At 49.1% G+C, this 106,197-nt stretch overlaps 8 protein-coding genes and 1 pseudogene across 10 annotated transcripts; 4 read left to right on the top strand and 5 right to left on the bottom strand.

Moving 5' to 3' along the window:
* Positions 1 to 13,615: 13,615 nt before the first annotated feature.
* On the bottom strand, positions 13,616 to 21,029 carry Dhrs1 (dehydrogenase/reductase 1). Of its 3 annotated transcripts, none has more exons than XM_032917753.1 (10): positions 20,926 to 21,015; positions 20,684 to 20,811; positions 20,348 to 20,517; positions 18,236 to 18,379; positions 18,007 to 18,086; positions 15,694 to 15,826; positions 15,260 to 15,406; positions 14,530 to 14,599; positions 14,149 to 14,229; positions 13,616 to 14,017 (listed from the first exon to the last, which is right to left on the bottom strand). In XM_032917753.1, exons 3-10 carry the CDS (start codon positions 20,495 to 20,497, stop codon positions 13,881 to 13,883), a joined length of 942 nt encoding a protein of 313 aa, XP_032773644.1. In that variant the 5' UTR covers positions 20,498 to 20,517; positions 20,684 to 20,811; positions 20,926 to 21,015; the 3' UTR covers positions 13,616 to 13,880. The 3 variants fall into 3 exon arrangements, with proteins under 3 accessions (XP_032773644.1, XP_032773645.1, XP_032773643.1); XM_032917754.1 differs by having other exon boundaries at positions 20,684 to 20,833; positions 20,926 to 20,953; XM_032917752.1 differs by lacking the exon at positions 20,684 to 20,811 and having other exon boundaries at positions 20,834 to 21,029.
* A 49-nt stretch (positions 21,030 to 21,078) lies between these two features.
* Positions 21,079 to 28,339, top strand: Nop9 (NOP9 nucleolar protein). The gene is made up of 10 exons (XM_032917945.1): positions 21,079 to 21,397; positions 21,542 to 21,985; positions 23,837 to 23,947; positions 24,490 to 24,631; positions 25,428 to 25,620; positions 26,300 to 26,440; positions 26,817 to 26,942; positions 27,104 to 27,340; positions 27,526 to 27,631; positions 27,927 to 28,339. Exons 1-10 carry the CDS (start codon positions 21,151 to 21,153, stop codon positions 28,082 to 28,084), a joined length of 1,905 nt encoding a protein of 634 aa, XP_032773836.1. The 5' UTR covers positions 21,079 to 21,150; the 3' UTR covers positions 28,085 to 28,339.
* Positions 28,340 to 28,669: 330 nt separating this feature from the next.
* Positions 28,670 to 32,435, bottom strand: Cideb (cell death inducing DFFA like effector b). Its single transcript, XM_032917946.1, has 5 exons — positions 32,256 to 32,435; positions 31,870 to 32,014; positions 29,396 to 29,542; positions 28,994 to 29,184; positions 28,670 to 28,821 (listed from the first exon to the last, which is right to left on the bottom strand). The coding sequence occupies exons 1-5, from the start codon at positions 32,429 to 32,431 to the stop codon at positions 28,686 to 28,688; spliced, it is 795 nt and encodes a 264-aa protein (XP_032773837.1). The 5' UTR covers positions 32,432 to 32,435; the 3' UTR covers positions 28,670 to 28,685.
* Positions 32,436 to 34,990: 2,555 nt separating this feature from the next.
* Ltb4r2 (leukotriene B4 receptor 2) lies at positions 34,991 to 36,067 on the top strand. The gene has a single exon (XM_032918404.1). It carries the CDS (start codon positions 34,991 to 34,993, stop codon positions 36,065 to 36,067), a length of 1,077 nt encoding a protein of 358 aa, XP_032774295.1.
* Positions 36,068 to 40,013: 3,946 nt separating this feature from the next.
* Positions 40,014 to 41,079, top strand: Ltb4r (leukotriene B4 receptor). Its single transcript, XM_032918287.1, has one exon. The coding sequence runs from the start codon at positions 40,014 to 40,016 to the stop codon at positions 41,067 to 41,069; it is 1,056 nt and encodes a 351-aa protein (XP_032774178.1). The 3' UTR covers positions 41,070 to 41,079.
* A 749-nt stretch (positions 41,080 to 41,828) lies between these two features.
* Adcy4 (adenylate cyclase 4) lies at positions 41,829 to 57,648 on the bottom strand. Its single transcript, XM_032918149.1, has 26 exons — positions 57,552 to 57,648; positions 57,123 to 57,313; positions 55,493 to 55,690; positions 55,225 to 55,386; positions 54,462 to 54,611; positions 53,253 to 53,401; positions 53,065 to 53,176; positions 52,289 to 52,416; positions 51,996 to 52,154; positions 51,649 to 51,781; positions 51,296 to 51,469; positions 48,611 to 48,645; positions 48,412 to 48,498; positions 48,208 to 48,277; positions 47,546 to 47,643; positions 46,757 to 46,841; positions 46,504 to 46,641; positions 45,619 to 45,741; positions 45,207 to 45,391; positions 44,907 to 44,991; positions 44,142 to 44,300; positions 43,112 to 43,258; positions 42,754 to 42,861; positions 42,521 to 42,635; positions 42,116 to 42,240; positions 41,829 to 42,035 (listed from the first exon to the last, which is right to left on the bottom strand). Exons 2-26 carry the CDS (start codon positions 57,279 to 57,281, stop codon positions 41,889 to 41,891), a joined length of 3,231 nt encoding a protein of 1,076 aa, XP_032774040.1. The 5' UTR covers positions 57,282 to 57,313; positions 57,552 to 57,648; the 3' UTR covers positions 41,829 to 41,888.
* A 1,072-nt stretch (positions 57,649 to 58,720) lies between these two features.
* Ripk3 (receptor interacting serine/threonine kinase 3) lies at positions 58,721 to 62,486 on the bottom strand. The gene is made up of 9 exons (XM_032918089.1): positions 62,212 to 62,486; positions 61,842 to 61,985; positions 61,428 to 61,737; positions 60,892 to 61,040; positions 60,723 to 60,769; positions 60,363 to 60,530; positions 60,193 to 60,260; positions 59,478 to 59,979; positions 58,721 to 58,972 (listed from the first exon to the last, which is right to left on the bottom strand). Exons 1-8 carry the CDS (start codon positions 62,229 to 62,231, stop codon positions 59,617 to 59,619), a joined length of 1,269 nt encoding a protein of 422 aa, XP_032773980.1. The 5' UTR covers positions 62,232 to 62,486; the 3' UTR covers positions 58,721 to 58,972; positions 59,478 to 59,616.
* An 18,977-nt stretch (positions 62,487 to 81,463) lies between these two features.
* Nfatc4 (nuclear factor of activated T cells 4) lies at positions 81,464 to 90,681 on the top strand. The gene is made up of 10 exons (XM_032918188.1): positions 81,464 to 81,622; positions 82,643 to 83,738; positions 85,350 to 85,512; positions 86,110 to 86,309; positions 86,641 to 86,813; positions 87,213 to 87,353; positions 88,392 to 88,447; positions 88,707 to 88,833; positions 88,974 to 89,555; positions 90,297 to 90,681. Exons 1-10 carry the CDS (start codon positions 81,523 to 81,525, stop codon positions 90,362 to 90,364), a joined length of 2,706 nt encoding a protein of 901 aa, XP_032774079.1. The 5' UTR covers positions 81,464 to 81,522; the 3' UTR covers positions 90,365 to 90,681.
* Positions 90,682 to 99,571: 8,890 nt separating this feature from the next.
* Positions 99,572 to 100,108, bottom strand: LOC116913375 (annotated as a pseudogene).
* Positions 100,109 to 106,197: the final 6,089 nt, after the last annotated feature.

Genomic DNA, 106,197 nt, shown 5'->3' with positions numbered 1-106,197 from the left:
CAGGGAAAGTCCCCGTGGCAGAGAATCCTGTTTCACCTAGGAAGTGGTAGGTGCTGACTCAGGCTGCTGTCTTTGAGGAAGAGGTCAAGGAAAAGAAGCTGGGAAATAAAACTGAAAAGCCCAAAAGACTCCCGGAGCCAGAACCTGAGCCTCTGCCATGGGAGCTAGACTCAGTATTGTGGTTGATGAAGCTGACGGCTTTGCTTAAAATTGTACTGAAGGGATGGGAATATGGCCAAGGCGCCCATTGCCTGGCAGCCTGAACAACTCTAGAATGGCCGTGGTGAATTTAATTTAGGGCACATGCAATGTCAGTACCAGGAAGCAAGAAACCATATGAGCCAAGGAACAGGATGAAAGACTATGGGTACTTGAGGGAAATGTGAGCTCTTTGACTGGGAGGTGAGCTCAAAGGATAAGTGTTTGCTCTTTCCTGTCTCATCCATTCATTGTGCAACAGTGACTGAGGGCCTTGAGCTGGACACAGGAGATATGGCCATGAGACAAACAGATATAATCCCTGCCTAAAGCAGGGCCGTCCAATTGAACCTTCTGGCAGGCAGAAATAATCCCATATGGAAAGGCACGTGGTGCTGGGTGTGCACTGACCTGGGGGCCTGGGCTGTCTAGGAATAAAGTAGGCTTCTTGCAAGAGAGCCCAGAGGTGGGCTGGCTTGGGGCTTGATTGCACACCTTCTCTGTGCCTCTTGGCACCAGGTCCTATGGTACGGTGACTACATTCTAGTTCATCATGTGAGGTGCAGCACCCTGCTTCCGTTTCTGCTCTAAACTACCTGTATTTCCCTTCCCCATCAAGGTTCCTTTACCAGAGCAGTTACTCAGTAAGCATATAATTCAGCTAGTCATTCATCAACCGAAATGATTGGGTACCAGCATAGCTCCACAAAGTGATCCAAGATAAGATTCCTCCTCTCTCAGATCTACATTCTAGTCGGGGAAAATGTAGAAGGACGTGTGCGTAGAGCAGCATGAGCATCCCGAGGAAATCAAACCCTGTATTGAACACAGCTGACTGGGCTTTGTAACTCCACAGAGCACTGGGGGTGGGGGGTGGGGGGAGTCCTGGAAAGGAGTGGAAAGATAGCTCAGTGGTTAAGAAATGGCTCAGTGGTTAAGAGCACTGACTGCTCTTCCAGAGGTCCTGAATTCAATTCCCATCTGTAATGGGATCCTATGCTCTCTTCTGGTGTGTCTGAAGAGAGTGACAGTGTACTCACATACATTAAAAAAACAAAAACAAAAACAAAAACAAAAAACACTTGCTGTTCTTCCAGAGAACCTGGGTTCAGTTCCCAGCACCCCTGTTGAGTGGCTCACAACTTCCTGTAAGTCTAGAGCCAGAAGACCCAAAGCTCCTGGCGTCTGTGGCATTTGCACATTTGGCAGTATAGACTCACACAGACACATACACATAAATAAATCTTTATAAAAAAGAAAGCTAAACACTACTGAAGATGTTTGAAAAGACTACTTAAAATATGCTTACTTAAAAATATGGGGTTGGGGATTTAGCTCAGTGGTAGAGCGCTTGCCTAGCAAGCGCAAGGCCCTGGGTTTGGTCCCCAGGTCCTAAAAAAAGAAAAAAAAGTACACATGGGTAAGAGCACTAGTTGCTCTTCCAAAGGACCCAGGTTTAATTCTCAGAACCCGCATGGTTCAAACCATCTGAAACTCCAGCACCAGAGTATCTGACATCCTCTTCTGGTCTCCATGTTCACTGTATACTTGTTTTTTGTTTTGTTTTGTTTTTAAAGATTTATTCATTTATTATATATAAGTACACTGTAGCTGTCTTCAGACACACAGAAGAAGAGGGCATCAGATCCCATTACAGATGGTTGTGAGCCACCATGTGGTTGCTGGGATTTGAACTCAGGACCTCTGGAAGAGCAGTCGGTGCTCTTAACCTCTGAGCCATCTCTCCAGCCCCACTGTATACTTGTGATACAAAGATATACATCCAGGCAAAACACCCATTTGTGTAAAAATAAAAGCAAATTTAATTATATATGTCTATGTGCATGTATGTTACACACACACACACACACACACACATATATATATATATAAATGGATTTGTATGTTTATATTTTGTGTATTCACACACATCTATGTGAAATATATATACATACTGGGCTAGTTAGTGCCCATGTTAGAGGAGTAGGTGTCCTGCTCCTCTGGCTATCGTCTCTCTGTTCCTCTTCCATGATTTCTCCTGAGCCTTAGGTGTAGGGGGTTGCACTGTAAATGCATGACGGTCATTTATTCTCTGTGTTTTGCCAGTCGGGGATCTCCATAGGCCCCTCTGTCTTTAGAAAAAAAGCAGCTTTGGTGAGAAGTAAGAGGTAAACGTGTCTGTGGTTACAGGGCTAAGTATTTAGAATACTGTTAGACATTATTTGTTTAGGGAAATGGCAGTAGTAGGTTCTCTTCTGGGGTCTGTGACCCTCCAATCAGGGGCAGTTGGTTGGGTTTACAATACCAGGAATGCATTTGCTCTAATCAAGCGTGCTTGAGTCCAGTTCAACGGTGTTGGTTGCACCCAAGGTTTAAGTGCCCCTATTGTGCCGCTGGGGATGTCTTGTCTTGCCAGGCTGGTCACTGCGGTTCATAGGCTTTATAGCTAGGATGGATCTCTGTGAGTTCAAGGCCAGCCTGGTCTACAGAGTTTCAGGACAGCCAGGGGGCTACACAGAGAAACCCTGCCTCGGGGAGGTGTAGGGGGAGAGGTTAGAAAAGAAAACGCCTTACAGCTGGATCTTATGGGGGCGTTTTCTCAGCTGAGGTTTTCTCTAAGATAACTCTGGTTTGTGTGTCAAGTTGACATGAGACTAAGTAGCCTGGTATACATATATATTTCACATAGATGTGTGTGAATACACAAAGTATAAACATACAAATCCATTTGTATATATGTAACACACATGCACATAGACGTATAATTAAATTTGCATTTATTTTTCCACAAATGGGTGTTTTGCCTGGATGTGTGTCTTTGTATCACAAGTATACAGTGAACATGGAGACCAGAAGAGGATGTCAGATACTGGTGCTGGAGTTTCAGATGGTTCAAACCATGTGTGTGTGTGTGTGTGTGTGTGTGTGTGTGTGTGTGTGTGAGTGAGAGAGAGAGAGAGAGAGAGAGAGAGAGAGAGAGAGAGAGAGAGAGAATTAAAGAGGCCATGAATTTGAGAGGGAGTTGGTTGGGAGGAATGGGAGGAAATTGGAGGAGGAGAGAGAAGGGTGGAAATTATATAAATGTAGTACTCATATACGAGATTCTCAAGAGAAAAAAAATAGCCAGGTGTGGTGGTGCACGCTTTTAGTCCCAGCATTTGGGAGGCAGGGGCAGGCAGATCTCTGTGAGTTTGAGGCCAGCCTGGTCTATAGATGGAGTTCCAGGACAACCAGGGCTGAATATTTGGTGAGCCATGGTGGCTGGAACAAGACAGGTTGTACCTCTCTGGGCTGGTGAGGGATTAAGAGAGAAGCTGGGCATATCGGGAGTGATGACAAAAAGCATGGAGCGGGTGAGTCAGGCAGGGTGGGTACTCTAGTTCTCACAGGAGCACGCAGGGGGAGCAAACAGGGAGTGGTGCAGAAGTTCAGAACTCCCAGTGAAGGAGAATGCTTGCTCGCTTGCTGGCTTGCTTGCTGGCTTGGGATTGCTGACAGGAGCAGGGCTGTGTCACTGAGTCTCCCTTTTATGGCATGACTCAGGCTAGAGCTTTGGCCCAGAGATAGGGGAGATCGGAAGGACCCCAAGAAACATTAATGGCTCCCAGAGCTGATGGCCCTATTGACTAGGAGGTAATCTCCCAATCATCAGGTCCCTGAGCAAGCAGAAGGATTGATGGGTTCTAAGCGGCAGGAGCTCTCAGAAGGCCTGTACTTGGGAATGGATCCTGCTACAGGCTGCCAACCCACCTGAGGGAGGGCCTCTCAGCATTGGTTCCCACGGGACCTGTGAGATTAAGGTTAGCCACACTCTGGATGGCTCAGCACCGGTCCTGTGCTTGAGGATAAAGACGTCTGTGTGGGGAAGGGTAGCAACAGGGGACGTGGGAATGAAAGCCCCAAGACTCGGCATTGGCTTGGGGGATGTTTTCTCAGTCTCACCCAGGAAATGGATACGGACATCCAAGTCTCTCAGACTAGTCAAGAGCCAAGTGGATGCCACAGGCAAACGTTCCCAGAAGGCAAAAGCCAGGTCAGAAGACCCAGAAGCTTCTAGAAGACTGAAACGGACTTTCCAGGATGAATTATGGCAGGCAGAAATGGGCCTGGGAGCTGAGCTGAGGGCCTAGGGCCCTCGGAAATGAGTGGTACTGGAAATTTGCTTAAGTAGAGGCCCGGAGGCTTAGGGACGCTCAAGACTGAATTTGGCCAGGAAGTCCTGGAGATGAATAAACTGATTTTGTTCAGTTGTCTACTAACATCATCACTCCCTCTGTAGAAAACAAAAGAGCTCTCCGAGGCCCAAACCAAACAGGCAGCCGAGCGGCAAACAGACCTGATGCAGGGGAAAGACTTTGCATTCTGGGATTACAATGTATTTGGTTGAATCCAGTCTCTTCTGTTGCAAAAAGCTGCAATCCTGCACGAGTTGCTCAATTCTTCTAAGCTGTGGTTTCCTTTACTGCAAAGCATCGCTTTACAGGACAGGAGAAAAAATGGGGTGGGCTTGTTGGGAACAAGCAGAAGAAACTTAGGCTAAGTGCCACCATTTCGTTTTCAGTCTCCATTTAATCATAGGGCATGGTCTCGTGCCCTAGAGAGCTGGGGACTTCCCTGTAGCTGAACGGCTTCTGTTGTAAACAGTTGTCTGGGTCTAGACATCTCAGGGACAACTCCAGCTTGCTGGCAGGGTCAAAAAAGTTCATGTTCCCAGGCCTAGGAATGAACCACTTCTCCAAATGTTTTTTTGTTTTTTTTTTTCTTTTTTTCGGAGCTGGGGACTGAACCCAGGGCCTTGTGCTTGCTAGGCAAGCGCTCTACCACTGAGCTAAATCCCCAACCCATTCTCCAAATGTTTTAATTGTCTGTTACCCGGCAAGGGATATAGAAAATGCAGTTATCTAAACCAAGATGCATAAGTTGTAAAACCATATAACCAATAGCCTGCTAGGCCCTAATTAACTATATGCAGCTGACCCACTCCTTTGTCCCTATATCACTCTGAGCTCCAGAACTAACGCCTAGGAAAATGAAGTAAGGATCCTGAAGCCAGGTGGCCTGGATACAGCTCAGTCTCCAATGGGTACTGCCTTGCCTAACCCAAGATGTCAAAATACAATTAGATAACACTGCAGCTCTTCCAGCTACGCCTTGTTTTATGTTCCAGTCCTTTAAAAACGTTGTACAATCTCCCTTCAGGGACTTGGTTCAGATCCTGAACTGGCCAACTCACTGAGTAAAAAAAATATAAATAAAAGATATAAATAAAAATATAAGGGGCTGGGGATTTAGCTAAGTGGTAGAGCGCTTACCTAGGAAGCGCAAGGCCCTGGGTTCGGTCCCCAGCTCCGAAAAAAAGAACCAAAAAAAAAAAAAAATATATAAATTAAGGGGTTGGGGATTTAGCTCAGTGGTAGAGCGCTTGCCTAGCAAGCGCCAAGGCCCTGGGTTCGGTCCCCAGCTCCGGGAAAAAGAATTAAAAAAAAATTAAAAAAATATATATTAAAAAAGAAAAGAAAGCTTTCATTTTTAAGCTTCCGAATCTGAAGCGAGTTTTCTAGGCTTCCACCCCAAACCTGACAAGATCTAGGTAGTCACTGCAAGCTCCTAGTAAACTCTGGCTGCTCCTTTGTGCTAAAGTGACAGTAAGGTTGAGTCACCCATGTTCCTCAGGCACAGGCCCTTTGAGAGAGGCTCAGGCCATGTCTGTTTCTGCTTTTTTGTTTCTTCTGGAACTACTTCTCCAACAAGAGGAACATTAATCCCTCCTCACTTGGCTGGGCATGGTACTTGCTGACAGAGGTTACATGAAGTTGCCCCATTCCTTCTCTCTGCCTCTTTCCCAACATTCCTTGCAGGTCTAAGGAATTCCTCACAGGCTTCTCCTGATTCCCATTATCAAGTTAAGTGCAGGTGGCTTAACTCTAAGCTGAGCCTTGGAGATGAGCCCTGGCCAGGGAAACCTGCTCATCTCACACCTGGCCTTGGCTGAGTCCCCTGGATGCTGCAGGATGAGAGCAGTAGACAGCAGCAGCCCAGTGAGAAGTGCAGACCTCTTGGACAAGAGAGCTCCGACTGTCCTAGTGTGCTTTCTGCTACTGCGATAAACACCATGACCAAAAGTGACTTGAGGAGGAAAGGGTTTATTTGAGTTTACACTGTGACATTGGAGTTCATCATTCACAGGGAAGCCAAGGCAGGGACTGAAGCAGAGATTAAAAGGGAAGATGGCTGCTTATTGCTTGATTTTCATGCCTTGCTCAGACTGTTTATGATATAAACCCAGCATCACCTGCCCAGGGGTGGTGGCACCATCCACAGTGATCTGGGCTCTCCCACATCTAACTCAGTTGAGGGTTTTTTTCTTCTTCTTCTTCTTCTTCTTCTTCTTCTTCTTCTTCTTCTTCTTCTTCTTCTTCTTCTTCTTCTTCTTCTTCCTCCTCCTCCTCTTCTTCCTCCTCCTCCTCTTCCTCCTCCTCTTCCTCCTCCTCCTCCTCCTCCTCCTCCTCCTCCTCCTTCCTCCTCCCCTCCTCCTTCTCAAAATTTATTTCATGTTTGTGGGTACACTATTGCAGTCTTCAGACATACCAGAAGAGGGCATTGAGTGCCCATCTTTTCAGATGGTTGTGAGCCACCATGTGGTTGCCTGGGATTGAACTCAGGACCTCTGGAAGAGCAGTCAGTGCTCTTAACTGCTGAGCCGTCTCTCCAGCCTGAGGTTTCTTCTTTTTACTTGACCGTCTTTTCAGTGCCACGTTGATGAAGCTAACCAGCATGCTGTTGGAATTCCTGCACGAGGAGACTTAAGGCCAGAGTCTAGCATAGTACCTGGCATCTGACAGCCATGTTCTTAGGGTGACCCCAGCCCTCCTTGAAGCACCTTCTTGAGGAAGCTCTGTGTTGCTTGGAAGTGTGCTTTGTGTCCCAGCCTGACCTGATACAGGACAGGCGGTGAGCTATGCTTAGGCTGTTTACTATGCATCTCTTCCAAGCAGGAGCATGTCTCAAGGGCCTGAGAGCCCTTCCTTTGAAACAGACTGGAGAGAAGGAAGAGGCCCCTTTGGGTCTCTATGAGGTTAGGGTCCTGACCCTAACAAACACAGCAGCCTGATCACGTTCCTAACCCTGATTGCTGGTCCAGCTGAGCTACTGCTTGGCCCTTCCCTCCTCCAGTTCAACACCCAGTCTCGCTTTAACATGTTCTCGTGCATACCGGTAATTCCAGCACTTGGAGGCGAGGCAGAAGGATCTGGACTTTGAAGCCAGACTGGAATAGTTCCAAGACAGACTGAGGTCTGTAGTAATGCCTTGTCTTAAAAACCCACCCAACCAACCTCCTGAAAAGACAAGTCCCCTCCTATAAGTCAGACGCAGCTCTTCTAACGGTCTGCACGAACTGAACAAGATCTGTTTTCTGTTTGCACTTCTTTGAAACTGTTATCTGTAATCACCTGCAATTTCCGACTCTTTATTTAGCCATTTCTTTATTGTTCCTCTTTAGTAATGTTTACTTACATAACCACAATCTGTTGTTATAATCGAAGGTCAAAACCAAACATGAAAATGTAAATAGAGGCCACATTTAAAAAAACCACCTCATGCCTGCCTGTGTGGAAATCTCTCTTCCTCCTCTCTCAGTCTCTCTGTCCCTCTCCCTCTCTCTCCTCTCCTTCCTTCCCCCTTTCTTCCTTTCTATTTCTCTTCATTTTGAGGCAGGGTCTTCTTACAAATTCAGAACGACGATGAATGACCTAGAACTTAATACGTAACTAAGATGGCCTAAGCGCAGGGAGGACATATATGCTCCATCTCGCTCAACTTCAGTTGTTTACTTTTGATCCATGCCAGTCCCTTCTTAGTCCTTGTTCATTCCTGGGGCAAATCTAACCTCCTTTGCAGCCCAGCATGAGGCTCTGGACATGATCCTTGGATGGAAGCATCCACACCATGTCAGGGGGAACTTAGGGCAGACACAAATGAATACTGATACTCTTGGTTCCCTGAAGACAGGAACACAGGCAGAGGCAAACTTATTAGAGAAAGGTATGGTGGAAAAGAAGGTCATAACCCCCAGGAAGGTAAACCCTGTGAGAACAAGGGAGAGACCAGTGTGAATCCTCCCGCCCTCAGCATGTTTTTCTCCCCCACACCCTACCCACCTTAAGACAGGGTTTCTCCACATAGCCCTGGCTGTCCTGGAAATCACTATGTGCTCATGTAGACGGGGCTGTCCTTGAACTCACAGAGATCCTCCTTCCTCTAACTCCCAAACACCGGTATTAAAGGCACACACAACCAAGCGTGACTTATTACTTCTTGATAGCTGAAAGCACTTTGAGAGCGGGGCCTTTGCCTGTAAGCTTGTCAATCAGTGAGAGCTCGCCTCTCCTGGCCCAAGGTATGGACAAGGCTGCCGTGAACATCGGCTGACTGGGAGACTGAGTTAGAGAAATGTTCTAGTGGAGGGGGTGGTGGTGAAGTGCAGGTAGGGGAGCTAGGGTTAGGAGGAGCAGGGAAAGGGGAAAAGGCAGGGTCCATAGAAGAGGCGCTTTACAGAAGGGATGGACCAACCTAGAGAGTGAAGGTCTAGAACTAGAGTTGATTGAAGAGAGGCTGTGGTAGCATTGGGTTTTCTCTTTTATTGTTGTTGTTGTTGTTGTTGGTGGTGGTGGTGGTGGTGGTGGTAATAGTAGTAGTAGTTGTAGTAGTAGTATTTTGTTTTTTTCAAGGAATGGTTTCTCTGTGAAACCCTGGTTGTCCTAGAACTCACTTTGTAGACCAGGCTGGGCTGGAACTCACATAGATCCACCTGCCTCTGCCTCCCAAGTGCTGGGGTTAAAGGCATGCGCCACTAGCACTCAGAATTGGGTTGTCTGAGGTCATCTTGAGGCTCTCTTCTTTCAGGAACAGAAAGCCAAACAGCTGAGAGGACCAGATATCCTACGTGATACCTCAAAGGTGGTGTCAAGGTCTTTGAGTGTCCAGATGGCTAAGATCCAGGAAAAGAAAGGGAAAACAGCAGTTCTGGACTCAGCCACCTTTCCCGGATTTGCTCATTGGACTCAGGCTCCTTCCTGACTAACTTGATTCCATGTCTGAAGCCTCAGCCCCCAGCCATCTACATTACCTCATCTCTCCCTTGGCTACCTGGGATCTCCATCCTTCCTCAGGGGCCCAAAGGGGCCTTCAGCAATTGATGGGAACTGGGTAACAATGACATGCCCTCCAAACTGGACTCTGAGACTCAAAAGGAGCCTTGCCCATAAGGTGCTTGACCTGAGTCCAATCCGTAACATCCAGGTAGAGAGCCAGGAGTGGCTGCTGGGTAATGGAGACAGGAAGTCTCTAGAGGTAGGTGGCCAGACAGCCTGCCTACTTGAATAAGTGAGGCCCAGATCCTAGCAGGAGACCCCGTCTCAAGGAACAAGGTGGTGGGTTCCGAGTAACATCTGAGCTTTTCCTCTGGCCTCCACATGCAAACACATAACATGTGTACTCAAACACGCTACTACATACTGCTCCCTCAAATCTTCTTTAATCTTAAAAAATTTTCTCAGATATTACAGTCCAACTGGTTTCCCTTTCCTCCCCTCTCCTCAGCCCCCTTGCACCCACCCTCTCCCCCAGATCTGCCCTCCACCTACATCCCCTCAGAAAGGGGTAGGCCTTCTGGGGAATCAACCAAACAAGCTACAACAAGATCAGGCTTACCCTCACCTCAAGGCTGGATGAGGCAAACCAGTGGGAGGAAAAGGGTCTCACAAGTAGGCAAAAGAGTCAGAGACAGCCCCCACTCCCACAGTTAGAAATCATACAAAAACACCAAGCTACTCGGCCATAATGTATATTCAGGGAACCTAGCAGCTATATTCATAATAGCCAGGAACTGGAAACAACCTAGATGTCCTTCAACTGAAGAATGGAGACAGAAAATGTGGTACATCTACACAATGGAGTATTACTCAGCTGTTAAAAACAAACAAAAAAATCATGAAGTTTGTAGGCAAATGGATGATGGATCTAGAAAAGGAAAATCAACCTGAGTGAGGTAACCCAGTCCCCAAAAGACAAATATGGTAGGTACTCACTTATTGGTTGTAAAGTAAAAGATAACCAAATCTTCTTTAAAAACAAACAAGAAAAAATTACAAATAAGCTTGGCGGTGGGGGTGTCACACATCTTGATCCCATCACTTGGGAGAGGCAGGCAGATCTTTGAGTTTGAAGCCAGCCTGGTCTACAGAGAGAGTTCCAGGCTATCCTGGGCTACACAGAGAAACACTACCAAAACGACAACAACAACAACAACAACAACATAAAACAAAAACCTTTGGAGTCTCAATCCCTTGTTTGGTTCAGTCATGACTGGCGTCAAGGTACCACACATCCCTTACCATTTTTAAAGCTTTATTTTTACATGGGTGGATGAATGTTTTATCTATATGGGCACTACTTGAATACCTGATAGCTAGGAGATTGGAAAGGGCACCAGATCCCTGAGAACTGGGGTTACAGATGGCTGTGAGCTACCACGCCATATGGGTGCTGGAACCTGAACCCAGGTGCTGGGCAAGGCCTGCCAGTACTCTTAATGGCTGAGGCATTGCTAATTTATCGGTCTAGAAGAAGGAAGGTCGATTTAGGTATGACCCACTGCTCAAATCCATGTTGGGAGCTGGCTGTTGAGGAGATCAGAGTAGGCAGAGGTCTGCAGGCTTTCAGAGCCCCTGCTGCCCTTTTCTCAAGCCCTCCCTCTTATTCCCCACTGCTGGTAGGGCAGGGAGTGTGTCTGATGACAGGGGCCTTTACCTAAAGATCCAGAAAGAATGGAGAGGTGGGGTAGGGGTGGGGTACAAAGCCAGACCTGGACGTGGGCACTGGAAAAGGCCGTCAGTGCCAATTTCAACTCTCTACTTTGAATATGTGTATCTATAGAGAATGCATTCTCCCCATGGCTACCTCTGGGGTGGTCATGGGGTACTCAGGAGACAGGGATAGGGCACTTTCCACTGTATGCTTTTTAAAAGCTTTGGAAATCCAGGCCATGAATGTTACCTCTAGCAATCACCAACCCCAGTAGACTCTGTGTGACAAGTTCCATAGACTGAGGCGGAAACTTCAGAGGAAGGAGGCCTCCTGGAACCAGCTGTGGAACTCCTGGCCAGAACAAAATATTGAGCTGTTGTTCTCAAGGCAATTTGTGTTTTCTCTTCTATTCCCTATCCATAGTTACACGATGTTCCTGATGGCCTAGGCTGAGATTTTAAGCGAGAAAAATGGATAAGAAACCATCCCTTGAGACGGGGTCACTAGCCATGACCTTATCTCCGGGAAAACCAGCGCTTCATAAATCATTTACAGAATTACAGAATGGTAAACATTCCCAACAATAAAACCTCATATGGCTATATGTGTGTTATCGGAGGTGGGCTTTGGCGTACAGCAAAGAAAGCCTTAAATAAAGAATTAAAGTAGTTTAAACTTACACCTTGAAGGTTCACAAAAAAATAGGTACTAGATGTTAAACAATAACTGACCATGAAAATTAACCTGTTCTTGGAGAAATGCCACTAGCCTTGATTTCGTGCTTTACTATGCCAAATGGCAGTGATGTTATCTGTCCTGTGATCGCTTCACTAAACACATCTTTCAGTACCTGTTTCATCATGTATAAAAATACTTGAGAGCTGCAAAATACACTCAGATTCAAACTGCCCCTGTGTTTGTGTCTGTTGTCATCGCCGAGTCCTTACCTACCTAGCCTTCGAGGACCCTCGTCCCAGGACCCCATATCTGATTGGGGTGGCCCATAGCAACCTCCCTGGGTGTCATCTAGGACAGGCAAATACCTTGCTCTGGTAACGGCAGGCCACATCTCAACTATCCCTTGGTATCCTGTCAGGGCTAAGCCCTCAGGCAAACTGGCTTCTTAAAAGTTCCCTATGCCTGCTGCTGACATATTGTCCCCCATGCCAGGGACAGTGGCAGTCGTGTGTTGGCTCAGCTCCTGTCTGCAGACACTGCTTCCTGCACTCTCCCTTTAGCCCACACCTAGGCATCATCGTATCCCTGATGACACTAATAGTAGGCCAGCCTCTCATGACTACAACCTATTCTCCCTCTGTCCACACCTCAGCTCCTGGGAGCTTCTACTACAAGTCTGATCATGCAATCCTCCTGCAGCTGACAATGCTTGCCCACCTCCACTGGAAGCTTTCCTATTTGTGGGCCTGATAATCACGTCTTCGGTCTGTCACTCGTGCAGAACTGTCCTTGGCTTCCTAGAAATGCCTTGCTCTGTACTTAGTTCTGCGGAAGACCACTCCTTCAGGTGACAACGTCCCAAGAGGAAGGGCCAGGGTGCCAGCACACCAGTCTGCTTCCGCCCAGTTGGAATCAGACAGTCTTCTCTCCCAGTTCCAGGAAGTTAAACACACCACAGGACCTGCCCGTGTTGGAAGTCCGAGGCAGCAGGTATTGTTGGAAAGATGGTGAAATCGAGAGTGAGTCAGAGAGGCCCAGCTCCCTAGCATGAGAGAGGGGTCTTGTGAGGAAGAACAGGAGCAGCTCTGAAGGTGAGCCTCCGATAGGGGCCAGAGCCATTTAGAACCCAGACATTTGATTCTCCTTTTATTTTTTGAGACAGGATCTCACTCTGTACTGCTGGCTAGCCTGGACCTATGTAGAATAGGCTGGCCTCAAACTTACCTGTCTCCGCTGCTTGAGTTCTGGGATTAAAAGGCAGCCTGCACCTACTTTTTAATTTTTTTTTTTTTTTTTGGTTCTTTTTTTTCGGAGCTTGGGACCGAACCCAGGGCCTTGCGCTTGCTAGGCAAGCGCTCTACCACTGAGCTAAATCCCAACCCCTAGTTTTAATTTTTAATTAATTTTAATTAATTTTGAGACAGGGTTTTGCTGTGTAGCCCTGTCTGTCCTGGGATTCACTATATAGGCCAGGCTGGCCTGGAATTCACAGAGGTGCTCCTGGCTCTGCCTCTCCAATGCTGGGATTAAAGGCATGCACCACTATACCCAGCTGATATAACCTGTTGCTCTGCGTGCTGGTCACGTGACAATCCTGGCTGGTGGTACTCACCTCTACCTTGTTTCGGCAGGGTCTTTAGCTGTTCACCGTAACTGTGTATACATCACTGTGTGCGCCAGGCTGGCTGGCAGGGGAGCTCACGGGGATTCCCCCACTTACGCCTCCCATCGCACACAGGCTCTGTGGGATTGCATACAGGCTGCTACTGCGTCTGGTCTTACAAGGTTTCTGAGGCTTGAATCTGGTCTTCAAGCTTGCTCTGAGAGAGCTATATCCACTGAGCCACCTCAGCCCGAAAAGTTATACATTTTCACATCGATGAATCTTTTTTTCAAATATTTGCCACTTTAACACAGAATGAGAACTCACAAATTGAAGGGGAGATGAGACTTTTATTAACTTCTACTTATAACCACTTATAAGGACTCAAGCAAGCTATTAAGATGTAGGGACAGGGAACACCAAGGCACCAAGAACCTACCAGAGCCCCCAAGATGCACTAGATGCCCAGCAGCCACCTTCTCTTCATGGTGAGGACATGGGTGTGGGAAAGTGGTTTGTTTCACCAAGACAGCCCCACCCACCTGAGCCTCAATGAGATGAGGTTCTGGAAGGGCTGGGATATCAGGTCAGGAGGTTAGAATTTGCTGGTGTAGAGGGTGACAATCCACTTAGGTACACGGAGGAAGCCGGGCAAGTAGGAGGCCAGCCATCTCAAGCTGGAGACTTGTGAGAGGGCATAGCCCAAAGAAAAGTAGTCTTGGACAGGGCGTCCTGGGAATAACAGAAGGGCATGTAGACCTTTATTTCCTACTCCTGGGATACCCCAACTCAGGTTGAAAATTTGGGGGAAAGGAGCAGGGACCACAGTCATTGCTTGAAGCTGGTTCAGAGCAAGCACTTACCATCGACGTCCTTAAGGCCGTAACGCCGAGCAAGGTCACAGGACGGCAGCACCTTCCCACTCAGGCTCAGGATATTGGGGTCTGTGGGCACACATATGCTTAGTGACGGAGGGGATTGGGAGTGGTGCCGAGTGACAAAGTGACTGGGAAAGGGTGTAGCTGGGGCTGGCACTGCAGCCCTGGGCACGAGTTCTCTGTGTTCGCACCAAGGCTTCTGGCCACACTACCCTGCAGCAGTTTATAGCAGACCTCAAACCAGGAGACCCTCTGAGCCTCCAACAGACAGAAAAGACAGCCGCTGTCTTTTCCAGTCATCTCCCAAACAAAGTTAGGAACTGTCTGTGAGTGCCCCAAAGATGCACTGTCACCCAGTGCCATCACCTGTTGCCAAGGCCACCACACACTTGCCACTCATCTCTGTAGTTTCGGCCGATGAGAGAACTGATTTCATCTGAAAAATGGGTTGAGAAGTTAAAGGTTAATTTCCAAGAGCGCTGCCTGTGCCTTCCCCATTCTCACCCATCCCACACAGACACAACTAAGCAGGACTTGCACAAAAGCACGAGAGCTCCCTTTCCCAAGTGCATAAACGGAAGGATAAGAGCATCCCAGAGCGTCTGCGCCTTCTAGGACAGACCAGGGTAAGGTCCCTATGTGGCTTTGGTGTCGGACAGCCTTTCCTGTTATGACTCATCCCATAGAACACGTTTCCCTCCTTCCTGTCACTTCTCGTTGCGAGGGACTGAGCCTATGCCAGCACACCTAAGCAAATGCTCTAACACTGAGCTACACTTCCAGCTCTATTCAAGTTTCTCACGCTCCCTGGGTTTCCACTTCACTATCTGTAAACTGGAGTTATTAACTGCTTTACAGGACGGAAAGAAGTGCTGCGAGCTCAGCCTGTGTCTGCCCTAGGAAGCACCTCGTGTGTGGAACAACTGCTCTCGTTTTAGGAGTCTCACTATGCAAGCCTGCTGGCCCGGACCTCACGCAGGAACCCTCACCTCTGCCTCGTGAGTGCTGGGATTACGGATGCACTGCTTACGCTTGTTACTGCCCGAGACTGGAGAGATGCCTTTGCTCTCTATTCCCCTCCCCTCCCCTTGCCAACCTTCTTAAACAGAGGATCTTCAGGCTGCTCCTCTTTTGCTACATACTCCTTCACCATTTCTGTTTGCACCAGGCCTGGCCACAGAGATACGTAGCTGACTCCATGACGCCGTAGCTCATGGGCACAGTCAGCAGCCAGTTTGTCGCACTGTGGAGAGAGAGGAGGCAGAAATGAGAACCCGAACACCTGCCCGTCTTGCCTTCCTCTTCTGCCCTCCCTGAGTCCAGGAGGATACCCCAGCCCCCGTCCTTCTCGAGAGCCCTGACGTTTCTGCCACCATCTTTCCACATTTGATACCTACTCTGGCGGATGGAGGGAGGTCCACACAAAGGAACGATCAGTGCATGGGACAGAGAGAGAGATGAAGGTCTTACAGCTCTGACAACTGTCGACACTGTAGTATACCTCCCCAACTCCTGTGCCTTGGTCCTTACCGCAGCTTTGCCCACACCATAAGGGACATTGAACATATGCTGCAGCCCCCCGGGGGAAGAGACAACCACGATAAGTCCTTTGCCAGCTGGTACCATCAGCCGTGCCCCATACACAGAGCATAAGTAGTGGCCTCTAGAAGGGATCAGGGAAGAAGAAGAAGGAAAGAGTTCTGTGAATGCTGGTTCCGTTGCTTCCTAAGTCCTCCATATCTGTGGTCAGCATAGAGGCTGCACAGCAATAGCCAAAGGCCTGGGGAATCGGGCACAGGCCATTCCAAGGGAAAAACTGATACGATTAATGGTACCCGAGACAGAGTATGCGTGACATATAATGAAGGGGCTCTTGCACCGTAAATGTAAGACAGGTCAGGCGTGTAAGCCATGTATCTGGTCAGCTGGGTTCTTGGGACAAACCTATCTTAGCACTATGGAGGTGGAGGCAGGAGAATCGGGAATTCAGGGACATCCTTGGCTACACAGTGAGCTTGCAATCAGCCTGGGCTGGATGAGACAGGGTAACAAAACGAGCAGAATAGAAAGTTCTCGAAAGACGGGATGCAAATAGCCAAATAAATACCCAGGAAATGCTCAACAACCACAGCCACGGGAGATGTGAATTAAAACTGCTTTCAGATCTCCTCCTGGTCAGAGCGGCTTTCATCAAGAAAGCAATCCACAAGTGCTGGTGATGATGTGGGGAGAGAGGAGTCCTATTCACTGCTGGTGAGAATGCAAATGCGTGCCTCCACGATGGATGTCTGTAAGGGGGTTTCCTCAATGTCACCCAGTACCCTGTACTCGGGCAGGGCTCTAAGCCAACAAACCACACAGACATTTGCATTTCTACGGCTGACCTATTCACAACAGTCTAGAAATGGAACCAACTTAGACGTCCATCCACCAACGGGTGGATAAATGGAGGGGAGGAGATACAAAACTGAATTTTATATAGCTGTAAAGAAAGATGAAACAGGAGTGAGGGAATGTAACGTGAATAAATAAATTAATGGGGAAAAAAGAAAACGAAAGCATGTCATTTGCAGAGAGTGAATATGACTGAAAAACAATTATTATTGTGGTTACTATTTTTGAAACCAGGGTCTCTCTACATAGCCCTGATACTAGTGGACCAGGCTGAGCTCAAACTCACAGAGATCTGCCCTGCCTCTGCCTCCTGAGATTAAAGTTGTGCACATCCACATTTGGCACTGGAAACCATTAAACAAAGTAAGCTGGACTCAGAAAGGCAAATTATCTCTCATATGTGGATCCTAGGTTTCTTTTTTTTTTTTTTTTTTTTTTTTTTTTCAAACTACACATGTTCACACACATATGTAGGGCAGGAAACTACACATGTTCACACACATATATAGGGCAGGAAGCGCTCTAGGGAAGGAGGGAAATAGAGAGGGTAACAGGAAACAAGTAACAGGAAGAGAGAGAACTAGCTGGAGAGGGTGAAGAGATACAGAGGTCAGTGGGGCTGAGAATGAATGAGAACCAATTATAACAACACACGTGTGGAGGGATCAGAACTGACATGAGCATATGCATGCTACGTTAATTAGCCCATCCTTAATCATTTGAGCTCTCCGTCTAACCATTTTTTTTTTTTTAAATACAGCCTATGGGTTATGTGCAACACTGAGAGAATCCTTCCTTCTGGGACTTGTATTTAGATGGGCAAAGAATGAGGCCAGAACAAGGCTGACATCTTGTTAGAAAAACCTGAGTTAGGAGGTAGTGCCTACCTTTAATCCTAGCACTTGGGAGGCAGAGTCAGGCAGATCTCTGAGTTTGAGGTCAGCCTGGTCTACAGAGAGTTCCAGGATCGAGAAGGCTACACAGAGAAACCCTGTCTCAAAAATCAAACCAAACCAAACCAAACCAAACTAAACCAAAAAGGCAAATTGAGACAAAGCAAAAATTGCCATTTCCAGGTTGCCTGAGATGGCTCAGTAGGTAAAAGCTGTGTCCTGTGCAACCTGGAAGGCTGAGTTCAAGCCCTGAAACTCACAGAAAGACACAGAGAAAGAGAACGACTCTCTGGAGTTGTCTTCAGATCTTTGCATGCACCATGGTGGGCACAGAAAAACATACAACCACGCACGCACACACGCACGCACGCACGCACGCGCGCACGCACAAGAAAAAAAAGGTGATATTCTTAGGTGCAAACCCGCAGGCATGGAACTTGTCCAGAAGTAAGTGTGACAAACAGAAGCCAGAAGGGAAAGAGTCCTTTTAGAAGGAGGCCCAGGCTGCGGGGCTACTAAACAGGAGGCGCCTAGGCTCTGACAGTGAAGCACGCACCTGAGTCCAACATTGTTCATATCATCCCAAAGGGAGGCAGGTGCTTCCCAGAATGACTTGTTGGTGGTGCTCAGGATTGCCTAGAGGACATGAGAGTGATTAACTGGGTGATTGATTGGCATGAAGGTATAAAGGGCTGGTTAGTGGGACCATGCATGGAGATAAAGACTCAAGGGTGGGGTTGGGGGTTGGGTTTGGAATGGAGAGTTGGATCCAGTTAAAAGGTTACCTGGACACCAGCATAGGCATTATTGACCAGAACATCTAGCCGCCCCTGCTGTTCCCGATCTACTTGCTCAAACAGGCTTTTCACCTCACTCTCCTGGCTTGAATCACACACCACTGGTACACACCGGCCCCCGAGGGACTGTGCCTGGAGAGGAACAGTGAGTATGAGTTCACAGGAGTGTTATTTTCCTAACTCAAGTGAGTTTAAGAACTGAAGAGCTCAGGATTTAGCCAATAGCTCGGACATGACATGCAATGGCTCCCTCTGGTGTCTGTTTTAGGAATTTCACCATAGTGGTACCTCCCAGGAAAGGGCAAGGGAAATTGGACCTCAGGTTCAACATCAGCATTAACTGAGGGCTACCGTCTGCAAGACCTTACTTAGTAATTATTCTGCAAGTCCTAGGCAAGAGATGAGGCATGGTGTCCACTCTCAGAAAGAAGTAACACTCCTCTTTGTCCTTTGACTCTCCTGCTGCTCACTTGGAATTCTTACTCAGTTCAGATCTTTTCCTCACTCAACCAATGCTCTGACTCGATAATAACAATAATAAAAAAATCAAAGCTATTAGGCATAAACTATTGCCACTTCCTATCCTGCCTCGACTCTGAAAGATGTGACCCACCTACCAGCCTCCAGAGGAAGAGGACCACCTATTTTTCCAGAGGCGGGAGGCGAGCTCAGGGTCCTGCTTCTGTTCTGCTCAAACTGCAGCAATGCCTTCCACTGCTCACCTGACCTCAAGTCCCTTTCCTTAAGACACGTCTTCACAACCTGGAGAGATGGAACATGGTTAAAGCCCTGACTGCTGCTTTTTAAAGTCCTCTTCAAACCCAGCAACCAGACTAAGTGGCTCAACAACCATCTGTAAAGATTTTTTTTTTTTTTTTCTGGTTACCCACATTTTAAATAAATCTTAAAAAAAAAAGACATGTCTTCACAACCTAGTCAGTGTGAACTATCTAAAGCATGCACATTTTAAAGCATCTTCTAACAGGATCACCAGACTAAGCCAACTAACGCCTAAAAGCTTTTTTGATAGGCTCTTACTACATAATTTAAGCTGGGCTTCAACTCTTAATCCGCCAACACAACTTCTCCAGTGCGAATCATATAGGCACGCAGGCCATACTGGCTCCTCCCGCTAACCCTGCCCCATACTGCTCCCCCCCACCCCCAGCTTACCCTGTAGCCCTGGCTGGTTTGGAACTCACTACATAGACCTTAAAATCACCTCCCAAATGCTGGGATTAAAGGTGTGCAAAACCCAACCCCTTTGCCAGAGTGAGTTTTGTTTGTTTTTGTGTATTTTGTTTGTTTTTCAGTGCTTGGGATCAAACCCAGGCCTGCACACCTACTAACCTGTGCCTCAGCCCCTCCTAGTGGCCTCTGAGAACCATTACTCCCTCTCTGGCCTCTTCACCATTGCTCTTTGCTTAGGTACCTGGAAATGGTTTTCATAACTTCCTTACCTAATTCCTATCCAAGACTTGTTCAAGATCACCTCAAGAGGGCTGGAGAGATGGCTCACTGGTTAAGAGCACTGGCTGCTCTTGCAGAGGACCCAGGTTTAATTTCCAGCAACCACACACAACTGTAACTATAGTTTTAGAGGATCTGAAATCCTCACACAGAGAGACATGCAGGCAAAACATCAATGCACACAAAATAAAAACCACTGCAAGTGGTGGTGCACACCTTTAATCCCAGAACTCAGGAGGCAGAGGCAGTCGGGATCTCTGTGAGTTAGAGGCCAGCCTGAGTCTACACAGTGAGTTCCAGGGCAGCCAGGGCCATGTAGAAAGGCAGAGACTCTGTATCAAAAACAAACAGATCCCCAAAACAACAACAACAACAACAACAAAACAACAACAACAAAGAAGTAAACGAATACAGTTCAACAAGTCTTGCCTAAATTAGAGGAAGCCACCAGGACAAATTTTTTTCTTTGTAAAACCTGAAACTCTCAAACAGAAAGATTTTTCTCCCCATTAAGCTCACTTGGTAGAAAAACTCAATCCTACATTATTTATTTATGGTACTCAGTAAACATTAGTAATTTGTTGGGCGGGGGTATAGTAATTAGAGTGATTAACTTAGGAGGTCACTTACCTCCTGGGCAGTAGCTCTAAGGGTGTCCAAATGGCGGCCGGTAATGTAAACTGTAGCACCTGCTTGGCAAAGCTGTAAGGCAATGCCACGGCCAATACCCCTGGAGGCCCCAGTTACCACACACACTTGGCCCTTCATAGTCATTATCATGACTCACACCAAAGGGGTATCTGTGGAGGTAAAGAGTCGCTTAGAGGGAATCTTGTAGATTGTGTGCTGAGGCAGGTCTCTGTGAGGGCTTAAACAGGCTGCTAAGCTTTGACGCCAGGCTGTCCTTTTAGGAGTCCCAGGGCTGGGTGGAGACTCTCCAGCGTTACACAGAGTACTATTACGAACCTCTGAGTGGGGATAGTTCGATGGGGAATCTGGCGATGTAGTCTAACAGGGTATGTCCACGAAGAGTCCTGGGCTCTCTGGAGTTCTGGCTACCCGTCCAGTCCCACGAAGAACCGCGAAGCCCTGAACTGTAAGTTAACAGAGCCTTACCTGCAGCAGACGCAGCCTCTGGGTTTCTTTCTGCCCAGATCGCCAGCTCTATAGTTCGAGAACTTTGATTCTAGCCTCGTCGGAGTGCTTGCCTGGATGGAAGTCCGGGTGCGGGTGAGGATGAGTCGAGGCTAGCCCCGGAGTTGCAGGCTCAGACTTGGGGGTGGAACCCGCAAATGGGGAAGGGCGACCTGTAGCCACGCCCATCATGCGCTACCACCCCGTCGCAGACTCATGACGTCTCCGTGCGTCAGGAGCGCGCCGGCGGTTGTGGGAGCTGCAACCGGGAAGCGTGAACTTCTGGTCCCAAAGCACGCATGGGGTTGGGACCGCGTTCCGCTCACAAAGCGCGGCGCCAGTTCTCAGGTGCGGGCCGGCGGGGACGCGCGGCCCGGGGTTCTGGGCGTCCCCCTCCCGGCCGCGATGGTTGTCCCCAGCTGCCGGCGGCCGCGCGTGCGGAGCAGGCCCCCGAGGCTCTCCCGCACCTGAGCCCGGAGGCGCTCGGATATTTCCGACGGGCGCTGTCAGCGCTGAAAGTGGCTCCGGACGCCGCCGAAGAACGAGGTAGGAGCAGCTACACCGTGGATTAAGTGTAAAACTCACACATGGAACTTTCAGAGGGATTCCCGGGGAGTTCTTGGGTAAGTGATGGGTGAGTCTTATCCTCCTTTCAGTCTAACGGTTTATTTATGATCTCGTTTTTTTCAGAGTTGATGGCGCGCAATATTTTAAAGGAAGTGGAGGCTCAGGCTCTAGCCTTAGCCACGAACAGGACTGGCAGTGAAATGCTGCAGGAGCTTTTGGGGTTCAGTCCTTTGAAACCCTTGTGTCGAGTGTGGATCGCTCTGCGCCCCAACTTGCGCTTCGTGGCCTGTCATCGGTGTGGGGTCCACGTATTACAAAGTGCTTTGCTGCAGCTACCTCGATTGCTGAGGAGTCCTGCCGAGGCAGATGAGGAGGAAGAGGGGGAGGATGGTCCCTCGCAGACTCTGGAGGAGCTAGTCCTGGGACTAGCCGCTGAAGTGTGTGATGATTTTCTTTTCTTCTGTGGAGACACACACGGCAGCTTCGTGGTCAGAACTCTGCTGCAAGTGTTGGGAGGTACTCTTCTGGAGTCTGAGAGAGTCAAGCCCCGTGGTTCCCAGTCGTCTGGTAAGTATTGTAAGACAGGGAAGTGGGCCCTGATTAGCAGGAGCGTTTAGGAAGTTCAGAAGCCAGTAAACAGAAGAGTTAATCTTCATGGTGGAGCTTGAACATGAAGAATTAGCAGAACCTTGCTCGGGACAGAACCTGGAAGGTCAAAGAATAGCTTACCTACTGAGGACGGATGTACTTACATTCAGGGAACATCTACTCCCATAGGCACAGGAGGAGCAATGAATTTCACAGTATTGTTTCCACAACTCACAGTGATAAATTCATTTTTAACTTTAAAATATGTCTGGGCATGTGTACACACTCGAATGTATGTGCCTTCTGCAGTGTTTGTGTGGAGGGGAGAAGACAACTGGTGGGAGTCAGTTCTCTCCTTCCACGATGTGGATTCTGTGTATTGAACTCAGGTTGTCAGACTTAATAGCAGTCACCCCTATGATAACCTTCCTGGCCCTGATATTTTCTTTTGAGACAGTCTCCCATATAGCCCAGCTGGCATTCAATTTGTCACGTAGCACAGGCTGGCCTTGATGCTCCTGCCCGCTCCTACCTTTAAGTGCTGGGATTGCGGGCTTGTGCAGCCATGCCTAAGCTGGCTTTGTACACAGAGCTCCTCTTGCCTCTGCCTCTGCCTCTGCCTCCCAAGTGCTGGGATTAAAAGAGCACACTGCCACTGCCTGGCTGCTCGGTGTTTTGGACAAGGTCTTACTGAGTAGCACACATTGGTCTGCACTTACTGTGTGAGCTCATGCTGGTGTCAAATTTATTGACTTTCCGCCTCAGCCTCTCTAATTCTGAAATTAGGCATATGTGTCTTTACACCCGGCTAGGAAGTTGGTTTTTTCCCCCTGATGTGACTTGTGTGTGAATGTTGGAGCCAAGCAAAAGTCCAGAAAAAGATACCCTTTCCACACGCTGCCTCTTTTTCTGATATTTTCTTTCCTTTTACATTTTATTCTCTATTTAAAAAAAAAAAAAACAACTAACTACCGATGGCAGCAGATGCAGAGACCCACTGCCAAACACTTGGCAAAACCAGGGAAACCCCGCAGAACAGGGGGAAGAAGGGTTGAGGGCACCGCAAGAACATGACCCACAGAATCAATGGAGCATGCTCATCGAGGTTCACAGAGACTGAAGCAGTAATCACCAACCCTGTATGGGTCTGAGCCAGGCCCTCTGCGTATCCATTATGGTTGTGAGGCTTGGAGTTCTTGTGGGACTCCTCTAACAGTGGGAGTGGGGAGTATCTCTAACTCTTGCCTTCACTTAGAACCCTGTCACTCCTACTGGGTCACCTCATCCAACCTTGATATGAGGATCTGTGCCTAGTCTCACTGTCATTTGTTATGCCATATTTGATTGATATCCCTGGGAGGCCTGCTTGTTTTGTTTTCTTGTTCTCAGGGAAACAGGAGTGGATCTGGCGGAGAGGGGAGGTGGGGAGGTGGGAACTGGGTAGGCGTAGAGATAAAGGGAATGGTTAGGATGTAATGCGTATAAGAAAAATAAAAATTAAAATAAAAATGATAATTGAGAGCACTAACTTTGTTTCATGTTATAGTCCTAGGATGCAACCTACATTTAAAAATACTGGAGAGTGAGGTTAGAGAGTATAAGTGAAGTCTGGTTTTGGTATACTAGGTTTTGGTAAATCCTGGCTGAGAAATAGGAACTCTGAACCATAGGGAAGGGAGTTAAAGATCCTTAGGAAAAAATGATAGACTGTTTTATTCCTCTAAAGAGGCATCTGTCCTGCCTCTAAGCTGAGCCCATATTCTTCTGAGGAGCTCTCCTTCCTGCTTGGCTCTCTATAATCTCACTGTTGTTCACATTCTTGTTCTTTAGAAACACAGAGGACCTCAGCTCGGGAATGTAAACCAACTGATTTTGAGGTTCCTAAAACCTTCTTGAATCGCCTTCAGGATCTGAGCGCCTGCTTTCTGAAGGACATTGCTGGTAAAAAGATGTATTAATTAATTACACATGTTTTGGAGGCAAATACTGGACCAAAGTGACCAAAGGAAGAAGAAATTAGACTTAAGCTGGAGGGAACAGTCTGTGGTATCAGGGAGCTCACCATGGCAGAAGCTACACTGTATCAAGTCAGGAAGCAGAGGGCGTTAATGCTGTGCTCATGGGATGGTGCCGCCCACATTTGAGTGGGTCTGCCCACCTGCTTTGACCTGCTCTAGAAACTCACAGAAATGCCCAGAAGTTAGTTTCCATAGTGGTGGTAAATCCCATCAAGAGGACAGTCAAGAGTCACCATCACAGAAGGGAAGTAGGGAAAGGGTCTAGCATCCTCTCTGGGGATGTCCACCAAGCAGGACCCTTCTATCAGGTCACTCCTCTCTTAACCCCTGTCTGGTTTAGTGCTATAAGACAGTCTCTGTTGTCATTTTTGTATGTCTAGTCTTCCTTGTTGGCTGGGCTTTGAGGTTGTACAGGTAATCTGGATTTGGGACAAAGCATCAAATTATTTCTACTTTTTCCTACAGTATTTATCACTGACAAGATCTCCAGCTTTTGTCTTCAAGTCGCCTTACAAGTCCTCCATCACAAATTACCTCAACACTGTGCCCACCTCTGCGATGCAGTCATTGATTACCTGAGTTCTCGGAATTCCTCAGCAGGTGGCAGGTGTGATCATGTCTGCAGGGGTCACTGCAGCTGGGGGTGTTGTCTGAGACAGTGAGATAGTGGGTGAAGTTACACTCATTGATCTTCTCCCCAAAAATATGTATTGCCGGGTGGTGGCACCCATCTTTAACTCTAGCACTTGGGAGGTACAGTCTCATTGTGTAGCCCTGGCCGGTCTCAAACTCACAAAGATCCTCCTGCCTCTGCCTCCTGGGTGCTGGGAGTAAAGCCAGCCATGCCTGACTTAGTTTTATTTAAGACTTACTTTATCTTATGTTTATGAAGTTGTGCTTACATGTATGGTGTACACCATGTGTGTGCAGTGTCTACAGAGGCTAGAAGGGGGTGTCAGAGCCCCTGGAACTGGAGTTGCAGATCGTTGTCAGCTGCCTTGTGGGTGCTGGGAACTGAACTTCTTGGGTCCTCTGCGAGAGCAGTAAGTACATGCTCTTAACCACTGGGCCACCTCTTGAGCCCCAGTCCCATCCTTCATCTGTGTGAGACAGGGTCTCACTGTGCAGCACTGTCTGGCCTAGAATTCATTCTGGCCTAGAGACCAAGCTGGCTTTGAACTCATTGACTTCTGCCTCTTAGAATGCTGGGCTTAGAAGTGTGCACCAGCTCTTTATTTTTACTCGTCTGATCTTTTGCCTGTGTCCATGTATGTGCACCATGTTTGTGGAGGAGGGCAGAGGAGGGTGGAGGGGGCCTGTGAAGACACTTACTGCAGGGACAGTAAGGACTACTAACCACAGAGCCGGGTCTCCAGCCTTGGTCTCACTCTTCTTACCTCTAGCCCTCTACTCCTGTTTCTTCGGGATCAGACGAGCTCCAGACTCTTGGAGCAGGTGCTGCTGGTATTAGAGCCAGAGAGGCTCCAGCGCCTCTTTAAGGATCACTTCCAGGGTCAGCTGTACTCCTTGGCCGAGCATCCCATTGCTAACTTCCCTTTGCAGCGCTTACTGGATGCAGTCACTTCCCCTGAGCTGGTAAGGTGGAAACGGGACCTGGGTCTCTTTCTACTATTCTTAATCATTGGGCTTGCTTGCTTTATTTATTTATTTATTTATTTATTTATTTATTTTTGTTATTGTCATTTTTGCTTTATTATTATTATTATTATTATTATTATTATTATTATTATTATTATTATTATTATTTGGTTTTTCAAGACAGTTTCTCTGTAGCCCTAAAACTTGCTCTGTAAATCAGGCTGGCCTTGAACTCAATAAGATCTACCTATGTCTGCATCCTGACTGCTGGGATTAAAGGTGTGCACACCAGTGCCCTGCTTTTGGGTCTTGTTTTATTGTGTGCTTGTCTCTGTACATCTCTGACAGTTTACTGTCTAGTACCCAAGAGGCTTTTCCTGTGGTCCTTGGGGCGACATGTGGAGTAGAAGAACAGGCTTAGTTCTAGACCCGCCTTGCCCTTGGCTCTCCCTGTCTTCTACAGAAAGAACTTTTAGACTCTTCTCTGGTAGGGCAGGCAGAATCTCTATGGCTGTCCTCTTCTTGGTTTTATACAGCACAGTGAACAATATGGTGTCGACAGTGTTCTTTATGTCTTATCTACATTTTTTGTTTTAGTAGGAAGTTTTTTCTGATTAACTTTATAGGAAACCACTAGTTGATTGTCAACAATTCTTCAATCTGTGTCTCCTCTCAGCTGTCCCTTGTGTTTGAGGAGCTGAGCCCTGCCTTAGAGGCAGTGCTGGCCCGGGGCCACCCAGGGGTAGTTGTCGCTTTGGTGGAAGCCTGCCGCAGGGTTGGGGCTCACCAAGCCCAGGTCCTGCAGCTGTTATTTGAGGTGAGTGGTGTTACCCCGCAGCCCATCCATGCCCTTCTGACCTGACCTGACTCTGCTAGTTCGGATCGTTCAATCTGGATGTGGGAGGGTCATGTTGCGGGAGTTCTAGATATGGAGATAGATGAGTCTAAGAACAGCCCTGAAGTGAAATTTATCCTCTAGAACTTCGAGAACTTGAGGGATAAACGAATCCCATCCCTGTTATGAGTGCAGAGGCTGGGAGGGCGAACAAGGCAGGCGAGACTCTATAGTCATGGCCATCCTTTCCTGTCGAGTCAGATCTCATTTTTCTTGAACATTTATTTCTCTGTCTAGAAAATCATGGTGTTAGAGATGGGATCCATCTCAAGAGTCATGATGCTTTGTCTTCCTGTAGGCATTCCACTGTGCAGAGCCCCCATCCCGGCAAGTGGCCTGCGTGCCTCTCTTCGCTTCCTTGTTGGCTTACGAGGTATACTATGAACTAATGGAGGAGGAGGGGGCAGTGCCCGCAGAGCATCAGGTAAGATAGGGCATTTTGGGAGCCAGGCTTCTTAGGGCTGGGGAAGCCCCTTGGGTTAAGATGAGACTTCTAACCCCTTTGAAAAGGGTGTAGTACCCTAGGGATGAGGTCACCCACCTGGCTTAGTGACTTCCTCCTAAGCCCCTATCCTATATTCCCAGGTAGAAATGGCCTCAGCCAGACCTCTGAGGGAAGTGACAGTACTTGGGTCTCTACTGCTCCAGCATTTGCTGTATTTTTCCAACCCTGGACTTGTACTTCGAAGTTTGAGTGCCTTGACTGGACCACAACTTCTGACTCTGGCCCAAAGTCCTGCTGGCTCTCATGTATTTGATGCCATCCTGACTAGCCCCTCTGTGACACACAAGCAGCGACGTCGTGTGCTGAAGACCCTAAAGGTTAGACTTCTGCTCCAGTCCCCTCCATCACTGCTTTGGAGAAAATGAGCTTCCAGTCTCAGGATTAGACCTGAGAGCTGGAGGCAGGATACACAGTTCCTGTGTTGTTTAAACTGTGCCTTTCAGGTCTTCTGAAATTATTTCTACATTCCCAGAGGGACTTTACCTTACTTGTCTCATTTCAGGGACAGTATGTGGCTCTTGCCTGTAGTCGCCATGGCAGCCGTGTATTTGATGCCATCTGGAGTGGAGCGGCTTTGGGGGCTCGGAAGGAGATTGCTGCTGAACTGGGTGAGTACCACTGTCTTGGGGTGGTTTCCAAGCTCCTGTGCCCGGGAGCTGATTGGTTCAGCAGGTTTCAAAGTGCAGTCTGGTTCTGAGTTCTCAGAGGCCTCCTTCTCCACTCTGCAGAGTTGTTGTATAGTCCCTTACTCCTCCTCCTCCTCCTGGCTTTCATGCTTTAGTGGGTGAGATGTTCGTTAGTCCTGTTTTGGGCCAGCATTGAGAGAAAATGAGGGCCCTTTACCTCAAGCAGAGTGTGTTTTTGAGCTTGGGTGTTGCTAAATAGGAGTGGTTCTCTTTGCAGGAGAGCAGAACCAGGAGTTGATTCAAGATCCTTTTGGCCACCACGTGGCTCGAAATGTGGCCCTGACTACCTTCTTGAAGCGGCGACAGGCTTGGGAACAGCAGCAAAATTCTGTGGCCAAGCGGAGGCGGGCGTTGAACTCTATACTTGAAGACTGAGGCCTCGCAACTGGGAATAGGTGTTGATGGGGAGGGTGAACGGACATGCTTATCATTCCTGGTTTAAATGGGAGCCAAACGTCTTACACAAAACTGTAAACCCACTACCATTCCAGAGGGTAAAGCAAGAATATCCAGAATTCAAGGCCAGCCTTGGACTGTGGCAGCCAGATCCTGTTAATCCCTGTGTCCGTCTGTCATTCTCTCCCCTCCCCCATGACATACTGTTAAATACTTTTGTATTTTTCTTGGAAATATTTTTATTTTTTAGGGGAAAGGTATCCTGAGGTAAAGCTAGGGCCAGTTGTCATTGATATGCAGGGATAGGAGTCAGTAATGAAGCAGCAGGTATGGTGAGATCAGGATGCCAGGGGACAAGGGTGTGGTTCTGTAGGGTGAGTGGGAGGCAGGGAGGTAGGGAAGATGGGTAGCGTTCTTCAGGAAAATGTACAGGCTGGAGCACCAGGGCAGTGGGCTGATCTGTTGGAGTCAGCTTAGTTACCTAGGGTACACTGCAGACCCAGACCTGAAGATGCCCTTTAATGCCCCTCACGTGTCACATGGAACCAGTCTTTCGACACAGGCTCAAAGCACAATTTCATTATGAATGGAGGTGACTCTGCCGGTGCCACTGCCATCGCTCAGCCCCCTCCACCACATGGCGCAGAGTAGATGAGATTCCCAGCAGCATATGGCCCAGGCCTTGCAGCAGTGAGGAAGTCCAACGAAGGAGCTCCCTGAAGGGCAGAGAGGAGAACAGATAGTTAAGGAAGCTGAGGGGAGGCCGAGGGTTGGACGCTTTGGGTGGGGGCTCATCAGGGGGAGTCGTGGGATACGTGGGTCTGAGAGGTTGAGCTGGACTTGAGGGATAATCCAACTCTAGGGTTGTGTAACGTGTTGGTCTCTGACCTGAGTACTTTTTTAGGGCCAACTCCTTGAAAGTCGCAGCTCATGGAGTAGAGCCCGTAGAATGTAGCTTTCACGTTGAGGCTGCCGAAGAGGTCTCGAGGATTTTGCTTGTACACATCAAAGGTGATGCGCGCGATGTCCTTGCTATGTTTTGGCTTCTCCCGTCCTAGGCCGTATGACAACATCCCACTCTGTAGGACAATCCCATCGTTGGAGTGGACCTGCTCTCGTACCCTGACATCTACCAATAATCCTGTCACTTGTGGATCTGACTTCCCAATATCATCTAATAGTTGATGACCTTCACAACTCCCAGTGCCTCTGCCCCCAAGGTCAGTGACAGGCTAGGGAAGAAGCCTGGGAGGAGTGGAGACCTAAGCAGCCCCACTGTGGGCCTCTCACCTTTGGGCTCCAGCTCTGTCCCTGCTCTAGAGCCATCAAGCATGTGTCATCCTCTAGCAGCTCGAAGAAGTCCTCAGTCTCCACCGCAGTCCCATCCTCCTCCAGGACCAGCGTTAGCACTCCGCTTAGCAGCAAGGTCTCCTCTACCTGTTCAGTGACAAGTGGTGGGGAGGGCAGGCCTTAGCCCATGCCCCATCAGCCTCACACACTGGGCGGCAGGTCAGCTCTACTTCCTGGTGTTTTGCCATCTTCCGTGTGTGTGGTTGTTTTTTTGAGACAGGGTGTTGGTGTAGTGCAGCCTGATCCCAGACTTAGCGATTCTGTATTAGTTTCCAGGGTCCTGGGATTGTAGACATGAGCACTTCATCTCATCCTTCCTAAAAGTGGCAGGTTTTTGTGTAGCCCTGGCTGTCCTGGAACTTACTCTGTAGACCAGGCCAGCCTCGAACTCGGGATCACTGGTCTCTGCCTCCTGTGTACTGGGATCAAAGGTGTGTGTGACCACCACCTGGCAGAAGTGGCAGCTGTCGAGGAGTAGACCTTTCTTTCCTTTTGCTCCTCTCTGAGCCACTCCTACTGGACCTGAATGACAACTCAGTCATAGCTGGGTAGGACACCTACACTCCTGGCTGCTCAGGAGGCCGAGGCAGGGGGATCACTGGAATCCAGAAGTTTAAAACCAGACTTCAACAGTTTTGGACCCTGACTCCAAATCTACACAGATAAAACCTGTTTAATCTTATCTACAGTGTCCTCCTACGCCTTCCTGTTCTCTACAACTGTTTTCAAGGTGACCAGGCAGGGCTCCACGGCTCCTGTCAGGTATCTGTGGTGTGCTGGCTCTACTTCAGTTTAAGGATAGTGTCTAAAGCCTCCGCCTAGCCTAGGAGTCAGATGACCCTTGACCTCTGCCCTGTAGAGGGGCTGGACGTGAGGTGACCAAGGAAAGCTACAGTCTCCTCTTAGGGGTGCCTTCTGATAGATAGAACTGCTCTTGTGTCTAACAGCCTTGAAGCTGCACTTAAGTTGTTCCAGTGCACCAGAAACTGAGGCACTAGGGTTTTGACCAGCATGTAAGCATCATCAAAGGGTCTGGATCTTAAGCAGGTGTGACCCCATATCACTTTCCTTGTGAGTTGACACAGCTTCCTTTAAAATGTTATTAAATTGTGGGTGTGAGGAATGTGTATGTGAGTGCACAGAGAAGAGGGCATTGGATTCTCTGGAGCTGGAGTTCCGTGGTTGTGAGGTGCTGGGGTCTCAACCTGGTCCTCAGTAAGAGCAGTGCATGCTCTTAACCGCTGAGCTATCTCTCCAGTCCCACCCCTCTTTGTGGGGACCACATGAGAAAATACTCCAAAAGGAAGGTCCAGTCCACTGTAATTTGGGAAAGAAAGTCACCTAACCTCAAGAATATATATATTCGGGGGCTGGAGAGATGGCTCAGTGGTTAAGAGCACTGACTGCTCTTCCAGAGGTCCTGAGTTCAATTCCCAGCAACCACATGGTGGCTCACAAGCATCTATAATGGGATCTGATGCCCTCTTCTGGTGTGTCTGAAGACAGCTACAGTGTACTTATATACATTAAATAAATCTTAAAAAAAAAAAAAAAGAATATATATATTCCACCTAGCACAACATAACTCAGGCTGCTTCCCACCTTAGGGCAGCCCACCCCAGTCCCCGGAGAACTCTGCTTAGCTTTACTAACTGGATTGTTAGCTAAACAGCAGACAGCAGAGGTTGTCTGCTGACTGACTTCACTAAGAAGAGCTGAGCTGCAGCACCTCTCCAGTGTCTGTCAGATATTCATAAGGACTTTCCATTTATTTAGTAATCATAAAAGACTACTAGTCCCTTGTGTAGACAAACGGAAGGCTGGAGGTGTGCTTTAGAAATAAATTGTTTGCCTGGTATGCTCAGAGACCTGGGTTTGATGCCCAACATTGAAAACATTTTTTTTAGGTTGTGTGCCATACATCTTTAATTTCAGTATTTGGAAGCCTGAAGCAAGAGGATTCTGAGTTCAAGGTCAGCCTGAGCTAAAAAGTGAGAGCCTGTTTCAAGAACAAAACAGGTTTTGACAGGTTGAATGATTTCCCAATGTTTGACAGCTAGGAAGTAGCAAAAGCAGGATTTGAAGTCGGCTTTTTCATAGAAATCAAGGGCTGGGGATTTAAATCAGCGGCAGAGCCCTTGCCTAGAGTTTTGATTCCTAGCACTCTGTAAAACCATACAAATGACCATAATGATTTCCGAACCCATCTCTCCAGCCAAAGAAAGCCTACTACTCAGAAACTGAACAGTTTACTTAAACGCAGCACGGCACTGGCTTACTGGTACTGGCTTACTGTTTTGTAGACCCCTGAAAGGGTGGCAATCATGTAGCCTATACACTTCCTGTGCCCCAATCCCACTATCGTGAGTCCCATGGCTTCCTTGTTCCAGGAACCCAGAAGCTTGACTCCTTACCTTATCTAGCAGTTCCTGGCGGGTGGCGGCTGTTAGTCCTTTCCGGACTGTCCGCTTATGATCACAGACACGGAAGGGTCGCTGAGGTGGAGGAGCCGAGTTCCAGACCCTACGGCTAAGCTCGGAGCTCATAGTGGACACTGACCTGAAAGTTAGGAACAAAACACCAGAAGGAGTAAGGAGGGGTTGGCAAACCTAGTGATGATGGGGGGTGGGATGGCTGGAGTAGGGTTACAGATCCAAAGGAGAGACTTAGAGGGAGAGCAAAATAGTAGTTTAAGAGTCAGAGAAATCTAGGGACAGGGAAATGAGTCTTCCAGGGGCTGTTTCTTCTTGTCTGCCCATATCCCTAGGGTTGAAGTATAGAGGGCAGGGTTAGAAGTCACCTTAGCAGGCCATTGGAGCTCAAGGCTGAAAGGTATTCCATGGCTAGGTGAGAGACGGCGAGTCGCCCCCCTATTGCTTCCGGGCTGGGCACTTCTGTTGTGTGAAGGCTGAAGTCTTGTGTTTTTGTATAGAGCTGAGATCTTAGCTCTGGTAAAGTGAGAGATGAGTCAAGCATGGACTCTGCCCCCCTTGCCTGGCCAGTAAGGGCAAAGTCTAAGAGGAGGGAAGGAGGAGGAGCCTACATGGAGTGATAGAAGTAGCCAAAGTCACAGCCGTTTGTGTGTCTCTAAGAGATGTGAAGGATGAAGTTAGATATTTGATCCCCCGCCTCTCATCCAAACACAGTTTTACTTCATAGTCCAGATTGGCCACCTTGAACTGATCTGCCTATTAGAAGTGTTAGAACAGTTTCTAGCCCACATTCCCAGGGGTGGGGCATTCCTTTTGAGCCCTGCTGACTGCTGCCACCTACTGGAAAGTTATAAACTGCAGTCTTTGGAAAAGCCTGGGCTAAACGTGAGGAAGAGACCTGGCGACAACGAAAGGTGGGACATTGTGTCTGAGGAGAGGAAAGGCTGGATTCTGATCTACAGAACCAGCACCGCCTGGATCGTTTCTGGAACCCTGGCCTTCCTGCTTGCCCACTCCTTGGTTGGAGAAGGATTGACTAAACATTTTTTTTTCTGGCTTTATTCTCTAGAAATGCCTGCTTCTGTGTCTATGAGCCAGCACTGCTCTCATCTTTTTAGTTTGCTAATTAATAATGTATCTCCCGCTATGATCCCTGTTACACTAATCAGAGGAGCATTAGGACTTTAGCTGTGTGTGGGCGGGGTGTGGTGCGGGACAGCACACATGCATATAGGAGCTAGAGGACTTAGATATTGTTCCTCAGGTAACACAACTTTTTCTTTTCTTCTCTCTCTCTCTCTCTCTCTCTCTCTCTCTCTCTCCCTCCCTCCCTCCCTCCAACCCTCCCTTCCTCCCCCTCCCCCTCTCTTTCTTCCTTATTTCTTAGACAAGGTCTCCCCACAGGCCTGGAGATCACTTGTTTCCATCTGCTAGCACTAGGATAACAAAACGTGCACCCCTTTAACACGGTTTCTAGGTGTGGAACTCAGGTCCTCATCCTGTGCAGCAAGGACTTTGCTGACTGAGCCTCTCCCCAGCCTAAGAATTTTCGTTGCGATGCCCAAGGTTTTATTTCTGATGTCGATTGTAGCTACAGTGGACAATTGCACAGAAACTGAGGTTTACTGTTAATAAACCCCTTAAATGGGCACAGTCCCTGTTTTCCTGACTGGGAGCCTCCCAGATTCTCACAGTTCCCTAGCTTCCTGAGTCCTGAGAAACACACACAGTACCTGGACAGCTTTGTGACCTAGCCAGCTTCAGTTCTCATGCCAGCTGGAGCCCCAGCCAGGGCCACTCAGGCACCAATCAGGGCAAATTACAGGGGCATAATGCCTCTGGGGAAACCCTCCAGCAGTGGGCTTGCCCTAGAATTATTTTGCCTTAGGTATTCTGTATACCTCAGGCCCTGATGGCTAGTGATGGGGTGCAATGCATTGAATTGATCTTCTTTTCCTGATGTGGGGTGTCTGTGTGTCAGACAGTATTAGAATCCATGGAGCTAGAATTCTAAATAGCTGTGAGCTGCTGGAAAGCAAACCCAGGTCCTCTGGCAGAGCAGCAAGTGTTGTTAACCACTGAGCCATCTCTCCAGCCCCTCCCCTTCCTGATCTTAATATGCTCCGTCCCCCGTATGTCATTCTCTCCACCCCCAAACCAGGTAGAAGGCTCTTTCTACCTACATGCTTGGCCTTAGGACTGAGCATCATGTCTCGCACTGAAAAGTCACCATTGCAGGGCCCCCAAAGAGACTGAAGCTGAGGACACTCCACAGGGACAGGAGGCTGAAACAAGCAGAGGGAGAGCGGCCAGGAGAGTGCCTTGTTTGGGTTGCTTTTCTGTTGCCTGCAAGCCGTGAAGGCTAGAGCACCATAAACACTGCAGAAGGTGGACTGGAACAACTGGGCCCAGAGGTGGGGGAGATGTGGGAGTAGCTGTTAGCAGGTACGCCTACTCTTCTCCGCAGGCTGAGCGCCTTCTCTGCACCTCTCCAGCCTTATCCTGCTTCCTGGGGAGGCTGGCCTCCACGTGCCTGGGCCTGTCAGTGATGGGAAGGAGTAGGATGAAGGAGGGCCCAGGGTGAGCACCATCTTGTCCCTCTTCATTCTCGCCTCATTCTCTCGGGCAGGATTAGGGACCTCAGCCAGCTTCACTTGTCAGCCTCCCTAAATCTCTCTGCACCGCTCACCGCTGTTCTCTCCCAGCTGGGTAAGTAGGTCTGCCCATTCTCCTGTACTCCCTCCCTACCAGCCGCCTTAGCACTGAGATCTAATGACTGGGATTGGATACAGAGGCCGGTATACAGAAGGCTAGACGGGGAGGCAAGGACTGTCTACAGTAGAACTGGAAAACACCAGTGCTTTAGTACCAACGGCCTCTGGGAACATCAAGAGCAGGGAAGGTTAGCTGACAGAGAACAGAAGCCACAGGCTCCTCAGAGCGGTTTGAATTGGTTTCTTGGAGAGAAGAGAGGGAAGCTACAGAGACCTTGGGGGAGGGGGCGGCACGGTTCCTTCTCATCTAGCACCAGAGGCAGTGTGGGCCTTTGCCCCAACCCTGAATGTCCCATTCCGTGGATTCTTGCAGCTCCCCCTCTAGAAGGATGTCTGTCTGCTACCGTCCGCCTGGGAATGAGACGCTGCTGAGTTGGAAGGGCTCGCGGGCCACCGGCACTGCCTTTCTCCTGCTGGCGGCGTTGCTGGGACTGCCAGGCAATGGCTTCGTAGTGTGGAGCTTGGCGGGCTGGCGGCCCACCGCCGGGCGGCCACTAGCAGCCACACTTGTGCTGCATCTGGCGCTAGCCGACGGCGCGGTGCTGCTGCTCACGCCGCTCTTTGTGGCCTTCCTGAGCCGACAGGCTTGGCCCCTGGGCCAGGTGGGCTGCAAGGCAGTGTACTACGTGTGCGCGCTCAGCATGTACGCCAGCGTGCTGCTCACCGGCCTGCTCAGCCTGCAGCGCTGTCTAGCGGTCACTCGGCCTTTCCTGGCTCCCCGACTTCGCAGCCCGGCCCTGGCCCGCCGCCTGCTGCTGGGGGTCTGGCTGGCCGCCCTGGTGCTCGCCGTCCCGGCCGCGGTCTACCGCCACCTCTGGGGTGATCGCGTGTGTCAATTGTGCCACCCATCGGCCGTGCACGCTGCAGCTCATCTGAGCCTGGAGACCCTGACTGCCTTCGTCCTGCCTTTTGGGACCGTGCTCGGCTGCTACGGCGTGACGCTGGCGCGGTTGCGGGGAGCGCGCTGGGGCTCGGGGCGACAAGGCACGCGGGTGGGTCGTCTGGTGAGCGCCATCGTACTGGCCTTTGGCTTGCTCTGGGCCCCCTACCACGCGGTCAATCTCCTACAGGCCGTGGCCGCGCTCGCTCCGCCGGAAGGACCCCTAGCCAGGCTCGGTGGGGCGGGCCAGGCAGCGCGCGCTGGAACTACAGCCTTGGCTTTCTTTAGTTCCAGCGTCAACCCGGTGCTCTACGTCTTTACTGCGGGTGATTTACTGCCGCGGGCGGGGCCTCGGTTCCTCACTCGACTCTTCGAAGGCTCTGGGGAGGCCCGAGTAGGCAGCCGCTCTAGGGAGGGTACCATGGAGCTCCGAACTACTCCTAGGCTGAAAGTAGTGGGTCAGGGCAGGGGCTATGGAGACCCTGGAGGTGGGGGCAGGATGGAGAAAGACAGTCAGGAATGGTAGACAAGACCCCAAACCCCACTTCGGGGCTCCCCTATCATTTTTTATTGTTCCCAGGACTCTGGTGTACTTGGGGGACCTTTCTCTGATTGCAGTTTGGCTGAATAAGGATTTCTCCATCTAGCCCTGATTCCTCCAAACCATAGGGTTGTGAGGATGACTGTGTCCTATGTTCAAAATTTGTGCTTGCAGTGCAGCCTGGATCCGGGTACCAACACCACCTACACGTTGCCAGGACCTATTCTTGTGAACCGCACTGGGAAGCCATTCGCAGGAACACATTAAGTGTGTTTCTGGATTGTACTGAAACCATCTCATTCTCTACCGAGACAGGCCAGGACTGGATGGTGTCAGTCTTCAGCAGGCTTCTGCCCTGCCTCCCCATCCAGGTTACCTGATTCCCCAGGCCTATCTGGAGAACCACTGTAGAGTTTGGATGGGGGTGGATAAAATCTATTCTAAGAAGCATTTAGGAGGAAGAAACTGGCCTACGAGTGGGGAAGGAAATCTGTGTAGTGTGAAGGGAAAGTGTTCTGTCTTACTGGTAGTTGGCAGTGAGCTGAATGGGGGTGCAGGAACCTAGGAACCCAAGACTTAATCCTTCCCTCTGACCCTGGGCTCATGCCTACATATTCACTAAAAGCCACCAGGCCTATGAAGAAGCCCAGGAACCAGAACTTGCTTTATAAGAGGAGTTTTGAAAGTCACTGAGGAAGAGGTGTGGGGAATTGCAGGAATATCTGGGAAACTGAAAGACACGTTCAGGCCAGTGGTACCTTTCCCTTCTCCATCTTTTCTCTCTGTTGCTTTCCCTCTTCCCAAGGTGTTAGATGCTTCTAACCCTTCTCCATTACTTCTAGCCGCCATCTTTTGAAATCTCCTTATTATCAGATCTAAAACCTGAATGACCCTTTTGATTTGGGGAACAGTCGAATGCAAGTTTGTTTTTCTTTTTTCCTTTAGGTAGCATCATGAGCACACACATGACCAATCCATCCTAGTTGGCTCACAACGCTCTTACTAGCCCTCCAAATTCCTTGTTCTCACACACTTCAGTCCCCAGCAAGCTGAGACAGCTGATCTCCCAAGCAGCTACTCTGGGCTCCACTTCAGTGACGTTTCTCACCCTTCAGGCAGAGGCTGACACAGTGTCCAGGGTCATGCTGCAAACACCAAAAGCAGGGTTGATGTGACTTCTGAATCAGGAAGTGTGCTTAGCACGCCTGGGCTCAGGAGGAGGAGGAGGAGGAGGAAAGACTGCTTCCCAAGGAAGAAGGGGTGAGGAAAACCCAGGGAGAGAGTGCAGAGAACCCACCACCGGCTTGGAAGGGCTGGGGCGGACCCCAGAGCTCTGAGCCCAAACCTTCATTCTGAAACACGGAATCCTTCCTGCCCTGGTGCTCTGGAGCAGGCTCTCCTGAACTTCCCCTGTTGTACACTCTTCACCTTACACACCCCGTGTGGTCAGAGAGATCCTTCCTCAACGCTGCCCTCTGTTCTTGCTGTGGTTTAGCCCCCCTTTTCATCATATCCTCTGCCTCACAGTTACTGGGTCAGTGCTGATCTGGCTTTTCTCACTGTTCAGCAAGTGAGGGCACTGGAGAAAGAACATAAGGGACGCCAGTGACCACCCTTTTGCCACCTTTCACCTTTTCTGAGAAGTGACAAGTCAAAAGACAAACAGAAAGGCTCCTGGCAGACTGAAGGGATGTGTTCTTGGTGCCACACTTCAAGGAGAGCCAGCATCCTTTCTTTCACTGAGGGGAGTAGAAGGGTAACGCTGTGGTGGCTGTGTAATTTTCCAAATTCTTAGATGCTCTCATGGCAGGGCTGGAGGGCGGCGCTGCTGGCCCTGGGCCATCCTGTCTCTTCTTGCTTGATGTTCTCACCATCCCCTAGCTTAGCCCATACTCTGTCAGAGTTGAAACTAGAGGGCGCGAGGCTGTGTGGATGTAGGAAAGGGATGTGGATTCTTGCCTAGATCCCAGTAAGAAGGTCCACCAGGGCTACTAAATGGTCAAGTGGCTAAGGTAAGGGGAAGACCTCGGTGCTTTGTGTCACAAAGGAGATCACTTAGACTTTGGTGTCTCTCTCAAAGAATGGAGAATTGGCTAACCTGGAGAGAGCAGTGCTGGGCATGGCTGTTTCCTATAACCACACCACAGTCATGGTCTGACCTGAAGCCAAAAACAGGCTGTGGTTCCCTTTGTTCATTTTTTTTTTACATTCTCATTGATATTCTTTCTCTTTATGCCCCCTCCCGTCCTGTGTCTGTGGATCTGCCTCTCAATCTCATATAGCCTACGGTGGCCTTGACCCCAATATGCTGTTTTTAGATCATGATGATGTTACCCTAACTCGTAACAATACACAGAACATAGGTGGTCAACCTAATCTAAAAACCCATTAATCTAAAAACCACGCCTTGCGCACGTTGTTAATGTGAAGTACAAAGATAATATTTTTTTTTTTTTTTCTTTTTTTTTTCAGAGCTGGGGACCCGAACCCAGGGCCTTGCGCTTCCTAGGCAAGCGCTCTACCACTGAGCTAAATCCCCAGCCCCGATAATATATTTTTTTTAATCAGCAGTCTCAATCTTCTCCTTCTGCCTTGCTTCCTTCTCCTACGATACAGTCCGTAATGTTGTTCACTTCTCCAGTCCAGACTTGCACTTTTAGACCACACCCCAAGCCAAGTCACTCCTGGCACCCCTCTTTCCTATCTCAGCTGCCCTTTCCTGGCTACTACTCACTTAGCCCCACCCAAAGAGTCTTCGTCCCTTCTGGACTGCTCTGGAACACAGACTGTCCCTCCCCAACAGTGGAGGGAGGTGTGGGGGTTTTCAGCCTCACCCTCAGGAAGATGCTCCCCCGCCCCTGCCTCCTTTGCTCTGCTCTGTGGTACTTCCTCTCTGGCTGTCTTAGCTGACAGACCTAGAAGTGGGACCAAGACCCTAGCACTAAGACAGATTCAAGGACTGTATATCCAACTACTAGACGTGTGTTACCTTCTGATCAGCATCTGAAAAACCCTGTAAGTATCCTAGGAATGGGATGGTGTGTGTGTGTGTGTGTGTGTGTGTGTGTGTGTTTGTGAGTGTGTGTCAGTATGGTATATGTGTGTACTGAGTGTGTCTGTGTTTTGTGTATTAGTGTGCGTGTATGTGAGTGTATGTATGAGTGTCAGTACGGTGTGTATGTGTGTGTGTATGTGTGTTGTGTGTATAAGAGTGCATGTCAGTACGGTGTGTCAGTGTGCTTGTGTATATGTGAGTGTGTCAGTGTGTCTTGTGTGTGAGTGTGTGTATGTGAGTGTATGTATGAGTGTTTGTCAGTATGGGTGTGTGTGTGTGTGTGTGTGTGTGTGTGTGTGTGTGTGTGTGTGTGTGTGAAGTATGGCTTGGAGAGATGGTGAGGCAGAATCCCCAAAGGAAGCCTGACCACTGTAAAGGGAGGGTTCTCGGGGCTAGTCCATTAGCTCTTACGGGCCCTGTTCTTCCTGGTGCCCTGTGGTCAGCTCTAGAGAGAGTGGGTAGGCGACTGGAGAAAGTGGACGGTGGCTCTTGGGAGACAGAAGAGTTAGTTGGCCTTTCAAAAGGTGTGCACCGTGCTGAGGAGAGTCCAGCGGTCTGGTGCTGGGTTCCAGGGTCTCTTAAGGGGACGAATGTGAAGGGTTCTGGAAATACTGCTGTTGCTGTTCCTTTCACAACTGGGTCTGTGGCAAAGAAGGGGCCCCATAGCCCGGTTAGGAAATTAGTCTTTCTATTCAGCCAAGTGCCTTTAGGACAATGAGGTTGACAGGGATGGGCTGATACATTTTGAAGGTGCCTCTGAAACGTCTGATTTTGGAGACTAAACTACTCATGCTAATGTGAAATGGGGTGTGTGTGTCAAGGATCCTTTGGCTTCCCCTCATGGGTGTGTCCACTTTCACTCTCTAGGACCTTTTGATGGCTGCAAACACTACATCTACTGCAGCAACTTCTTCTCCTGGTGGCATGTCCCTGTCTCTGCTGCCCATTGTCCTGCTGTCTGTGGCCCTGGTTGTGGGGCTTCCCGGCAATAGCTTTGTCGTGTGGAGCATCCTGAAGAGGATGCAGAAACGCTCTGTCACCGCCCTGCTGGTGCTGAACTTGGCCCTGGCCGACCTGGCCGTGTTGCTCACTGCTCCCTTTTTCCTACACTTTCTGGCTCGGGGCACCTGGAGTTTTGAAGTGACCGGTTGCCGCCTGTGTCACTATGTCTGTGGAGTAAGCATGTACGCCAGCGTCCTGCTTATCACTATCATGAGCCTGGACCGCTCACTGGCAGTTGCCCGCCCCTTTGTGTCCCAAAAGGTTCGTACTAAAGCCTTTGCCCGATGGGTGCTGGCAGGTATCTGGGTGGTGTCTTTTCTGCTGGCCATACCGGTCCTTGTGTACCGCACAGTAACACCCAAGAACAAGACGTTGATCTGCGACTCGAGGTATCCCAGCGACGGGCATAAAGTCTTCCATCTGCTCTTTGAAGCCATCACGGGCTTCCTGCTGCCCTTCCTGGCGGTGGTGGCCAGCTACTCTGACATCGGGCGCAGACTGCAGGCTCGGCGCTTCCGCCGCAGCCGCCGCACCGGTCGCCTGGTGGTGCTCATTATCCTGGCCTTCGCCGCCTTCTGGCTGCCTTATCACCTGGTGAACCTGGTGGAAGCCGGCCGCACGCTGGCCGGCTGGGACAAGAACAGCCCTGCTGGGCAGCGTCTGAAGCTGGCCCGCTACGTGCTGATCGCGCTGGCCTTCCTGAGCAGCAGCGTGAACCCGGTGCTGTACGCGTGCGCAGGCGGCGGCCTGCTGCGTTCGGCGGGCGTGGGCTTCGTAGTCAAGCTGCTCGAGGGCACTGGCTCCGAGGTGTCCAGCACCCGTCGCGGAGGCACTTTGGTCCAGACCCAGAAGGCCACACCCACCTGTCCTGAACCGGGCCCCGCCGACAGCTTCATGACTTCCTCCACCCCTCCTGAATCTTCGAAGTGAACTGTAGTAGGTTGGGTTACGACACAACTCATAACTTGGGCCTGACCCACTTCTGTACCTGGAGGAGAACATGTTGGGGACTGGGCTAAAGTGGAAAAGAGGGAGGGGTGGGGCAAGTCAGGGCAGAGAGATAGCATGCTCTGTCCTGGCTTCTGCAGGCAGCTTTACGATTAAAACTAAAGTCTAAAGTCAGGTTAAGCCTGTGAGTGAGGTGTGTATTGTGGGGGTACTAGGGTCTTTACTGGTCCCACAGAGGGACCACTCTGGTGGAGTCCCTCTCAACAGTTCCCTTAGTTCCCCGTGATTTACAATTTTGCAAGAGACACATGGCAGATACAACCCTATGTTCCTAATTCTGAAATACGTCAGTAGAAACACACTACTGACTCCTGAAGGAGTTCGTTACGAGAACTCTTGTTGTGTGAGCTCATCACGCCAGAGTCACGCGTGACTCAGAGACCTTCGGAGAACACCAGCTCTTGTGAAATGTCTTTGCTCAAGTTCATGGTGAGTATCCTTCCTAGTTCAAACCTAACTTCCTGCCAGTGGCCTTCATCCTCTTAGCAGAGTCCTGGGGGGTGGCTTTTTCTTCTCTCTACCTCCCAAGGAAGTCTCCCTGGGGACTCTGGTCATCAGACGCTACCATCCAGAATTCTGGATGTCAGTACCTGCCATGAAGCAAACCCCAGTAAAACAAGGTCTCCCAGAAAGAGAGGCCTAGGAAGACAGCTAGGGAAAAAAAAAATAGTGTCCAATCCATAGGTTTCAGATGCCTGGAGACATTTTACTGAGGATCTTGGAGGAGGGGAGCTCAGGTGTCTAGGATGCTGAGGGAGATCCGGTTCGTGTCAGGTCTGTGTTCAGGAAGTAGGTACAGAGTTGCCCTTTGCCCTTGACCTTGATGACACCTCGGCTGTAGCATGTGTAACCCAGGGATTGCAGGGCCCTTGCTGTTTCCTCGGTCACCTGCAATTGGGAGAGGGGTAAGGGAGCGTAGAGTGGCCTTATCCTTGTCCCCTCCCTGATGCCTCCGACGTGGTTCTCACTTGGATCTTGCCGAGAACTCCTGTGCTCTCCATGCGGCTGGCCACGTTCACCGTATTCCCCCAGATGTCATATTGTGGCTTCTGCGCCCCAATCACCCCTGCTACGACTGGTCCATGGTTTAACCCTGATAAGAAATGTGGGCTTTGATGGGGAGGCATGCTAGAGAAGAAGATTAGGGGAAATGGGGAGATCAGGCTGTTTTATAAGAGAGTCTTTGGGGTTGGATGGGAGTAGATAGGGAGGGGAAGGGTGATTCTCTTAGCTCTTGGACTAGCAGCTTTATGCTTCAGCCCAGGGAGTAAGTCTGAAGAGGGGTGTCCAGGGATGAGCTAGAGAGTAGCCAATGAAGGACTCGGAGAGGGGAGAGGAGGTGCCATATTCCGCCAGCAAAGGAGGTCCCTCACCCACACGCAGGCGGAAGTTGTTGAACGAGTGCTTATTGATGACACCCAGCTTAGACCCCAGGGCCACTGCAAATTCCACCATGGTGCCCAGATGGCTGCAGCTTCTCTCAGCGTCCTGGTAATTGGGTCCACCCACCACGATGGGCCAATGAGGGCACAGAAAAAAGTTCAACTTGTGAATAAGCGCACCAATGGAAGCCCACGATAGGGTTGATTGGAAAGAGCTACTGTACCTGTTGTGCGTCCTGCCCAGGGGTGGCATTTAGGCCTGTGGCCGCCATGTAGGTGCTGCCGATAGTTTTGATCTTCTCTACTCCACTGAACTTTGGCTTGGAGAGCAGCTGTAGAGAAAAGAGGCCGTGTTTCCTGTCCCTCTTCCTTTCACCATCCCTTCCTTCTCCAAAAGCCTGCTGCAGGCCTTTGGAGCAGGCTTCAGAGGGCTGGAGATGATGGTGGGAAGGAGAAGGTTGGTTTATGGAGGGATAGAGCTTGTGCATCAGAGGACAGGGAGGGTCAGAGATGTCGGGGGAGTAGGCGAGGCCTCATGGTCAGGAGAGCCAAGTGAGAGGAAGAGCTGACGGGAGGTTGGACCTCATCAAAGTCGGCAATGATCTCATTGAGCAGCCGCAGACACTCTAGCCCCTCATGGTTGATGTTGGACTCCGAGTAGAATTCCTTAAAGTCTGGGATGGATGCAAAGAGGACACAAACACATTCGTACGACTGATGGTAGAGGTCCTGCAAACAGGAGGAAGGGTGAGACTCAGCACCCAGGACAGCCTCTCCTCAGCTGGAGAGGAGCTACGGCAGGACTCAGGGTGTGGTGTGTGTGGTGTGTGGTGTGTGGTGTGTGGTGTGTGGTGTGTGTGTCTGTCTGTCTATCTGAATGCCGTAGCATGTATGTAGAGCTCAGAGGACAGCTTTCAGGACTGAATTCTCTCCTTCCTCCTTTATGTGGGCTCCATGTTGCCGGGATTTACCCAGTAAGCCCCAGAGAACTGAATTTTTATTTTAATTAATTAAAATTTAAGTCTGAATGGCCACGTGTGGCTAACAGCTACCATACTGAGTAGTGCAGAGCTGGGGGGATGGGGGAACTGCTCTTTTTTTTTTTTTTCTTTTCTTTTTTTTTTTTTTTTTTTTCCGAGCTGGGGACTGAACCCAGGGCCTTGCTTGCTAGGCAAGTGCTCTACCACTGAGCTAAATCCCCAACCCCGGGAACCGCTCTTTAGACAATTCCAGCACTATTTGACTAAGCTTCTTAAAGGGATGGCATGGTCATGACTTGGAAAAATGCTTGCTTGCTTCTTTCTCCTCCTCCTGTTCTTCCTTCTCCTCTTCTTCCCTCCCTCATCCTTTTTCCCCTGCCATGGGCCTCCTGCTCAGTAGGCAGGCTCTACCACTGAGTTATTAGTCCAAAAGATGTTCCTTCTAAACAAGAACTCAAAGCACAGATTCTGTGGTCCCCAAGGGCTAAGTCCAAGATTACACTCTGACAAGACAGGGGCTTGACCTGACCCACTCTGTAGTGACCCCAGGAAGAATGAGGAAGATCCAAGAGTTTCACCCAAGCTTGGTCCCAATAGCATCTGGGGCTCTGGAGCGTGGGTCTGGAAGTCACCTCATTGCGCCGGTTCTGGCCGATGAACTGGGGCGCCACGTGTGCAGGGAGTACATTCTCCAGGAGGAGCCGGGTCAGGTTCTCCATTGTCTCAGTCTCCTCTCGCTCCTGCCTCAGTTTCTTTTTCCATAGGAAGTCCAGGCGACAGTAATACTCATTCTAGGATAATAGAGAAGTGACCCCCCAGTAACCCCCATATCCTGCTTATAAGTAAGTAAGGGTCGAGGTACAAGAGAGAGATGACTTTTAAGGTCTATTTCAAATTAGATTCTACAGAACTGGCAGCAGACTTTATTTATTTATTTATTTATTTGTTTGTTTGTTTGTTTGTTTTGGAAACCATAGTTTTTCTTAGATCTGGGGGTAGGAGAGGGGAGGGTAGTGATGGTAAGAACTTGAGGTATTTAGAGAGTAGAGAAGTAAGAAACAGAGTCGGAAGTCTCTCTTGGACGTTTCCAGTGGATAGATTACTTAGGCTCAGCCCTGAGGTGAGGAAGACAAATTACCAATGTGGGACCCCAGCCGCAGCCATTCACAGGGAATCCCTGGAGGATTGAGTTGAAAGCTGGGCTGGAGAGATGGCTCAGCGGTTAAGAGCACTGACTGCTCCTCCAGAGGTCCTGAGTTCAAGTCCCAGCAACCCCATGGTGGCTCAGAACCATCTGGAATGGGATCTGATGCCCTCTTCTGGTGTGTCTGAAGACAGCTGCAGTGTAGTTATATATAATAAATGAATACATCGTAAAGAAAGGAGGAGAGAAATACCTGCCGAGCCAGGACGAGGAGCGTGAAGAAGAAGATGAAGAAGTAGATAGCTCCCATCAGTTTCGGTTCCTTCAGTACCCCCGGCCTGAGAGATCAGAGTGAGATTTGTTGCTTGCCCCATCCCTTCCTGATGGCCTCCTTCCTCCTTCCAGTTCCCAGTGCCCCCGGAGCCCTCGGCACCCCCTCCCCTTCACCTCATGGGTGGCTCAGGTCTGTGGAGTAAGGACAGTCTGCTGTGTCCCATCTCGCCACGCTCCCGAGGGCTAGAGCAAGTGTGTCCCGAGACTTGACTGTACATACCTGGAGCCCAGCGAGCCTTGATAAAGGTGGGCAATGAGGCAGTCGGACAGCCAGGCGTGGGAGTGCAGAAACAGGGAACAAGACGCCACCAGCCACAGCAGAAGCAGAAGCAGCTTCAGTTCGAAGCTCATGTGCAGAAAAAGGGAGCAGGAAAGGAAACCCAGCACGCAGCAGTGCATGGAGTACTGTGGGGCCGGGGACGGTGGTCAGAGGTGGGCACATCCCCTAGATGTCCGGGGAGGATGCCTAGGGTCCCCATTCTCCCAGGGCACAGGGGCTCTCGGGCCATAGGGCTGTCATTCACGTAAACAGGCACTAGATGTGACTCATGGCTCTTGGATGGAGTACCCTTTAGCTTATGCGTTTGGGGACGAATGAGGAAGGGTATGGGGAAGGAGACCCAGGGCTGCACAAAAACACTCACTGGGATGCTGATGAGAGGCAGGGACGCTGGCAGCTCCCAGGAAGTATTGAAAGCCACAGACGACACATTGGGAGCCAGGAAAGGGCAGTCTGACGACACTGGTAAGAAGAGCTACAGAAGGAGACGAGCCAAAGGGCAGTGAACACCTTGGGCACAAAGGAGGCTTCAGCTGGGTTGCCCCTGAGCTAGGGATAGGTTAAAGTCAGCCTCCTCAAAGGGGGTTTATTCTGCCACTCCTGATTGGTTAAGAGAACTTCAGGTGGGTCCTTACTGGCAGGAGAGCTTGTGAGAATTGTCATGAATGCAAGTAGGTCAGTAAACCACTGCCAGCTCTTGCCAACTATTTAACCACCCTAGCCCACCTTCCTTTCTTCATTCCTTTATTCCTTTATTTATGTATTTATTTATTTAGTTAATTAGTTAGTTAGTTTTGGTTCTTTTTTTTTTTTTTTTTCGGAGCTGGGGACTGAACCCAGGGCCTTGCGCTTCCTAGGCAAGCGCTCTACCACTGAGCTAAATCCCCAACCTCTGTTAGTTTTGTAATTTGGCCAGGGGATGGTTCCTATTAAATTCTAGGAGCAATTATAAATTCTGTAAACTCAGCCAAGTAAGTTAAGAATGATGTGTGCCTACAGAGGCAGAAAAGATAGAACATTCAACTAAATGTTAACAATGATTATTATTTATTATAATCATTATAATAAATGATTATTCCTGGAGGGCAGGACACACACACACACACACACACACACACACACACACACACACACACACCCCTCCCAGCATCCTTTGGTCTGAGGGATTCCCTTTCAACTCCCAACAGGCCCAGTAGCCCGGATGGCGGTAGATAGAACCAATCCCCTTTATCCTCACCAGGCTGACGACGGCCATAGTGAACACCAGGAGGATGGTGGCTGTGCCCAGGGCTACTCGCAATCCCGGCCGTGTGGCCACCAGGACAGACAGCGCAGGCAGCCAGTGCAACATCTTGGGACCTTTCTGGACGCACTTCTGTGGAAGGAGAACAGGTGTCATGGCTGCGGGAGCCTTGACCCGGGCTCCTTCTTCAGGCTGGGTCAAGGCTAGGGCTCCGGCTTGCAACCCTCACCTCCCCAGACCTCTTTACCGTCAGGTGCTCTGAGAAGCAGACGAAGAGGAGGAGAAGGAAGAGAAGGAAGGTGATGCTGTAGGTGGTGGCCAGAGCTGGGGGCCTAAGAGAAGACAAGAGGGAGGCTTTGAGGTGCTAGGATGAGCTGAGCTGTGAGGGGCTGTGCCCACCATCTGGTTGGGAGCTAGGGGTTAGCCACTGGCGGTGTCCAAGATAGGACATAATGTCCTAGGAACCGAACAGTCCAGAGCCGTATTTCAATGGACTAGGAACCAATGAAGTCTGGACAAGAATGAAGGAGGAGGAGGGTTCACAAGAAGGCCATCGCTGAATCAGATCAACCTCTGAGCTGAAGCCCTTTAACCTTCTGAATGTTGAACAAGACCTTACTCTTCAAAGAGGCTTAGACTTGAGGGCTTATCTTAGATCTCAGTCATTTGCTGTGAGAGTTGGGCTTCTTGATAAGAAGGCAACATCACAGGGACGATGTTACTGTCTAAAGATATGAGGGGTTGAAAGTGGTCAGGTTGTTTTGTTTGTTTGGTTGGTTGGTTTTGTTGTTGTTGTTGTTGTTGTTGTTCAAGAGCTGACCCTAAGGCCTCATGAAACGGATGCAGTCTCTTTCCACTCAGTTACAGCCCTAGCCCCAGGGCGTGCATTAAGATGAGGACTGTGATTATTGCCTAACCTCCAGAGGATGTGGCTGAGTGTCTAACTTGCAGGGGAAGGCACCAAAGAAAGAAAGTGTGGGTCATGGGTCAGGAGGGGCGAAGGGTTCTACAGAGAAGAAGCCTGCAGTTATCTCACCTGGTTGTCACCAGCATTTGGATTGTGAAGTTGGACAGAAAAACCAGGAAGGTGCAGGCTGCGTAGTATTTGAAGGCGGGGAGCGCAGACAGCCGATACTGGAGGCAAAGCGTAGATGGTGACCAGGTGCTGGCACTGAGCGTGCCCAGAAGGTATCAACCTCAGGCAAGGGGTGGGTCCCCAGCCTCGCTCTCCACCCTCTAATTCAGCTATGTAGCCCTGCCAGTTTTCGTCAAGATGTCCCCACTCTGTTTACTACCTACCCAAATAACTCATTCTACAGATGAAATTTCAAAATAAAAAATCACTGGGTTGGGGATTTAGCTCAGTGGTAGAGCACTTGCCTAGCAAGCGCAAGGCCCTGGGTTCGGTCCCCAGCTCCGAAAAAAAGAAAAAAAAATCACGTAACCTGGGTTGGCCTCAGATTCCCTGTGTAGCCCACGATGACCTTGAACTCCTGATCCCTCCGCCCCTGTCACCTACTTACAGGCCTGTACCACCACACGTGGTATGACGTTCCTAGGAGAAGCACAATCTCCTTCTCCTAGGGTCAAAAACTATGCAGACCTGGGGAAGGCAGGTAAGGGGTAGGAGTCCTAAACCTTCCCAGGGGCAGGGGCCAAGGCTGGAAGTCTTTTGGTGTGTTCCTCTCTCCAGCCCACCTGTTTCTCCATCTCCTTCTCTCTGAAGTAGAGCGTCAGGAGGTTGAAGTCCTTCGACTGTTTCCACTGTCTGGTGTGAGGAAGGGGGTGTAAGCACGGGCAGGATGGAGCAGGGCAGGGCAGGGCAGGTGGAGGACCCTCAGGGGAGCACCCACCCTCCTCCACCCCACCGCTGGTGGGCTTCCGATCCCCTGTTTTTCGTACTTTTGAGAGTTGAGTTGTTCGATGACCTGGAAGAACTTGGCATCTCCAGTGTCCAGTTCATCGTGTAGCCCGCGGGGGGTGCGGCTCCTGCACAGTAACAGCCAAGTCCCTTACCTCAAAATCGCCCAGACAAAGCAAAGCAGTCCTCTAGGGAGGACCCACCCAGTATGCCCCACTGTCAAAGACGAGGTCTCCTCACCGGTCCAGGCTCCACTGGGGGCTGAAGGCTTTTTCCTGTGGAGAGAGCACATGGTGGGGTATGGTATCTCCTCTTCATTAAGACAGATTGTGAACCCAATCACATTGTCTACATATGTCCTTGACTGTATGTATTTGATCTGGCTGTTGCTTCTGTTTCTAATGGCCTCCATCCCATCCAATACTAAACCCCACTTACCCAGCAAGGAACATTGCAAACTCGATTTCTTCATAACTCTATGATGCCTTCCGGCATCTCTAAAGCCCTTGTTTCCTCTTGGAGAACATCACTTAATGGGAAAACCCTTTATCATATTTAGATTTGGGTGGCTGCTAGTTCTGTGTCTCCTTGAAGACAGCAAATTCTAAAAGCAAGGACTTTCCCATCATCCTTGAATGCCAAAAAAAAAACCAAAAAACCAAAAAAAAACCAAAAAAACAAAAACAAAAAAAAATTCATTGGCTTGAACTTAAATGACTACACAGAAAATATTGTGAGGTCAGCTACGGTGAGCTGACAGCTGGTCAAGGTAGCTGACGAGGTATGGAGAAGAAAGAAACGGAAGGGAAATCAGCTTGATTGTAGCCATATGTCCATTCTTTTCTTCACCAAAGGGAACACATAGTATATGCAAAGATATAAAAATGGCTGGGCATAAAAGAGCATCCGCTGAGGGAGAAAGGGATGTTCTGTGTGCCCCAGGCCAGTACAAGAAGAAGCTGACCATCCTGTCTTACCCTCCGTGGTTCATTTGATGGAAATGAGATTATAAATTAAAATTGGGTGTATAGGAGAAGAAGGGGGAGAAGGAGACACTGAGGGGTTGGGGTGGTGGATGCTAGACATGGGGCCTATGTATGTGTATATGCCCAGGCTTGGCTTTTGTGAACCTATTCCCTTATGCCTATCATTACATGAGAGTAGGAAACAATATCTATTCATTCTGTCTTCTCAAGAATTATACTAGTGTCTGACACTCAAGCATTCATAAAAACGTGAGCAACAGGTTGGTGTGGCATCATCTAATTCCAGCACCCAGGAGGCCTGAGGCAGGATAGTTGCTTCTACTTGGGCTACACAGTGCGGTCTTGTCTCAAACGACAAAACGGTGACAAGAACAGTGTTTGGATGGAACATTTCGGCACAAATACTGCTCAACCTCCAAAGGTGCATGCTGTTAGGAGTAAGCAGATGTTTGCCTAGAAAACAAGGAGCCCTGCATTTAATCCTCAAATTGGGTGTGGTGAACCACATCTGTAATCTCTGCACTTGAGAGGTGGAGGTAGGAAGATCAGAAACTCCAAGGACACCCTTGACCACATGGTGAGTTCAAAGTCAGCTTAGGACGCACGAGATAGGGAGGGAGAGACAGAATGGTCAATTTTTGGAATTGCTAATATTTGACTGACTTCCTGAATCTTCAGAGGCCGATTTCTGGGATGATGAGGCTCTGTCTCAACCAAGAGATGTGCTCAGGGGCTGGAGAGATGGCTCAGCGGTTAAGAGCACTGACTGCTCTTCCAGAGGTCCTGAGTTCAATTCCCAGTAACCACATGGTGGCTCACAACCATCTGTAAAGAGATCTGATGCCCTCTTCTGGTGTATCTGAAGACAGCTACAGTGTACTTATGTATAATAAATGAATAAAAAAAAAAAGAAAAAGAAAAAAAAAAGAGATGCGCTCAAACAAGCTGTGCTTGTCCTACAACTCTGACACTTCTTAGCATCCACAACACTCTGATGGGTTTGTTATTGCAGGAATTGCATGCACGGTTGTCTCTCGTGGGCCTCGGGTTTGTGGCCAGCTCCACACACTGCTCCCATTGCACCTTGGAGGCCTCATTCTGCAACAGGGTGTGGGGCTCCTAGAGTCTTCCTTCCTCCTGCTTGTTTAACCCCTATGACCTCTTCTTTCACTAGGCTGATGTTCTAAGAATAAGCCCTTCCTAGAGCTACGACTACCAGGGGCCCTGAGAATCCGCTGTTTACTGATATCGAGAATTGTTTCTACCCTGATGGAAAAGGAAAGAGAGGGGATAGAACGTAGAAGTCTCTGACGATGCCTCAAAAACCCAACCAGGTTGTTCTGGGAAGGAATGTTCTGGAAGAGCTTCAGAAAGGTGGCTGGAGTGTGGAGTGGGTTTGGGTGGGGGAGAGAAGAACAGGGGAGTGTATGCTGAGGTACATGCTTTTAGAAGCACCAACCCCGAGAAGCTGTGGGTGGGAGAGATCCAACAGTCTTCACTATGGGTGAAGGTCACAGGTTACCCCCTTACAAATAGGTTCAGCAGTAGGAGGCCCTGCCCTAGCTTCATCCCAAACTTAACTTTGGGAAGGATTAAAGAGAATAGGAAACTGTAGCGGACCTTGACAGAGGCATTTGCTGGTGGCATGGGAGCGTTGAATCAGAAGGAAGTGGGGTCTAGGTAGATATTTCCTTTGAAAAAGGGAACGTGAGGTTGAGGTGCACTGGGCATGGTGTCTACGGGAGCTTGGATTTCTAGGTGAACTGGAAGGGAGGGTAAGGGAAAGCCTGAGCCACTGACTGGGACAACCAGGCAGTTCGGGAATGCCACACACTGCCAAGTGATTGATTGTGGGTGAGGGGAGGCTGGGGGTGGAGCCTCTTGGACAGTGGAGGCTGATTTCCCCCAAGCATGGGGCCTATAATGGAAATATACACACCGGGAGTGGAGTGGATGTGGATGCAGGACTGTCGACGTGGCTTAGGTGGGCGAAAGGCTTGGCTGCACCCCAAGACTCCAGATAACGAGTCATCAGTAGTGACGGACGCATCGTATGCCCCTCCAGAGAAGACAGCAATCCTCTCGCGGTGCCCTTCTCGTCTTCCTCCTCAGCCTGGGACATGGGAAGTCTGAGTCAAAAGGAGATATTTCCCCACTCTCCCACATCCTTATAGGCTTGCTCCACCCACATCACGACGTAGCAACTCAGTTTCTGGCATGAAAGAGAAGACTGGTTTTGTTGACTAGGTGGTTTGCTTGGTCAAACCTGTGAGGTCCAAGCTGAGCTTTTACCCAAGGATCAATGACCAGGTATGTGGGTTCCCCTAGCTCCCGAAGGTATGGGTCTCGATGCTCCATGTCTGCTCTCTCCACAGCATAAGCTCCTGCTAGCAGGGCCAGCGTGGCCCCTGTGATGTGCACTCGTCTAGAAGCAAGGAACAGTGAGAGTCAGGAGGAAAGGCCTCTAAACCTTTAGTTTCTTTCAAAGACCATTCCCAGAGCTGGGTCTTCAAGAAAGGACCCATGTTACAGGGAGTGCGTCCCAACAACTAAGAATTCCCTGCACTCGTCTTAGGGGACAGAATAGCAGCACGTGAGAGACTCAACCGGCTACAGCTGTTCCAGGCTCCAAGACTTACCCTGGAACGCCGCCTGCTTCCATATGGTTGGCCAATGTGACATCATGGGACCAGACATCATACTGCCACTTCTGTAGCCCGATGACTCCACAGAGGACGCTGCCTGAGTGCACGCCGACACGCATGTTGATATCCACACCGGTGGCTACCCGAAGTTTCCTGAGCAGAGTGCGGGACAAGCTTAGTGTTTTCACGATTCTCCTCTTCTCAGGGAGGACTCTGCCGCCCTGCCTCCCACACTCCCTCCAGCACCTATTGCTCTCAGTTTCTCCTGCTCGCACACCCGAGCTGACCTGATGGCCCGGCACATGTCCAGTCCCATGCGCACGCAATTGATGGCGTGGTCAGGCAGTGAGAGGGGCAGCCCGGATACACAGTAGTAACAGTCTCCCAGGATCTTGATCCGCATGCATTCGTGCTCCTGAGAGTATGTGTGTGGGTGTGTAGAGGAACCTGGTTAGAGGCCAGAGGGGTAGGAGGGAGTTGGGGATGTTGGGGAGCAACTGTGGCGTTCCTGAAGAACTTCTGAGGTTTGGAATGTCTAGGTCAGATCTATGGCGTCCCTGGATATGGGATTGACGGAGGCCTCTTAGGCAACGTCTTCATCAGAAGGAATAATCAAAGGCTGGAGTATCTGTGGTTCTCCCCAGTTTGGGTCTATGCACTGTGCATTAATATCAGCACATGATAATAGAATCGGGATGAGGGGCATAGAAGCAAACCCCAAGCTAGGATGTTCCCATCCATTATGTCTGATTAGGTGCTGAGCTGTGTTAGAGGGAACAGAAGCTTCTCCTGGAAAGGCCTCCCGAGGTCAGAGTGTCTGGAAGGCTCTGCAGAGATGTGGAGGCACTGTGTTTAGGATGTGAGATGTGGAGAGATCTCTTGGGGATAGTGACAGTTTCCTGAGTGGGAGCGTTTGTGAGCAGTCCCTACCTCTACTGCATTATTTGGGAGCTTGCTCTGGCCCCAGTGTAAGACTTCTCAGAAGATGGGTGTTTTCTTTGCAAGAGGCTCCCGGGCATATGGTATTTGAGGGCCCCTGGGTGGTAAGGGAAACCCCTCTGACCTTGGCAATTTGGTCGAACTTGCCGAAGAGTTCATTGAGCATGAGCACCAGCTCCTTAGGGGAACACTCGCTGGCCAGCCGTGTGAAGCCCACGATGTCAGCATACAGCACACTGTGCAGGGCAAGCCATGTTACTGGGGCCGGGCCGCAGCCCAGGGTCCCTCCCCTCCCGCTGGCTTCCCTCATACCTCACTCCTTGGTGCCTCTTGACATACAGGCTGTGAAAGTTGTTTGTGTTCTCTGGCCGCGAGCTCTGTCCAGCCTGCAGCCGTGCCATGATCTCTGCCTTCATCTCTCGGGCCAGGTAGGCAGGAAGGATAGACAAGAGGAGGTGCTCCTGGAGAAAGACGCTATGAGTGACACCCTTCCTACCCTGCTGTGCGCTAGAACCAAGAACCTTAGCCAATCAAATTTCTCAGGCTCTCACCCATGACATGCCACCTACCAGCAGCTCCCAACCCTTCCAGTCCACCCAGCAGGACTCCAGCACCCCAGTCTATCCTGGTCATTTTTTTTTAAAAAAAAGATTTATTTATTTATTTTATGTATATGAGTACACTGTAGCTGTCTTCAGACACACCAGAAGAGGGCATCGGATCCCATTACAGATGGTTGTGAGCCACCATGTGGTTGCTGGGAATTGAACTCAGGACCTCTAGAAGAGCAGTCAGTGCTCTTAACCACTGAGCCATCTCTCCAGCCCCTTATCTTGGTCATTTTTAGGGACTAAAATCAACACCTACATTTGAAATCTTCCTTTCATATAATAACTTTCATCATCATCATCATCATCATCATCATCACCATCATCATCATCATCATCATCACCATCATCATCATCATCATCATCATCATCACCACCACCACCACCACCACCACTACCACCACCATCTTGAGACAGTATCTTACTGTGTATCCCTGGATGGCCTGGAATTCACTATCTAAACCAGGGTGGCCTCAAACTCACAGAGAAATGTCTGCTTTTGCCTCCCAAGAGCTGATCATAGAGGTGCGAACCACTCCACCCGACTAAGATTTGATTTTATCATTACTGCATGGTGTATGCATAGCTGGGCACATGTGCCACAGTGTATATGAGTGGAGGTCAGAGGTCAGCTTTGCAGAGTCCGTTGTCTCCGTCTACCTTTGCTTGGGTTCTAGGAACTGAACCCACCTCGTCAGGCTTGTGCAGCAGGGCCTTACCCTCAGCTATCCCACTGGGTTTCAATTGATAGCTAGCAACAATCTTCCACGGCCTGGCAACAGTCACGGTTCGTATGAAGGAGGAAAATACTTGAGGAAGGCAAATGCATTACCCAGAACCACTCAGAATGAAGGTGCTCAAAAGCTGTTCTTTCTGAACTGCTGTCCCTTTCTGCCATTTAGGTCCTACTGACCTGGTGCTTTTTCTCAGTGTCCAACCTCCGGCGTGAATGCAGGGAGCTAAGAGCTTCCCGGAACGTGGCGCGCAATGCTCGCTCCATCAGGGCCTTGTGGTATGCTCCCACCACGTTCCCACACAGGAACAACACCGCATTTGCTGCCAACTGTGGGCAAAGGCCAGGCTTAGAAAGTGTACGACTCCCCTCAACCCTAGTGAGTCGGGGGAATCTAGCTGTGTAGTTGGAGTTGATTCCAAAAACAGGATGAGGAGAGCCTGGCCACTCTATGACATCCATCCAGAGGAGTTGTTCGCTTTCCTCCTCCACGCTCTCTGCTGTAGACTCTTGGCTGTGGGGACAACCTGGCCGCTTAGGCCTCGCTATCGTGCAAGCATATTTCCTCTGCCTACAATGCTATTCTACCATATTCGTCTCTTGAGCCCATTCCATCTGCCAGAAACTACTCCAGTTCTGATTCACATTTTCCATGAATGCTCCGCGTTTTTTACTTTTGTACCTGCGAGAGAATCTTAACTGATTTTCCCATGGCTATGGTGCCCTCTTCTGGCTAAGGCAAGAACGGTGCACTGATGTAGCAGCGACACAAGAGGTCGCTATAGCGGGGTGTGCGGGTGGGGTGGGGTGAGGTATCTGTGCTTGGATCCTGCACTCGAGGGTTGAGCCCTGCCTTGGAGTCTCAGCTCAGCAAAGGCTCAGAGCATTATCACGCAGCTGAGCCAGCTCTGGGCACAGTACCTGCACCCCTTGGCATTTTTACCTGTGGTAGCAGATCCCTCTGCGACTCAGGCTGCCACCCAAGGTACAGTCCAAGGACAAGCAGGTGTGAGAGGGATGAGATGACCCCCGCGGCAGCAGCATCCCGCATGCCCAAGGGCAGCATGGCGTACACGGTGAAAATGATGAAGAGGAAAAAAGACACCTGGAGAAGGACGTGGGGAGCTGAAGGCCCGGGTTGTGCGTGTGAGGCATACCGTCTAAGTTTGAGGTCCACCTTCCCCCAGGCCCTTGACTGTGATTCTCCTCACCTGATCCCAGGCGCTCACCACACCCCCAGTGAATAGAAACCCATAGCCCAGAGCCAGCAATGCAGCCCATATGAGGCCAGAAAGAGGTCGTGTCCATCGCTGCAGTTGCTGCTCCCGGGAAGCGAGCCCCAAAAGCAGGGAGAAGCCACCCAAAGCACACAGCACAGTTGTCAGGAAGCTTGGGTCTGAGGTCAGCTCCTGTGGAGAGACGATATCTGAAGCCAGGCTGGGAGGAGATACTTTGAAGTTCTCTCAAGGTTAGAAGGATCAAATTAGGTGTCCTTCAAACCAGTTTGGCAAAGTATCTGAAACACATGTCCGCAAAGAATATAGGGTTGGTGAGATGGTACGGTGGGTAAGGGTGCTTGCTACCAAACCTGATGTTTAATTCCCAGAATCCACGTGGTGAGAGATGAGAAGTCATGCCTTCGAATTGTCTTTTGCGCCCACACACACACACACACACACACACACACACACACACACAAAACTAGATAAATGAATAAAAAAAAAACCACAAGGGGTCACTGTTGCCTGCTTTTCACATTAGATTGAACCAAAAGAAATGTCTAAAACCCAACTGTTTTAATCCACAAAGATCAACAGTCTTACCTGGCTCAACCTAATATATCTCAAACATGGCAGTCGGACCAGGGAGCGCTACCCAGAAGACCTGGTTACTCTTGACTATTCGCGAGCTGTGCTCTTTCTGCATCTCAGGTGTCTTTCCTTGTTTGTTTAGTTTTGAGGCAGGGGCTCATGTAGCTTGGGCTGTCTTCCAACTCACTGCAGCTGAGGAATTTGAACTCCTGGTCCTCCTGTCCCTATTTCTCAAGCGCTGGGATTCTAGACTTGCCTGGCTATTCCCACAGTTAAAAGAGAACAGTAGCATCTGTTTGGCTTTTGGGGTGAATGCCATCCAAAATGGCTAATTTGCTTGGGAGAAGAATCCCCTCTTCTGAAGTCATGCTGATAAACTTCACAAATGTCTACCCAGGCAGCCCAAGTTTCTGCAACCTTTTGCCATCCCAGCACTGAGTTCCAAGTAGCCGCCTTTCCTCTAGCCTATAAGTCAGCACTACCCTCCCCTTCAACCCTCTTTCAGGACTTGGGATTAGCTGTGCCCAGTCATTTGCCCCACCTTGCCTCCAAGGAATGAAAGAGAAACCTAGGGCAGAATATTTGCCCTTTCTTGCCCAGAATGAAAATGAGGGGAAAAATATATTGGTGAAGAAAGGCAAAAACCATCTTTTGGAAATCTATGGGTATAGCTAGCAGCCCCACATTCCCAAATCTGGAGAGAAAAAGTCAGGAAATGAATCTCCCTAGGGACGTGAGTAGAGTTTCCTCTCTGGAAAAATGGAAAATCCGGTGTTGGATTTACTCTAGAACCAATAGAACACAGTGAGAAGCATTTGGGACTCACTTCCTAGTATAGACCCAGAGGCTAGGCTTAGAGGGTAGAGAGTTCAGTCACATGTACCGAGTCACAATTCACGACGAGGTTCACTGTTTCTTTTTTTCGGTTCCCATTATTAACTAAAAGACTTCACTAATCTCAGACCTTCAAATGTCCCCAGCCTGATGCAGCCCCTGCCTAGAGCAGGCTCCCACACCTAGCCCATCTTACCCTGCCGCTGGCCCAGGCGACGGCGGGCAGTGCCACGATCGCGCAGAGCACAATGACCAGAAGCAGAATTAGCAGTGGATACTGTTGGCTCAGGCTGTAGTAAGTCTCGTAGAAGAGATCTTCGCTGGGAGGAGGCCGGGGACTGAAGAGGCGGGCCATGATATCCCCCGCCCCAGCCCGGAGCCCCTGCCCTGGGGACCACAGGGCGCTGAGTTAAGAACCCAGCCCGTCCCACCGCACTTTCCCACCCCTCCCGGAGCCGCTCTCACCCAAGCCACTAAGCTTTCAATAGCAATAGGGTTCCCTGCTAGGTGTTCTCTCATAGGGCTCCCAGATGTGATAGGACTTCTTTATCCTTCCTACAAACCATACCATGCTAGTATCATGGCTGGAGCTGAAGAGAAGGGGCCCCTTTACCCATCAACTCACTGCTTTGTGTTAAGCTCCTGAAGTTCTCGTAGCAAAGCTAGGCTCCAGGAGGGAACCTGGGTAGGCTGGCTGCCACTCACCCTCGCTGCTTTGCTAGTGGCTCAGGGCCTGCTGGGCGACTGGCACTTCCCTCTCGGCGCCAAGGCCCCCTCCCACTTCCCCGCGATACAGTCCGGCCCCTTCCCGTTCTGGAGCCGGACTCCCCTGGCTGCTTCACATGCCCAGATTGCTTGCTCTCTCTAATCATCACCTTCCCTCTTTAACGAAGAGCATGTGGGCCGTGGGAGAAACACGAGGTAATGGTGGTGGTGGTGGGGAAGACCAAAAGGGATGTGTCAAGAGAGGGACACAACATTTGGAAGTTGGAAGGCCAAGGAAAGCCTGAGAGAAGGTGAGGAGGAGCGGGGTCCTGATATCAGCTGGGGCCTGGGTTATGGGTGAGAGCAGGAGTGGTATTTCCCTTTCACTCTTGGTCCCTCTGGTGTTGCCAAGTGTGAACTATCTGGCCATTTCTAGCTCCTTGGGTTGGCGCTCCTCTCTGTTGGATATAGATATCAATTCTTGGATATGGAGAATAAAAGCAAAAAACAAACAAAACAAAACAAAACAAAAATGATTGCCGTATCTAGAAAGCAAGATGCATGAAGTCTGTGTACCAGGACTATGGTGGTCTAGAGAGCCTGGGGCACCTTCGAATTTCCTGAGACACTTTCCTTCACCAGGGCCCCAAAGCCCAGTGTTCAAAATCAAGGAGAAAAAGGGAGCGGTGTGACTCCAACTTCCGTCCTGTCAGTCTAGGCTTAGGGTGGTATTAGCCCTGAGCTCTGGAGGAAATACCCCACCCTGAGATTGGCGTATCAGAGAGCCAAGCCTCTGATTTCATCCTGCCACCAGCTGGACCCTGACCCTCTGAGCTGAGAGGTCACCTATATCTCGTCCCCAGATCCCCTTTTCCTGTAGCACCAACTTCCCCTCCACCCTCCAGGGTAGCCAGCTCCTGGCTGTCCATCCCTAATGCCCTGGATTGACACCTCAGACTCACTCATAGTTAACATGTTGTATAGATTGACTTTTCGGAGATAAGTCAAAAGTCAGTTTGGGTGTAGGTCTAACTGTCTTCAAAGAATGCCGTGAGCTACAGGAAGTGGCAAAAAAAATGTCTTAGTCAGTTCAGGTTGCTTAGAAAGTGCTTTTATTTTCACTCTATTTATACTGGCTGCCTGAATGGTGTATTTCCTGCTTCAGGCACTTGCAGGTCCTCTCCGAAGTCTACTTGTGGACGTGGACGGGCTACCAGCCCCTACCCCTGCCGAACTGTGCTGGCTCCTTCTTGGGAAAGGCAGTTCTCGGTTGTACTGACATGCAGTTGTGTTGTCCAATCTGCACTTCAGAACAGTTGTTTAAGACAATAGACTGTAGCCCTTTAAGAGGAAAAGGAGGTAGTGGTGGTGAGAGGGTTCAAAAGTTAGAAAGGTTAACGAGCACTTTGGGCGAGGGGCAGCGACACCTTGTGTTCATCCTGGGGAATGCAAACGTAGGGTCTTCACCTGCTCGCAACTGGGTCTCACTATGAGCAGTGCCTCTTCAGAATTAGTCTTGTAGAAGCTCAAAGGAGTAGTGCTTGCTGTTTGGGTGTCTTTGATGGGAGACTCTCTAGACTGCCTTAGTCATAAAGGAACTGTGGGGGCTCATAGACTTAGTGCTGGGGAAAAGTTAGCAGGTTCCGACTTTGGCTGTGTGACCTCAGTGGGATCCTCTCCTAATGGATGTCAAGTTCCTCATGTATTAAACGAGGCAGACTGGGTTAGGTGATCTATAGTCATTCCTTTCCACCTCCAGAGTAACTGGAGTCCATAGATGGGTGCTGAGGAAGAAGGTGATGGGAGAGCTGAGCAGGGAGGGCAACAGAGGATGAAGAATGGGTACCTGTCATTGGATTTGGTGTGTTCTGGGTGTACCAAGGATTGCTGTTTCTTCCATCTCCCTGCAAACAACACAGAGTTCTCAGGCTTTCTAAGAGGCGAATCTCATCACCATGAAGTTCTCCTTGCTAAGAGGGCATGTTCTAGTCTTGCCAGTGTCTCACCTGATTCCTTTGGGGGTCAGGATCTGGAGTCTCAGTAAAGACTGGCCTAGGTGTTGTGCCTCTGGAGGGTAAAGTATGTGGAATTTGGGGAGTGCCAGCCAAGGTGTCAGATGATGTCCCTGCTGGTGTGGCATGCCCAAATGATGCTTCCTTTGCTCTCCTCTCAGTAAGACTTGTGAGTCTTTCAGGAGCTGATCCAGAGGGCTCCTCCAGATGCAGGCGGTCCAGCATTTCATAAACTATGGTTTCCCTGGGGCAATCCACCTCTGTACCTTTTTGGCTGGACTCTCTGGCAGACAACTTTGTGTCACTGCTTCTGTGCTGAGACAGATAATGCTTTACCTGCGTAGACAGGAGGACCTTGTGCGTCAGGAGCTGGGGCAGCCAGAGTAAGCCCCAGTGAATATTTTCTTGGTCTCTGGAGACTAAGGAGTAGGTGTGGGTGAACAGGAATGAGAGTCAAGGATTAAATGATGGTAGACAGTGGAGATAAACCGGGTGGTTAAGGGAGCCACTGAACAGTTCCGGGGTGGGAAGGCAGTGTTAGAAACTCACCTTGGAGACAGCAGCATCTACCTTGTCCTGTACCAGGATGTAAACATTATTGGTTTTTGATTCACAGTCTGAAAGACAACAGAGTTGTAGATGAGTAGGACTTCTTTCCTTGGAAAAGCTCCCTGCTGAAGACCCAAACTATCCTAGTGCCAGAGACATGGGTTACTCACCTTGGAAGGATGGCCTGTCTTTAGGCTCAGAACTCCAGCAATGCGTCATTAATTCCTTCAGTCCTTCTAAGCCAGGAGTCTCAGGGCTGTCCGGAGGCAGCTCTGTCAATGGAGGTCGCCTCTGCCTGTTACACACTGCTCCACGAATTAGTGAGGTCTTGTCTACCACTGGAGTCGGGGGTAACAAAAGGATTCATGAAATGAGGAGACACCCCATTCTATCACGGACAGAAGAAGGGAGAGCCATCCAGGCAAGAGGCGAGGTGGGGAGAGGGCAGTCTTAGTAGGTCAGGGAGGGAGGGCTCTGGGGGTTTTAGGTGCTTTCGGGCACTTGAGCTAAGAGTCCATTTAGAGTCTTACCCTCAGCTTCTCTTCCAGCCAGCACTGTCCACACGAGGACCCCAAAACTGTACAGACAGAAAGTGGAGGCGTGGATGGCCTCTGGCAAGACTACTTTCCCATATCGTACCCTTTAGAAGGGCCCAAATAGGTATAGAAATGTGGAGTGTATTTGGGGCGGTCAGTTTACCTGTAAACATCACTTGCTTTAGAAGCCTTTCCGTCATTATCCAACAGCTCTGGGGCCAAGTAAGCTAGGGTGCCCCCGGAATCTCTCGATCCTGACCCTGAGCTTGACTGTGACCCTCCCTGAAATGTGGACAGGCCAAAGTCTGCTAACTGTAAAGGAAAGGAAAAGGAAGGTATTAGATGAAAAGGGCCAGAGATTTTTTTTCCCTCTCTTGCCCCCAGAAGATGCAGCCTCAGCTTTTGGGAGGTGGTATGGAGCAGCAGAGGGAAGATCGAGTCATTGAGACCTTAGCAGGAGATCTGAGTTGCTAATGGGCAGGCAAGCCTGAGATAAGTCAGCCTGGGTCCATGGGGGGTGGGGAGGGCTTTAGGCCTGTGGAACTGACCCAGGAGGGTAAGGAGGACCTCTCATAAGGAGGGTCAGCTGGTCTGACTAGAGGTAGAACTCCTAGGTGGGTCTTGTCACCCGTGTAGCCTTGACAGGCCAAGGGTATTCAACACGGTCCCAAGCCTACACTAGGTTGTAGATGGACTAACCTTGGCGTGGAGCTCTGGATCCAGCAGAACATTGGAGGGCTTGAGGTCCCGGTGCAGTAGCGAAGGGTTCAAGCTGTGTAGGTAGCACATCCCCAGCACCACTTCCTGTAGCAGGCGACAGAGGAGAGGCCAGGGCCGAGGGCATGAAGGTTGCAGCAGCCCTGAGAGGGAGCCGTTCTCCATGAATCCTGTCACCAGAGCCGGCCCGTACACGTAGTCCCACTCGAGGTTCTCAGTGACCCCCAGCAGGAGCAGCACGTTCTCATGACGAAGATTCACCATAGCCTTCACCTCCCTGGATATCTTCTTCCTACATGCCGAAAAGGGGCCAAAATTGGATTGGCTCTGGAAGATCCCAACCTTGCCCCATTCAGGCTCTTTGACCACATCCTGCCTACAGCTGGGGTCACTCACGAGTTCACGATCTTGACTGCTACATCAAGGTTCCATGCTGTGTGGCGTGCCCGGAACACGGCTCCGAACCCGCCTTTGCCCACAAATCCTAGGTTCTCCAGTTCTTCAGAGCCCATGAGAGAGATCGATGACGCACCATTGAGCCTGAGAGAAGGTTCTCGTCCAGTAGGGGGCCCACCTCCAGGTCAGCGCATCCTCTGTCTCCCAAGCTCTGCGATTCCATGACTGCGCGTGGACAGCGTGTCCAGCCTCCCCGCTGCTGCCCGCCTCACCCCCAGCTTTGTTCCCTGCCTCAGCAAAGGCGTCCTTTGAGTGTGCCCTCCGGCAACTTGTGTGGGTGTCCCCGAGACACAGCTCGCTCCCTACTCACCATAACTTGACAGAAGACATCGGGAGCTAGCGGCTTCCTGGATTATGTGTGCAAAGATGGAGCTGGAACCCCGACGTCTACAACGTCTACCGCTGAGAGTTTAGACTGAGAGGAAGGCAGAGTCCTCAGGGCACGGAGGTTCAGACCCCGAATTCCGCTTCCCAAGTCGCTCCCCCGGACTTTGAATGAGTGACTGAACAACTTCCCTTTTAAAAACGAGGGCACTTCTGCAATCCCGCCCCCTGGGGTGGGGCAAGCAAAACCTTGGGGCTATTTCCTGTGCACTTGCCTCGAACCTGAGGAGTAACTGGGCCCTGGGTGTGCCACAAAAGGAGTCCTCACCTTCCAGGAACAATTAACTCCCCACAGCAGCCAGCCTCTCTTGGAGCCCTTAGCCCCACCACTGGCCAATCACATTTTGATGACGTGAGGATTTTATGGTCCTAGGTTCAGCTCTCCCGGGATCACAGAGGAATGCTCCTCATAAGGTTTGTCTTGGATCAGGTACACATACTGGTTTCTTTAATCTTAGATCAACCGTGTTTCCTTTTCTATAGACGTGGAAACCCAAATACTTACAGTTGAAATAGTGTGGCCAAGTAAGTATGGGAATAGTTTAGAACTGAATTCTGCTCCACCAACCTAGCCCATATTTATTTATTTAAAAAAAATATTTTTGAGACAGGGTCTCTCTATGTAGCCCCGGTTGGTCTGGAACTCGATATACAGACAAGGTTGGTCTCAAACTCACAGAGAGCCGTCTGCCTCTGCCTCCTAAGTGCTGGGATTAAAGGTGCACACCACCAGGCTTGGCTTATTTATTTACCTTAAAATTTATTTATGTGTGTGCACGTCTATGTGGGGTGGGGTGCAGGTCCATGGTGTGGGTGTGGAGGTCAGAGAACAACCTCAGATATTGGACCTCACCTTCCTCCGTGTTTGAGGTAAGGTCATTTTGTTCTCTGCTGCGTGCATAATGCGCTCTCTCGCCTGTGATGTCCCAGTATTCTGTCTCTCATCTTCCTGTAGGAACAACGCTGGGATGGCAGACTTGGGCTACTGTCCCCTGTGCTACTTGAGTTGTGGGGACCTGAGTTCAAGTCCCCATGTTTGCATGACAGAAGCTTTGCCTACTGAGCTGCTCTTCCTCCTCCCCCAGCTCAAGTTAGTTTCTGTTTGCAAATGCCTCTGGGCTACATATGTCTACCTGTGGTGCAGATGGCTGCTGAAGGTAGGAGGCATGTCACGCTGCACTGAGGGGCCTCTCTCTGAATCCCTGCTCGGCAAGAGCAGTTACTGAGTAGTGATTGTCTGATCTGTGAACTACTCCATCCACTGCAGCAACTCTGACTCAGGGCTTCCCACCCTGTCTCTCGAGTGGCACCTTCGGCAAGCAAATACTTGGTTGGATTCACGCTTCGAGCAAGAATAGCATAGATGAAGGCTTTTCAAGACTTGGGCGTGTCAGAGTATTGGGTGACAGGACTGGTGGCAACACGCCTTTAATCCCAGCCCTCAGGAAGCAGAGGCAAGCAGACCTCTAGGACCAGCCTGGTCTACATAAGGAATTCCAGGCCAGCTAAGGCTACATAGCAAAACCTTGTCTCAAAATAAATAAGGAAAAACGATATAAGGTAGGGGCTGGAGAGGCGGCTCCTCCGTGAAGAGCAGCGGTTGGTCTTTCTGAGGACCCAGGCTTGATTTCCAGTACACACGTGGTGGCACACCATTGTATATAGCTCTAATTCCACCAATTCCAGGGCATCTGACACCTTCCCGTGTCCTCTGTGGGCACTAGGCACGCATGTGCTCACAGACTACATGCAGATTAAACATAAAATCAAATTAAATTTAAAGAGGATTTGAAGTGGATAACAGATCCCTATAGTTTGTCACTCAGTGGCATGGTGGTGGCTGGAGGTAGACACAACTGGACAGTCGGCCCTAGCATTCAGTCCTTCACCAGAAGAGCTGACCTCAAGCTAACGTTCTGAGCAGTTTCACCGTTCCTCCTCATTCCTTCCTCCCAGGCCCAGGAAACCATCACCCCCCTCTTCACTGAAGAAGACTTGGGATGCATTATAAAAGTGACATGCCATTAATCCCAATACTCCCAAGGCAGAGATAGGTAAGCCAGCCTGGTCTGCAGAGCAAGTTCAGGACAGCCAGGGCTACGTGGAGAAACACTGTCTCAAAAACAAAAACAAATCAACAAAAAAACCCATATGCCATCGTATATGACTGGCTTACTTCATTCAGATTCAGACACAGTAGCTTCAAGGCAAATTATGGGATGTTTCTGAATTTTATTAAAATTTCCTCTATATCCACTTAGATGAATTCTAGCACACTGCACAGCACACCTCTATGTCCAGTCATCTATTCTGGGCATCTGGGTGGTTTTTTCCTTTCAAACATTGTAAATGATGGTGCCTTGAACAATATTGTACAGGACCTGTTTGAAGCCCAGCTTCTAGTTCTTTTTCGTAGCAGACGCTGTCTGGAACAAGAAATTCACGCTTCTCACCATCATGGGTTTGGAAGGATGCTCGCTCAGTGGTTTGGTTTGAATACTTCCTCTCCTTGATGCATCTTGGAGTTTCTGAAGTCTTAGTTTCTGTCGTTAGGAATTTTGTAGTCTGTGTAGAGGAAGTGCATTTTCATTATTTTCGTCATCTTTTCACTCCTGGAGAAGATATATTGGCAGGATGTACGGTCCATGTTTACATTTTCCCCTCTTCTGGTGTGCTTATGTATGTTAAACCTCCCTGCTCCTTACACAAAGCTTTTCTACAGCCTTGCCTCTCTCCCCAAATTTAAAGGAGGCTCTTTTTCAGGGGACCAGTGTGCTCAGCTGTGACTCCAGCCCTGCGATTTCGGTAGTTACGGCAAGTTTTGGCTGATGTTGCTCCCCTCCCCCCAATCTCTCTGTGACTTTAAAAGTATTTTCCTGTTCTTTTTGTATTTTTTAGTATGTTCTAGTAACGGATGGTAATAACAGCAACAGTATGAATATAGTTAATGCCACCCGAACTATATATTTTAAATGTGTAAAATGATGCATTTTAAGTTACGCATATTTTACAAGTAAAAAGGATCAGATAAAGATAAAATTTAATGTATCAGAAACGAGATTCAGGGAGTAGGGAGTGTAAATCATTTGGCGGGTTTCCCCTCTTGCCAGAAGCCATGAGTTGGATCCCAGCATGTGTGTAAACCAAGAGTGGTGGAATACCCCTGGAATCCTATAATCCCAGTTCTTTGATGGTGGTGGCCAGGGGGCCATTTAAGGTTATTAATAGTTACATAGTGAGTTTAAGGTCAACCTGGGCTACCTGAGACCTTGCCTCAAAAGGAGGCGGTGGTGGTATCTGAAGATCGATTAATGAATATTTAACAGTCTGTGTTAATAAGCGTTTTAGCTGAGTGTAAACATTAAATTTTATTGGGGGAAATAAAAGAAACGTCAAAAAGCTGGGATTGGTAACGTGTGCCTGTAACCACCACACTTTGCAGATCTAGGCAAGAAGATGAGGAATTGGAGATCATCTTCTGATAACTCCCAAATTCGAGGCCAGCCTGAACTACAGGGTGAGACAGGGCCTATCTCAAACAATAGAAAAGAAACGAAACAAAGAAGTATGTATAGACCTGTTTAAAAAAATATCTGGGGCTGGAGAGATGGCTCAGAGGTTAGGAGCACTGATTGCTCTTCCAGAGGTCCCGAGTTCAATTCCCAGCAACCACATGGTGACTCACAACCATCTGTAATGGGATCTGATGCCACAGTGTGTCTGAAGACAGTGACAGTGCACTCCTATAAAATAAATAAATCTTTTTTAAAAAAAAAGAAAAAAATATCTGAATAAGAGATAGATATATTGGCCTAGCACAAGGGAGGCTAAGGCAGGAGGATGGTGAATTTGAGGCTACATAGTAAGATTCTGTCTCAAACAAAACTAAGTAATCAAGTAGGAATATGTTCTAAGGAGTTGTTCCCAAATAGGGGTTCATGGGTGGATGGTTTTTATTTTCTTGTATTTTTATGTTATTTATTTAGATGAGGTTAGAAGAGGGTGTCAGATCCACTGGAATCGGAGTTAGAGGCAGTTGTGGGCCACCTGCCTCTGTCATTGAGAACTAAACTTGCATCCTCTGAAAGAGCAGCACGCGCTCCTAACTACTGAGTCATCTCCCCAGCCCTCTATGTTCTTATTTAAAACTTGATATTCTAATTTTTCGGAGATGAATTTATGAGGTGTGTACTGAATTGCAGCCTCCTGTTCTCCCTGGGGGCCCTGTGCTGAGATGAGGCTGCTTCCCTCTCCTTCCTGCTCTACTGTAACCCAGAAACTCTTTGGTGTCCGCCTTTCGTTCCTGACTGAAATTACTAGGTCATGGAGTTTGCCTATGGTAAGATTCTGACAGCGATAAACTTGGAGATGTGTGTGTGTGTGTGTGTGTGCTTGTGTGTGTGTGTGTGTGTGTGTGTGTGTGTGTGGGTGTGCGAGCGCGTGTGTTGCTTTCCGGTTCAGGAGGGTGTTGTAATCCAACAAGGAAGTTCACCGGACAAACTTACTTTCTGTTTCCTTTTCTGCCCAGGCATCATGTGACATCACCATCAACCATGACAAGAGTTTTTCCCAGACCATATACTGTCAGCGATTCGCCACAGGCTGAGGCTAGACACACTGCAGATAAAGAAATTAGAAACTCTCCAAACTTTTTTGTTTTGGCCTGGATGTAAACAAAGTGTTAAGGGGCAGAAGCTGGAGAAGGGACAAAGCCCGAAACCTTCCTTGCGTTGAAAGGCAGATGGGGCCCCCAGCACCCCAGGATGGTGGGGTCAGGTCAGCAGCTGAGACCTGGCAGGATGCTTACTTTTGACCTCTTGTTGGGTCTGGATGGCGTGGCCCTCCTCCTCTCCCTCAGCCAACAGCAGCCCTGGCAGGGGTGCTCTCTCAGCTCCCTTGGCAGGCTCTTCCTTTTTCTAAGGCTTAATTCCCCTGACTCCTTGCCAGCTGCTGCTCCCTACATGTCTGGGACAGCCACAGTGCATTGGGACAGCTACTTTTCCTAGGGTAACAGTGACCAAGTCTGGAGACTCTTTCTGCCAGTTAGGCTCAGCTTGGGTCTCTGTCACGCTTATGGAGTTCTTCTGGGGTGCTGTCTTAATTTGCCTTTGGTCACCACAGTGGCTCATGGCAATGGCAGTTAGCAGTTGCAGATTCTTACGCTCCAGTGGGGGATTTAGCTCAGTGGTAGAGCGCTTGCCTAGGAAGCGCAAGGCCCTGGGTTTGGTCCGGGGGGGGGGGATAAAAAAAAAAAAAGTTAACCTCTTACACTCCAGTGGCTTCCCTCAGATGTTAGAGCTAGGTTCCTTTTCCTGTCTTGGGGCCCTGCCTGTCACCCCACTGTCTTTGTGGGGGCCAAGGCTGTTTTCTCTCCTGGATATCCTTGTGTTGTAATTATGTACAGAAGGTAGGGGTTGGCCTAGGGTGGGTGCTCTGTCCTTTCCCCGTTCCACAGTGCGTCTACGCTCCAGTTTATTTAAGAGGATATGTTAGGAAGTATCCTCTGTTTTCTTCCCACCCATGTCCGGCTCTCTCCTAACCCACTTGCTCTGTATGCTCAGGCCTCTCTGCTGAGAGTCAGAAACCCTATCTTTCATTTTGTTCCCTTCCAGCCATCAAGCCCCTTTCTGAATAAGGGTCTTCCCTTGAGTCCAGGGGGTGGAACCCAATGTTTACATTCTCTTCTGTCTTGGTCCCACCCCAGTGGCAGTTTCGTGGTGCTTTGAGGAACCGGAAAAAGAATCTGTTGTTATATCTGGAAAAAACAAACAAACAAACAAACAAACAAACAACAACAACAAAAACAAAAAAAAACCCAAAAACCAAAACAAAACAAAAAAAAACAAAACAAAACAACAACAACAAAAAAACAAAAAAAAAAAAATCTTCTTAAAAAAAATGGAAAAAACTAACCCAAAGTGTTAAGGAACCTTTAAAAAAAAAAAAAAAAAGGTGGAGAGATGGCTCAGTGGTTAAGAGCACTGACTGCTCTTCCAGAGGTTCTGAGTTCAATTCCCAGCAACCACATGGTGGCTCACAACCATCTGTAAGGGGATCTGATGCCCTCTTCTGGTGTGTCCGGAGACAGCTACAGTGTACTCACATACATAAAATAAATAATAATTCTAAAAAAAAAGGTGGCAGCACAGGTCCATTGCCTCTGCCTTAACTGATGGAAAATGTACCTCACCAGAAAGGGAGAAATATCCCTAATGGGGGGGGAGGGACCACCACAAAACCAAAAAATCCAAAACCAAACCAAAACCAAACAAAGGAAAACCAAGTCAAACAGCAACCATCTGCCACTTTGAGGGACTGTGCTGAGCTTGGAGAAGTCAGGATTTGGGCAGAAAAGAGATACAATGTAAGTTTCTGCCTGGAAGCAGACCTCAGCGGCTGCTGCCCACCCTCCCTTCTCCTGGCAGCGTTCTTTTGAAGCCTTACAGTGCTGAAAGTATGTCCTTCTGCAGGACCCCATGCAAGACAAAGCCTCTTGTTTTTCTGTGCCAAAGCTGAGATGACTTCACAAAGTTACTGGATTATGTGACACCCGTGCTTCCTGTCTCAGAAAAGTAAAGCTCTCCCTCATTCCCTCACAGAAAGGAGTGTGGAGTGTGTTCTAGCAGATTCTACTCACAGAACCTAAGCCCCTTATCTGAACTCTTAAGGCAAGGGTACTGGAAAAGGGGACCTACCTCAATTCTTTATTAGTGTGGCGAGACTCAAAGGATTTTAGAAGGGGCTGGAGAGATGGCTCAGCGGTTAAGAGCATTGACTGCTCTTGCAGAGGACCTGAGTTCAGTGCCCAGCACCCACATAGAAGCTTACGACTGCCTATAATTCCAGTTCCGGGATCCAGCACCTTCCTCTGGTCTCCTGTGGACACAACGGTGCACATGTACATACAGCTAAACACTCATATGTCTGAAGTAAAAACAACAAAATCTTAAAATATTTTGAGTAGCCATGACTGCTGTGGCTGCGTAAGGGCTTGTAATACATGCAGTAGTTTTAGAGCCCCTCTGTTTGCTAACTGTGTCCAGCTAACACCAAGGGTCCCATTTCCTCATCAGGCTCATCCCAGTGGGGCAGGCTGGTCGTCCTAATGAACTCCCTTTCTTTTTTCTTTTCTTTTCTTTTCCCTCCCCCATCTTCCCTTCCCTTCCCCCTCCTTTTTCCTTCCTTCTTTTCTTCCTTTCTTTTGTCTTTTTTTGGGGGGTGGGGGGGTTAAGACAGGGTTTCTCTGTGTAGTCCTTGTCTGTCCTGGAACTCACTCTTTACCAGGCTGGCCTCAGACTCAGAGATCCTGCCTCTGCCTCCTGAGATTAAAGGCATGCGTTATTTCTTAGATCGAATGAGCCTACACACACACACACACACACACACACACACACACAGAGAGAGAGAGAGAGAGAGAGAGAGAGAGAGAGAGAGAGAGAGAGAGAGAGAGGGAGGGAGAGAGGAGGGAGGGGATAGAGTATTGTCTAGTGGTGAGGGGACAAACTCTGGAGCGAGAATTCTGCTGTGTTAATAGTTACCAGCTGTTTGATCAATCTCTCTGTGTTTTGATTAATTATATATAGTGCCTGCCAGGCTAGGTTATTGGGAAGACGAATGAAATAAGAAGACACGTAGCACGTGCTTAGTAAGTAGGAAACCACCGCCTTAAGCATTACTGAATTTCCAGTGCGAAGTGCATTCAGACTCAACGTTCCTTGTAGAACAGAGAAAGCTGATTTAACAACTGCTCCAAATGGCCAGCCCTTCTGATAAATGTCCCACTCCACCCTTTCCTCTCAGTGTTCCTTTAGTGACTCACTCTTCCCTATAGTTTCTCCTTTCTCCCAGACACCTGTCCTGAGGGAGTTACTAAGGAAGTTAGAAACTCTGGCTTACCGTCCTAATCAAGACGAGGGCGTGGTCACTGCTGAAAGTCCCCCCTTGTTTGCCTGCCTGGTATAATGTCACGTTGCTGACTGAGGAAGGGCTCTGTGCCTTGGGCAGCAGTCAGGGTACTTTGTATGTAAGACCCCGCCCCCCGAGGGGGGGCACTCTGGTTTGAGCTGTACCTGCAGTGGGCCTTTGCTGATCTTGACAAGGCCTGGAGTAAGAGGACTATCCCTGTATCTCTCCCAAAGCGGATAGAATTGTAAGGAGAAGATACCACAGAGCTGGGTGGTCTGCAGCTGCCTGTTTACCCCCGAGGTTTGTGATACAGTCTTCTATATATATATATATATCACTTCAGATGGTCTCTGGAGGGACTGAGTCCTGACCAGAGAGAGGCAAACGACACATGCATTTTGGCATCCTCTCCCTCCCTGAAGAGTGGTTTCTCTTCCCTTCCTTCTGGAATGGGACCCCCACCCCCACCGTGAAAGCTCCAATCTAGGTCGGTCGTAGGCCCTGTTCTTAGAGGAACACAATCCAAGATCCACCTCTCCTCGGCTTCCTCCTCATTGTTTCCTCAGGATGGTCTCTGTGACCTGGGTGGTTGTCTTCAAGGAAAGATGAAAAACAAAGTAAACAGAGTCAAATCCAACCACCTCAGAAATGGGGGCCTGGGATGCATTAGAGACTCTTGCCTGTCATTACATGAGCTTGTGAGGCTGTGTAGTATTAGCCCTATTTAAAATGTTTATGTATTTTTTTATATGCATGGATATTTTTGTCTGTATATATGTCTGTGCACCACATGTGTGCAGTGCCCACAGAGACCAGAGAGAACACTGGATTCATGGCTACTCGGTGTGTGCTGGGAATTGAACCCAGGCTCTCTGGAAGAGCAGCTAGAGTTCTTTATGCTGAGCCATCTCTCTAACTTATATTAACATTATTTTAAGGAAGCTGGACAAGGCGTTGTACACCCGTCCTCGCACCACTTGGCAGGTGGGGGACAGACAAGGGGATCACCGTGAGTGTGTCAGCTTGAACCACACAGTGAATTCCAGGCCAGCCTGGTCTCCATAGCAAGCTCTTGTCAGAGAGGTGCGCTGAGCTTGAGAGAGTGGGTTTAAGTAACCAGGCCAGATCCATACGAAGACAGACAGATGAAGGTGTGGAACCCAGATTTGTCCTCTGTATTTTGGGGGTGAATTTTTAATCAGGAAACCTGAAGAGGGACCATCCTTTAAGCAGAGCAATTGGTTTCTCTTGAGACAACTCAGCTTCGTTGAACCAGAATGTTTAGCATTTGACCAGAGTTACGTTTGTACCAATATTAGCACTACAGCGGGAGAGCACATTCACCACCCCAGAGTCTCCTGTGTCCCCCTCAGTCCTGTCCTTTAGTGTTCTCATTTCTGGACAACCCCAGTCTGCTGTCCTTAGACTGGCTTGTGCTTTTTATTTTGTATAAATGGAATCACACGGCATGTATCTTCTTTTGCCTTGGCCTCTTTCACGACGCTTGCTTATCATTCCTCCTTGTAATGTGTGCATCTGATTGGCAAGATCGTGATTTCTCCATGCTGTTGTGTGTATTGGGAGATGCTACCTTAGTTGGTGAGTGGGATTCCTCTGTGGTGCTGAGGAATCAGACGCTGGGCCTTTCGCAGACCAGGTGAGCCACACCCCCAAGGTGGCACAAACTTTCAGCTGTGAATAATTATCTGGGAAGGGAATGACTCAGCCATCTGGTAGGGAGATATTTAACTTTTTGTGAACTTGTCAAGATGTCAGGAGGATTGTAAGTTGGAGGCCAGCCTGGGCTACACAGCAGACAAGAGAGAAAGATAAGTGGGATGTAATGGTGCCTAGAACTCAGGAGGCAGAGGGAAAAGGATCTCTGTGAGTTTAAGGCCAGTCTGATTTACTTGTGATCTTCAGGGTGGCCAACACCACATAGAGAGACCTTGTCTCAAAAAAAAAATGGCAAAAAACAAACAACAACAAATAACAACAACAACAACAACAAAACAACAACAACGAAAAGCACTTACATTGCTTACCTTTTTTAAAAATGTGCTTAGATCTTTTTTTAAAAATACTTTTTTAACATTTTTTCTAAGATTTATTTATTATAAGTAATATGTAAGTACACTGTAGCTGTCTTCAGACACACCAGAAGAGGGGACCAGATCTCATTACAGATGGCTGTGAGTCATCATGTGGTTGCTGGGAACTGAACTCAGGACCTCTGGAAGAGCAGTCGGTGCTCTCAACCACTGAGCCACATCTCCAGCCCTTAAAAATATTTTTGAGACTAGGTTTTTTTTTTTTTTTATTAACTTGAGTATTTCTTATTTACATTTCGAGTGCCATTCCCTTTCCCGGTTTCCGGGCAAACATCCCCCCCCCCCCTCCCCTCCCCTTCCTTATGGGTGTTCCCCTCCCACCCCCCCCCTATTGCAGCCCTCCCCCCAACTGTCTAGTTCACTGGGGGTTCAGTCTTAGCAGGACCTAGGGGCTTCCCCTTCCACTGGTGCTCTTACTAGGATATTCATTGCTACCTATGAGGTCAGAGTCCAGGGTCAGTCCATGTATAGTCTTTGGGTAGTGGCTTAGTCCCTGGAAGCTCTGGTTGCTTGGCATTGTTGTACATATGGGGTCTCAGTCCTTCAAGCTCTTCCAGTTCTTTTCTCTGATTCCTTCAACGGGGTCCTATTCTCAGTTCAGTGGTTTGCTGCTGACATTCGCCTCTGTATTTGCTGTATTCTGGCTGTGAGACTAGGTTTTATTATGCAGCCTCAACTGGCCTGGAGTTCACTTTGTAGTCCAGACTGGTCCCAAACTCACGAAGATCCTCTGACTCCTGAGTGCTAGGATTAAAGGCCCACAATGGCCTGCTTGTATTTTACTGGATTTTTGCTATCTCATTACTGAGGTTTTGTGGTTTGGCTGGTTTGCTCTTTCAGTTGTAGAAATGAACCCAGGGATTGACTATGATAGGCAAATGCTCAAGCTCTACCGCCAAGCTGCTCCCTTGACACCGCCCTGGTTTTTGTTCTTTTTTTTTTTTTTTCAGAGCTGGGGACTGAACCCAGGGCCTTGCGCTTGCTAGGCAAGCACTCTACCACTGAGCTAAATCCCCAACCCCTTTGTTCTTGTTTTTGATTTTTAAAAAAAGGATTTATTTATTTAATGTATGTGAGCACACTGTCACTGTCCTCAGACACACCAGAAGAGAACATCGGATTCCATTACAGATGGTTGTGAGCCACCATGTGGCTGCTGGGAATTGACCTCAGGACCTCTGAGTCATCTCTCCAGCCCTTGTGTTTTTTTTTTTTTTTTTTTTTTTAGACAGGATTTTGCTATGTAGTCACAGCTCTCCTGGAACTCTCTGGAACTCTCTTTGTAGACCAGACTGGCCCTGAATTCATAAAGATCCCCTGACTCTGCCTCCCTCCCAAGAGTATACCTACCCAGTATGATACTATACCTACTCAACGTGAGGGGCAAAAGTTTTACTTTTGATAAAATCCAACCCGACTTGTCTTTTTATTTATTGGTTTTATTTCTTTTTTTATGGACCATACTTTTGGTGTGTACTTCATGGATTTTCTTTAAAATTTTTCTTTAGTTTTTAAGGAAGCCCATTTTGAAAGTGACAAGTTGGGTGTTGTTGTTGTTGTTTTTATAGGAGAACTATGAACAGGAAATTTATATACCTCGAGCCAGCTGTTGTGGAAGAAGATGTCCTACCCAGGACCATAGCTATTTCCCTGGAGTGCAATGGAGAAATAACTCAATTGCACACAGAGGATACCTACGCATCCACTGCTTTGGGCTGAAGACGCCCCTTCCAGAGTTCTCTGGTTTTGTTTTTGTTTTTGTTTTTGTTTTTGTTTTTTTTAAATATTGGAAACTGGAAAGGCTCTGATCTATGTTGCTACAGGCTCAGATCAATCCATGATATAAAGACCAAGCAGTGGCATCAGGAAATGTGTATTGAAATGGAAGGGAAACGGAAGTCTATAGTTAGAGCAGGACAAGAGGTATTGAGAAAGGAATTAATGCAGTGGAACTGGAGAAGAGGAACCCCAGTCTAGAGTTATTTCTGAGGTATTAATGGAAAGACCTGGGGCATGAGAAAGTCTGCATCTTCCAGCTTCTATTTGGGGCATTGACATAACAGTCAGGCCATAAAGTCAGATATGGGATGCAGAAGGGACACAACTGTGGAAACAGATCATGTATGGATGTGGCGAGCTACATGCCACAGCCTCAAGGGACCTGAGCTGAGCAGTAAGAGGAAATATGGAGCCAGGCCGTGGGGATTGCTGGAAGCCTAGCTCAAATGAGCACCGTGGACCAGGCATGGTGGTGTACAGACGTAACCCTAGCTACTAAGGAGGCTGGAGCAGGATGATTGTAAACTCAGGCTAGCTTTGGATACATGGCAATGTATCCCAACAAAATTTAAAAGGGGGTGTGGTTGGAGACATGTTTAGAGGTAAAGTATGTATTAGAACTCAGGATGCTCTGGGTTTTATCTGAAGCAGTGCCCGAGCAAACAAGACCAAACCACCATGTCTAAAACAAGCAGCCAAACATCTTCCCTCCCTCATACATACAGACTAGTGGGCTGAGGTCGGAGAAGCAGAAAGAACCAGGGTACTGCAGGGGGAAAGGAGTCATGGAGTCAGCAGCTACTGAGAGGGTGGCTGCCTAACTTGGGTTTTGCAAAAGGAGAAATTGAGTCAGGACAGGGATTCATGCAGTGTTTTAAATGGGGTGTTTCAGAAAAAGAGAGTGAGGGAACAGGTTGCGGCCCAGGAAGGAGGAAAAGCGGGTGCTAGGTGTTTGGTTGAGACTACCGTTGGCCACTCCAGTAGCAGCTGTAGACTGAAGTTTAGATAGTGCCCCAGAAATGCTCACACAAAGAATGGGAAGCTGAAACTGCCCTGGAATGTAGGGCTTCCCTGGCTGTGATTTCCTGGATGTCACAGCAGGAGGTGAGCAAATCCTCCGGTGGGTTCACAACCTTGTTGTTATTTTGAGGCCGTTCTCTTTTGTCCTAGGTTAGCTTCAAACTCACTGCATTCCCGAGAATGACCTTGGCTTTCTGACCTTTCTGCTGGGAGCAAAAGGCGTGCACCACCAGTTTATGCAGCACTGGGGATCCACCTCAGGGTTTTGAGCATCCTTGGCAACTAAGTTCTACCAACTGAGATATAGCCCTTGTGATGGCTAATTTTACCTATCGACGTGAGAGTAAGATCTAAATTGGTGAGCTTTAAATAAACAGAGACTTGTTCTTGGTAATGTGATGAGTCTCACCCAATCAGCTGAAAGGCCTGTATGAAACGAAACAGACTCACTTCCTCCAAGAGAGGATTGTCTCCCAGCCAGCCTTTGGATGTCTTGTGTACCTTTGATTCTCTTGGGTCTTGAGCCTGTAGATGTGCACTGAGGATTCTGTAATTGTCAGCAGCCATAACCGTGTAAGCCAGTTCCCTATATCAAACCTCTATCGATTTGTTCTGTTTCTCTGATAACCTCAACCTGGAGCAGAATGTGAGAGCCGTAGTGCAAGCTTGAGCTAGCATGCTGGCAAAGCAAGGCCAGTCTGTGTCAGAGCAGAACTGGTCACCCATTGTGCCTGAAATAAGCCAATTCAAGTCAGATTAGAGGATATATAAAGGCATTCTGCATTTCTCTCTCTCTCTCTCTCTCTCTCTCTCTCTCTGTGTGTGTGTGTGTGTGTGTGTGTGTCTGCACGCATAGTGAAGGAGGCAATGCCTGTGCTAAGGTGTATGTGTTTAGGTCAGAAGACAACCTTGAGGGGTTGGGAATTTAGCTCAGTGGTAGCTTGCCTAGTGTAAGGCCCTGAGTTAGGTCCCAGCTCGAAAAAAAAAAAAAAAAAAAAAAAAAAAAAAAAAGAAGACAACCTTGGTTATCTCCTAGCCTTCCACGTGGAGATAGCCCCTCTTTGTTCGCCATTGTTAACTGTATTGGGTTAGCTGGCCTGTGAGCTTTTAAAGCCTCTCCTGTCTCAACAGTCTTCTCATCTGGCCTTGGAAACAGCGGGGTTGCAGAAGCAACCTACCTAGTGTGCTTTTATGTGGGCTCTAAGAATTTGAACTCGGGTCCTCACATTCGGGCAGCAAGAGCTTTACCCACTGAGCCATCTCCTGAGCCCATTCTCTTTGTTTCTTTCTTTGACAGAGCTTCACTATTAACCCTGGTCTCGACTTCTCAGTGTATACCAGGGTGGCATTGAACCCACAGAGATCTATTTGCCTTGGTTGTGGAGTGTGGAGATTAAAGGATTAATTACACCAGCTCACGCTTCTGGCCATTGCTTATTATGTGTGTGTGTGTTTTTTTTTAAAGATTTATTTATTTAATGTATATATGAGTACACTGTAGCTGTCTTCAGACACACCAGAAGAGGGCATCGGATTCCATTACAGATGGTTGTAAGCCACCATGTGGTTGCTGGGAATTGAACTCAGGACCTCTGGAAGAGCAGTCAGTGCTCTTAACCACTGAGCCATCTCTCCAGTCCTATTATGTGTTTTTTAATCACAACCGATAATAGTTTTTAATTATTTTCTTGAGACAAGATCTATGTGTATATGTTTTGCCTGTATGTATGTCTGTGTACCACATACATGCCTGGTGCTCTCAGAAGCCAGATAAGGGCATCAGATACTCTGGACCTGGAGTTCCAGGTGGTTGTGAGCCACCGTATGGGTGCTGGGGAGCCAAACCTGGATCCCTTAGAAGAACATCAAGTGCTCTTAACCACTGAACCATCCATCCCTCTAGACCCAATCTAATTCTTTTGTTTTTAAAAATAACACACCAAGTCCAATTTATGCTGTGCGTGTATTCATGGATATGAGGCCACACATCTAAAGGAAACTTCTGCTCCTTCCTCCAGACTTAGGGGTGGGAGCTCATGAGCCCCTCCCACCTCTATGCTACAATGTTGGCTGGCTTGATCTTGTGCCAGCAACCACAGCTGCTCTGAGTTCATGACTGTAGTAGTCCTAGAATGTCCTGAAGACACTATTTCACTTGGGGCCTCCCTGACCTCTGGCTCTTTTTTTTTTTTTTTTTTGGTTCTTTTTTTTCGGAGCTGGGGACCGAACCTATTTCCTAGGTGGGCTCTACCACTGGAGCTAAATCCCAGCCCTGACCTCTGGCTCTTAATCCACCCCAACACCCCCATCTTCCTCAACGGCCCTTGAGTCTTATTGGGCGGAGTGATAGAAACGTGTTTGTGGCTGAGCACTCCACATGACACTTGTTGGCACTTGGTCCAGTTGTGGTTTTCTGTATATCACAAATGTATTCTGCCATCCACGACACAAAGGCATTTCTCTAATGAGGGCTGAGAGCCACAGTACTCCAGGTGTGTAGAGCTTATACATTTAGTGAGCGGTTCGACATTGTGTGGCAGGGTTACCATGGAGAGCTAGCCAACCATGAATTTTTTTTTTTTTTTGGGTCAGCTTTACAGTACTAAGTATGCGTTCCCTCCTGTGGAGCAGGCCTTAAATCCAACCAGAAAGAAGTAGGTTATCCCCGAAACATTCATGCCATTTTTTTAAATATTTTTCAAGATTTATTTATTAGATATGAATACACTGTAGCTGTCTTCAGACATACTGAAAGAGGGCATCAGATCTCATTACAGATGGTTGTGAGTCACCATGTGGTTGCTGGGAATTGAACTCAGGACCTCTGGAAGAGCAGTCAGTGCTCTTAACCACTGAGCCATCTCTCCAGCCCCATTCATGCTATTCTTGCTGCCTCACTGTAGTTCACAGGGTTCAGGGTACCATAAGGTTGTTGATGACCCCCCCAATCTCAGTAGCCAACACAGGATTTTCCAGTCCTGTAATTGCCACTCCCAGATGCACTTGTACTTACAAAAGAGCTACAGATCATTTTCTTCACCCCCCTTTTTTTCTAACAGACTCCTATTATGTAGCCAGGAGTGCCCTCTACTGGTGATCTCTGACTCAGTCTCCTGAGAACTGAGACAACAACCCAGACACCAGGTCAAGCGGCCCTTTATTCATTGAGGACATAAAAGCAAGTCAAGAAAAAGCATGTTTACCACGAGCTCGTGCACGTAAATGATCATGTTTGCATACAAGCCTATACTAAATAGATACAAAACTGGACTGTCAGAGTTAACCGCCAAAATTTTGTCTGACAAAGAGAATGCATTTTGTATAATAATAATAATAATAATAATAATAATAATAATAATAGTAGTAGTAATAAAAGCTAAGGCCCATCCACTTCCAAGTCTATTGAATAATATCTATTAGAATACAGAACACAGGGCTGGGGAGATGGCTCAGAGATGCTCTTCCAGAGGTCCTGAGTTCATTCCCAGCAACCACATGGTGACTCACAACCATCTGTAATGGGATCTGATACCCTCTTCTGGTGTGTCTGAAGACAGTGTACTCATATAAATAAAATAAATAATTCTTTAAAAAAATACAGAACACAAACTGAGAAAGACATCATTAGTTTAAAATTCCAGCACTTGGACGAGAATGAAGAGGAATTCCAAGGCAATCTGCACTACTTGAGATAGTCTCTAGAGCAGTGATTCTCAACCCTCCTAACGCTGGAGCCTTTAACATGACCTCTGATTTGTCCACCCTGGCCTTTAAGTTATCCTAAACTACTGCCCCCTGGCGACCACAAAGCACAGTTGCCCTTCCTCCCTCTTGTCGGTTAAACCCTTTAATACAGTTCCTCATGTTATGCTGACCCGAATTATAAAATTATTTTCGTTGCTACTTCCTAACTGTGAGTTTGCCACTGCTATGAGTAATATAAATATCTGACATTTCTGATGGTTTCGGGGATCCGCAGGTTGAGAACCGCTGCTTTACAACAACCGAACTGAATGAACTGTACAAAGCAAAAAGCAAAACCAATCACGAGTGAACTTCAGGTGGGCAGAGGAGCTAAGAAGGTGGCAGGCAACGTAAACGTAACTTCCAGTCCTGGACCTCGGAGGCCAGGGTGGACAAATCAGAGGTCTTATGTTCCACCCCTCTGTCTAAGCCTAGGCAGACTGGAGAGAGTTTGCAGGAGAGGATGCCCTACTCTGAAGTAGATTGTCTTTCTGAGCCATCATTGACATTAATACCTCACTTGCGCCAAACTGTTCTCTCTTTTGCCTTTCTTTTGCAACACCACGGTGGGGAAATTGAGTCACTGGGAGGAGAAGGGAAAAGAAAGTCGAAGTTAGTCAGCCCTTGTCTTCCAGACGAGGGAAGGGGGAGGGTTCGCTAGGAAAACAAAGCGGGGTGGGTGGGGAGGCGGTTGGCTAGGCAGAGGCTGAGCCAGACACATGGAGAAACACTGCCCAGGATCAAAGGAAATATGACATTTGAAAAGAATGTGCGCGTCTGCTTGTGCCGCTGAGCGGGGGGTATGAGGGAGCAGGGCTGGGGCCGAATTTCCGGGTCTGTTCTCCATGGATTCCCACCTCTGCCCACCCTTCTCTTTAGTGCAGGGTAGTAAAGGTTCTCGAGGTGCTCCTCGCGCCCCCTAACCGTGAGTTCCTCCAGCTCCGAGGTGAAGCAGGACGGGAATGTAACCTGAGAAGAACCGAAGGGGAGAGAGGGGAGGGAAATCAAACCAGGCCCTCTCCCGGCTTGGCCTCGGAACATTCTTCTCTCCCGACGGCCAAGCCTCTCCTCCCTGCCCCTCCCGCCCCGCGGCCCTGGGCTTGCAGCCGGAGCAGCGCCGCACGTCATTGGGGTCCCCGGGGGCTGGGGGGGTCCCCGGGACGAGCTCGAGGGAGGACTGAGGGGAGGGAGGGGTGCCGCCTCCGCCGCCAAGGAGCAGAGGCCCGCCAGGCCAGCCCCCCTTCCCTCTGCCCCGCAGAGCCTGTTTCTCATTAGAGTAATGGGCGCGGTCCCCGCCCGGCTCCCGAGTGTTTGTAAACGTCTGACCCGAGGGCCGGCGCTTAACCCTTTAGGTGCTGGGCTGGGTTTGCTGTTGGGGGCACGGGCCGGAGCCTGAGGGATTTAGAGACTGGAGACCAGCCAGGTTTGTTAGAGAAGTTTGGAGCATGTGGTAAGCATGCAAGGAGAGTGGTGACTGCTCCCCTGCCTCGCAGCGCCTTCAGTCCGAATCAAGTCTCATTCTTTCTCTTCTAACTGGAACCTCTTCATGCCCGCCCTTCCTAGAAACTCCAGACCGGGTCTTCCTTCCCTGTCCAGGTGACAGGTGTCCAGCCGGTGGGCCTAAGTTTTCAGCTTCTGGCCTTTTCTTAACCGGGCCAGGAATTTAGGATGGCCAGGAGCAGAATGCCTTGGGATCAGAGAGTCAATCGAGTCTGCAGCTTTTGGGAGGAGGGAGCCGACTTCCTCCGTGGAGGCTAATTAGTGGCCTATCTAGGTGGCTGGGACAAGGGTATTAGCAAAGCCTGGCCTGGATCTACGCCCAGCAGGGGCTGTGGACCTTCAAAGGCTTCCTGGGGTTAGAAAAAGATCGGAGAGGCTTCTCGGACAGCCAAAAGTTCTTCATCTTCGGGGAATGGTGGGGGTGTCGGTGAGGGTGATGGTTAAGGAATGCAAAGGACCCTTGGAAGCCCAGGTAGAGTGGTCTCGCGAGGGTGGAGGAATGGCCTCCTCTTCAGAACAGCTCAGAGCCTCTCTTAATCCCAGAACTCTCTTCAACTCAAGATTTGGATTGAAAGTGCAGTGAGGTGACCTTTCTTGGGAATTTTGGCTATACTACCTCTCAGAATGTATCATGGGCCTGCTACAATGGGATGCGGGACAAAAATATGGCCTCTTTAAGGCGATCCGACCCGGACACCCCCCCGCCCCTTACGCTGGGACTAAATAGGCTGAGGTTTGGGCCCTGCGTGGGAAATGATTATCACAACTGTGGGCCAATAGGTACCATTAAGGTTCTATAACGTTCGAAGGGACCGTTTTCCAATTCAGGTTTTTCTCCCCCTTTGGAGGAGGTGGGACTGGAGAGATGACTGAGGGAGGGAGAGTGGGGGAGGACTAGGGGCGCGTGGTTTTCCCATCTCATCCCTGGAGGAGGGGCCGGTGCATCCCGGTTAGCCAATCAGGGACAGGCTGGGGGGGCCGCTTTGAAGAAGTTTGGGAGAAAAAAGTTTGGAAAAGTTTCTATAATAACGAGGGGGCGTCCGGAGGGAGGTGGCAGCGACAGAAGAGGGGGCGTCTCAGAGAAAAGGAGGGAGGGAACTACCCTCGCGTGAAGCTACAGCAGCGTCCAGAGCCTCCCCCTCCCACCCAGGCGGGACCTGGGGGCTCCGGCCGGATCCATGGGGGCGGCAAGCTGCGAGGATGAGGAGCTGGAATTTAAGCTGGTGTTCGGGGAGGAAAAGGAGGCCCCCCCGCTGGGCCCTGGGGGCCCTGGGGAAGGTTAGTGTGGGGCTGGGTAGGGGTCTTTTGGCCAGTGACCGAAGGGCCAGGAAATCCGAGTTGGGACAGTTTGGGGATCAGGAGCCTGGGGTGGTGGGTGAGGTGGATAAGAGGATGAGGGGAGCTGAGGAACTACCAAGACTGTGGAAGTGAGGCTGGGGGCCATGGCACCATTTTTTCCTTTTTAGGCCCTGACTGGGGTGGGAGTGGGGGTGTTGTTGGCTATGCGCCGCCTGCCGGCTAGGCCGACTGTCTCTGGGATGGGGTGCGGAAGGGAACCTCGGGCCCCCAAGAGCCCGGGGCGCCGGCTTGGGAAGGGGAGGTTTGGCCCTAGAGTTTAAGGCTTTAGAACCTAGGCCTGGTTCTGTAGACACGATGCCTGGGGCTGGGGGCTCCCTCGGGCAGCGCAGGGACACCCCTCCCCCTCCCCCTGTCTGGCCGCAATGAAAGGCAGATGGCGGGGAACGAGTCGGGGGCGGCGGCCGCCGCTTGCACGAAATCCGCGCTGCCCGCTCCCCTCGCCCCCCCCCGTTGGTTGGGCCCCGCACGCATCACCCTGGGGCTGCACCCCCGCCCCCTTTTGGGGGGGCGAGGGAGGAGCCACCTCCCCTCGTCACCACAGACATGCCCCCATCCCTCCCACCCCCAGGCCACAGTTGCGATGGTAACTGGGGTTTCTGCCAGCACCATTTGGGGGTTTGGGAACCGTCGCTAATTGGGTTCATGTGTGAGTCGCCCCCAGCCCAGCCCAGAGCCTGGGCAAGCACGCCTCCAGGCCTGGCTCTAGCATTCCCCAAACCACCGCAGCCCACCTGCCCAGGACCGAGGTGTCAGAGTATGAAGTTCTGGCATGTCTGTATCTCTTCTCTCTTCTGATGTTCAACTTTGGTTTTGTGCCGAGACTAGGAGACCTTTTCTAGCTGAGTATATCAGGCGTTAGGAGCTGACCATCCGAGAAACTTAGACGTCTCACCAGCTTCTCTCTCCCCATCTCCCCCTACCTCCCTTTCGTTTTGACAGAGCTGGACTCGGAGGATGCCCCTCCGTGCTGTCGTTTGGCCCTGGGGGAACCCCTTCCTTATGGTGCTGCCCCTATTGGTATTCCTCGACCCCCACCCCCTCGGCCAGGGATGCACTCACCACCACCCCGTCCCGCCCCTTCACCTGGCACCTGGGAGAGCCAGCCACCTCGGTCGGTGAGGCTGGGGGGCCCAGGAGGCACTGCGGGGGGTACTGGGGGCGGTCGTGTTCTCGAGTGTCCCAGCATCCGGATCACCTCTATCTCTCCCACGCCTGACCCACCGACCTCACTAGAGGATGCTCCTGAAACTTGGGGGGACGGCTCTCCTAGAGATTACCCTCCACCAGAAGGCTTTGGGGGCTACCGAGAGGCTGGAGGTCAGGGCGGAGGAGCCTTCTTCAGCCCGAGCCCTGGCAGCAGCAGCCTGTCTTCGTGGAGCTTCTTCTCTGATGCCTCAGACGAGGCAGCCCTGTATGCAGCATGCGACGAAGTGGAGTCTGAACTTAATGAAGCAGCCTCCCGTTTTGGCTTGAGCTCTCCACTGCCCTCGCCCCGGGCTTCTCCTAGGCCATGGACCCCGGAGGATCCGTGGAGCCTATATGGTCCAAGCTCCGGAGGCCGAGCGCCAGAGGATAGCTGGCTACTTCTCAGCGCTCCTGGGCCCATCCCAGCCTCCCCTCGGCCTGCTTCTCCCTGCGGCAAGCGGCGCTATTCCAGTTCCGGAACCCCATCTTCGGCCTCCCCAGCTTTGTCCCGCCGGGGTAGCCTTGGGGAAGAGGGTCCAGAGCCACCTCCACCACCCCCATTGCCTCTGGTCCGGGACCCTAGTTCCTCTGGCCCTTTTGACTATGTGGGTGCTCCACCAACCGAGAGCGTCCCTCAGAAAACCAGGAGGACTTCTAGCGAGCAAGCAGTGGCCTTGCCTCGGTCTGAGGAGCCTGCCTCGTGCAATGGGAAGCTGCCCTCTGGTACAGAGGACTCCGTGGCTGCTCCCGGGGCTCTGCGGAAAGAGGTGGCTGGCATGGATTACCTAGCAGTTCCTTCTCCCCTCGCTTGGTCCAAGGCCCGGATTGGGGGACACAGCCCCATCTTCAGGTGAGGGCCAGATCTTGCACTCTTGAGCTCTTCAGCCCATTCTAGCTGAGGGCAGGAAGGTCGAAGGATGAGTTTAAAGACAAATCATAATTCTTGGTATTCTCTGTATCTCATAAGGGCTTCTTCTACAGTAGCATGGCCACAGTTAAAACCAAAAATTGGTTTTAAGGCCATTTAGTTTTAGTTTTTTTTTTGTTTTGTTTTGTTTAAAAACAACTCTCTGACAGTGGGCTGGTCTGTAGACAGTTGCTTCCTGTGAACCTATTAGAAAAAGCCTTTTCAGTCCCACCCTTCAGTGTCCTAAGAGAAACCGTTAGGTAAAATGGAGTTCAGGGATTCTTACAGCTCTGGCCTTGCACAGGCAGGTTGGTCTTAACCACTGGCTGTTTAGACAGGACAGATACAACAGTCCTGCGCTCCAATACAAGAAACCCTCCTCTAACTCTTTTTTTTTTTTTTATTATTTATTTCTTATATACATTTCGAGTCCAGTTTCCAGGCAAACATCCCCCTAATCCCTCCCCCTCCCCTTTTTTAAGGGTGTTCCCCTCACCATCCTCCCCACATTGCCGCCCTTCCCCTAACAATCTAGTTCGCTGGTGGTTCAGTGTTAGCAGGACCCAGGGCTTCCCCTTCAACTGGTGCTCTTACTAGGATATTCATTGCTACCTTGAGGTCAGCCAAGTCCAAAGACCTTTATCTTAATTTCTAGGTTCAAATCACTTCAAATTGGAATAAAGTTACACACATTTGCCAAGTCAAAGACTTTATATTGAAACTCGTGTTTCTATCCCTTCTACTCTCAGAGAACTCTGCCCATTTCAATAGTCTCAAACCCCAGGATGTCACACTGGGGTGGCTCCATCCTGACCAGCTTCTCGAGGGAAGCTGAATCCTCTGGGATTCCAATAGGTCAACATTTCTCAAACTCAAAAATCTATGGTTTGAGTTTAGAAATTTGTAGTGCAGTGCTGTGCTGTCTAATGGTTTAGCCTCCTCTCAGGCCTTTACTAGCCACGAGTAGCCCCATTTTGCATTAGTTATAGCAATTAAAAGGCATTGTAAGGTATCAGCTGTGGGTGTGTGTGTGTGTTCGTGCGTGTGCGCTCGTGCACAGATTTGCTAACAGATAATTTGTAAGAGTACAATTCCAGAAAAGGGACCCTTAGGCCTTGCAACCCTACCTACTTAACCCCAACTAGTGGAAAGGAGTTGGCCTAGTAGCAGAGAAGCCATTCCTAGGTTTTACATAGACTCTGTTCTCAGTCTCTTTGATGCTTTTCTTGGTTGAAAGTGGCATTTTTGCACTGGGCCCGAGCTCCTAGGTAGGAAGACCAGAATGGCTTTGGGTTTCTCTGTTTCTTGACAAAGCCTCCACATCCTGTGTCTAGAACTTGGGAGAAGGGAGTCTCAGGGCTGTCGGCGTCTTCCACACCCTCCTCTTCAAAGGGCTCTGTTCCTTATCGACTCCCCTGTTTCTAAACTTTTAGAGTTTACTTCTGTTGTGGTTTCTTATCTCTCCCATATCCACGACTCCTCCTCCCTCCCAAACCCAGGGCGGTCCTGATAGGTCTGAGGTTCCAGGCAACCACCATGTTCTCTTCTCTCCAGGACCTCTGCCCTACCTCCCCTGGACTGGCCTTTACCCAGCCAGTACGAGCAGTTGGAGCTGAGGATTGAGGTACAGCCCAGAGCTCACCATCGAGCTCATTATGAGACTGAGGGCAGCCGGGGAGCTGTCAAAGCTGCTCCTGGAGGTCACCCTGTGGTCAAGGTAAGGGCCGAAGGCAGGCCCTGTGCTCTTTCTTTTCTCAGTCCCAGGTTCTCGCAAATGGGCTTCAGCTGTACACAGAATCATGGCACTGCCCTTTCCCACACTCTCAGCTGTGACCCTGCAGACAGCCTAGGGGAGGGACTAGAACTGGGGGAGGAAGGGTACACAGCAAGGACCCGGATATACTTTCTACTCTTCTGTTCTCCTATTCTCCACCCCCCACCCCCCTCACCCTTATCCCTTGGGACATCGGCCTCAAGTCTACTTTGGAAATGGTGACTTGCCAGATGTGGGGGAGGGTTTTAGCTGAGGCCAAAGGTCACTGGGAGTTAGGTTTTCTCTATATTGAGTTGGGCTAGTCTTTCTTGGAAGCTCTTCCTCCTTTGCCCAGCCCAGTTTGGGCTGTCCAAGAATAACACTGTGAACTCCAGGCCACATTTTCTCTACAACGGATGCCCAGTTTCCCACAGGGAATTCCTTGTAAGAAATCCTTTATCTTTCACCATTCCTGTCCTTGGGCTGAAAATCCAAGGATGGAGAAAAAGGTTAAAAGACACTGGGACTTTCACATAGGTGGCCTCTGTCTCCCTCTGCCAGCTCCTAGGCTACAATGAGAAGCCATTGACTCTACAGATGTTCATTGGCACTGCAGACGAGAGGAGCCTGCGGCCCCATGCCTTCTACCAGGTGCACCGGATCACTGGCAAGATGGTGGCTACAGCCAGCTATGAAGCTGTAGTCAGTGGTACTAAAGTGTTGGAGATGACTTTGCTCCCAGAGAACAACATGGCTGCCAAGTAAGCCCTCAGGCAACTTTAGCCTCTTCCTCACCTCTAAAGTCCTGGGAATTGATCCTAGGGCTTTACATGTGCTCTGAAAGAGCTCTGCCCCTAAGCTCTGCCCCCACTCCTCACCCCTGGACAGTTTCTGTTCTTAATACCTGTTTAGGAAGGTAGTTTTGAGACTGGGGAGTTTTCTGGGGAGACCATCTCTGGATTAGAAAAAAATAGTCCCTCTAAGCACCCCTAGACACTCATGGCCTGAGGACAAGGGGGCTTCCCTTCTGGAAAAATGCGCCCTTGTCCCAGTTTTGGCTAGAAAGGCTTACCATCTCTTCTTTGCCTTCAGCATTGACTGTGCTGGAATCCTGAAGCTTCGGAATTCAGACATTGAGCTACGGAAGGGCGAGACAGACATCGGGCGCAAAAACACACGTGTGCGGCTGGTGTTCCGTGTGCACGTGCCTCAGGGTGGCGGGAAGGTCGTCTCTGTGCAGGCAGCATCGGTGCCCATCGAGTGCTGTGAGCAAACAGGCCCTGGCCAGTTCTCTGTGTCTTGTAGCTCTTTTGTTTGTCTGCTACCTAGTTCTGCTACGTAGTATCCTGTGCACTGTGCAGTGGGTAGCGGGATAGAGGTCTCAGCTTTCCTTTTACAAGGATGAGGGAGAGAGAGGTGAAAGTGGTAAATTTGCCCCTACTATAGACTCTGTCTCGGGGTGTCAGATGAACCTTGTCCTATCTGCTCTGTGCCTGCTTAGGGAGTCCTTATCCAGGCTGTGTGGGGTCATGTTGCTACTGGTTACCTTTTGTATTTGCCATTAAAAGGTGGGCTCCTCCCCTAAGGCTGCTTGTTGTGGAAGAGGGCTGGCTGTCTTTTCTCCACTCGGCCCAGCCAGGCTTCTTTCTTCTATTACCTTGCAGCCCAGCGCTCAGCCCAGGAGCTGCCCCAAGTGGAGGCCTACAGCCCCAGTGCCTGCTCCGTGAGAGGAGGGGAGGAGCTAGTGTTGACTGGATCCAACTTCCTGCCAGACTCTAAAGTGGTGTTCATTGAGAGGGGCCCTGGTGAGTATCTACTGGGGAGAGGAGAGGAAGAAAGGAAAGCTAATGACCATCAGGCAAAGCTATCACTATCACAAAACTACCAAGTTAAGCCCCAGTTTCTTTATCTACCTCTCCTCGTTGAGTACAGTTTCTCCTGGGGAGATGGATGTGACCACAATCTAAAACTCCAAGGACAGTGAGCGAAGGCAAGGAATATGTATCTGCAGGGCTGGAAAGATAGGTGGCTCAGTGGTTTAGAGCACTGGCTGTTCTTCCAGAGGACCGGGGTTCAATTCCCAGAGCCTACATGGCAGCTCACAACTGTCTGTGACTCCAATTCAGGGGATCTGACACCCTCACATAGTCATACACGCAGGCAGAACGCGAATGCACACGAAATAAAAACTAAAGATAAATAAATCATAAAAAAAAAAAAGAAATGCACGTTTTTCTTATTGAAGAGGAACTGGCTTTGAGACAGTTTATCCTCATGAAGATAACATATACAAAGAAAGAACTCACGCTGTCACAGATTCTCCTGGGCCTGTCCTTAGATAAAAGTATAGCTGTGGTTATGAGAGTCTGTGGGGTGCCCCAAGATGAATCTAAGGGGTGGAGAAATTTGGGTCCAGCCACCACACCGTGGGCTTCTCCTTCATTCCACCCTGCTCCCTTATGGCCCAGCCCCACATTTAGCACCCTCGAATCAGGTCAGAGAAACTCCAGAGGTTCCACACTATTAGCCTTGGTCTTAGCGCCTCCCTTCGGCGTGGGGCCCATTCCTCCCTACTATCCGTCTTGCTGGTGTCCTGGGAGGGGACGAGTAAGTTAGTAGGCGAGAGGTCTCCTAGGCTGCTTCTAACTCCCTCGATGTTCCAGCCATTTCCTTTGCCTTAGTTGGCCTGACATCCGGCCTCTTTCATTGGCTAAACACCTAGCATACCCGTGCCAGACCTGCTAAGAACTTTTTAGTCTGATGCTGACTCCAGCGGGAGGAGACAGGGTTTGGGCAGGGGGTGGATTCTAGAGCGGGACTGAAGCTCTTTTTCTCCGGAACAGATGGAAAACTGCAGTGGGAGGAGGAGGCCGCAGTGAACCGGCTGCAGAGCAGTGAGGTACCAGTGTCCCTAGAGGACCCAACCTGGTTGTGGGATGAAGCGTGGAAGAAGCTAGGAAGTTCTCAAAAGCCCCCTCACCCCTGGGTTTGGCGCGCAGAGTAACTCTTTCTGGTCTGGAGGATCTCATTGCTCGAGTAGGGAGATCTCCAGACATCGAACTTTTCTCCTCAGTCGTGGAGCTAAGGGTTGGGTCCACAGAAGGATTGGGCTAATGTGAGACCTCCAAGGACTTCTGTCACATCTTCTGTTCTCCTAGGTGACACTGACTCTGACCATCCCTGAGTACAGCAACAAGCGGGTGTCCCGGCCAGTCCAGGTCTACTTTTATGTCTCCAATGGGCGGAGGAAGCGCAGTCCCACCCAAAGTTTCAAGTTCCTGCCTGGTACGCTCTAAGACTGCCTGTGGTGGGGGCAGAGGGTGTGGACCCCGATGTGCGGGGTTCAGGGGTGGATGGGGAGGGAAGGTGGAAGGTGCGATTGGTGGCCAGAACCTCACCAGCCTCCCGCCTTCTCATCTTCCTAGTGATCTTCAAGGAGGAGCCCCTACCAGACTCATCTCTCCGGGGCTTCCCTTCCACATCGGGTCCCCCCTTTGGCCCCGACATGGACTTCTCACCGCCCAGGCCCCCTTACCCCTCCTATCCCCATGAAGACCCTGCTTATGAGACTCCTTATCTGTCAGAAGGCTTTGGTTATAGCACACCTGCTCTGTACCCCCAGACGGGGCCCCCACCGTCTTATAGATCTGGCCTACGGATGTTCCCTGAGACTGGGGGTACCACAGGTTGTGCCCGCCTACCTTCAGTCTCCTTTCTTCCGCGCCCCTTTCCTGGTGATCAGTATGGAGGACAGGGCTCCTCTTTTGCCCTGGGGCTTCCATTCTCCCCTCCAGCCCCCTTTAGGCCTCCACTACCTTCCTCCCCACCACTCGAAGACCCCTTCAACCCCCAGAGTGCTGTCCACCCCTTACCTGCTGAGGGCTACAATGAGGTGGGGCCAGGCTATACCCCTGGGGAGGGGGCTTCGGAGCAGGAGAAATCCAGGGGTGGCTACGGCAGCGGCTTCAGAGACAATGTGCCTATCCAGGGTATCACCCTGGAGGAAGGTGGGTGTGGGACCGGGGGCTGTGAGTGTGAGTGAGTGCAAGAGATCAATTCGTGTGTTTGCTGAAGTCTGGAGCTTGGCTGCTCAGGAACTTGGCGTTTTTAGTCTCCCAGGGCCAGTCTGTGGTCTCAGGAGCAAGTTCTGTGCGTGTGTGTGTGTGTGTGTGTGTGTGTGTGTGTGTGTGTGTGTGTGTCCACCTGAATTCAGCAACTTAGTTCTGAAGGGCACACAGAGTATCCGTCCCAGTCTTTTTTTCTGTCTCTGCCCTAATCACATAATTGCAGCCCTAGAAGGGTTTCAAAACCATTCATTCCATCTGGTTCCCTGAATTGTAGATCCAGGCAGTGAGTTTCAGGGAGGGAGATGGCTTGTGGAAAGCCAGGCTGAGTAATTCCCCTCACCTTGTTTTTCCCTGGTGACTGTAGTCCACATTGGTGAAGAAGACCTTCCCGCTTTGTCTCTTTCTCCAACTGATGACACCTTTGTCTGACCCGCTGCCACAGATGTAGGCCGAGCTGGCAGAAGGCTAGGATGCAGGGCTGGGAACCCGCGTGGATGGAGTTGAGCAAAAATGTAGTTAGAAGCAGTTTTTAGGAGACATTGGGGAAACTGAGGCCCAGCCAAAGAGGAATCCAGAGGTGCCCTAGCTGGAGGCCTGCCTGGAATTGAAGTGGGGGGGAGCGGTCTCTGAAAAAGGAAAAGAACGCCTTAGCCCTATCTTTCAACTGCCCCTCCTTTACAGTGAGTGAGATCATTGGCCGAGACCTGAGTGGCTTCCCTGCACGTCCTGGAGAAGAGCCTCCTGCCTGAACCACATGTAGTGGCCCCAGAAGTCCCGCCTCCTTGCCCTCTTAACTGGGGTGCTGGCTCCAGAAGCTTGGGGCCAACTCTAGTTTCTCTTTGCCCAGCTTCTACCTTCCTGTATCCCCTTTCTCTCCCGGTTAAGGTGTGGCCCCCAGGCCTGGTGCTGCCTTGAAAGGGACTGAGGGTGTGGAGGACAGGGCGAGGGTGGAGCCTGAGGCTGGGTGCCAGAACTGACTGGGACGAAGATGCTGTCCAGGCTGTTCAGGCTATGATGCTGGCAGGCTGGACAGGTTGATGGGTAATAAACTGCTTGCTGCCCGGTGCCTCAGGCTCCAGAACTCTTTGGAGAAAGGGGTGGTGTAAGCTCACTCCAGCTTTGGCCCAAGGAGTCTGAGAAGTTGGGAGGAGATGAGGTCTGGCTTGGGGCAATGAATCCTAAGAATCTTTCTGATGGAGGGGCCTGGAGGCTGCATACGGGGTTTCCTGAGGTGCTCTGGCTGGAGCTGAGGTGGAGATTCAAGACCTCCACAGGCTTCTTTACCTTCCCTGGAGGTTCGGGTTCCTTAGCTTTGGGATGAGGCCTCGGAATCTTTCGTTCTCAGGTTCCTGTGCCTTGCCACCACACACTAAACACCAGTCTAGTTTCTCTTATTTAGAGAAAGAGGAATCTGAGGTTCAAACAGAGAAACGGACTTGCCTAAGATCACACAGCTCCGTAGCAGCAGGCTGCACAATTGTCTTCCTGGATTCCGGCCCCACTACACACGTGGACATGCTAACCCAGATGATTCAGGCCCCTGAGGCTCATTCTCTGAAGTGACAGAGGGGACAAGGAAGAGTTGGCACGGGCCTACCCATGGAATCCCCCACCCTTGACGACTATGAGGCCATTCTGGAAATACTGTACATTAGCAGTAGACTGCAGGAAGCTAAGCAGTTTTCCTAACAGCTCTGAATTCCATGGGGCTCAAGGCATGCATGGTCCATTGTCATTAACAGACCCAGGCAGGAAGCCTGCTCTGTGCCCTATCTGGGCGGTCTATGAGACGGAGGTGCAATGGGCCAGGGAAAGTCGGTCTGTCCATCTTACCCAGAGCCTGGTAGGCATGGGTAGACATGGTGCACAAAGAGCTTGATGGGTCCCAATCACCTCTAGAGGCTACACCCAAGCCATTCAGAGAGCCAGTCCTTGGACATCCTGCCCACCACCAGGCTCTTGGGGCACCTTCATGCCCACTGAATGCTGATAGCCCTGGGACTTTTCCCAGATTCCTGGAAAACAGGGAGAATCCAGATAGCCCTGGGAAGTCCCTGGAAAGACACAAACCAGCTCAGGATTGGAAGACTGAAGAATTCAAGTGACCTCTCCCCTCTCCCCATTGGTGCTGTGGAAACAGTTTCTTCTGCCCCCTGGATCACAAGCTGCTGCAAACCAAATTGGCAGCTCAGCTCACCTCTGTGTGTGTGTGTGTGTGTGTGTGTGTGTGTGCAAGAGTCCCCTCCAACTCCAATCCAGAGTCATCCTATCAGTTTTATGATGGAGGGGACCATGGGACACATTGGCCATTTGTAGCATTCCTTGCTTCCAGCCCAGCCTCTCACAGGATGGGTTGGTCTCCATTTCAATGAAGGGCTATGGCGATGGGGGATTTGCTGTCTTTATTGGTTACTTTTCTGTTGTTTTGTGGAAATACTGTGGCCAAGAGCAGCTTAGAAGAGAAAATTTAGGGGTTGGGGATTTAGCTCAGTGGTAGAGCACTTGCCTAGCAAGTGCAAGGCCCTGGGTTTGGTCCCCAGCTCCGAAAAGAAGAAAAAAGAAAAAAAAAAGTTGAAAAAGAAAGTGATAAGTGGATATTTAGCATGGGTGACTACATCAGGTAGGTACGCTACAGAAGAACAGGGGGATTTCTGCTGCAGTAATAAAATTCTTAGTTTTAGGATTGGTGGACATAGCGGTCGGCTAAGCTCAATGTTTCAAGAGTTTTACCTAGTAGCCATAGAGATGTTGGTCAGGGGGGAGAGAGAGAGAGAGAGAGAGAGAGAGAGAGAGAGAGAGAGAGAGAGAGATTGATTTTGATTCAAGCAGCTACCAAATGAACTAAAGAGAGCCCAAGATAGGCCCTTGATCAAGCAGTATCCAGTTGCTCTATATTGTAAGATTCAAGTCAGTCTCCAGAGTCTTTAATGCAGATGAGATTTCTTTAGAGAAGTTCATTTGACAGGGTAATTCAGGGATGGTCTCAGGTGAATCCTGGAGCCCTGTTGCTGAAGCAGCTGCTCTTGAGACTCGATGAGTCGCCTGTGGCTGGAACTCTGGGCCTTCAAGGTACTTGAAGAAAAGCATCCTGGGTTGCCTTCCAGTTGAGGTTTTGGCTGTGCTTGGAACCAGTTCCGTGAGGCCTGGGATCTTGCTGCTGGACTTTCTGAGTAGTGATGGAGAAAAAGGCCACACGGTATTGACATCTCAAATTGTCTAAAAATTGCTCATGCAGAACGTGTGAGGGTTTGATTGCTTTATTAGTACCTCGCTTCGGTGGCCGTCTGTTTCCCACAAGCTACTATAAGGCTCTTGTGCAGTGAAAACCCAGTGTCTTGCAGTGGAGACACGAGGGTCAGTGAATGTCCAGTGATGTCTCTAGAGGGAAGAGGCCTTTCTGCCTAGAGATTAGAGTGAGGTGGACAATAGGAACTACGGGACAGAAATGACGTATTGCTGTGGAAATGTTGAGAGCTGAGCCCAAGGTCAAGTTTGAAGGCTGGCTCGTGAGGGAAGAATGAGGATTTCTGGGGAGAAAGGTAGAGATGAGAGAGAGGGTTGTGCCTGCAGATTAAAGTATACGAAGTCAAACCCTATTTGATGAACACATTTATAATATCAGCACGTGGGTGGCGGAGTCAGGACAATCAGGCGTTCAACTCGGTCACACATGGAGTTTGTGCCAATTGGAGCTACATGGAGCACTTTCTCAAGACGCACAAGCAGTGCTGGAAGCCACATCTGGACAGCTAGAGAGAAGTGAAATGCAGATACTTTAATTGGCCAGCTAAGACGTTTGGCTTGTATTTTGTGATACTAGAGAAACATATATTTATTTGGTCAGAGCATGTATGTTTATATATGTGTGCACATGACAGTTTGGAGTTAGAAGAGATGTGAAGAGATGTTGCCGAGAAGAGCGGAAGGAAGGGTTTTGCAGCAGAGTCAGGCAAAGGGGACCCAGCTTCTGCCTGCTGCTTGGCTAAATAGAATGAGCTAAGGCAGGGGTCGGAGAACAGGAAAGAAAGGTGGAAGGCTGAACGCAGCCTAGCGAACCACATGACCCTTCATCATGTCACTAGGCCGAACTGGACCCCAGCTACATCATAAGTATTTATTGATCTCTTGCTGTACACCAACCTTTGGATTAGAGCCAGTGGACCAGAAAACAAACAAACAAACAAAAACACCGAAACGCAATTCTTTGCTTTTAAAAGTGTAACAGGCAGCTAGAGGCTTCGGAAACTCAGAGAAAGGGCAGTCTACCTGTGTTTTTCTGCTGCTTGCATAAAGTGTGGAAACACAACTACACTTTGAAATAACTCCCTGGGCTCACATGTCTTGTTGGGGACAGTGGTGGGCAAGGGCAACCATACATCCTTAGAAAAGAAAATGTATTCCCAATGTCATTATCCCGAGCCAAGGAATGTCTAGGGTCAAGACTATCGATGCAGACGTTGGGTGGAGTTGGAGGAAATAGTCCTCCTTGATCTCTCAGATGGATGCTGGGATCTCTGGTAAGGCCTGAGGACTTCTAAGCAGCCTTTACCGCAAGGAGGTAGAATCTGGGCAGGCCTAGAAGCCAGGAGCCAGTGTTGTCCTAGCTGCCTCAAGTGGGTGTTTCTCTTCTGAGACTGCCCAGAGGCTGGCATCCAGAAGTGCTGGGCAGGGGACTGACAGCAGACAGCAGCAATAAAATGGAGGAATGAAGGCAGGGTAGGCAGGCGGGCGGGTGAGCTTCTGAGAGAGGTTAGAAAATGAAAAGTCACATTCTTTTGAGACTTTCTTTCTTTCTTTCTTTCTTTCTTTCTTTTTCTTTTCTTTTCTTTTTCTTTTCTTTTCTTTTTTTTTTTGGTTCTTTTTTCAGAGCTGGGGACTGAACCCAGGGCCTTGCGCTTGCTAGGCAAGTGCTCTACCACTGAGCTAAATCCCCAACCCCCTTTTGAGACTTTCATATCTGGTGTCCTCCTTTGCCCTGTCTCAGCCTCCCCATAACCCCCACCAGAGAGACTGACTCCTCCCCTCAGAATCCTTAGTCTTTTGATCCTTAACAGTCATTGTGGTGGTTTGGATAAGGTCAGACCCCATAGGCTCATATATTTGAATGCTTAGTCAGGGAGAAGAGGCACTATTTGAAAGGCTTAGAAGGATGAGGAGGTGTGACCTTGTTGGAAGAAACGTGTCACTGGGAGTGGGCTTTGAGCCAATGCCAAGCCTAGAGTGTCCCTCTCTGTCATGGATCAGTCGGGAGCTCGTGTGCCTGCCTGCCTGCTGCCATGCTCCTGCCATGATGATAATGGATCGACCCTCTGACACTGTAAGTGACCTCCAATTAGATGTTATCCTTTTATTAGAGTTGTTGTGTTCATGGTGTCTGTCCATAGCAATAGAATATTGAAAGAGTTGCACTATTAAACATGCTTTGAGGGAAACGTCCCTGTCTCCTTTACCAAATGGTAAGACCCTAAGGAGCAGAGACTGCCTTGTGCAGTGACTCACAGAGCTCTGGCTGTGGTGTGCTGAGGGGAGAGGGTTTTTCATGGTTTCACTCTGAGTTTGGTGCTGCTGCAGACCTGGGTTCAGAGAGTTTTTTTTTTTTTCTTTTCTTTTTTTTCGGAGCTGGGGACCGAACCCAGGGCCTTGCGTTCTACCACTGAGCTAAATCCCCAACCCCCTGGGTTCAGAGAGTTATAAAGAAGGGTGGCAGGGGCTGGAGAGATGGCTCAGTGGTTAAGAGCACTGACTGCTCTTCCAGAGGTCCTGAGTTCAAATCCCAGCAACCACATGGTGGCTCACAACCATCTGTAAAGAGATCCGATGCCCTTTTTCCATATGTCTGAAGACAGCTACAGGGTACTCATGCATAAAATAAATGAATAACTCTTGGAAAAAAAAAAAAGAAGGGTGGCAGGAACCCCCACTCCGCCCCAGGCACCTCAGCAAACCCTTTATGCTCACGTCTCATTCCTGTTCGTCCTCTCCCAGTAATCCTGGCAAGTTAGTCTTCCAGGCACAGAGGTTTAAATAACATGTACATGGTAATCATACATCACCAAGGAGAGAGCTGTGATCTGAACCTCCTAACTCCAGATTTGGTTATATTTTACCCCAGATTACAGCCAATTCCTTACTATATATGGATGAAATCAGATTAAAAGGAAGTTCCACAACAGCCTTTCAGTGAACTTACCACACCCCCCTGAGAAAGAACGGATCTTTTTTTTTTTTTTTTTTTTTTTTTTTTTTTCCGGAGCTGGGGACCAACCCAGGGCCTTGTGCTTCCTAGGCAAGTGCTCTACCACTGAGCCAAATCCCCAACCCCAAGAACGGATCTTTTAACCAAAGGTGCTGAGGGTCAGGTTTCATTTGGATACTGTTGTTCCTCTTAGCGGCTGCATCTTATTCAGGACAGCTACAGCCAGCCACCCCGGCTCACTGAAGGGCAGAATCAAAGAAGGGAATTGTGGGTAGGGGACAGGAGGATGAGAGGCTGAACTTGGGGTTTGCTCCCATTCACCTCCTTCCTTACTCCCCTCTTTAAGACTTTAAGGGTAGGGGTTGGGGATTTAGCTCGGTGGTAGAGCACTTGCCTAGCAAGTGCAAGGCCCTGGGTTCGGTCCCCAGCTCCAAAAGAAAAAGAAAAAAAACAAAAAGACTTTAAGGGTATTACTGAGCTTCAGAGAGAAGTCTTTTGCGTCCACTGTCTCCTAGGACACTGTCTCTAGGGGAGAAGACCAAGTCCTTGACCTGCTTTGATTCGAGTAACGACACAGTGAGAGTGGTTTTTCAGAACAGAGAAGATGAGTTTTTGGATTGTTTTTTATATTATTTTCTCCATTCTAAAGTTCGAACACATCCTGCCCCCACATCTTCTGACATCACTGAAGGAATTAGCAGCGGTGGCAAAGAGAAGGCAACTGAAGAAAGGCAAATGCCCTCCCACCTGCCACGCCCCTTTTATCAAGGAGGCCCTTATTTGAGGGGGTGGGATTCACACATCAATTAGAGCAATCAGGACAATTCTGCAAATAAGGCTCCCTACTCCTGTGATTCTTCTGTGCTATTTTGACATTAAAACCAACTACCACTGGGTTGGAGAGATGGCTCAGCAGTTAAGACGACTGGCTGCTTCTCTGGATGACCTTGGGTTTGCTAACCAGCACCCAAATGGTGGTGCACAATGGTTTGTAACTCCAGTTCCATGCGATCTGAGGCTTTCCTTTGGCCTTGTCCACCTCTGGTTTCCGTATGCACCATTCATGCATGTGGTGCAAACATGTAAAATGTAAATAAATAAATTGTAAAAAAAAATCTTGTAAACTTCTCATGAGAATTTGTGGTGGCTAATTTTTTTCTCTTTTTTAGAGTTATTTATTTATTATATATAACTAAACTGTAGCTGTTTTCAGACCCACCAGAAGAGGGCATCAGATCTCATTACAGATGGTTGTGAGCCACCATGTGGTTGCTGGGATTTAAACTCAGGACCTCTAGAAGAGCAGTCAGTGTTCTTAACCACTGAGCCATCTCTCCAGCTCCTTTCTCTCTCTCTCTTTCTTTCTTTCTTTCTTTCTTTTTTTTTTTTTGAGACAGGGTCTTACTTTGTAGCCTCGGCTAGCATGGAACTTACTATGTGACCATGCTGGCCTTAAATTCACAGAGATCTGTCTGCCTCTCCAGAATGCTATGATTAAAAGCGTGCACCATGTCCACAATGGTGGCTAATTTGATATTTCACATTCATTGAACTAAGGAATATTCAAAGCTGGTGAACCATTGCTTCTGGGTAAATCTGGATGGGGGTTTCTGGAAGCCTTTACTACTTTAAGATATAGAAGGTCTGCCCCTCAATTCCAGCCTCAGGGAGTGGGATACCCAGTCATCTGAGACCCTGAATGTAATAAAACGTTAGAAGGCAGACTCCCTCTGAGCCGGGACAGTTCCTGCCCTCAGATATCATAGCTACAGGCCCTCAACTCTGTGGTTCTGGCCTTAATTCACCACAGGCTCTTGTGCTTCTTCAGCCTGCAGATGGCAGAATGTGAGATTCCTTCCTTCACAATCATTGTCTTAGTCACTGTTCAAGTGCTGTGGAGAGACACCGCGACCAAGGCAACTTGCATGAAAGGAATTGTTTAATTGGGGGCTGGCTTACACTTTCAGAGCCTCAGCCCATTATCATCTTGGGAGGGAGCATGGAGACACTCTGGAGGCATTGAACAGGAGCTGTGGTGCTGTGGAAGTAGCTAAGAGCTACATCCTGGTTCATCGGCCAGGAGAAAGATGGGGCTTGGCATGGGCTTTGAAACCCCATCTCACACCCTCAGTAACACACTTCCTCCAACAAGGCCACACTTCCTAATCATTCTAATTCTTTTCCAATAGTTTCATTCCTTGGTGACTTAGCATTTAAATAGATGAGCCTTTCTTTGGAGGCCATTTTTATTCAACCTCCACAGTCACATTAACCAATTCTAGTAAGAAGTCTCACAGCCTTTCTTGCCTCTGTTTTGTTGGTTTGTTTCTTTGGAGAGCTTGGACTTGGATGGGATCATCACACCAGGATTTGTATACTTGTGGGATACAAGGTATAAGTTTGTCCTGCAATTGCTGCTCTTGTTACAAGTCTGTGGTATGGCTCTATGAGTTTGCTCACAAAGAATGTATTCACTATTAAGTAGTAGAAAATAGTAGGCTCTAGAGATATCAACAAAGATATGTTTTCCATACTCAAGAAGTTGATCTCTTTTTTGAGACAGAGTTTCTCTGTGTAGCTTTGTAAACTCACTCTGGAACTCACTCTGTAAACCAGGCTGGCCTTGAAATCATAGAGATCCACCTGCCTCTGCCTCCCACGTGCTGGGATTGAAAGCGTGTGTCACCACCGCCCAGCTAGGAGTTGATGTCCTAAGATGAAGTTTGCTTGATTGGCAAGGTGCTTTAATAACTTCTTTCTACAGTGGCAGTGACATCGATTCACTTCCTCACAGCTGTGTGTTTGGTTCATCCTGGCACTGCTGGTCCAGTCACCTGGCACACTCATGAGCTGTGTTCAGTGCCTGGTTCACCTGGCTGGTTCTGTCTCCCAAGTCTGAAGCCAGATTTGGATTTTTTGTTTGTTTGTTTGTTTGTTTTACTTAAATTACCATGCGACCCTTGTCTTCTGGCTCTCCTGGGGTCTCTTACATGAGGGCAGAACATCACAAGACAGCCAAAGCCAAAGCTGTAAGGTTTTACTTAGCTCGGCGTCCCCCTCCCAGGAGCCTATTGGCCAATACAAGTTGAAAGTCAGGTCAGATTGGTGTTGTTCAGTGGACGATGCTCTGAATGTGGGAGGGGGTGTTTAACAACATCACGTGTGCATATCAGAACGGGAGAGATCTAGGGCCATATCATACCATCAGTCAAAGTTCATAAAAAAAAAATAAATGAGATTTCTCATGAACACTGAGTTTATTACACTGTTTATTATTATTATTTTTTTTAAAAAAAAGAGACCTGGGGGCTGGAGAGATGGCTCAGTGGTTAAGAGCACCTGACTACTCTTCCAGAGGTCCTGAGTTCAATTCCCAGCAACCACATGGTGGCTCACAACCATCTGTAAAGAGATCTGATGCCCTCTTCTGGTGTGTCTGAAGACAGCAACAGTGTACCTATATATAATAAATGAATAAATCTTTTAATCTGTTCTCATATTTATTAAAGATAACAAATTACAAATTTCTCTGCAAACTAGAAAAATCTAAAATAAAAAGATCTATTCCAATTACCTTCTAAATCAAACTACCAGGCTTTGACTCATGCTCAATTCTTGGGTAAATCCAAATGTCACACATCCTATATAATTTAAAGGTTAGCAATTGAAGAGATTTCAGCACCAAGAAAAGTTTAATCTTAACAAAAAACAGCTTTCACATCTGCTGCATGGCAATCGTTATCGCAAGGACGGTGTACAATTCAAACTGCCCTAATTCTTCTGGTTCTGCCCGATTTTAGCATTCTCAGAAGGATCCCATCTCTGATAATGGCAGAAAGTGCAGAGACATCTGAATGGCTCATCTGTCTCTCATTTCCTTCAAGCTGTCTTTGTCTCTGCTCAATCCGAACAAATCTTCTCATTCTTGCTATAGGGTCTTTCAGCACCGACAACAGTGTGCGGACCCTTCTCTTGGGAAAGGCGCTTTGAACTTCCCTCACGATTCTTTCACTTCTGTTCTCCACAGGCTGGCTCTTAATCCGGAGACGAACCCTTTGACGACGATGATATTTTGTCTGCTTGGCACAGGGGTTCAGGGTTAGCTTTTTCATGACCTTTACTAGTGTTTCTGGTTGTAGGATTTCTGAATCATCTGGTGAGTCCTCTTCACCTTCCCTCTGAGATCCATCATTCATCTGAGTTTCTGGGTTCACAACTGGGTCGACTTTCTCAGTTGGCTCGTCCATGGTGGTGGGCAGAAGCCTCAAAAGCTAGCTCCGAACAAAATTGCTAGCTAATCTTTAGAAAGACCTAAACTCTGGCCCCACACAGCAGAGACTGAAGCCGAATAAATCTTTTAAAAAAAAGAGAACTGGTAATAAGCCACTAAGATGAGTGAATTCTGTCCCATTAAGACACCTATAGCTCGTCATGGAGGCTATTACCCTTTAAAGTTGGAAAAGATGGGATTTTTAGAGTGAGAATGTAGATTCTGGATACCACAACTGGTGTGCCCTAACCCCCTTCTGAGCTATGATCTTTTGTGGCCGAGGCTGTCCTTGAACTCTGACCTTACTTGCTATTGCTCCCTTCCAAGTGATGAGATTCCAGGCTTGTGCCCTCATGCACGGCATGCGCTGGGGTTTTTAACCACGGTATCCAACTTCTATCACCAAATGTTCTCCATGGATAATGACACCAGGAAACAGTTGCTAAGGAGTCACTCAGCATGTTCCAGGAAGGCTGTGCCACAGAGAAAGTGATGTTCTCCAATTAACCAGCGTCTGGATTTATTACGGAGCGGGTAGAAGCCTTTATACCGACTTCACTGTGGTTACAGTAGTCTGGGCAATGCAGCATCTGAACTCCTGAAGCTCAGGAGATAAGATTCTCGTGGTCACACCAGAGAAGCCCCAAATGAACCATAAGACTTTAACCTGACTGCACCACTTTTCCTCCGGGAACGTCACAGGCCCTGCTCCACCTGAGCTTGGCGGTGTCTGCTTAGATAAATTATTCTGTTCCTATTTATTTACAAATAGAATGGGACAGGGAGATGGTTTAATGGATAAGATTGCTCGCTCTGCACGCATGAGAACCCCAGTTTGAATTCTCATCACTCACTGAAATATCCTGGCACCATATTGGTCAACTGTAACTCCAGCGTTGGGTGTCATGTGAAGACAGGCAGATCCTAAGCACCCCAATGCCAGCCAGAAAGACGTACCAGAGGACTGTGAAATCCCAGTTCAGTGAGAGGCCCCGTCTTGAGGCAATTAGGTGGAGGGCAACAGAGTAAGACCACAGGCCAGCAGGGGCTCTGATGTGGCCGATGAATCCGGGTTGATGGTGATGTATCAATGTCCATTCATTACCTCAGAGCAGATGCTGATGGGGGAGGAAGTTGCCAAGAAAGGCAGGAATGTGTGTTTCCAGTAAATTTTGCTCTGAACTAAAACTACTGTTAAAGTCCAAATTGGGCTCTGTGGAGCCAGCCTGGAGTCCCAGATACTCAGCAAGGCGAGGCAGGAGGATTGCAACTTCAAGCCCTGCAGAGTGATTTCAAGGACAGATGGGAAGGAAACTCAGTGAGACTGTGTTTCAAAATAAAAAGCAAGAAGCACTGAGACTGCTCAGTGGGTAAAGGCAGAAAATTTGAGCTCAACCTCCTGGAGAGTTCGCCTGCTGGTACAGATTAGGAAGGTCGAGCAGCTCAGCTACCACCGAGGCCCAGTCCAGGACTTTGGGTTGGCCCAGCCCAACACCTATATCACCTGTGAGCTGTTGGCCCATGTGAAAGGGCTGGCCTTGCAGACCCAAAGCTGCAGGATCTCCGTGATACAGGACAGCAGCAGGATGTCCAAGGGGAGTCCCGTGAGGATCTAATATTGATGGTGTGTCAGAAGCCGGAGGCCTGGAAGTGGACCAGTGACTCATGGCAATGAACATCTGTAAGTGAAGATGTGTGGACGAAGGGTACACTGTGGGACGCACTGTGACACACCACGGCTTCCACGATGAGATGCTTTCTATGCTTTGCTGTGTTTTTTGTTTGTTTGTTTTTTATTATTTTGGGGGGGGAAGGTTGTCAGGGTGCAGGATGGATATGAGGGGATAGGGAGATGAGTGGGACCAGGGTGCACGATGTGAAACTTACAAAGAATCAATACAAAGTTGGGGAGGAAAGTATGAAAACAAAGCAGGATACTGCTTTATAGAATTAGTTCAAGGTTAGCCTGGATTACATAGCAAGATCTCTGAAAAATGAGTAAATTAAATAACTAATCTAAAAATGGAGGAAAGCAGGAGAATGAATTCTGATAACACACACACACACACACACATACACACACACTCACACACACACTTAAACACACTCACACACACATGCATCTCACACACAACACACACCACACACACATACCACACACACACACACACACACACACACACACACACACACACACACACACACCCACACACACACACACACCACACACACCACACACACACACAAAACACACACACACACACACCACACACACACACACCCCACACACACACATACACATATACCACACACACACACACCACACACACACATACCACACACACACACACACACCACACACACACACACACACACACACACACCACATACACACACACACCACACACACACACACCACACACATACATACCACACCACACCACACATATACACATTCACATACACACCCACACACACACACACACACACACACACACACACACACACACACACACACACACACACACACACACAGTACAATCAGCACAACACACCTAGCACGCACATCTCTTTCTCTTTAGGAATCGGTGTACCATTTGCTCCATCATAACTATCTTGATATGTTTCCCAGTTTAAGTTGCCACGACTCTCGAGAACCATCCCTTTGTGTATCTCTTCTACTGCAGCAATTCAGTTCCAGGAACGTATGTGCAGGAGTGTGAGTTGCAGGATTGTTTGTCAGCAGTGCGTCATGCAGAAAATCTACTCATTGTGCTAGAGTCAAGGACAGATAAGGCTGACAACGTAGGACTGAGAAACTTGGAGACAAAAGGCCACTATCGGTGTACATTGTTTCCTACTAAGTTTCCCTTTGCGGCAAAATAGACAAGGAAGTAAGGCGACCTAACCTACGAACTAGATTCCCAACGTCCAGAAGATAGGAAGGATATTGCTGGTAGTAGTTTTTGGTTTTTTCCCTTAAAAAAAAAAAATACAAATCAAAAAGGTGGGGAGCTGGAGATGTGGCTCAGTTGAATCCTCTCTTAGTATTCGTAAGACCACAGTCTGATCTCCAGGGCCACATGAAACAGGGGGATGTAATCTCAGGACCCAGTTGGAGGAAGGAGGAATCGTGGTTTAAAATTATACTTGACTACATAAGGAGACTGAGGCTAGCCTGGGCTACATGAGACCTATCCCCAAACTCAGTAAGAAGTAAATTCAATAAAGGTAGGGTCGGAAGGCTTAGACAGTGAAAGTGGTCACTGTAAGGCATGATGACCTGAGTTTGTCCCTGAGACTCACAATGGAAGGAGAGAATCAACCCCCAGCAGTTGTCCTCTGGTCTCCACGTGTGTGCTATGGCCCAAGAGCACCTATGCTCACACACAAACAAGTAATAAATGAGACATTAAAAGGTAAGGGTGCGGGTTAGAGTGGCATCTTGCATTTGATTTTAATTTTTAAATCGAAAGTGTTTGATTTATTTTATGTATGTGTTTTCCCTGCATGTATGTGTGCACACGGGTGCTTTCACAGGTCAGAAGAGGGCATTCGATACCCTGGAACCTACCCTGGAACTGGAGTTAGGGATAGTTGTGTGTAGTAAGAATTTGGGTTTCAGGGCTGGAGAGATGGCGTAGCGGTTAAGAGCACTCTGTGTTCTTCCAGAGGTCCTGAGTTCAATTCCCAGAAACCACATGGTGGCTCACAACCATCTGTAATAAGATCTGGTGCCCTCTTCTTGTATTCTTAATCATAATAAATAAATAAGTCTTTAAAAAAAAAGAATTTGGGTTTCTTTAAAAACACAGACGTGTTACAGGACTGTGTTTTCATTTTAACCCCAGGTGTTTGCCTTGCGCTGCGGCAGGGGCATGATTTCGCCAGCTGCAGATACTTTCTGCAAGGGTACTATGTTTGACATTCAGGGGGCTCTTGAGAGGGTACGGAAGTGCTGGAGTCCCAAGAGGGTGTGCACTGGCTGCTGCTGCCAGTTGTGTTGTCGTGGTTTGTCAAGTGGCCATGTGCAAAATGATGAAGAGAAGACATTGGATATTCTGAGGGAGAAGATCAAACTCGTCTGGAGGAATTGACGCATCTAATCAGCAGGAAGTAGTTTAAGGATCATCAATGCCCCTTTCCCCTCTAACCTTCTTTCTCTCCTACCTAGTGTTGGGGGGTTGGAAGGGTGGAATGGGGTGGAGAAGGGTGGTTAAAAAGGGAACCCACAAAATAGTAAAAGTCTGGTAACAGTTGTGAGCCACCATGTGGGTGCTAGGAACTAACCTGGGTCCTCTGCCAAGTGCAACTTGTGCTCTTAACCACCGAGCCTCCTCTCCAGCTCTTGGTCTTTAATTTTTAGCATAAAATAGAAAAATATACAAAATGCATATATATGTATATGTATATATGTATATATTACCACAAACACTTTAGAACCCAGAAAAACATGAACCTTGAACTCCTGGTCCCCCTGCCTCTACCTCCCAAGTGGTGGGTTACTGGCAGGAGCCATTGCCTGGCAAGACCCTTCTGTAAAGCATTCTCAGTCACCTCCTGTGAGAACACCATGTTTCTCACCTACGTACTGAGTGCTCTGGGGAAACCACCCTATGCAGTGATCTATAGAGTCATAACTAACTGGTTTCTTTGGCTCCTGCCTCCTTCTGTCTGTTTAGACTCTGACAATTCTGTACGCCTCCAGGAAACCCCTTCTGCTCTAACAGGAGTCATACATAAATGAAAGAAGCTTAGAGAATACAGCAAAGTCCAGGCAATGTTGACCTCTTAGTTATTGTCACAGAAAGTTTCCAGGCAGGGCCACATTGTTCACAAAGCTCCCCACCCCATCCCTAGGAACTTAGATGGGTGTGGACCTGGGCTAGGTATTTGAATGATAGAACTGCCTCCCCTTCCAAAGCTTTGGAAGGATAAGGATCCATCAGTCAAACCCACAGAGCAGGCCCTTTTTAACCCAGAGGATTTCTTGGCTTGGAGGCCTCTTATTCCTCCTGCAAACAGAATCCTGTCAGGGCTTCTTACGTTCTGCCATTAATGCTTAGAAACTTGTCTAATGTTTACTTTCTCTGTAGCCAGGGCCCTTCTACTCAAGGTAGATTTGGGCCAGGTTTCAGGAGGCTTCTAACATAAGTAAGCACTGTTTAACTCAATGTTGTAGCTAAAGAATTAATGAATGTAGGCCAGGCAAGGTGGCAGACACCTTTAACCCCAGTATTCACTTGAGAGACAGAGGCAGGGAATCTCTGAGGTCAGACTGGTTTGCAGAGCGAGTTTCAGGATCACCAAGGCTACACAGAACAACCCTGTCTCAAAACCTCCCACTCCCCTTTTCCCACTCAAAATCAGTGACTGTAGTTGAGCTGAAGATGGGAAGATACTTGGATTAACATTTGTTAAGAGAAGATGGGTATATTGGTGCATATAAGTGATCATAGCCTTTGGGAGACAGAGACAAGAGGATTGTTTCAAGTTCAAGACCAATTTGAATGATACAACGAATTCTAGGGTAGTCTGAGTCATACAGGACCCATTCCAGCAAGCAAGTAGACACCCAAGTCAAAACTGCACCAAAAGCCTGGCTCCTAGCAGATAAATAAATGTTGAAGTTGTGGAATGAACTTGACCCAGTGAATACATCAACAGAGGGGACACCTGAGCCCTGACCAAGGGGTTTACTGATTTGTTTGAGGGTTCACAGCTCATTCCTGACAAAGTGGGGGTGATAACCAGCTCTTTGGCCAAATCCACTTCATCCATGCAGATAGATGGATGAGTGCAGGCAGTAAGGGCTGAGACAAGGAGGGGAGAATTTCCGGGGCAGAGAATCTGTAGGACACATTGCAGTGCTTGTGCTGAGATGGGGAAGAAGACGAGATCTGGGAAAGGAGACTACTGGTTAGCAAGAATCCCAGTACACGGCCCTGGGTTCAGTCCCCAGCTCCGAAAAAAAAGAAAAAAAAAATCCCAGTACACTGTACGCAGCTATACTGGTATGTAATTCAGTACCTGATACATGTTTACCTATGCGATCTGACAGCCATCCTGTGCCTGGGACTATTGCCCCCATGTTTGGGAGCTAAAGCAACAGAGCA

The sequence above is a fragment of the Rattus rattus genome, chromosome 12 (genome assembly GCF_011064425.1).
Source record: "Rattus rattus isolate New Zealand chromosome 12, Rrattus_CSIRO_v1, whole genome shotgun sequence".
Classification (NCBI taxonomy): domain Eukaryota; kingdom Metazoa; phylum Chordata; class Mammalia; order Rodentia; family Muridae; genus Rattus; species Rattus rattus.
The sequence above is the reverse complement of the archived record's forward strand: the minus strand, read 5'-3'. Positions and strand labels throughout refer to the sequence as shown.

Bases quoted from the DNA above. Each gene is read 5' to 3' on its own strand.
- Dhrs1 (XM_032917752.1), bottom strand. From the start codon at position 20,497: ATGATAATGACTATGAAGGGCCAAGTGTGTGTGGTAACTGGGGCCTCC. The intron at 14,600-15,259 runs GTTGGCAAGGGG...CCCATTTTTCAG, and splicing joins AAGATCCTCTGTTTAAGAAG to ATGAAATCAGTTCTCTCATC. The intron at 14,018-14,148 runs GTAAGTGCTTGC...TGTTATTCCCAG, and splicing joins CGGCCTTAAGGACGTCGATG to GACGCCCTGTCCAAGACTAC.
- Nop9 (XM_032917945.1), top strand. From the start codon at position 21,151: ATGGGGTTGGGACCGCGTTCCGCTCACAAAGCGCGGCGCCAGTTCTCA. The intron at 25,621-26,299 runs GTAAGGTGGAAA...GTCTCCTCTCAG, and splicing joins CAGTCACTTCCCCTGAGCTG to CTGTCCCTTGTGTTTGAGGA. The intron at 26,943-27,103 runs GTAAGATAGGGC...CTATATTCCCAG, and splicing joins CAGTGCCCGCAGAGCATCAG to GTAGAAATGGCCTCAGCCAG.
- Cideb (XM_032917946.1), bottom strand. From the start codon at position 32,431: ATGCTTGACTCATCTCTCACTTTACCAGAGCTAAGATCTCAGCTCTAT. The intron at 32,015-32,255 runs GTGACTTCTAAC...CCTAACTTTCAG, and splicing joins AGCTCCAATGGCCTGCTAAG to GTCAGTGTCCACTATGAGCT. The intron at 29,543-31,869 runs GTAAGGAGTCAA...GTCACTGAACAG, and splicing joins GCCAGGAACTGCTAGATAAG to GTAGAGGAGACCTTGCTGCT.
- Ltb4r2 (XM_032918404.1), top strand. From the start codon at position 34,991: ATGTCTGTCTGCTACCGTCCGCCTGGGAATGAGACGCTGCTGAGTTGG.
- Ltb4r (XM_032918287.1), top strand. From the start codon at position 40,014: ATGGCTGCAAACACTACATCTACTGCAGCAACTTCTTCTCCTGGTGGC.
- Adcy4 (XM_032918149.1), bottom strand. From the start codon at position 57,281: ATGGCCCGCCTCTTCAGTCCCCGGCCTCCTCCCAGCGAAGATCTCTTC. The intron at 47,644-48,207 runs GTGGGCTGGAGA...CTTTGCCTCCAG, and splicing joins AGAAGGAGATGGAGAAACAG to TATCGGCTGTCTGCGCTCCC. The intron at 46,842-47,545 runs GTGAGATAACTG...GTCTTCTCTTAG, and splicing joins CAAATGCTGGTGACAACCAG to GCCCCCAGCTCTGGCCACCA.
- Ripk3 (XM_032918089.1), bottom strand. From the start codon at position 62,231: ATGTCTTCTGTCAAGTTATG. The intron at 61,986-62,211 runs GTGAGTAGGGAG...ACCTTCTCTCAG, and splicing joins ATGTCTTCTGTCAAGTTATG to GCTCAATGGTGCGTCATCGA. The intron at 60,531-60,722 runs GTAAGACTCTAA...CCCCGACTCCAG, and splicing joins GGCTGGAAGAGAAGCTGAGG to TGGTAGACAAGACCTCACTA.
- Nfatc4 (XM_032918188.1), top strand. From the start codon at position 81,523: ATGGGGGCGGCAAGCTGCGAGGATGAGGAGCTGGAATTTAAGCTGGTG. The intron at 87,354-88,391 runs GTGAGTATCTAC...TCTCCGGAACAG, and splicing joins GTTCATTGAGAGGGGCCCTG to ATGGAAAACTGCAGTGGGAG. The intron at 89,556-90,296 runs GTGGGTGTGGGA...CCTCCTTTACAG, and splicing joins GGGTATCACCCTGGAGGAAG to TGAGTGAGATCATTGGCCGA.